The 144,179-nt window shown below is 46.0% G+C and overlaps 2 protein-coding genes across 6 annotated transcripts; one reads left to right on the top strand and one right to left on the bottom strand.

The window, feature by feature from the left end:
- Positions 1-74,265: 74,265 nt before the first annotated feature.
- Positions 74,266-125,431, bottom strand: inpp5e (inositol polyphosphate-5-phosphatase E). 5 transcript variants are annotated; one of them, XM_084309064.1, is made up of 12 exons: positions 125,332-125,431; positions 124,896-124,963; positions 123,474-124,387; positions 121,438-121,561; positions 98,698-98,795; positions 98,469-98,593; positions 98,019-98,138; positions 87,515-87,622; positions 85,670-85,831; positions 84,841-84,956; positions 84,183-84,319; positions 74,266-76,823 (listed from the first exon to the last, which is right to left on the bottom strand). In XM_084309064.1, exons 3-12 carry the CDS (start codon positions 124,307-124,309, stop codon positions 76,691-76,693), a joined length of 1,959 nt encoding a protein of 652 aa, XP_084165190.1. In that variant the 5' UTR covers positions 124,310-124,387; positions 124,896-124,963; positions 125,332-125,431; the 3' UTR covers positions 74,266-76,690. The 5 variants fall into 5 exon arrangements, with proteins under 5 accessions (XP_084165190.1, XP_084165191.1, XP_084165187.1 ...); XM_084309065.1 differs by lacking the exon at positions 124,896-124,963 and having other exon boundaries at positions 123,474-124,364; positions 125,332-125,423; XM_084309061.1 differs by having other exon boundaries at positions 124,896-125,405.
- Positions 125,432-127,918: 2,487 nt separating this feature from the next.
- Positions 127,919-129,935, top strand: LOC311224188 (gamma-crystallin M2-like; the record flags this gene model as incomplete). The annotated part of the gene is made up of 3 exons (XM_084309066.1): positions 127,919-127,951; positions 128,368-128,610; positions 129,657-129,935. 3 exons carry the CDS (start codon positions 127,919-127,921, stop codon positions 129,933-129,935), a joined length of 555 nt encoding a protein of 184 aa, XP_084165192.1.
- Positions 129,936-144,179: the final 14,244 nt, after the last annotated feature.

Raw genomic sequence — 144,179 nt, 5'->3', positions numbered from 1 at the left:
TACTACTGCTATTACATACTATTATCATACTGCAAGGGGGGGGGGTACAGGTAGTAAAAACAACACAAGCAGTGTAAACAAATAGGTCAATATAATTGAATTTAATAAATACAGGTTTTCAATTCAACAACTGAAATATACATTATTCACAGGTAGTGTTATTGTCCTCCTTGGGTTAGTCCTCCTATTAGTTCTAAACTACTATTAGTTTAGACTAGTAGTCTACTACAATACAAAGTGTTTGATTTTGTATCTGATCTGTCATGACAGCATGGCTGTCACAGCACTTAATTATGTTAATACTATTCAGGGGAGAGGTGTGGCTGGGAGGTATTGTTTACGCCCAGCAGAAACCTGGTGTAGGTGTCAAAATGTGGCTCATCTTTGAGAGCTGTTTTTTTTCTGCTTCAGTCTCTGGGAAAAAAAGACTGCTACAAGATTTAAAATTAGCACATCACAATAATAACATTCTCAGATTTCAAAGTATGACACATCATTTGAAAGCTTACATTCTGTACTTTCACAATCTGGAAAAATGTGGAAAAATGCAGACATGTTGGCACAATCGCTGGACTCGGTCACATATGGATAATCGTGCATGAGCATTGACGGTAGAACAAATGGTATTTATCAGCACGGAGTGTTCGTAGGACCCGTGTATGCACGTGTGATAAATCCCGATTTTTCTGTACGTACACACATTCTAAATTCTGTGCTTAAGAACGAAAATAGAACACTTTCTAAGAATTGTTGATAAATGAGGGCCCAGGTATGTAATTTCATCTTTCCTTGTGACAATATTGTCACCCACTGTAATTGAGAAGCCGTCGGCCTTGCTGAGTTTGTTATTTGAACCGAAGAGAATGGACTCTGTTTTACCCAGGTGTAATGATAGTTTGTTGTCAGCGAACCAGGTGCAGTTGCCTAGTTCCGAGCTGAGGGTTTTTTTCAACCTGTAACTTGTTCTTGTCAGAGACCAGCAGGGCTGAGTCGTCCGCGAACAGGAACAAGTTGTAGTCACAAGCTGACGACATGGCATTTGCATAAATTAGGAATGTGATTCAACACAAACCACCATTGACCTCATTCTGACCTCTGACAAGTCCATGATCTCCAACAAAGGGGTGATAGCATGCGGGTTAAGTGATCATTATATGATTTTCTGTACCCGCAAAAAGCTCAAACAAGGCCGGCTGTCACAAAACAGTCACATCTAGGGACCTCAATACCTACTCTAGAGAGGCCTTTAACCAAGAACTGGAGAGCATGGACTGGTCAGATGAGCTCAGTGGTACACTGGTTGAAGAAACATGGCTTGGATTCAAAACCAAATTCACAACAATACTTAACACTTTGATTGCCTAAGGCTAAATTCATGATATACCATCCGTTGCCAGCTCTATTTAACATGGAGAAGTTCCCCTTCTTTGCAGGGCTATAACTTTTTAAATTCTATTGCTAGATTGCCATTATTAGGGCCCATTCAAGGTCCTATGTGTATTGTTCATGGTGTAGCAACGTTAAACTTTTTCATTCACATATTCATACTAAAATATGGTCTAAAGTATAAGTATGTTTTCATCTCTTTCTGCAGATTTCTCCAGAACGTGATTTATAGCCCCAAATGCATTATATTGATGATGAAATACAGTTTGATAGCAATCGGCGCGATAACTTCTGGAAGTTACTACACGTCATCTGATGTTGACCGGATGGGCGAGGGGGCGTTTATAATTCCGTGGGCAGCGTTATACCATTCATCTAATGTAGGTCATATGTTCATCATAGCAGTTAGTATCGAACACGGTAATATTACACGCTAAAACTCACCCCAGTCTCCTCGGGCCGTTGGGCGATCAGCGTGGAGTACACAGTTTTCCATTATGGGATGTCGAAATACCCGGTCCATTTCCAGGTTGTATAATAGTATATACGTCCAAATCATGTTGTTTATCGAGTTATTGGCAACGGATCGCTATGTATTGTGTCGAGCTCGAGTCTCGGGACCTATAGCGAGTGCCCGGAAGTAATATGGGTGATCACCACTTCATCCACATGACTTCCTGTTGGGCGATCTGCCGATCGGCCACCAGATGGCGCTCTTGAACCGCTAGAGGATTGAGAGGATATCAGAACTGTGTGTGAAGGCTGCAGAGGGGAAATATGATTCCGATCACAGATTTTTGAAATATTGATATCAAAGACGAGTTACGGCGTCCTAGGAAAGACGCCTAAACACGTTTCCGGCACTTAAAGTGTTAACAACATAGCACCCCTAAGAACCAGGGTTAAAAATCACGCTGAGCCATGGATGCACACTGAAATACTGACCGCTATGAAAACCAGAGACAAAAAATGCTCTGAACTTCATAAAAGTCAGACAAAGCTTACCAAAAGCCCAAACAGTGAACTCCAAGCCCACGTGGTTGAACAAAAAATGCAAAGAAACAGACTAAGAAATGACGTAAACACCATGATAAAAACCGCATGACAAAACTGAAGAAAACAAAAACAAACCCTGCAAACTTTGGAAATTACTCAACAACCTAGGCTGCAGCAAAAAACGGAAAAACCAGATTTACAAACATAATAGGGCTGTCCCCGACTAAGGATTTGGATGGTCGACTATGATTGGCCAAAATTTTACTTTAGTCGACTATTGGTCGACAAAAAAAAAAAGTATAATGTAAAAAAAATTGAATTATTTTTGTATCATTCCATTTGGGCTGTGGGGGGTGCTTAATGTCTGAATTTGGATCCGTCTGCCATTAATGTCTGCCATTTGGATCCGTCTAATCTCACTCTATAAGGCCAGCATATCATAATAAGGTTTCATTGTGCGTGAGGCTGTTTGTAGAGCTAAATCTATACTTTATAGTATTGCTATCTGTCCATTCTCATTGTCAATTGACACTATAAACCGTCCCTTCAAAATGGCTTAAAGTAATAATTTTTTCATCAATACGTTCCCATTTTATAGCGTCTTGAATATAAGCGTTATATGGGATTGGTCTGGTATATTTCCTGCAAAACGAGATACAGGCTGCTAAGCTAATAACGTTAAACCGAATGGCGTTTCGGCCCTACAGAAGCTAGAGCTAAAAATCTAAATGCATATGATCGATATAATGTTCCACCATGAATGCATGAAAGGGGGGGTGGGGGGGCGGGGGGACGTCGTTTCTGATTATTGATTACCAATAACAGCATTAGCCTCAGTAGCCACATTCGCTGATCGCCTGGTTGGCTATGATAACAAGGCCTGATCAGCGTGTAATTTACGTGAAAAATAATATTTGGGGGCAAGCTTGCGAGTAGTGATTTCAACCCTTCATTTGCATTTCACTCCTAAATTAATCCATACAAATTGGATAAAAAAAATAGTAAAACATTAGCCTACAACCAGGGCTGTACAGTGTTGCGGTTGTAATTTCATTAGACAGACCAGCGCGGACCTTTAATAACATGCAATTTAATTGACACGAGCAATGGGCTAACGTTAGCTGCTAACCCTCCATTAATTATCCATTAGGACTATGCTAAGCTAACTAGCGTCAGCTGCTAACCCTGGAAAACGGTCAAAGCGGACTCCACAACACTAGTTCCATTCGTGAGGAAAGGGGGTGGGTTATATTGATAACGCTTGACAACAGAAGTTTAAACATAACTTCATATTTATTGGTTATTCGTTTCTGTATATCATCCAGTTTCCATCTCCGTGTGTTAAACTCTTCCTGTTTACATTTGAGTGTGACGTCATCACCTACTGCGTGGTGCGTTCACGTTAGGTGGGAAGAAGCGACAGATGACATCTTGTTGCTACAACTAGGAAGCATTCACGCGTTGAACTCGAGGAAACGCCCACATCCAAGATGGCGATCGTAAATTACTGCTAACCTATTGCTACAAGTCGTTAGCAAGTTACTTTAAAATCAACTGTAGACGAACAGCAGCAAGTATAGCTCGTTTTTCATATGAAGAGTACAGCAGTATGATTGTATTATTCTGATTATGTGATCATTTTGATTTGTATTTACCTTGTATTGCCGACATCGCCGTCAAGCTTGCTGCCATGATGGTTGATACTTCCGCATTTCGGGACGCGAAGTGGGAGATATCGGGGTCTATAAAAAACTCCCATATGACCTACTAGGAATTACCACTAGGAGGCTGACGTGAATGGTTTTTCCCAGTCGGAAGCTGGTTCTTCCGCTTCTTCCCACCTAGCGTGAACGCACCATAACGATCAAAACGCGAACCTAGAACAAAACCCGAGGGGGGGGGGGGGGGGGGGGGCTCTCTCGTTCGTTCTCGCCCCCTCTCTCTCTCGCTCTCTACATTCAATGATTTAAAGTAGCCAAACGTTACAGACAGTATAAATACTAACTGGATAGTTGATGATATAAACATTTAATTTTATTATCTGAAATATTCTAAAATCATTAAGTCTGCTATAAGCCATTATCCCTTTGTGTGTGATTATTATTTTCTCACAGTAGTTTGTGTGTGTATATATATATATGTGTGTGTGTGTGTTTGGCTAAAGTGGATATAAAACACAGTACTGTGCAAAAAAAGAGTTTTTATATAAATGGTCTTAGATGTAAATAATTATTTTTATTAGTGTGTCAGTAGACTACTCTTAGTACATTTTCATTAAATTATTTTATATTTTTAAAGCATCTTCATGGTTTAATAATGCAAACATATGTTGCAGGGACTTATTATAATCATCATATTGGCGTGACTGTATGCATCAAAGGGTTAAATCAAGCATTTTTAAGTGCTTTAGAGGAAATGTCAAAATATCGTGATATATATCGTGTATCGTGATATGGCCAAAAAATATTGCGATATCATTTAGAGGCCATATCGCCCAGCCCTACTATAATGGTAAAATAGTTATTTAAAAATGTGCCCCTAAAAAATATTCTTTGCCCCTAAATTTCTCATTTAGGGGCAAGTGTGCCCCTAGTGAAAAAGCTTAGCGTACAGCCCTGCTACCCAAAGCTGTAAAGGAATGTGAATCACTCCCACTTTCAAAACCACTCTCAAAGAGCACCCCCTCCAATGTACAGTAAATGTCCTAACCCAATAATACACGAGACCCTCTTCTTGGGACCAAGTAAGGTTTCGTCGATATTCCAATGTACAGTTTTGCTTGTACAGTTGTACAGTTTCCCCCACCTGCCTACCCAACCCCCCCCCACCCCACCCACCCAACCACCTTCAATGTACAGTTTCCACCACCCACCCCACCTACCCTACCCCCCCACCCCACCTACCCAGCCTCCTTCAATGTACAGTTTCTACGTCAAATGTATATACTCTCTTTTTTTTAGACTCTTTTTGTACCACAAACAGTACTGTATTTGTAAATCTGGTATGTCATAAATGTATAGATGTAGCAGTACTGTCTATCTGTATGTCATGCATGTCATATATGTTATGATGAATTGAAAATGGGGGACCCTGATGTAAACGAGACGAAAGTCATTCTCTGGTCTGCATCCCCTTAACAATTGTGTGTATTGACCTATACTGTATTGTACCCATTCTGCAATCTGTTAATAAAATGTTCAATCAATCAATTCAAAACAATTCAAACAATTAAAAAATTTGACCTATTTGGGTCCTAGAGCCCATTTCTTATAAGACTGCATGCCACAAAAGGCTGTGTAACATTATCGCCGGTGAGTAATGTGACAATGTTATGTAGACTGCTTACCTGATTAATGCTAGCTATGATAGCTAGGCCTAAAAAAAAATTGGTTGGTTCCGGTTGCCGACCAACCCTGCCGATTTAGGTGCGACCCAATTTATTTTATGAGTAAAAACTATTTTCTTTTTATAAATATATATATATATATATATATATTTTTTACAATAAAGTTTCATAAAAATCTTAGTCAAACCTTTAGTATTATGGATATTAAACATGCTGGCAGAGTATCCATGTTGTTGTGAACATTTTAATAAAATAAAGAAATTCCCTACCTACCCATGGCATTAACTGACAACCAACAGGAACCAACATTTTTTTTTATGCCCTAACGTTACGTTACACTAGCTCCAGACAGTCCCTGACCAATACATTTACATTTAGCTTTTGTCCAAAACTACGTACAAATTGTGTCAGCAGAAGGGATGCTCTCTGGCAGCTAATGGTAGTGGTATTGTTATATTACGTCATAGCTTACGCTCTGCGCCTACTGGAACATATCCCATATCAGCCTAGATACTGATTACATTTCTCCACATGTACCTGTACACACCCATCCGCCTGGCCACACCCCCATCCGCTCCTCTACATAAGCAGGGGTGTCGCCATACTAACAGCTCCTTCCCTATTTTCACCACGGCGAGTGTCTGTATACACCACTTGAGTTTAGTGTAAAATAGTTGTTGGAGAGGAGCTGCGTGGACATTGTTTCTTGTTTTTTCTCTCTGTCACGAATTTTCGAGAAAAAGCTAAGTCATAATGTCTGCACCTAATTCGGAGGGTTCGGACGATGTCACCCTTCACCAGCGCTTTTCTATTGCTGCATCCGCCGTGCGTCGTGGGGCTGCTCTGACACCACGGTTGTGGCAGTCAGACACACCCGAGCGGCGTCCGGTGGGGAGTCTGCCTCTCCGAGGGGCTGTTGAATCAAGGCCGTCTCCCGTGAGATCGCCTAGTTCCAGCTCTGGTTCCCCCGCCAGTGGACGGTCGGCCGAAAGGCCGATGGCTCCTCTGGTGGCTGAGGATTTGAGACGCAGGCTCTTCGCCTTTGCTCGCTCCCGTTGTAGGGCGGCGAGCTGCAGGGGCGAACGGCCTGGCTGTGGGGAGGTGCTGGAGCCGAACGAGGGTGCTCTTGCTCTGTCTCCGTTTCCGATGGAAACTGAGGATTATATGGAGGGAGCGGGAGCGCTCTTGTTTGATGCCCCAATGAAGTCGTATCACTCTCCCCCTCAGGGTGTGGCAGGGGGTGTTGCGTCTCCTTGGGGTCCCTTGTTCTCCGGTGTTGGGTTAGAACCTCCGACCCGGAGACAAGATGCCTGGCTATCAGCCACGTCGGATGGTGGTGCCAGACATGGCAGCCTCCCGCACGTGAGGCGATGTGGAGGAAGGTGCGCAAGGGGAGTTGCGTGCCTTGTTCCCCGTGCTCATGGCGGCCGCCGCTGCCGCTAATGGCGTGGCGTTGCCGCAGCCTCTGCCTGCACCTGTCCCTGATGATATGATAGGTCATCTCTGGCAACATCGTCCTGTGAGGGAGATGGGCGTTGTCTGCCCATTCTTCCCTTCAATGGAGGCCTACATACGACAGGGACAGGTAATCTCCCGCATCACTGGCCTTACCCCCGCCTACGTGCCAGTCACGCGGGTGGCGGGTTTGGTCCAGGGACTAAGGGATGGGGTGCCTCGGCTTGATAGCCCGATGACATCCATTCTCTGTCCCGAAGTGGTGTGGGAGCCATCACGGAAGCCGGTTCCCCAGGGGAAATCGGCTAGGCAGATGGATAACTGGAGTGACCAGGCGTTCATCGACGTCTAACATTGCGCAGCTGGCGCGCTACATGTCGGGGATGATGGCGGGCGGGTCGGTGTTGGACGACCGTCAACGATACTTTCATGCCCAGGCGGCTGGAGCCATCCTGCACCTTACTCAGCTGCAGGCGACAGCCGCCGGGAAGGGGCGCGCCCTGGCCACTCTGTCCCAGCGCCACCTTTGGCTGGAGCAAGCGAGGGTGCCTGAACAGAAGAGGATTCCCCTGCTCACGGCCCCCCTCTCCGATGCTGGGCTCTTCGGGTCGGCTATGCAGCAGATCACGGCTGCCTGCAGAGAGATGGAGGAGGAGCGCGCTGTGCTCCAACCCCATTTCCCCCCACCCAATGCCACCGGTGATGGCCGACGGAAACAACGTCGTCGGAGGACCGCGACCGTTGCCTCTGCCACCACCGCCGCCGCTGCTGGGCCTTCGTCCAAGAAGGCCAGGAGTGGAGGGAGTGCCTCGTCCGCCCCAGCCAGCCGCCCTATGCCCGGAGGTGACGGTAGGGATCGACGTGACCAGGCGCCCCAGAACCGTCCCTCCGGGCCGCCTATAACTGTTCCGCAACTGTAAGTTACTTCCGGGGTAGGCCTGATTGGCCCCGACAGGCACGTGACGCGCAACTTTCTCTGCCGCGCGGCACGCTCCGCGGAGCGGCAGAGCTTGCGGAATTATGTAACCGTCCTAATCGGCCATGATTTTCATTCGGCGCTTCAGCTCACCTGGCAGAGCAGCGGTCCTGCGATCCTGCGGTCCGTTGTTGACGAGTTCGAATCCCATGAAATTTATTTTTTTTAACGTGATTTTTTTTTTTAACGTGTATTCATTCGCCGGTTAAGGTTAGGCATGGTTAAGGTTAAGGTTAAGGTTAGGCATTGTTTCGGAGTTGGTTAAGGTTAGAACGGTTAAGTTTAGGCGCTGTTAAGGAGCTGGTTAAGGTTAGAGTTTGTCTTAGAGAATGGCAATATTCTTTCTATGGTTAAGGTTAGGCATGGTTAAGGTTAAGGTTAAGGTTAGGCATTGTTTCGGAGTTGGTTAAGGTTAGAACGGTTAAGTTTAGGCGCTGTTAAGGAGCTGGTTAAGGTTAGAGTTTGTGTTAGAGAATGGCAATAGACAGCCTATTTCCGCGCGACAGCTCTCAGCAGCCTCGTTGCGCGTCCTGAGTTTGCCGCGTCACGTGCCTGTCGGGGCCAATCAGGCCTACCCCGGAAGTTACTTACAGTTGCAGAACGGGTACAGGCCTCCGGGCCAGCTCCCCGTGGGGGCAAGCCCCGTGCTGCACGCGGCAGGCGCCGCTAGTGACTTCCCCTGTTTACCCCTGTTCCCTTACCCGCCCCAACTATATGATTTTTGTTAAGACTAATAAAGGGTCCCTCCTGGTGAGCGACTGTTTTTTGTTACAAACTGTGTGTTTATTCACTATATATGTTGGGGATACGATGTGTGAACCCTCACCTAGCTGTGGGGTTGTTTAAGAGAGCAGGACAGTTTTTTGTAAATCGTTCTGGTCGCTATATATATGTGTGCTTGGCAAGGCCTGTGGCTAGCACCTGGTCGAAAGACTTTCCTTATCCTGAAGAAATATGTTTCTTCTTATAGTGGTAAATTTTACCGTTGTCTGAGGGGGTTGTGTATTCTGTTAATTGGAAACATGGCATAGAGTCCACAACTTTGTTGGAGTGTTAGCCTACAGAAGTGTTCGTATGTGTAGCTTGTATGTGTAGCTCTCTGGGGGGTCCCTGTCTCCTCTTTTATACAGGGCAGGGTTGACAGGGGTGTTTTCCCTCGGACGCGTCATATGGGACCCATATCTGTGTCTTGGCCAGCTTCCTGCCGCTCTCCCAGGCGGCTTGGAGGGAACGTTATCTGGGTTCTTATTAGAATTACCATTGATATGTTTTGGGTCTCGACGTGTACATAGTGCTGGCCCTGGGTGCTTCTGTGTGGAACCACACATGGGCTCGCGCGCCTTGGTTGCTCATCATTGAAACAGCGTTTTTATGGGGCAACTGGGATGGAGTTTGTCTCTTCCGAGTGCCAGTGTACTAGGTTAGTCTCGATGAATTCTCGTTCATCTCTGGGGGATGATAACGGAATAGATCAAAGCATTGGCAGAGGGGTCTCACGCTTTGGGGTGGGCCACCGGGCGCGGTGCTTTATGTTCTGTCCATCTTGGTGGCGCCCTCTGTGATGTTTTGGATCGACACGCGTACCTACCCCCCTCTCAGGACTGGGGATGGTGGCGTGATTGGGACACAGGACTGGTTCTGGTCGCGCCGGACCAGGTCAGTTAACCCGTTGTCCGCCGGGGCGCAGATCTGCTGTTCTGGTACCCTGAAGGACTTGTGCTTTTTTGGGGGGAAAATGCCGGGCTGGCCCGGGCGTTGCAGGGTTTGATGTTATGGAGGTGTTCGTGGTTATGTCACTGCGTGTTATCCTTCACTATTGCTTGGTCCATATTGTGTTGTACCTTGCGCTGTGCTAAAGGAGCCTGGTCCTTCTCCATTCTTTTTATCGCCCCTCTCTTCTGCTTGGCAGGGCTGGGAGGGGGCTGTCGAGGTGGTTCTTGTACCCCTCTGGCATCCCTGTGTATGTCCTGGTCCGCCGGGCCCAGGTCCGGACTCGTTCTCGTTGGCCTGGGTTAACCCCTTCTTGAGAACTGAAACACTTGTACTGCTGTATAGCCGGTGTATACCCGCAGTTGTGTTTTGGAGTTTTTTCTTGGGGGGTTATAGGAACAACCGCCTCCTGTTGGGTGGTGGTTGGTTTCCAGATGTGTTGGTAGCGGAGTCGACTCTCTGGTTAGGCCGGGCTTGACCCCGTCTGCCTGTGAGTGTGCCCCCGAACCTTTCATGACGTCTGCCAATCGTGTCAGCCTTCTCTGCCTCGGCCCCTCTAGAAGGTGGTTTTTTTGTGGAGGCTGCGACATGGTGCACAGCATACCGTACGCCCCTTCCGCCGGGGTGCTGTTTTCAGCAGACCCCTTTGGCGCCTGTCTAGTCCTCAGTGCTCCAGGCTCAGGTCGAGTCCTTTTTGACCTGTTACCTGGATTGAGGGATCAACCTCTCTGGGGGTTGTCTCCCCGGTGCGCTGCCTGGTCCCACTATAGGGGTGTAGCCTCTTGATGAGTGCTTCAGGGCGGTGTGCTGTAGGGGGGAAGGGCCTGCTCTTGGATGGGCCCTGTCCGATACGCTGGCAATGTGGGGGGTGGTGTCACTAGTGACCGCCTGGTGGGGTCTTGATGCTGCGGCGTCGTTGGCCTCACCAGGCCCCCTTTTTTTCCGGGGGGTCCAGTCCCTTCCTGGGGCTGGGTCCTCCTTCGCGCTCCGCTGCTACGGCCTTGCCACGGGGTTGGGTTTTTGACCTTGACCCCGTGATATTAGGGGTTGTAACGGGAGTTTTGTTTCTTCCCGTTCGTTCCCTAGTGGCATGTGGGTTGCACGCTTGTGTAGTCGTGGGTTCTTCTGTGGGAAGGTAAGTCCCACGGTCTGTTCACCCTGTGCGTTTGAGTTGCTAAACCCCTCTTTGCACGGTCGGATCCGATTCCCTCCCGTCCTCCACTAGGGGGGTCCGGGGGCTCGGGTCCTCCCCGGTTCTGATGGTTGTGGGGTGCCTCAGCGGGTACATTTGTCGAGCTTCCGCTCTGCTCAGCTCCTGTGTTCCAGTAGGCGCAGAGCGTAAGCTATGACGTAATATAACATACGGTTATCCTATAACCATAGTTATATGAGTAATAGCGAGCGCTCTGCGCTGAACTCACTGAGGACCCCGTGGTCTTCGCCTTCGGTGGTAAAAGACTTGGGAAGGAGCAGTTAGTATGGCCACACCCCTGCTTATGTAGAGGAGCAGATGGGGGTGTGGCCCGGCGGATGGGTGTGTACAGGTACATGTGGAGAAATGTATTCAGTATCTAGGCTGATATGGGATATGTTCCAGTAGGCGCAGAGCGCTCGCTATTACTCATATAACTATGGTTATAGGATAACCGTATGTTCATCAGTGTTGAACTTAACTGCATAGCAGTATAGACATAATTAGCATAGTAGTAGTGATGCACGATATATCGGCCGCCGATATAATATCGGCCGATATGGCAATTTTTTTACACATCGGTATCGGTCCGATATCAAGATAGGGCCGATATGGGCTGATATTAAAAAAATTATAATAATATTACAAAAGTAAAAAAAAATGCGTTTTGGAAAATAGCTCTTTATTTGATTATCATAAAAAAGTGTTTTCTATACAGAGATATCGACATCGGTAAATATCGGTATCGGCCAGAGCAGCAATATTAATATCGGTTATCGGTATCGGCCACAATTTTCACATCGGTGCATCACTACATAGTAGGTAGTAATATAGTCAATGGCGAAGAATTGGGGGGGGTTCAGCTGCCTACTATCATGGAGCGAGGACAGAGAATAGCCTGCTTTGCTTCGATGACCCCCAGGAGCTCGAATAGGAGTGTAGGGGTCTTGATGGTGTGTAGTTAGAGACCATTGACCTCAGGTAGGTGGGACGCTGCACAGTATGCCAGTTCAAGAACCTTGAAGGGGATTGGTGTGGCAATAGGAAGCCAGTGCAGCTCTCTGAGAAGGTTTGTGATGTGTGATGTGGGCTGACTTTGGTAGGTTGGGACTTGGGAATCAGGCAGGCCGCTTCGTAGTTCATTCTGTATGAGTTGAAGTTAAAACAGCTAGCAGTGCATGCAATAGTCGAGATGAGACATGACTCTTGATTGTAGGAGGAGTTGGGTGGCTTCTTTTGTCAGGAAGGGGTAGATCCTCTCACATTGTTCAGGATGAATCTGCAGGTTCTGCTAGTTGAGACGATGTGAGCAGAGAACTTAAGCCAGTCGTCAAGGACTACACCTAGTTTTTTATCGGTCAGGGACAGAGCCACAGCAACATTCTCCACTATGATGAAAGGTCAGTCAGTAGGGAGGAATAAATTCATGGGGATATCTTTAGATCCAATGATTGAAGGGGAACTGCTTATCTCAAACACCCAGCTTTGTTTACACAGTCTCTCTCTCTCTCTCTCTCTCTCTCTCTCTCTCTCTCTCTCTCTCTCTCTCTCGTGTAACCCGACACTTCATCAAACAGGGTTTGACTGCGAGAGAGAGGGAGAAACAGATACACCCTCGCGACAGAGCACACATACACACAGGGGAGGAAACTAACTTTTTGGCTTACCAGCCAACTGGCGAGTATCTGATTTTTTTTACCAGCCAAACAGATTTTTTACCAGACAAAAAAAATCGCTAATTGTGATAATTACTTCTTTGTACGTCTTCGTCTAAATTGATTTTCAATCATAGTAAATTAATCACACTGTCTCTACTCTTCAAAATATTACATCATTAAATCACATATTAACATGAAAGAGGGAACTATTCTGGACTGGGTTGGGCTGAACTGGGCAGTGAAATATGCTGGGTTGGGCTGGTCTAGGTTATACTGAATGATGAATTGAAAATGAATTGAAAATGGGGGACCCTGATGTAAACAAGACGAAAGTCTTTCTCTGGTCTGCATCCCCTTAACAATTGCATGTATTGAGCCGTACTGTACTGTACCCATTCTGCAATCTGTTAAATAAAGTTTTCATTCATTCATTCATCACAGCTCAACTACTAGGAATGTGTGTCTGACTCTTAAGTGCAGGAAATATTCATCAGAAAGGGGGGACATGATGGAGGGAATGGAAAGAGCAGGTTTGACAGGAGCAGGGTTGAAGGGCATATTGGAGTGTGGAGGAAGTGGACAAGGCATTAAGCAAACAGGACTGAAATGGGGGACCCTGATGTAAACAAGACGAAAGTCCTTCTCTGGTCTGCATCCCCTTAACAATTGTGTGTATTGAGCTGTACTGTATTGTACCCATTCTGCAATCTGTTAATAAAGTTTTCAATCAATCAATCAATCAATACTGGGTTGGGCTGGTTTAGGTTGGACTGAGTTGGGCAGTGAAAGAACCAAGCATTTCACTGTAATGTAATAGCTAAATAAAACAACTTGAACTTGACTTGTTACATTTGCACTCTGGTTGTATGCCAAATGTATTCTGGTTGTACTGTACTTGTGCTGTAAGATGACAATACATTGGAACCGAATCGACAACGCTAGGGGTTCAGCAGGTGTATTCTGAATGCCAAGTATGACAACATCACCGTTGTGAAGGGCATATGGGCGAGTGGTGATATGGGGGGAACCCCGGTAATAATAAAATGTCACTCGGCTGCATTTAAGCAAAGCCGCTCAGTATAGTCGTCCACTATTGGCGCTTTTCCACTGCATGGTACCTACTCTACTCGCTTTAGGTACCTGGTACCATGTTGCTTTTCCACTGCAGGTACTAAAATAAAGTACTCAGTTTGTCTCCGTGTGGGGAGGCGGGGCTGCTGGTGTACAGCTGAGAGCTCCATAGCTCTGTGAGAGCTCCACCAGCATAGCTATGTCCGTGTCATGAGCTAGTAGGCGCAAGCCAGAGTAAAACACAGTTTTCAATCAATCAATCAATAACAACATTAACGAGACTCTCGTTGTGTCTATTCTGATAACGCTAACGTTACCTCTCATTGTGTCTATTCTACAAGCGTTAACGTTAGCTAGGCTGTCTATGCTAACGTTAGCATTAGGCTAACAAGCTGTAACGTTACCAGTCGCGTCTATTTGCTAACGTTAGCATTAGGTAATAACCGGTTTAAAATGGATGGTGATTACCTCACGTTGTGTCTATTCTATTAGCATTAACGTTACTCATACAAACAATCAATAGCGAGTTATATTGATCGCGCTATGTACGATGTTGAATGCGCGTTATGATAGCTTGTTACATGCTAGGTAGCTAGCCGGCTAATGCTGGTTGACTTGTCATTCTCATCCGACTCGAAGGAGAACGTCGTGTGCTGTTGTTCGCCCCCATGTCAGACCGCACTGATATCCGAAAGCGACGACTCTACATGCAATTATTTTCATCCATCCACTGATGTGTTTTTGTAAGTTTGTCTACGTTGTCAAGCCGGCTGCCGGTGGCAGGAGTTTGTAGGTCTGCGCGCAGTGGTCTGTCCACTTCCCCTAGATGGGCGGCATCTTCTAGAAAATGAGTGTTCATTGGAGGAGCTTAGAGCGCATCTGTACAACGATGATGTTCATTGGTTATGGTCTGATTATTATGTGGCGCAAATGGGAGGAATCAAGGGGGGAGTCAGAGTTCGGCTTGTGCCAGTGAGCAAATCAGCAGATTGCAGAATGATTTTTTTGTTTTGTTTTGTAATTACTAATACTCGCCAGACTGGCGAGTGCTCTTCATGAATTACTCGCCAAACGTAAAAAATACTCGCAATTGGCGAGTAAAGTGGCCTAATTTCCTCCCCTGCATACACACATGCGTGTCGCTCTGTCTCTCTCTCTCTCCTATCACTTCCTCAAACGGGAGAGGGAGAGAGAGAGAGACAGACAGAGAGACGACAGAGCGACACGCGTCTGTGTATGTGTGCTCTGTCGCGAGGGTGTATCTGTTTCTCCCTCTCTCGCTCGCTCTCTGTCAAACCCTGTTTGATGAAGTGTCGGGTTTGTTTACACAGTGCTCTCTCTCTCGCTCTCTCTCTCTCTCTCTCTCTCTCTCTCTCCCCCCCCCCCCCCCCTGCCGGCCTGCCACTCACAGGCTGTGTGGATGACTGTCACTCAAAGTGCTTATGGGCGGAGCCAGGCCAACATAGCCTGAAATCCAAACTGAGAAAAATGTGGCTTTTGAGTACTTGATTAGAAATATAAAACAATGAATTTTTTTTTTAATAAAACCTTACAGAGGTGTTCCATAGACTCACAGGAATTGAGTAAAGTTTCCCAAATAGTGCTAGGAATAGCAATGCATGTCCCCTTTAACAAATACATGGAACGGCTGGGGTGCCTCAAGGAGAGGTTTGGGAACCACTGGACTAGAGCAGACATTTGAGCCATCAAAGAAATGAAGCAAAAGTGGTTACCTGTGTTGAACTGGTTTATTCTTTTTAGAAAATATAAAAAGATACTGGATTACTATTACGACTTCTACCACTGCCAATACTACTGATGCATCCCTATTGGAAAACTTTATATTTAAAAAAAATAGTTAAAAAAATAAATAGGTAATTAACACTTTAATCGCCGTTGACGCTGGAACACGTCATTCCCCGCCATGCTCATTCTGCCGAAGACGCTGGACAGCGTCTTTGATATCAATATTTCCCCCGGAGACATGAGATGTACTGGTGAGCCCCTATCAACTCTCTAACGGTTCAAGAGCGCCATCTGGTGGCCCATCGGCGGATCGCCCAGGGAAGAAACAGGAAGTGGAAGCTGGTGCTCATTTCAATTTGGTCCGATCTCTCGGTAATAGTCCCAGGACTCGAGCTGATCACGACGGATAGTGATCCGTTACCAATAACTCGATAAACAACATGATTTGGACGTATATACTATTATACAACCTGGAAATGGATCGGATATTTTGACATCCCATAATAGAAAAAAATTCTGTTCCACGCTCATCTCCCAACGGCGAGAGGAAGCTACGGTGAGTTTCAGCGTTATTTTGTAATGTCTTCTATACTAACTGCTCTAATGATCATATCACCCACACTAGATGAATGATATAACGTTGCCCATGGAATTATAAACGACCCTCCCCCCATCCGGTCATCATCAGATCATACGTAGTAACTTCTAGAAGTACGTCCATTTGAAATTAATCTCGCACAGATTCCTACCAAACTGTATTTGATCATCAATATAATGCATTTAGGGCTATAAATCAAGTTCTGGAGAAAGCTGCAGAAAACGATAAAAACATACTTTAGACCGTATTTTAGTATGAATATGTGAATGAAAAAGTATAACGTTGCTACACCCTGAACAATAGATATAAGACGTTGAATTGGCCATAGTAATGTCAATTTAGCAATCAAATTTAAAAAGTTATAGCCCTGCAAAGAAGGGGAACTTCTCCATGTTAAATAGGGCTGGCGAGGGATGGTAAATTATGAATTTAACCCCGGCGATCAAAGTGTTAATGGGAAACACTGAAGTGCAGAGTTCAGTACCCAACCCTGATCACTATTGGTTCAACATGGTACTTTCCTGGTAAAAGTGTAGTTTGAAATAGTGACCTGTCCATTTTGTTACTTTCAAAAGCAACGGTTACATAAAATGTAAATTATTTTATTCCATTTTTTCTAGACTCCACATTACAGCTGTTTATCTGTGAAGAGGAGGTTCCCCCTGAGCAGCAGGAGAGGAGACCCAGTCTGGACCTGGAGGAGCCAGAGCCCCTACAGATTAAAGAGGAACAGGAGGAACTCTGGACCAGTCAGGAAGGAGAGCAGCTTCAAGGTCTGGAGGAGGCTGATATCATGAAGGTCACATCTACCCCAGTCCCTGTGAAGAGTGAACATGATGAAGAGAAACCTCAGTCCTCACGGTTTAACCAAACCCAGGACCCAGAGCTCCAACATATTAAAGAGGAACAAGAGGAACTATTTCAAGATCTAGAGGCTGATGGCTCCAATATGACCTTACATCCTGTGAAATATGAAAATGATGGTGAGAATATTCTGTCCTCACAGCTCAGACAAACCCAGGACCCAGAGCTACAGATTAAAGATGAACTACATCAAGTACTGGAAGAAGTTAATCACTCCAAGATCACAGTACACCCAGTGAAATGTGAAGATGGTCAAGAAAACGTTCTACCATTCCAGCCTCTTCAAACCCAGAGGGAGAAAAACAGAGAAGCTTACTCTTTACCCAGCACCTCAACTGAACAGATGAAAACAGAACCTGATGGAGAGGACTGTGGAGTATCAGAACCAGCCAGTAACATAGATCCAGCTGGTGAATTAGAACCAACTATAGATGGTCAGCGCTACTCTTCACATTCTTATGGAACTGTAAACAGTGATGGTGACAGTTCTGGAACTGAGAGTGATGACGGTTCTGGAACTGAGACTGATGATAGTGATTACTGGAAGGAGAGTGGAGGACCAGGCTTTATGAAACCAAAGAAGACAGAGAAAATACAAAGTTTGTCTAACAGCAGGCCTGGGTTAAGCAAGAAGGGAGATCTGAAGAATCACACGAGAACTCCTACTGGAGAGAAACCATTTGGTTGTTCAGTTTGTGGAAAAGGGTTCAGTCATGAGAGAATTCTGAAGAGACACATGAGAACTCATACAGGAGAGAAATCATTTAGTTGTTTAGTTTGTGGGAAAGGGTTCAGTCATAATGGATATCTGAAGACACACATAAGAACTCATACAGGAGAGAAACCATTTAGTTGTTCAGTTTGTGGGAAAGGGTTCAGTCATAAGGGAAATCTGAAGGATCACATGAGAACTCATACAGGAGAGAAACAATTTAGTTGTTCAGTTTGTGGAAAAGGGTTCAGTCATAAGGGAAATCTAAAGAATCACATGAGAACTCATACAGGAGAGAAACCATTTAGTTGTTCAGTTTGTGGGAAAGGATTCGGTTGGAAATCAATTCTGAAGGATCACATGAGAACTCATGATGGAGAGAAACAATTTAGTTGTTCAGTTTGTGAAACACTGTTCAGTCGGAAATCAAGTCTGAAGACGCACATGAGAACTCATACAGGAGAAAAACTATTTACTAGTTGTTCAGTTTGTGGGAAAGGGTTCAGTCATAAGGGAAATCTGAAGAATCACATGAGAACTCATACAGGAGAGAAACAATTTAGTTGTTCAGTTTGTGAAAAAGGGTTCAGTCGGAAGGGATATCTGAAGACACACATGATAACTCATACAGGAGAGAAACTATTTAGGTGTTCAGTTTGTGGGAAAGGGTTCGGTCAGAAATCAAATCTGAAGATTCACATGAGAACTCATACAGGAGATAAATCATTTAGTTGTTCTGTTTGTGGAAAACGGTTCAGTCATAATGGAAATCTGAAGAATCACATGAGAACTCATACAGGAGAGAAACCATTTAGTTGTTCAGTTTGTGGGAAAGGATTCAGTCAGAAATCAAGTCTGAAGACACACATGAGAACTCATACAGGAGAGAAACCACTGTTCAGTTTAAGCTGACAATAGACATGAAAAGAAGAAGGAACAGGTTCCAAAACAGTTAGCTATATCCACAATAGGAATATCATGTATGTATGTATACTAAGCAGTATGCACAATAGGAGAAAAAGAAAAAAAGAGATATATAATATATATATATATAAATAAAGTGTGTATACGTTTTGTACATAAAACTATGAAACTTTTGTAACCTTTTGTTTTTGCAAAATGATGTACTGAATTATGTTTCTTTTTTGTATTATTATTTTTTGTGTGTAAATAATGTAATTTAGAGTAGGTAGAGTGATTGATATGGGGGAGGTATCCAGGTGGTGGTGTCTGGGGTGTGCGTGGGCTGTCACCGTGCTGCAGTGAGATCACAGCTGAAGGGAAGAAGATGTCCCTGAGCCTGGCGGTCCTGGAACTGAGCTTCCTATAGTGCAGGGAGAAGGGCAAACGCTCTGTGAACGGGCTGAGAGCTGTCCTTACTGTGTGCCTTCCTTGGCCACTGGTTGTGCCGAATTGCAGGCAGTGGTGTACCAGTGATGCAGATAGGAATGACTTATATACAGAACTCAAGCGCCTCAAGGAGAAGGACGTCAAACTGGATCTAAATGCTATAACACTTTCAGACTACTGGAGAAAGGGCTATATCCCTAGAGGTCTTAGAATTAAGAAGTTCCCAGCCTATGGCTCAAAGGACAATGGAGATTTTAGAAATAAATGGGAAGCCATTTTGTCCAAATGCTCCTCAGATCTAATGCTCCTCTTAATTGAGGAATCTAAAAAGGATAGGCTAATCATTCAACAAGAAATTGATACAATCAATGAGAAGCTGACGGCCCTTAACACTTTGAATGCCGACGACGTGTATTGTCGTCTTATCAGACCCCCCGTTGAGTGCCGACGACGTGTATTGTCGTTTGATTTCTTTATTAGCAATCTGAATTCATATTTCATCAACCGAGTCTCCCATTGGTACAGCAGACCCTCTAGGAGCTCAGATGGGAAAATACCGCCCCCTATCGTCTATCCCTGTATAACTGCAGGTCATTCGATTATACTGCTGGATCTGTGCTGGCAAGCCGTCTGATGAACATGGAAGTGATCGCGAGTTGGAATGCAGCATGGAATATATATTTACAGCAGCCAATAATCAATCAATAAACGCGATCGATATTTGGAATGGTGATCAGGAATTGGAATAATCTTTTTGGAGAACATCTGATCTAAGGTAAGGAGTCTATTAGGGCTGTCTTAAATACTTCGAAGCTTCGAAGCTTCGTTCGATGGCACAAGCTTCGAACATAAAAAAAAAAATCGAAGTAAAAAAAAAAAAAATATTAATTATTTTTTTCAAAAAAAATCAAAAAAAATTTTTTTTTACTTCGATTTGTGTGTGTGTGTGTGTGTGTGTGTGTGTGTGTGTGTGTGTGTGTGTGTGTGTGAACTACCCATCCCAGTTAGGACAGCCGAATCCCGTCCAATCTTTCGCCGTCGACTAAAGACTCACTTCTTCAACCATTATCTGAAATGATAAAAAAAAAAAAAATCTAACCGTGACTAACCTTACTGTCATGCACTTGTCCTAATAAACTAACCTACACTGTAACACGCAACACTTGATGAACATTGTTACTCAGCTGATAGAGTTGTACCCTTCTTGCTGTCTTGTCGTACAGAACTTGTAAGTCGCTTTGGATAAAAGCGTCAGCTAAATGACTAAATGTGTGTGTGTGTGTGTGTGTGGGCGCGCCTTGTAGAATTCCACACATAAGAAAGAAAGATACTGGGATGAATAAACAAAATAGGAAATAAAATGTAGAAATGCATGCAATACATAAATAAATATGAATCTCCATATATGAAATATAACATTTAGATAAGGTGCTACTGAGATGTTTTGGTGAGTTCTTTGTTTTTTTGTGGAAGTTGCCCTTCTTAAAAATGCATGAACATTCACTGATAATTGGTCTGTAGTGGAGTCTACAAGGTCTACATTGCCGGACCATGTAGAATCCGGACCTTGTAGACTGACATAATTCTGTGCATAGTTTAGTCTACACAGGCCATATTTCAAATAATCAAAATCTTACTTCATTCATCTTAAACATTCTTGATTTGGGGGATTGGTAGTTCCCATGAAATCTGAAGTTGTTCAAACGACAACAGCGATCCACCTTGAATTAAATCACACAGCCGAGTGAAACCTTGTTGGATGCGTCACAGTCACGAAAGGGGCTACTTAATTAATTAATCCAACCCACTTTATTTATAGAGCACATTTAAAAACAACAAAGTTTACGAAAGTGCTGTACAAGTCCCACAACATAAGATAAAAAAAAATATCAAAAAAAAAATATCAAAAAAAAAAAAATCGAAGCTTCGATTGCCAAAAAAAGCTTCGAAGGTCAGCCCTAGAGTCTATGTTACCAGTCTTGGGGTAATCAGAGCTGTATTCACTGAGATATCAGCATGTGCCGTGTGTGTGTATGTGTGTGTGTGTGTGATCTTGAGGAAATGAGAGAATAGATTTTTCAGCCCGCCTCTATAGCGTGCATAAGTACACTTACTATCGATAATCTAGCCTTTATTTGAAAAAGATTCATAAATAGGCCGACAAATGACAACGTGTCTAGTGTATTCGAGAATATTCCAATAAATGCCGTTTATGGGGGAATCTTTCTATTTTCCCGAAAATTTTCGAGAGAACGATAGCTTTTCGAAATGCTATAAAAAGGATATGAACCGATTAAAAAAAACAATCCGTTTCGACAATGTTGACTGCAAACAAGTCATTGATAAGCGACGGGCAGATTAGACACATAGCCATAATTTAAAACATAGATTATGCGTTTTTAACGCTAACATTGAAGTGGATGATGGCATTCAAGGGGGTAAAAAGGTAAACAAGGCCGGCAGCACTGATGGGGAGTCATTGGGGACCCAGAATTGACACATTTGGAAACTAAATTGAAAGACTATCTTAGCAAGTTTACTCAAACAGGAGAAGATCCGCAAATTCCAAAGGGACGAGAAGGACTACAAAGAGAAGAAGGTGTACGCCTGGCATAGACGTCACCCCAACGTGACCAGGAACCCCAGTGCAGAGGATACCGCACAGTGTCGTTGAATGAATGAAAACTTTATTTAACAGATTGCAGAATGGGTACAAATTTACAGTACGGCTCAATACACACAATTGTTAAGGGGATGCAGACCAGAGAAAGACGTTTGTCTCCCATTTTCAATTCATAGTGACATTTATGACATACACAACATACCTGACATCATGACATTTATGATATAGGGACATACACGACATACAGGTATATAGTACTGTTACATTTGTGACATATACGATATGCAAATATACAGTACTGTTACCCAGAGATCCTAACAGAAAATATATACATATGATGGGGAGGAGACTGTACATTAGGAGGGGGTGGGGGGGTGTTGGACATTTACGGTGGCCAGTTTCGAATTGTAGCCTTCCGTAGGTGCTCTTTAACAGTTTGAGTGCCAGCCATTAACATGGGAAACATAGTTAAATGCCAGCACCCACTTCAATGATAGCGTTGTGAACGCATAATCTCTCTCTTAAATTATGGCTATGTGTCTAATCTGCCTGTCGCTTATGTGGTATATTCTAAGCACATACCTAAGGTTATTTACAGCACAATGAGGTTGTTATCTGGAAGGAGGGAAAGATCATAAGTGATAGAATGGTCTCCTCATCTTATTCCAGCAAGGAATAAACGTGCAGTCAAGACCACAGAGTTCTAATTCAAAACTCATGTATTTATTGCCGAGAGGCCCAAAGGTGAGAATGCAGCAGTTACATACAGGGTTTATTCATCATTTTACATAAGACATGATGTACAAAAGGGTTGATGAGGTTTACATAATTATAGCCCATTCACGGTGGCTCTCACATCAAAACAAGTTTGCACATAAAAGTAGTCATGTTTATCAATGGAATAGACTACTACTTTTGCCACCACATGGTTAAACCTGGTCTAAGATAGGTATCTTACTTTATATCACAACAAACAGTGGTTATTCCATACAGTTTACTCACGTCGCGGCAATAGCAGTACAGTCTGTGGAACCGGTGGAGGCCAGAAATCCCTGGGGGTGGGAATATCTGTCTGGCCTGTCTCTCTCATCAATACATTCTTATTTATACTCTGATATCTACCAATCCTAGCACATTCTAATAATACGTTTGGTCCAATTAGATTTGTTGATTCTATATATGGAGTCTCCTCTGTTCCTTAGGTCCCAATCAGATGATCTTCTGGGGGGGCGTCCCGCCACCCTGTCTCTCCTCGGGGTGTCTTCTTCCAGTATCAACAGCGAGGAGGTCTGCTGGTGGCCCCATCCTTTGCTGCTAAGGAGGGAGAGGCCCCTTTTCTCCCCTCTGGGATGAATCAGACATTTTAACATTCCCTTTATATTATTTGATTTCCCCATATACATGGTTTGTGTAATGAATCTATGGACTATCTAGCATTAACCCAGTACAGTCATTGCTTCTATGTTAATACCAAATAGTCCACAAGAGCCAGCACCAACCCTTATTTACCAGACTGACACTTTGTATTACAACTATGATTTAAAGCTTATATGGTTTACAACAAGAGTGAAATGACATTCTATTACCTTCATAACCAGATTGACATTCTAAATGATATTCATATCTAATGAGTCAGTTACCCTTTAAATTGATATGGTTTAGTTTCCTACTGATCTCCACTCTTGAGCGTGGGAAGCTCTACTCATCTTAGTCATATTTTGTACTTAAGGCATTATTTGAACTGTGTGTTTTGTCTCTAATCTATTATGGTATAGATTCAAACAGTTTTACACATTGGTCTTGTTTCACAGAGGCATATCAGCTTCATTTAGCCTCTTGTTCTGTGGTTCAACCGTCACACCCTAGAAGGTGTTTCTTGTTCTATAGATTAGCAGTTGCTTGAGTGGGGGGTTTTGCTCCTCCAGTTACCCAACTGTCTTCAAAACTCCTTGAATGTGTCACAAACAGTTTTAGCATGAGGGGGCTTTTATGACCTGCCCCCTGTGTCTCCAACTGTTCTTCTAAATACAGTTGAGTAATCTGTTTGTGTGGAGGTTTGCCTGAAGACTCCCCAGAATGTCACACAACACTGAAGCCTGATACCGTTTTGTTCCAAACTAATTTATACATACATGGATTTGTTATGAAATACCAGTCAAAGATACCACACTTATCAATGACTTGTTTGCAGTCAACATTGTCGAAACTGATTGTTTTTTAATCGGTTCATTTTCGTTTTATAGCATTTTGAAAAGCCCTCGTTTTTCAGGAAAATATATAGATTCCGTGATAAAAGGCATTTACTGGAATATTCTAGCATACACAAAAACGAAATTTTTCTGCCTATTTATGAATCGTTTTCAAATAAACGCTAGATTATCAATAGTATATGTGTACTTATGCACGCTATAGAGGCGGGCTGAAAAATCGATTCTCATTTCCTCATCAGCGATCACAGCCACACACACACACGCATAGGGCAAACACTGATATAGGTCAAAACAGCTCTGATTATCCTAAGACTGGTAAAATAAATTCCTTACCTGAGATGAGATGTTATCCAAAAAGATTATTCGAATTCCTGATCGCCATTCCAAATATCGATTACGCTTATTGATTACAGTGTTTTCCGGGCCGGCGAGCACAATCGATCCTTCAGTTGGCCTTGACGGAAAAGTAAAATGAGGAAACTGGCCACCCCCCCTGCATCAGTGTAAAGTAATGGGGTGCAGTACCACAGGGAGAGACGATAGGGGGCGGTATTTTCCCAATTGAGCTCAGAGAGACTCTGCAGCACTAACCCGAGGCTCGATTGATGAAATATGAATTCAAATCACCAATAAAAAAAAAGACAAACAAACGCTATATAGCGTCGGGGGCACTCAAAGGTCGGCATGAACTAACGACAAAACGCGTCCGTGGCACTCAATGTGTTAAGAGCGGTTTTGAATGTGGGTAGGGATTCAAAAAAATTTACGGCTGTGTGTAGGGCATTCCACATTGTTGTGGCATAATTGCGAAACGTGTTTAGTCCCTTGTTTGTGCCGAATCTGGGTTGCACATGATTTGTGGAACTCCCTCTGGTGTTGTGTGCGTGGTATTCACTGACCTTTGGGAAGTATTTCGACATGTATATGGGTACCTGAGTGGTGTAGTGTATCTTGTAGACCAGGCCCATTGTAAGTTGCTGTACTCTGTCGTCTAAGCCATCCTAGGTAGTCAGAGCTGGCAGGGGTGAGGTGGGTTTTAGGAGTAAGGTCAAGTAGTAGTCTGACCAGTTTTGTGATGTTTGTAGTCTTGTTTTTAGCGCCTTTGAGGTGCTATGGTACCATGAGGTGCAAGCATAGTCGTAGTACCCTTGAATGAGTGCTCCTGCCAGAGTATTCAGGGTACAAGAATCCGGTACAAGAATCTAGTTCGTTGGTTGACTTTTTTTTTATTACATTGGATGCCATTTTGTCACAGGAAAGATTTGCATCTAGGATGGAACCTCACAAGTGACGATGACTCTGATGCTCAACACCAACCTACCGAAAATGTTTTAGACCAAAGTCTTTCCCATTCAAAGGGGCCCAGGGACAATCGGCTAACCAACAGAGGATACCGAGGAAGAAGAGGACGAGGTGGGGATGAAAGAAATCCACCTCGAGACTATTACATCCGGAGTCGAAGTCAGCAGCTGTGATTAACCTTAATCAGGTACAGCGCTCTCCGATACACACACAAAAGTCTTATCTAAAGGATTTACCTTTGCCCCAACCAATCAAGGGAATTAAAAGTAGACCTGTTTCGTTTTTATAGAAACCTCCACTTAAAGGCATGGTACAAGGCATCTCCCACACCGGCAACTACTCAGTCTGGTGTAGATAGCCACCGCCCCCTTCAAACCTAAGTCTCACTTCTGTCCCACAGTGCAGAATCCCACACTGAACACTTTTGAGAAGAAAGTCAGTTATGAGATAGAGAATCTCCTTGCTAAAAGCACAACCTCTAGTAAACATAACCTGACAAAGGTAGAACGTGAAGCACCGAAAGAATTATCTGACAACAAAAACATATTGATCAAAAGAGCGGACAAAGGTGGAGGAGTTGTGGTTTGGGGTGTTGAACAATACACCAAGGAAGCTTATCGACAGCTACGGGACCCTACCCATTATCTCCCCTTAGCCAGGAATCCCCTATTGACACTAACAGGTGAACTAAAAGAGCTGCTTTCTAAAGCCAAAGCAGATGATATGATCTCAGAACAGGAGTTTTAAGTTCCTTTTTAACCCCAATCCCTGTATACTATCTTTCTACATGTTGCCCAAAGTCCATAAGAGCCTTACAAATCCACCAGGAAGACCTGTCATCTCTGGAAATGACTCCCTCACAGAGCCTATTTCGAAGTATGTGGACTTCTACATTAAGCCGCTGCTTCCATCCCTCCCAGCATATATACAAGACACTACGGACGTCCTTACTAAAATCAAGGAACATAACAACATTGGCCCGAATGCATTATTAGCGGTGATGGATGTCACAGCGCTGTATACATCAATCGACCACAGACAAGGTTTGGCTGCCTTAAGACACTATTTGGACAAACGCCCACAGCCACAAGAACCACCCACAGATTTACTTGTAGACCTCACAGAATGGACATACAACAATGTGTTTTTATTTCAGGATAATCTGTTCAAACAAGTGAAAGGATGTGCCATGGGAGCTTGCTTTAGTCCTTCCTATGCAGGTCTATATATGGGCAAGTGGGAAGAAGACTTTGTTTTTAATCCAGGTAATCCATACAGAGACAGATTAATCTGGTGGGCTCGCTACATAGATGATGTGATTTTATAGGAGGAGTTGGTGTCATTTCATAGGTATCTGAACAGCACAAATAGTAATGTGGAACTGTCTTTGGAATACGATAGAAATAAAATCAACTTCCTAGACCTTACAATCAGTAAAGACACTAGGGGTCTCTTCCTCCTGTGCCAGACTTGGCCTTATTCAGTTTAAGGTCCTTCACAGAGTCCATTATAGTAAAGCCAGATTGGCTAAAATATATCCCAATGTGACAGACAACTGTAACAGATGTGCACAGTCACCAGGGGATCTAACCCACATGTTCTGGTCCTGCTCGAAACTGATAACATTCTGGAAGTTCTTTTTTGATACCATCTCGGAGGTACTGGAGATTACTATAGTGCCCTGCCCCCAAATTGCTATCTTTGGGATCCCCGAGGAGGATGTGATCTTGACCAAAAAACAATACAATGTAGTGTCCTTTGCCTCACTGATTGCCCGCAGGAGGATACTCTTGCATTGGAAAGCAGAACCTCCCCCATCATCCAGATTATGGCTGAATGATGTGATGTCATTCCTAAAACTGGAAAAAAATTAATTTACAATTCGAGGATCAGCTGATAAATTCTACACACATTGGCAACCGCTAATCTCATATGTAGATAGAATAGATCCGTTACCTCCTGACTGAAGTTATGTCGAGTGCCATGTAGGGGAGGGACAATTTTCACTGAGTAGGCTTACCTGTTGATTGGGGTTGTTGGGGACAGTGGGCGTGTATTTATTTAATCTCCCACCTCACGTATTTAGGGTCATACGACCTGGCTTGTGTATCGGACCTGGAGTTGCACTTATGTTTCATTATATCCATAGCAAATAGACTTATCCTTTAAGAGTACCATATGCTGTTAAAGTGGATCCTAATTTCACATTTTGTATTTGTCTTATTTTATTTTGTATGTATTTATTTACTTTTGTACTGTCTTTTTTATTTTTCTGGGTGGGGCGGGAGGGAGGGATATTCAGTAAGGAAAAAACAAAGGACATGACATCTGTATGCAAGATATGAATGTAAATATGAATAAAAAACTTTGTTTATAAAAAAATATATACTAGGGGCTATTTACACACAACTATCTATCGCAAAGATACACACAAAAACACCATACTCCATACTAATAGTTTCCATCCAGACAATTCTAAAGGCTCCGTAGAATATGTGACGACAGGGATTTTGAAACTCAGAGCAGAGAGATGTATACCCGCTTTAGGGAGCGCAACTACTCCCCTAAGATCCTAGATTCAGCTCTCTCTAAGGCCAGCACTCTAGAACGCCAATCACTTTTAACCAGGAAGCCCAACACTAGCCCTAAGATGACCAGGTGTACTTCTGCACTAGATACAGTAGAGATGCTCCCGTTATACGGAACATTATCAAACGGAACTGGGACATCATCAAATGTGATGAAACTCTGAAAGAAATATTTCCAGAGCCCCCTGCTCCTTCAGGAGAGCTCCTACTCAGTCTAGGAGACAGACTAGTACACAGCCACTTACCAGCTGAGGATTATGATTATGATGAATTGAAAATGGGGGACCCTGATGTAAACAAGACGAAAGTCTTTCTCTGTTCTGCATCCCCTTAACAATTGTGTGTTTTGAGCTGTACTGTATTGTACCCATTCTGCAATCTGTTAATACAATTTTCTATCAATCAATCAGGAAAGAACCACATGCTACCTAAAGTTCCTAATGGAACGTTTCAGTGTGGCCACTGTAAACAGTGTGACATTGTGGTGAAATGTAAGGGCTTTACCCATCCTAGAACACAGCAGGTATACACAACGAGACATTTTATAAACTGTAAAACTACCCATGTTATTTATATACTGTGTTGTTCTCGATGTGATGCTTTCTATGTTGGCCGCACCAAACGGCGCTTACAGGACCGCCTTAGTGAGCATAAATATGCAGCTAAGGTTCAAAACTGTGACTATGCTATGGTCAAACATTATATGGATAAACATGCTGACAGTTCCATTTCTTTTACAGCTCTAGGAATCGACCATGCCCCCCTCCATCCTCGAAGAGGGGATAGAGAGCACTGAATCAATTAGAGAGTCGCTGGATATACAGACTCAAAGCCATGTCTTATCCAGGGATAAATGATACCATAGATATTTCCTTTTTGTAAATATGGGAGTATCTTTCGTTGGTGTTTTGCTGTTCTAGCTTAAACATTTATATATGTATATGAAGAGTTATGTAACTACTAACTATGGGTTACATGTCAGTCTTGGATCCTAGATGTTCTTCTTCTTTTTCTTCTGTGTTTAAGGCGAATCGCAACCACTCGGAGCATTATCGCCACCTACTGTTCATTTACTCAATGACTCTAGATGTTGGAGGACCTCTGGAGTCTAGAGGCATATGCGATTGTGACGGCTGGACCTCAGGCTGACTAGATGCTCACACCTGAGCTTGATAGAGCAATTAGCACAGCCTCCATTTTTGAATATAGCTCAGTTCACCCATTTGTTTGTTTGTATGCCCTGAAGAAGGCCGATAGAGAGGCCAAAACATGTTTTTTTTTTTTTTTATTGTTCTAAAATGAACTAAGTGAATTATTAAAGCCTTTTTATACATGAAGAGTGCCTGGGACTTCTTTGTTTTTTTTTCAACTGGCTCCCCTATATCCAAAGAGCACCTTTAAAAACACTGGATTCACACTACAAAGACGCTGCAGCCCTCTTTCCTGTTCAAGTGTGTACCAGTGATGCGTTGGGTTGTTTTCACTACCCTCTCTGCAGTCCTTTCCAATCCGAGGCAGAGCAGTTGCCGTACCAGAATGTGATGCAGCTTAGTGAGTGTTTTCTATGGCGCATTAGTAGAAGTCCCAGCTGTGAAGTGAACACAGAGGAACTTGAAACTGCTGACTCTCCACAGCAGACCCGTTGATGTTGATGGGGTTCAGCCTTTCTCCCCCTCTCCTGTAATCCACAACCAGCTCCTTGGTCTTGTCAACGTTGAGGGAGAGGTTGTTCACCCAGCACCATTGTGACAATGGTGTCAATCTCTTCTTTATAGGCCATTTCGGCATTGTTGGTGATTAGGTCTATCACTATTGTTTTTTTTTTTAACTTACATTTTTATTTGCATTTTTGATTTACAAACATCTCAGACAATACAATTAAACAGACAGAAACAATAAAGAAAAAATTATAACATCAAAAAGAATAGTGATGCACCGATGTGAAAATGGTGGCCGATACCGATAACCGATATTAATATTGCTGTTCTGGCCGATACCGATATTTACCGATGTCGATATCTCTGTATAGAAAACACTTTTTTATGATAATCAAATAAAGAGCTATTTTCCAAAACGCATACTTTTTTTTACTTTTGTAACTTATTTTCAGAAATTACTGATATTTTGAAACAATTTAAGGCCAAAACATGTAAAAAGAAAAAATAATATTAAATTTTTATTAAAAAAAAAGAAAAAATTATATCGGCCCATATCGGCCCTATCTTGATATCGGGCCGATACCGATGTGTAAAAAAAAAAGGCCATATCGGCCGATATTATATCAGCGGCCAATATATCGTGCATCACTAAAAAAGAAAACAAAAATAAAAGAAAGGGGGTGACATGGGTTCATCGGTCAATTCTATCTTTTACCTTGTTTATTTACATTTCAATTTATTTTATAGTTCCCTTGTTCCCTTTTCATTCTTTTTTTAAACAATATGTTTATTGGTATTTTCTTTTTTTTTTCAGTTTTACCGCATCAGTTCAACAGTTCAACAACCATACAAAAGGAAATGCTGCCAACTGCCCCCCCCCCCTCCCCGAGTTACAGAAAAAATAGATGCAAATTAACCCCCCCCCCCCCCCTGAAAGAAAAAAAATATATAAAAAAAAATAAAAAACTCGGCCAGACCCCCCCTCCCCTCCCCCAGACTAGGACCTCGACAAATTCAGTTTTTTCTTTTTTTACACATTTTGAGAGTTTTGTAAACCCAGTTACACCCGTCTAACAGGTGCCCATACTTCTACACCAAACAAATACATTTCTACCATTACATCTTTTCTCTTCAAAGAGCAACTAATAACATTTACAGTATCATTCATTGCAATATATACCCTTCAGAGAGACAAAAGGGAGCTTCAATAATAGCCTACTATGTAATCTGTTCTAAGTATTGCCTAAACCCAGCCCAGCATTTATCAAAGAGACGTGGTTTTTTCTTAAGATTGAACATTATTTTCTCTGATGCCATGTACGAAGAGATTTCACTAAGCCACATAGACATGGGGGGGATTCAGCACTTTTCCACAGCATGGCAATACACTTGTTCCCTGCAATCATGGCCAATTTAATGATCCGCACCTTGCCTCTCTTATCTGGAGAAATGTCAGACATGTCTCCTAATAATGCTAATTTAGGTGTACATGGGATCTCAAGACCTGTGACCTCTTCGAGAATCTCCCAAATTGAGCCCCAGTAAGGTCTCAGTTTGTTACATTCCCAGAACATGTGGAGCAGGCTACCTGTTTCCGTTGAGCACCTAGGGCAAAGGTCAGAGATAGCCTCATTCATCCTGTGAAGTCTTTCCGGCGTAAAATAGGTTCTATGGAGAATGTTAAATTGCATAAGTTTATGTCGAGTGTTATATGAAAAAGATAGTGCAGACTCACATAGTGATTCCCATTCATCTTCATCAAAGGTACAGTCCAGGTCCCGCTCCCATTTGTTCTTGGCATTTAGGGGTATAATTTCTGTACTGGTCAGGATTCTATCATATGTTAATGATAGGATGCCTCTAGTGTGAATAACTCCTTTTAGAATATCATCTATGAGGAGGGGTTTTGGAAGAGTGGAGTTTCCTCCCTGACCTGTACCTATGAAGTGTCTGACCTGTAGGTATTTAAAGAAATTAGTAGTTGGAAGGTGGAAGGCGGCACGTAACTGTTCAAAGGACATAAGTATGTTATTATCATATAGGTCCCCAAAAGTTTTAATTCCCTGAGTGTACCACTTCTTGGTGATGCCATCTCTAAGTGATTCTGGCAAAGCTGGATTGTTGTGGAAGGGAGTCTTCCTGTGAAATGCAATAAAGCTACCAAGATGTGTCTGAATCTCAAACCATGTTCTTGCTGTGTGTTTAATAAATGGGTTATCTGAACAATTCTTCAGGGTGTGGTACTTCCTGATAAAAGGAATTCCGGCCAGCGGTACGTCCATCGTATGGCATTGTTCTATTTGTCTCCAGGCAGGGGAATTAATCTACTCATTCTGCCAAATCCACAGAGCCCTTGTCTGTGCAGCCCAGTAATAGCGTTGGAAGTCCGGGAGTTTCAGTCCACCACACTGGGGGGAATTATATGGGGTTTTAATTTTAATTCTAGGGACCTTCCTTCTCCATATGAATGCAGATATTATCCTTTGTAATTTCTTGAAGAAGTTCTTATGTATAGATATAGGGAGGGTTTGAAAAAGATAGAGAAATTTAGGTAGGATGTTCATCTTAATGCAGTTCACACGTCCGATTAGCGAGAGAGGCAGCTGCATCCATCTATCTAGGTCCTTCTCCACCTTTTTAAGTAGTGGGTCATGATTTAGTAAGAAAATTGTATCTATTTGGTTCGGGATTTTTAGACCCAAATATGTTACAAATTGTGAGTTCCACTGGGAGGGGAAATTGGACCTTGGCATTTTTTCGGCTAGTGAGTTAAGTGGCATGGCCACGCTTTTTTGTGCATTAATCTTGTAGCCTGAGATTACATTATACTTTGACAGTGTTTCCATAAGGGCAGGCATGGATGAGTCAAGATTGGTTAGAAACAGGACTATGTCGTCCGCGTATAAAGAGATGACATGGCTCTCAGGACCCACCTTGATCCCACTAATAGCTTTATGTGACCTTATTGCTATAGCCAGGGGTTCGATTACCAGCGCAAAAAGTGTCGGGGAAAGAGGGCAACCCTGCCTAGTACCGCGCCTTAGAGGGAAAGAAGGTGAAATCTCTGAGTTGGTCTGTCTCCTGGCTGTAGGGTTAAGGTACAGCATATGGATCATTCTTAGCATATTTGGTCCAAAGTTCATTTTTTGTAGAACAGCGAAGAGAAAGTGCCACTCTACTCGGTCAAATGCCTTCTCCGCGTCCAACGAGATCGCTATGACTGGGTCTTCTATGGATTTGGCACAATGCGTCAAGTTAAGAAATCTTCTCACGTTGTCTATTAATGAGCGATTTTGTATGAAACCGGTCTGGTCCGTATTAATAAGTGAGGAGGTTACTCTCTCAAGTCGAGTGGCTATGATTTTAGTAAACATTTTATATTCGTTGGAAAGGATCGAAATTGGTCTGTACGACCCCCATAAGGTAGGGTCCTTCCCTGGTTTTGGCAGGACTATAATAAGAGCTTGCTCAAGGGTATCAGGTAGTTGGTCATTCTCAATAGAGTAGTTGAACATTTCTAGGAGAGGGTCTATCAATTTGCTAATAAATGCCTTGTAGAAGTCTATGGAGAAGCCGTCCGGCCCTGGAGCTTTCCCTGGCGTCAGTTTTGATAAGGCATCTAGTATTTCTTGCTTAGTTATCGCCTCGTCAAGGACCCCCCTTGTGCCTTTTGTTATCGTAGGTATATCTAGGTTGTCCAAGAACTCACACATCTCCTGTCTCTTCTCCCCCTGCGAGGAGTAGAGAGACTTGTAGAAGTCCGAGAAGGCCCGATTTATGAGCAGTGGGTTCCGGGTCAACTCCCCTTTGTCGCTTACCCTAATGGCCGGTGTTACAAAGGGTCAGATTAAACCGAATATATATATTTATTGCCTGAGATCCCATGTATAATATTTGTATATCGTTTGATATCCCTTGTATATTCTTTGTACATATATACGGAATATCCCTTTACCTGGTACAGGACAGACCATAATATTCGTTCTCCTATTGGAAGCGATCCCCTAGGCGCCAGTGACTTACCCCTAGAGCTGACTTGAAAGCTACCGACACGAACATGTCCCAACTAGCCCCGGTTCCGCGTAGGAATACGGCTACCGAAATACGAATAGTACTATTTGTTCACCGTGCACATAAATAGGGCGCAAGAAATGTAGAATTCCTCTTAGTCCCTTGTCCCGTTCAGTCTCGTTCAGTTCCAGTTATCCAAGTGACGTCTCTCCCCACTACGCAACGTGGGCAGAGTAGGGCTCGCATCGCCCCAAGATAGAGTCTCGTGTTATCCTAATACGTTTGTTTAACGTATCGTTCGCTATTTATTAGTAAACCTTCATTACGAGTCAAAGACCACGTGAAGTGGGTAATTGTGCGTCTACATAGAGCATTTATTGCCGCGTACTAATAGGATAGTAACGTCAAGTTCAACCGTGCACTACCGCGCACCGGAGGATACCTACACCGGACCAGCAGAGCCACTTTCCGGCAAGGATTATTATTCTTCATTGCTTTGACCAAGCTGCTGGAGCAGAGAACCGCCTACCCCACTGCTACTGTGGGATCTACACCTGCCCGTGAGACCATCACTCGAGCCCGTCTCTGTCGTACCAGAGGCTCCACGGCTTTCACCTACGCGGCGCGCACCCTGGGACCAGGCTGCCTTTCCCCGCTGCTCCAGGGAGTAAGATCGCCTCCGTGGACCATTGACTTTCATAGAGCATTGCCTCCCCCTGCTGGCTTACAACCGGTAGTACACCCCCCCCTCCCCAGAATACCAGATCTAATTCCTAACATTCCATATTGATTTACTTACGTACATTCTTTGCCTTATAAGCGCACCAAAGTAATGTAATATAATATTCTTTATGTAATAAATATTCTAAACGAGTATTTGTGTGGAAACCGTTTCATTGTGGAAGTGTTGTCGTCTAATATACTTGTGTACAGTAAGGCCAGTAATGTACATACACGGTAGTAGTTTAATGATACTAATACTTGATTAATACAGTCAGGGAATTGTACCCCTCAGTTACAATTGGTCCTTCGAGCCGGAGAATAATTAGCGTAATATTAATATAATATTAATATTGACATGGCCGATGACGAACACTCCACAAACGGTTCTCCTAAGCTAGATCGCCCGCAGCGCAGACGGCAGCCACCTCCCTATCTAGAGGCATACTCTGTCAGTCCAATACCTAGCTTTAAAGGGAAGTTAAACGCGGAAAAAGTAGAAAGTAAAATTATGTCCGACCCTAACAACCAGGCTACCCCGCCAACAGAGGCCCTAGTGGGTTCTAATGTAACTGACCAAGCTCACGGTGGGGACCAGGAGGGAACTGACACGACTTTACCCCCAGACAATACCGAAGAAATAGTCCCCGATCAGCTCCGGGAGGAAGACAACCCTAAAGAGACGCGCACCCAGGAGACGGATCTCCTCGGTACGCAACAGGAGAACGGATCTCCAACAAGTACTGCCGGGAGCCGATCGCCCCGAACGGCGTCTTCCCCCAGCGAGGCGGACAAGATGCTGGCGCAAGCACTCATCGCCACCCTGGCAGCCTCCACCGAACGCGATCGACTTCAAGTGCAACAGACGTGCGAGCGCGAACATTTTGCAGGCGAGCGAGAGCGCTTCCAGGCGCAACAAAGGAGTGAAGACGACCGAATAAGACTGGAGACCAGACGCCTCCAGACAGAAGAGAACATCGAGAGAAGCCGCGCCGACGTCGCAAATGCACAGCTCCACGCCGCCCATGCCAGCGCCAATGCCCAGCGCGACGTCGCCAACGCACAGCGCGGCGCTGCCCAGGCCAGCGCCAATGCGCAACGCGACATCGCCAATGCCCAGCGCGAAGCAGCGCGCGACGCAGCCCATGCCCGGCGCGAGGCAGAGCGCGACCGGCTGCAGGCGGAGCTGATGGACAAACTGGTTGCCATGGCGACACCCCCTCACTCCGCACGGAGCTCTCAGAGATCGTCAAGACATGGGTCTAAGACACATTCCCCTACCCGACGAAGCGACCCGGGACCCCGCCAACAGGAGGATCCTGTCCACGTCTCGGAACCCCCTCCCCGGCCGGTCCATACGAGACCTAGCAACCGGGAAGAACCGGACCACGCCGAGAGACTGAACAGAAGACTCCAGGTCCTAGCAGAGGGAGAGGAGGAGGAGGAGGAGGAGGAGTGTCAAGCCGACCAGCAGCAACGTGCTCTGGCCCAGGAGGCCCAGTACAGCCCCGACCAGCAGCAACGTACTCAGGACCAGGAGGTCCAGTACAGCCCAGAAGTCAGCCCCGAGGCCCTGCGCTACAAACCCCCGACTCAACTCACGGGTGAGTTTGACGCACCGTCAGCCCCGAGGAACAGCACCTGGGTACCCGACCTTCGGTACCCACCAAGTACCAGCCCAAGACGACACGCAAGAGGAGACTCGCCTAGGAGGCCTCTCCCCCAACGCTCACCGATGTGCCAGTCATCCATGGCATCATACATTGGCACACCGACGTTTCCAGACTTCACCCATGAGAATCGAGCACAGTATACGGAGCTCCGGATGTGCTTAGAGACAATGATGGTGGATGTCGCTGATGAACGCCACAAGTATGCAATATTACTGCAGCACCTGAAAGTGCCCCGAGCGCACAATATAGCGCTAGCCTATGCCACCTCTACGACCCCATACACCGCGGCTCTAGCAGCGCTGGACCAGAGATATGGACGTATATGGGATTACGTAATAGAAGAGATAAGGCATATTGACCGCTTACCCCCAGCAACAGACAATCGCTCACTAGACGACCTGTCTATAAAAGTACAGTCCCTGGTAGGGATGCTGGGAGCGCAACGAGAAAAGGGTATGCACGAGCTATACGCCAACTCTAACGTCGAGAGGATTTTAGAGAAGCTGCCGCCCGCCAGACAGGAGCGCTTCAGGCGGCAAAGAGACCACCGTGATCCTAACGGTCCAGAACCATCCCTCCTAGACTTGGCCGACTTCCTGGCGAGAGAAGTCAGCAGCCTACGATTGGATACGTTCGTGCGGAGCACACCAAGCTCCAGAGAGGGACCTAGGAGAGTAAACGATGGCCGAAGATCGGTGACTGTTATGCACCAAGCCGAATCAGTACCGCAGCACCAGAACCACAACACCCCCTCGACGAAAGAGGACCAGTGGAAGATTGAGTGCCAGTACTGTGAGGGAGAACATCGGCTCTATCAGTGCGAAGATTTCAAGAAGCTGACCACGGATGATGTGAGCCAGTGGGTCAAGGACCACCGCCGCTGCTTCCGCTGCGCGCGCAGCCACCTAGCAGCTGAGTGCCGCTTGAAAAAGAAGTGCAGCAGGTGCGGTGGCACCCACCTGGAGGTCCTGCATGACATCAACAAGCGTCAGCCAGGACAACCGAGTGGGCCCGTCGCGGTAATGTACCATGCCGAGGCGGTGGCACCAGAACCAAAGTTCCACCAGACCGCTCCCTGGTGTCCCGACTGCTACGGCAGACACTGGGAGTCAAGGTGCGACTCGTACCATATAGAGCAGGGGTCGGCAACCCTAGGCACGCGTGCCTGCTTAGGCACGCGGGACCATTTCCATAGGCACGCGGGGGGGGGGGGGGGGGGGGGCAGCATAAAAAAAAATAAAAAAATTATTATTATTATTATTATTATTTTTTTTTTTTTTTTACTTCGCTTTGAAATATTATTGTGAAATGTTTTGCACTGTTGTCGCATATCTCTTGTTGAAATCCTCCCACAGGTTCTTTTTTGTAAGTCGACTGTTCTGCACACCCCTATATTATGACAGCAATCAGCTGTTCCCATGTGCTCCGCTGTACGCGGCCCGCGTGTACCTGTTCCGCAACAGTAAGTGACTTCCGGGGTAGGCCTGATTGGCCCCGACAGGCACGTGACGCGGCAAACTCAGGACGCGCAACGAGGCTGCTGAGAGCTGTCGCGCGGAAATAGGCTGTCTATTGCCATTCTCTAACACAAACTCTAACCTTAACCAGCTCCTTAACAGCGCCTAAACTTAACCGTTCTAACCTTAACCAACTCCGAAACAATGCCTAACCTTAACCTTAACCTTAACCATGATAGAAAGAATATTGCCATTCTCTAAGACAAACTCTAACCTTAACCAGCTCCTTAACAGCGCCTAAACTTAACCGTTCTAACCTTAACCAACTCAGAAACAATGCGTAACCTTAACCTTAACCATAACCATGCCTAACCTTAACCGGCGAAAGAATACACGTTAAAAAAAAAATCACGTTAAAAAAAAAAGTTTTGATGGGATTCGAACTCACCAACAACGGACCGCAGGATCACAGAACCGCTGCTCTGCCAGGTGAGCTATAGCGCCGAATCAGAGTCATGGCGTATTTGGACGGTTACGTAATTCCGTAAGCTCTGCCGTTCGGCGCGGCAGAGAAAGTTGCGCGTCACGTGCCTTGTCGGGGCCAATCAGGCCTACCCCGGAAGTCACTTACTGTTGCGGAACAGTTACACGCAGCCGGCCTCCCGCCGGCCTCCCGCAGCAGTCGCGCCAGGTAACACACAGTGCTGAGGTTGCATTCTGTGCAGTGTCATGATCAACCCCGCTAAGAAATCAAAGCAAATTCGCACATTCCAGCCCTCGTGGACAGACGATTACGGGTTTGTGGACCGTCAGAAGGACCGTGCTATGTGTTCTTTCTGTTTGGAAAATGTAGTTTGCCAAACATCATCTGTGAAACGCCATTTCGAGACTAAGCATAAAACAAGTTTCAAGGATCAGGCGGATAAGGCAGAATCCATTAAACGTGCCGTCGCCAGGTATGGGAAGCAAGCCAGCACCCTCAAAGTGTTAACGCGCGCTCAAAAACACGCAACTGAAGCAATTGCTATCGCAGTCATTGCATTGCAAAACGTGGAAAGCCATTCACGGATGGCGACGTATATAGGCTTTTATCTGTACCTCATATGTTTTGTTTGAAGGCTTGCCAAATAAAGAGACAATAAAAGCAAGGATAAAAGATATCCCCACCATGTCAACGGAACGTTGCAATGGCTTTGCTGACGGTCTTCGGGTCAACATACCTCTGTGAGCAGATCTTTTCGCACATGAAGTACGTGCTCAACCCCTCCCGGAGTCGATTGACAACCGACCACTCCGAAGCATGTGTCCAGCTTAAAGTGACTAATTACACCCCCCAAATAACCGGAGCTCAGCCAGGCAAAACACTGACGCGACAGGTAGGCTGCTGTTTATTTTCCTGTACATCGGTTTGCATGTTGACTTGAACTTGAACGTGCATATGCAGGGCTCTACGCATAATAGATCTTACGCACAATCGCGCATATATTATTATTATTATTATTACGCGGCATGTGTATGTGTAGGGGAGCTGTCCACTGTGCATGTGGTGCTGAACCTCTCTCTCTCTCTCTCTCTCTCTCTCTCTCTCTCTCTCTCTCTCTCTCTCTCTCTCTCGTGGAGCACAGTGTGCTTTGCGTGTGCACTGTGTGTGTGCCATCATGTTAACGTTAGCCTCAGTTAAACTTAAACCTTGCGACGCCTCGTTAGATGAAGCTGTGTTCTGAGGTGTTCTGAGCTTCTGAGCTGTGTCATGTGACAATAGTACACATATTTAATTGAAACCCTTTATTTGTTTATTATTTCAATTTAGCTGGAAATACATTGCTACATCATTCAGTAACATTTGCAGAGCCTTATAACAAAAACATTATTACGGTCACCATTGTGACCAGTGCTTAATCAACACATTTTATTATTTATTTTTCTATTATTTCATTGAACATGTTAAAAGCCATTTTTCTTACTCAAAATGTGAGTATTACCAAGTCAACTTGTGTTCTTAAAACAATGACAATAAACATAGTTTTATTAGGTTGAAATAATGTGGTTGTGTACTTATTTTTCTGTTAACTTATTATGGATTGAAAACTGAGCACAGTAACTGAACTCAATATTTTTAAGTTTGGGTAACTTATTATTATTTATTTTTGTACAGTTCTCCATTAGGCCTGTAGGTGGAGCTATGGTGTGTGCTGTGTCCAAAAATGAATGGGCAAATGTGAGTGAAATGGTCGCACTGTATGCAGCTGTTTGTCTGCATTGCACCCCCCCCCCCCCTCCCCAACTCAGATTTAGGGTTGATACAACCATCATAATAATATTGTTAATAATAACAATAACAATAATGATGTAATAATGTAAGAATTATCATTAAAAAGACCTGATTATGAGAGAAAAAAAAATACGATGCATGGAATATTGTTGAGGCACACTAGTTACAACTATATTTCAAATAGGCACTCCATGTCAAAAAGGTTGCTGACCCCTGATATAGAGTCTACGTCACCACCCACAGGAGTGCTCCACATTGACCAGCACAGCGGGACCCCCCGTGTGCTCCTCAAAGTGGTCAGAGTGCTCCTGAGCCACGAGGACAAGGTCCTGGACACTTACGCCGTCCTGGACGATGGGTCCGAAAAGACTTTCCTCCTCGCTTCCGCAGCAGCCCAGTTGGGCCTGCGAGGTGTCAAAGATACGATGACCATACGCACCATCAGAAGGGACCAGAAGACCATAAAGGGTGAAAAGGTCTCCTTCGAGATAGCAGCGGTGGACAAGCCCGAGAAGCAGTATAGTATAAGTAACGTCTTCACCAGCCACGACATAGGCCTGTCGCAGTACACCTACCCCATCCCACAGCTGATGGCTAAGTATGGGCACCTACGTCAACTACCTATACCGCTTATCGACGGCGCCACACCGACCCTGCTCATCGGCTCCGACCACGCGGACCTCATTCTCCCAATTGAGGCGGCCCACGTCGGACCCAAAGGATGCCCGGTCGCGGTTCAGACCCGACTGGGATGGACGCTCCAAGGCCCCCTCTACGGACTTGACAGTCAACCCACGTCTACAAGCTGCCTACACACAGAGGCGAGCGACACCGGCCTCTCCCCCGTACAGCAGAGGCTATTGACATTAAGCGAGAGGCCCGTGAGAGAACCGTGGGTACCAGAGGGAGTTCGGAACTCCACCCCCCTCAGCTGCGCTTCAGACGTAGCTGACCTCGAACCCAGCACCCCAAGCGACTCCTTGACGGGGCGGCCGGGACCGGCCCCTCCTCACACGGGGTACAGAGCGAACAAGAGAAACAGACGGAGGAGGAGAAAGCACAGCCGAGCACAGATCAAAGCAGTCTCAGGCCCGCTCCTTCCTAAGCCCCCCTTCATCCCGTCCAGTCGTCATGACCATAGACCAGTCACCACCCCGAGCTGCGTGGCCGGCCGGCCGCGTAAGCAAAGTGACCACTGGTGCCGACGGAAAGGTCAGAGTGGCAGAAGTGCTCGGCCAAGGGCGGATCTACAACCGACCCGTGGCGAGGCTGATAGAGTCGCCAAGGCTCCCCGACTCGCCTAATGACGACCATGACCCCTGACTTTGTGAACTGCCCGACCCCTCACAGACATTGAGTAGTGGACAGTGCGGTTAATCTGTCTCTGCTTAGCTAATTAGGTGGGACTAATTAGGGGGCGGCTGTTACAAAGGGTCAGATTAAACCGAATATATATATTTATTGCCTGAGATCCCATGTATAATATTTGTATATCGTTTGATATCCCTTGTATATTCTTTGTACATATATACGGAATATCCCTTTACCTGGTACAGGACAGACCATAATATTCGTTCTCCTATTGGAAGCGATCCCCTAGGCGCCAGTGACTTACCCCTAGAGCTGACTTGAAAGCTACCGACACGAACATGTCCCAACTAGCCCCGGTTCCGCGTAGGAATACGGCTACCGAAATACGAATGGTACTATTTGTTCACCGTGCACATAAATAGGGCGCAAGAAATGTAGAATTCCTCTTAGTCCCTTGTCCCGTTCAGTCTCGTTCAGTTCCAGTTATCCAAGTGACGTCTCTCCCCACTACGCAACGTGGGCAGAGTAGGGCTCGCATCGCCCCAAGATAGAGTCTCGTGTTATCCTAATACGTTTGTTTAACGTATCGTTCGCTATTTATTAGTAAACCTTCATTACGAGTCAAAGACCACGTGAAGTGGGTAATTGTGCGTCTACATAGAGCATTTATTGCCGCGTACTAATAGGATAGTAACGTCAAGTTCAACCGTGCACTACCGCGCACCGGAGGATACCTACACCGGACCAGCAGAGCCACTTTCCGGCAAGGATTATTATTCTTCATTGCTTTGACCAAGCTGCTGGAGCAGAGAACCGCCTACCCCACTGCTACTGTGGGATCTACACCTGCCCGTGAGACCATCACTCGAGCCCGTCTCTGTCGTACCAGAGGCTCCACGGCTTTCACCTACGCGGCGCGCACCCTGGGACCAGGCTGCCTTTCCCCGCTGCTCCAGGGAGTAAGATCGCCTCCGTGGACCATTGACTTTCATAGAGCATTGCCTCCCCCTGCTGGCTTACAACCGGTAGTACACCCCCCCCTCCCCAGAATACCAGATCTAATTCCTAACATTCCATATTGATTTACTTACGTACATTCTTTGCCTTATAAGCGCACCAAAGTAATGTAATATAATATTCTTTATGTAATAAATATTCTAAACGAGTATTTGTGTGGAAACCGTTTCATTGTGGAAGTGTTGTCGTCTAATATACTTGTGTACAGTAAGGCCAGTAATGTACATACACGGTAGTAGTTTAATGATACTAATACTTGATTAATACAGTCAGGGAATTGTACCCCTCAGTTACAGCCGGTATACACCTAGCGGCATCCTCCCTTCTAATTTGCCACGCTAGTAGTTTCCCTGCCTTGTCACCCTGCTCATAGTAGCGATGTTTCAACCTTGACATAGCGTTTTCTACCTCTCGCGAGGTGATAGTGTTATATTCTGCCTTTTTTGCCGTTATCTGAACCAATAAGGTCTGTGATTGTAATAGGGAGTGTTGATTTTCAAGCGCTTTTATATCAGACTCTAGTGAGCGTAATTTGTTTGATATTGTTTCTTTTTCCAGGAAGAGTAACTAATAATGTAGCCTCTTATGTAAGCTTTAAGGGTCTCCCAGACTATAGCTGGTGAGGCCGAGCCCCTATTAATCAATAAATACCAGTCCAACTGTTTGTTAATTAATTTGACAAAATCCTCATCGTTATTTAGAAAATTAGGAAACCTCCAGCGTTTGGAGTTTGTGTGAGAGTCGCTTAAGGCTATTTTAGTCAAAAGGGGGGCGTGGTCTGAGTGTGTCATGGCTAAGTATTCGCAGGACGAAACAAGATGGAGTTTTGCTGTATGTATAAAGAACGTATCAATCCTAGAGTAGCTGTTGTGCATGTGTGAGTAGAAGCTGTATTCCCTTTGAGATGCATGCCCCTCCCGCCATGTATCCAACAAATTAAGATCCATAAGTTCTTTTTTAAGAGCCTTGGCCGCTGAGGTCAAAGGTTTAGGGGTAGGGGAGGATCTGTCCATAGCAGGGTCTAATACCAGGTTAAAGTCACCACCAATTATAAGTTCTGAAGGGGTGCATGTCACTTTAAGAAAAAGGTTCACATAGAAGTTAGGGTCATCGTGGTTCGGACCTTATACATTCAGCATAGTGACCAGTTGGTCTCCCATATATCCCCTGACTAAAATATATCTTCCCCCTTTATCCTTTTCAACTAGGTTCGGTTGGAAGGGGATCCCTCTTCTTACCAGAATAGCCACCCCACTTGCTGAAGATGTAAATGAGGAGAAAAATATTTGCCCTTGCCATTGTTTCCCCAGTTTACTGTGCTCTGCGTCATCCAAGTGAGACTCTTGCAGGAAGGCCACGTCTATTTGATGTCTTCTGATGAAGCTAAGCACTTTACGGCGTTTAACTTGCCGGTTAAGACCATTAATATTCCAACTCAGAAACGAGTATGTCATTCACCCATGTGGTTGGTATAGCTGGTTAGTAGGACACTGGGATACCTGAAAACATGGTATACAATACCTAGATGTGTAAACATTATAAACCAATTCACAAAAACGGTCCTGTCTGAACCCCTCCCTTCCCCCTGGCCTATAAATCCTCCCGTAATCTTGCGTAGTACCATACCCTATCCTACCAAGCGGAGCCGGGCTCCCTACCAGGTTTAGGTTAAGTAATTAAAGGTGTGGGTACGAACATCTCCTTTAAGCATTTCAAAACATGTATATATATATACACACCCTTCTTTTTTTTAATTTTTTTTTTCAGGGGTAATATCAACGCTTAAAATGCATAAATGTAATGTGCACACATGTATGAATAAACATGTACACCTACATATACCCATTAGCACATAACCATCTTGAAATTAAACTTAGTAATATGAACTCACAACAAAAGGTCCCGTGAGGCTTAACAACATCTCAAGTCCAGTGTCGCCAATAACGACACGTATTACCCGGCGGTTAACATTTCAAAAAGTAATTAGAGTATGAGGCTTATTGCCTGGTATGTGTCTTTATTTACCGCTCCTTTATGGTCGAGTGACGACCGCTGGATCACTTCAGCATAGCCGGGTGGTGATTACTCAGATACGTCTCTGCCGACCCCGGAGAAGTAAAAGTACGTCTGCCCTCCGGTAGCTCCACACTCAAGTTAGTGGGATGGAGCAGCTTGAAGGATACGTTGTTCTCGTGTAGCTTCTTCTTCAACGGCATGAAGGCTTTTCTCTTCTTGTAGAGGGCCGTGGACATATCCTTGAATATCTTGATAGTAGAATTACCGTATGCCAGTGATTTCTTTTTCCACGCCGCGTCCAGGATTCTCGTCACATCGGTGAAACGGAGTAGCTGGATCACTATGGCTCGGGGGAGGCTGCCTTCTTCGGGACGGCGTTGGAGCGTACGGTGAGCCCGCTCTATCTCAATGGTTTGCCCGGTGTCCAGCTCCAGTATTTTGGGGAGCCATTCCTGTAGGAAATCGATAGAGCTTTTCCCCTCCACACCTTCTGGGAATCCCACCAGTCGCAGATTCTTTCTTCTCCCTCTGTTTTCCAATTCGTCCAGCTTTTCCCTCAGACCGCAGATCTCCTCCTCTGTGTCTTTCCTATGATCGCTGAGGTCTTGTTGTAGGTAGTCGAGGCTATCGCCGAAGCTAGCTTGCACTCCCTCCATTTCCTTAACACGTTGCCCCAGTGCCTGGTTGTCACTGATAAGTCTTTCCACCGAGATGCTTAGAGAGTTCATCTTAAGTTCCATCATGGCTTGAATTCTGTCGAATACTTTCTCCAGTTCCCCAGTAAACCATATCGGTGGTGTTTCATCGTTAGCTTCGACGTTAGCTGCATTAGCTTCCCCGTTAGCCGGTGCGTTAGCTCCTTGCGGTCTCACGCTAGCACTATTGCTAACGCCGGGCGATGTCACCATCTTCCTGCTCGGTTCGGTCCTTTTGGGTGGCATTTCTTTGTTGGTTATGTGCTTAATAAGCGTGGGTTAACATAAACTGAAGTTTAGGCGGAGTATGTTCGATACATCAGGTTTTTCAGGATTTTTGTGTAGGAGCCCGTTCCACTATGTCCTTCCTCTACGCCGCCATCTTCCACATGCCTATCACTATTGTTTGATCTGCAAACATAATTACACAATCGTGGGTGTACAGGGAGTAGAGGAGGGGGGGGGGGTCAGGACACAGTCCTGGGGGGATCCTGTCTTAAGGGTTAGAAGGGCTGAGTTGTTGGGTCCCAATCCTAACCCACCTGGTGACGGTCTGAGAGGAAGTCTAGAATACAGCTGCACAGGTTGAGTTCACAGGTTCCTCAGTTTGGTGTTGAGTCTGGTAGGGAGGACTATAGTGTTGAATTCTGATCTGTAGTCAACAAATAGCATTCTCACATATGAGTTATTTCCTTGTAGGTGGTTGAGGGCGCTGTAGTGTTGTGGCTTTTGCACCATCTGTGGATTTGTTTTGCCGGTAGAAAAATTGGTGGGGGTCTTTTTTGGTGATTGTCTGCTACAGATTAATTAACATGCTTCTAAAAGCATTTGCTCACTATGGGAGTGAGGGCAACAGGGCGCCAGTCATTAACCAGAATAAGAGGAATACTTCCTCCTGTTATATAGCATTACTGGCATCGTGTCATGCTCTTCGCCATATTGAGATATATCTTTATCTCCAGCACCTACTGTGGTTCATTAACGAAAACAATGCACCCATGCACTTGACCAGGCCCCGCCTCAGTATAAGACACCGGACATGGTCACACTCCCCCTTCCTCTTTTTTGTTTCCATCATGGACGCTGCAGTGCACTCCATGAACTAGTAGTTATGAAATGCAGAAGGAAATTGAACAATGTTGGGTTTTCGCAGAGATTTGCCAGCCCCTGGAATCGTCTCGGCACATTCTAACAGCGCATCGGGCCTGTCCTGGGGTTTCCTCGTCTTCTGACAGCGGATCAAGGGACGTCGCACGGCGGCTAGCTGTCGGGCTAGGTCGCGCACAGGTAGGGCCTGCGCCACTAGGCATCAATGCTGGCATTTGTGATACTGCTCGTTGTCCCGTGAGACAACCGAGTTGTGTATTGGCGCAAGGGGCAGGATATTTGGGTAAACATTGTCGTCATGACTCTGAGTTGGATGTTTTCCCAGCTATCCTGGGAAAATGCTACGATGCTGGGTCTCTGTTTCTTGTTCCCCGCCGAGGGCTGTCTTTTTAAAAGGTCTTCTCTCCTCTTAACCATTCATGCTGACGGTCAATCGGTGTCTACTGTTGGGAGTTTTGACAGGGGCTTGTTTACCATTTCATGGGTGGATGGGCTGAGGCCTAGGGCTGGTGTGCTTTTTGTGAATCTATGAATTGTGTGCGGGACTGGTGTTTCTCTGGTCTGCATCCCCTTAGCATTGTGTGTATGGGCTAGCCCATTCTGTAATGTGTTGGTGGAGTTTTTGTTCATTTATTCATTTACCCCTTCATGGGTGCACACCACAGTGGAGGTTGCTGCATTCCTACTGGTGAGGCAGTGCTTCACTAGTATTAGTTTTTGTTGCAGCCACCACTTGTGGCTGTGAAGCAGGTGGCACTTGTGGCTTGTGAAGCAGGTGGCATCAGTCCTTTGCCTCTGACATGTTGGAACGGTGTCCTGCCCGGCCGACGCCATGAGGCGAGTTGGCCCGGCAGGTGGCTGGTGGGCTGTTAAGCCTATACCGCCACGGTATAGAATTAGCAGTGACTAGTAACATTGTTCGAATTGCTGTTTTTTCTGTCAAAAATGGTGTCGGGTGGCGGGGCCTTAGGGCCAGCCGACGTTGAAACATCGCGCAAGGTTTTGTCGTTATTAGCTTTGACCTAGCCACAAGCTATAACTGCAGGGAGGGCTAGGATGCTGTCAAGGCTTGTTTACAGACATCTTGGTTGGATCAGTCTCCCCTTGAGGGGGTGAGAAGTTTTTTCCCTCCTCAGGGCTCCCCTCTCCGCAGAGGGACTTTGGTCTTTCCGCAGGAGCGCGGGCGGTATTTGACCTAGGCCCCACACCGCCTCGCACCATGCAGCCAGAGGTGAGAGCACGGCCTTGTCAACCAAGGCCCTCAACCAGCGGCCATATTTTCCCCACCTGAGGTACCTTGGGCACAACGACAACAGGTGACCGCAAGGCCGACAGCCTTGGCGGCCGAGGGATCGGCTACATTAGATGAGCATGCCCTAAAAAAACGTCGCCGTCTAGCTGTGTCCAGCTCGCTCTCCGGTCACCCCCCCCCCCCAACATCAGTGGGATAAGGGCTTTGATTTGTTTCCTTTGGTTGCGGGTCGCGTGCGCGGTTGGCGAGTCCAGGGTTGGCAATGCACAGCGGGTGGGACCGGGCCGCCTATCTATGGTTTCTGGCGGACCAGCGCCAAGTGGCGGCGGGTGCGCTTGGGATTATCATCACATATGGCTATAGCAGTGCCATATGTCGAGGTGGATGGAGAGAACGCTGAGGCGGTGACTTGTGTTTACACAACCCCACCCGTTTTCAGCTTTGGTACAGACCCTATTGTCAGGGTCACCAGCAGTGACAGCTCTGGCCGACGAGATCCAATCTCTGTGGGCGAAGCAAGCCATCGCCGTGGTCCCAAAGGAGGATGCGATGCGTGGCGTTTCCTCCCGGTATTCTCTGGTGCCCGAGAAATCGGGGGGGGGAGGGGGGGGGGGGGGGGGTCAGACCCATACTGGACCTGTCCCATGGAAGGTTCAGCATTTTGACCGTCTCCCACCTGTTGAACGCTGTCAGGTGGAGACCTGGGCCCTCATGCATCAACGTGGACGTAGAACTTGACCTACTTCCACACGTAAGCACGGAATGTAGAACTAGCGTACGCACAGGGAAGTCGGCATTCATCACACGTGCGTACGCAGGCTCTATGCCCTGCCGTGTTGATGAATACCACTTTGTTCTACCGTCAATGCTCGTGCATGATTATCCATATATGGTCATGAAAATGAGGAAACACCCCCCATGGGATGTGAAATAATGGACCGACCCGAGCGGGGCCTCCGAGAAACTCCACGGAGAATTCACTGCTGTCGAACCAAGAAGACACTATCGCGTATTATGATTTATGGGATAAATAAAAGGCGGACTTGTAAACGGTGATGTCAGATATCAACGGCTCCCTAAGACCATTGCTGCAATTCTGCCTGGACAGCTCAAAATACTAATAAAGACCGTTCGTTGACCACTGTTTGGCGTTGGTTGTGTGTCATTATAACCGTGCTGTAATATGAATGCCTTTATTAGTTGTGTTCGATTGGCTATATGATTTTTAGAGGCATCTATTTTGTTGTCGGCTAATAAAGACCGCGCTGGAATATGACTGCCTTTTCCCGTGTTGTTTGATTAATACCCCAGGGATTAAAGTTCTCCTCAATTTTATTCCAAATCGCGATGGATCTCCCGTCAATTTTCTACCTGCTGCATATGATTTCTAGAGGCATACTACAATCTATTTTGATGTCAGTATTGGGTAGCCTATATAAACAATATAATACGAGAGCATATACAAGAACAATGAATCTCACTGCATGTATGATGTATCCTGCCTTTCAATACATGAACTTGAATTCCATCATGTTTGTGTGCGGGACTCAAGGCTGCTGTCACAATGGGTGGTACCGCCGTACAGTAATAATAACAGTCCACACAATATCACGATCCATGCCATAGCCTATGTTCCATTAGGACATGATCTGTGACGACAAATGTTCTAGAATGTTTGATTAAGATATCATACTCTGACAGCATGCCTATGAGCAACAAAAACGCGAACTTGAATCCCATCATATAGTCTGTCCACTATATCTGCATGGTGTCATTGCAATGCGTTTTCTATTCTTTCTTGTACAGTAAAAAGGGGGAAGAACACTTACAGCTTCGAAATTCCACTTGTTTCGTTTAACGTAAAGCCTTTTAAATATAATCAAAACGTTCCCGTGTTTCGGCGGTCTGTGCGCAAAATAATAACGAGTTGAGCTTTATGATTTATGATGAATTGAAAATGGGGGACCCTGATGTAAACAGGACGAAAGTTGGTCTGCATCCCCAATTAACAATTGTATGTACTGAGCTGTACTGTACTGTACCCATTCTGCAATCTGTTAATAAACTTTTCAATCAATCAATCAATCAAGCTACGCGGAGCGCAGTCAGTCAGTAGCCTACACCCCGTATATTCCGATAACGCTATATAAACCATGCTGCATTCATTCTGAGAGAAAGATCTATTATTCCAAATGCTATTTATAGGGTTTTGACCATAATTACACTACTGTTGCTATCTTACAATGAACTATAATGAACTACGGTTCATACAGAACATCCAGTGTTATTATGCACAGAAGCTCATTTCCTTGTTGTAATAATATATTCTACCACTGGGAGCTAGGTACGCCAGGTCTGACCTGTGCGTAGATGTACGCACGAAGTCAAGTTCAAGTTCAAATTGATGAATCCCACTCTTTGCTTAGAAATGATCGTACGCACGGGTTACGCACAGATCTGTGCGTAGAACACGTTGATGCATGAGGGCCCTGGTTCTCCTCCATAGACCTGTAGGATGCATATTCGCATCCCGATCTTCCATCCTAGGGCTTACCTACGCTTCCTTTGCAGGGTTTAGCGTATGTGTACCAGAGGCTGCCGTTCAGCTATTCTCTGGCTCCCCGCATCTTCACCAAGTGCGTGTAGACCGCACTGGGGCCTCTGCGTCGTCGGGGGTTACGAAGTGTATTCTGCCCTGGACGACGTTCTGGTCCTTAGCCGGTCAGGGTAGATTGCCAGGTCTCATACCAGGCAGGTGGTGGAATTCCTCACCAGCCTGGGTTTTGCTGTAGACGGGAAGTAGAGTACTCCTCTTCCCAGTCAATGGGTGGAGTACTTGGGCTTATTCTAAGCTCAAGGTCTATATGGGCATCCCTCTCAGATCGGTGGCGAGTGGGTGTTCTCGGCACGCTCGGGAGGGTCCATCCTAGGACGGTTACGGCGCTGTCCGTGATGCGCCTGCTCGGTATGATGGCATCTGCTCACTCTGTGGTCCCTCTTGGCCTCCTCTTCATGAGGTGGTTTTCCAGTATGGAAATAGACCCAGTGAGAGGCGAGTGGAAGCGGCTAAGGTTCCCATGTCAGTACTGGGGGACCTCGCCCTCTGGGGAGGGCCTGGGGCCCTCACCAGCGGGGTCCCCATGGGCAGCAGGCTGTCACACGTCACCTCCCGACGCCTCCCTCACTGGGGGGGGGACGTGTCGGGCCAACGCAGTAGGGGGCAGCTGGCAAGACCATGCTGCCCGGTCTGCGCTACATTCAATGTGTTGGAATTGAAGGCAGTCCTTCTGGTCCTCAAACGGTCGTGCCGGGCCGGGGCTCAGCTGTTTGGTCCCCGGCCCTGATTCAGCTCTGTGTGGCCCCTCCGTGGCCTGTTCCGTGGTCACCGCGGGCCCTCTCTCAGGCACGCGGAACTCTGTTCTGCCTTCCTGTTCTGGGGCAGCCTCTAGGCTTGGCTGCTGTCAGTGTGAATCTGGTGGGGATGCGTCTTGGCTATTCTGTGGTTAACGCTATCCGGCACGCGCATGCTCCGTCCTCTACCACGGCTTACGCTGGGGAGTGGCGTATGGTCGAGTGTGGGGGCGGAACGTTGTTCAGCCACCCTCTCGTGGGATGTTCCTGCTTGGCGCTCGGTGTCTCAAGCCGGTGGAGCGTTCTCTGTCTCTGAGTGGGACCTCCAACTGGTCCTCGGCCGGTTGTCTAAGGCCGCGTTTCAGCCTCTTGAGCAGGTGTCGTTGGAACAGCTGTCTTCAAGACTGCGTTCCTGCTGGCCATCACCTCCGCTAAGCGCGTGGGTGAGCTGTGTGCTCTCTCGGTGCGGCCTGAGTGCTTGTCTATTCGTGCCAATAGCGGTGCGACTCTGAGGCCTAATCCAGTCTTCGTGCCAATGAATATCCTGTGCTCTTTTCCCTCCAGGGATATTGTGATTCAGGCGTTTCATCCGCCTCCTCACGCCAGTGGGTTAGAGGCGAGCCTTCATCTGTCGTGTCCTGTCCGTGCTTGGGGGTTTACCTCAGTCGGACTCGGGATCTCAGGGCTGCCGATCGACTTTTTGTTTGTTACGGTGGCCCTCGCGCTGGTAAGGCACTGTCCAAGCAGCGCCTGTCACATTGGTTGTGCGAGGGCATTGCCCTTTGCTACACGTTGGCTGGACAGGCCCCCCCTGGGGGTGTCAGGGCGCACTCCACTCGTGGAGTGGTGGCCTCTGCCGCCTTGTTAGGGGGGGGCCTTGGTGGCGGACATCTGTGCTGCGGCCTCCTGGTCCTCCCGGGTCCCTTCGTTAGGTTTTACCTCATGGACATGACTGGGGGTTCTGTCTCCCAGGCGGTTCTGAGGTCTGGGACCTCCCCTGCATCCCGCCTTTCTGTGGGTTAGCTGGGGTGTGTGGGGTGATGTGTCACACGTGGTCCCGCCTGTGCTGTGCGTTTTTAGGGGTCTCTGGTTCCCTCTTTTTTCGCACTTTGGTGGAGTTGACTATAGGAAGGGCGGGTGGACGGGACTCCCCTCCCCCCTGGTGGTAGGGCTTGCGGGTCCTCAGGGGGTACATTTGTCGGGCCACGCGTCTGGTCTGCCCCATATCTCAATATGGCGAAGAACGAGATGCGATGCCAGTAATGCTATATAACGAAAGGTTATCCTATAACCTAGTTATATGAATACTGGCTGAGCGTCTCGCTCTTAGCGCGCCCTGAGGTCCTTTGGTTGGGTTTTCTATGATGGAAACTTTTTCCCGAGGAAGGGGGAGTGTGACCATGTCCGGTGTCTTATAGGGGGACACTGGGGCGGGGCCTGGTCAAGTGCATGGGTGCATTGTTTTCATTAATGAAGCACAGTAGGTGCTGGAGATAAAGATATATCTCAATATGGCGAAGAGCGAGACGCTCAGCCAGTATTCATATAACTAGGTTATAGGATAACCTTTCGTTAAAATTATAGGCCGTGTTGAAACCATCAGAGGGACGGCATACAGGGATGTTCCACAAGGGGACTCATCAGACATTGAGAAATTCAAAGCCTAACCTGCCTGGTAACAGGATAAGCCAGCAGATCATAGTGGTGTCACCTTACAGTTTGGTTTTAGAGTGAAATTATAAAAATGTTGCTTAAAAGGCACCCTTGATGAATTATAGAAATTAAAATGTACAAAAAGAATCTAGTAGTAATAGTAGTTTTTATTCAAGTCATCACACACAACACCATCGTTGATTTGGCAGTGACTGAAAAGGGTGCTACATGCCTGTCTTATAACAAATTAAGACTCAAACAGGACAAAAATAATCTGGTTATTTTGTAGTGCAAATAACTGTCAAGTAACGATTTTTTTAGGCCACTCTTAAGTTGGTGTTAAGACAGAAAGGAATCTTGAAAGTGGCTCAGTAGAATCGGTAGAGAGGATATTCTAACTAATATAAATTGTAAAAAGGACTGGACCTAAAACAAGCGGTGCTCTGGTCATTGCAGAGGCTGTTGTGCTCAAGGAATTCAAGCAGCCGGACCAGACGGCATCCCAGGCCAAGTGATCAGAACGTGTGGAGCAGCTTCAACGTCTCCCTCTCCAAGCGCACAGCCCCCTCCTGCTTAAAGTCATGATCCACCATTGTGCTGGTGCCAAAAAAGAACAAGGTAGAATGCCTTAACTAAAACATCCTGGGATTTGTATTAGTATCTCTTCTTGCTTGTTTTTTTTTTAGAATGCAATAATTACATTAGAACAGAGTAGATTAGAATATAATGCTGGTGTAAATGTATGACTATACATTAACATAGAACTCCCAAGTGTGCACCCTTGGTCGCGCTACTGAAACAGTAAAGGAAAGATGGATAATGGTATTCGATCTTCACTTTATAGTTTCATTTGCAAATTGATTTGGGGGTAGCCAGTAACAAGGCAGTCAGGAATGCATATCTCCTGTCTTGCTGCTTGGTTCTCAACATGGGTTTAATTTCACTATAACATTGACTTTTAGCTCAATGAGAGAATGTACAAGAGTATTATTCTGAGCACTTAAATACAGTAAATAATAACAACTCAAATCTAATCAGATGGGGGTCTCAAATCTTATGAAATGGGTCCACAGCCTGATTTTATGAATTCTGTTGTCTTTGAAATAAAAAAGGTTGAAACCCACTCTACCCCTGTAGCCTATACTGCAGAGAGCTTACATCTGCAAGAAAAAAAGTTTAAACACTGCTGGTATATGCTACATAATTGATTCAGGGATATTCTTCAAGATAGATTGATCAAATCTTTATTTAAATCTTTTTTAAAACGACCTGAGGTTTGTGTTAATTGTGTTGAGTTTGCATCAAGATAGATAAATAAAACAGATCAATATAAAAAGGTAAGAGAAAAAGAGCATAATATGAATTATACAATTATGAAATAGGCATAGATAAAAAAAAACACAATAAATTACAAGTAAATCACAGATTTTTTTTATTTATTTTTTTTAACAATTAGGCCTACAGTGTACCAGGAAGGTTTAAAATCATGGACCTAAACTGACCCTAGATCTAGGGCTAGGGGTTGTCCAGTGGAACTAGGATGCAGAGGATTTATAGCACGATCAACTTATCATTATTGTGAGAGTTGGGGATTCGTGAGTTTGCGAAAAGCGGTTAATGAAATGTCGGAAGAAGCATTGAAAGGCAGTCAGTGGATTTGGTTGAGGAATAATGTCAGCTGAGGGCCAAAGTAAACAAAGTGTAAGAGTTTTTCTTTTCTGCTACTGTTTCATGTGTGACATTGGTATCAGCAATTGTTTTATTTTTGACATAGGATTAGATATGGAGGTTCAGCATGTGGATATCATGGGAAAGGGGGAGCTAGCGTGGAGGCGGGTGGTTCTGGGACACTGGAACTAACTGTTGAACCTTCCCGAGGTGTCATGGGCCTACCCACTTGATAACCCTGGTGATGCTGGCCCTCGCAGCCTATCTATCTACACATTGGGTTGTGGTGGCCATGGCATTGGGGGCCATGTGGTAGGTTATGTAGCATCGGCATTGTCAATACCTGGAGCTCACATTTGAACCATTTCCTCCTGCACCCACACCCCTTACCCTAAACCGAGTTTGTATCCTACCACTCTTAGCTGTCCATCGTGTTCGATGATGACGCTTGCTCCAGGGATGGGGGGGTGGGGGTTCAGCTATGCTGCCGCTGGTGCCACTTCTCGTGGGCGTTGAGTCCGATCCTTGAGCCGCACACCCGTCCGCAGATGGCGCAAGGGAAGCCAGATACCTGGTGGTTGTGTGCGCCTCTCAGATCTTCGGTCTTGGTTGGTTTGGTGTATTTGGGAAACTGCAGTGGCACAAGTGACTTGCCAAGCTGATCTGTCGAGTGCCAGAGTTTCAAGCTGCGTGGTGTTGATGTTTGCACACTTTAGGATGTCCCTGGAAAAGTCCTAAAGCATCTCTTTGGGCCTCCAGCAGCCCGCGTTGCTCCTCTCAGTTGGCCCTGGCCTAGAGGACTTGGCAAGGCAGGCGGTGGTCAGGCATACGTATCGTGTGCCCTATATCCAGCGAAGATGTTTTATTTATTTGTTTGTATCCTACCACCCCCGCCTACACACACACACACACACACACACCCATATGCCCTTTTTATTTGACCACTATGAGTACGTAGTGTAGATGTTTGGCAAGGGGATTGGGTTTCTTCATTGGGCACTTATATCCTTATCATTAGAGCACAAGTATCTTGTGTTTCATTATAAATAAACGGACTCTCATTTTGCTCTTTGGACAATTCAAGACCTTTTAACTGTTTGTGTTATGCTATCGGCTACTACATTTTTTAATACTTGTAACTAGTTTCAAATTTTGAAGAAAGTTCACTGTAATTGCTATTTTCCCACTTTATTAATTAAAACATTATTATCATGCACTCAAGTGTGCAACACTCAAGTTTGACAGTTTGACGAACAATGTACCCCTTCTGTTTACTTCTTGTTGACAATTGTAAGAGGTGTAATAAGTACCCAATTATACTTAAGTGAAAGTATGGGTACCGTCTCAAAATCGTACTCAAGTTAAAGTCAGAGTATCTGGCTAAAAATACACTTGAGTAAAAGTAAAAAAGTTTTTTTTACCTTTAAATGTACTTAAGTACTAAAAAGTAAAAGTTAAACCTTTTTTTTATTGCAAGGGTTTGACTAGTGGTCTCAAACGCATTCCGTCGTGGGCCAAGTTTTCATTTTAACTACACTTTGCACCAGATGAGTTAGTTGAAGAGGTGAGCCAATTAGTGAAATCATCAGCTGGTGTTTTAGGCAAGGCTGGAATGAAACCAAGCATACACTCGGCCAACAATGGAATGTGTTCTGCCAGAGACAATGCTGAAATTAAACAGAGGACACTTTTTTGCATTAAAATGATTCTCCATCGAATTTGAAAAAACATGTCAAGGTAAACTCCATGTCACCACGTATCTGGATATTTTGCCAAACGGATATTTTCAGGCTCCGTTTTAAAAGAAAATCCTCGTCCACACGACAGTGTTAAAAAAAAAACTCGATCCAGACACAAACACATAAACGCATATAAATTGCTCCAACAAGCATGCCGGGCCAGTAGGTGGTTATACGCGATATCTCAAATACCATAGCGGTGCCGAGCGGGCAGCCTGAATACTTTTACCAACGGATTTCCAGTTCCACGTTCGCGTTCTGCGCTCTGATTGGCCACTGACGTTTCTGGTCGCGCCAATCGTGTGACGCCTCTTTCTTTCACCGGTTAAGCTTAGGCACTCTTTCGAAGTTGGTTAAGGTTAGAGTTTGTCTTAGAGCAGGGCGATAGAACACCAGCCCTGATTCCATACTCTAACCTTAACCAACTTCGAAAGAGTCGCCTAAGCTTAACCAGTGATAAACTAGGCGTTAGGTAGTTTGCTGCTGTTCGAGGCGGAAATGGGCGCATCACGCGATTGGGCACACCTGTCACATGACCAGAAACGGCAGTGGCCAATCAGATCGCACCAGAAACGTCAGTGGCCAATCAGATCGCAGAACGCGGAACTGGAAATCCATTGGTAAAAGAATAGACGGGAGCGGGCAGGACGATTGACAGATGCAATGTACATTTTGAGATCACAATCTCCCGATTCTGAAACAAAATATTGCGAGTCCTTAAACAAACTGTCCCAAAGATATTTAATGTTTTGCTAAACATGTCTAGTGTTGCGCCCGGCTTTAGACCAAATAGCAAATTCTAAATTGAATAGACGCCAGACAGAAGAGCGTTATGAGGATGTTGGCATTACGTGTGAGTGGTCCCAGGATGACCTAATAACATTATTAGTTGAATGGTTACTGTACAGGAATTACAGGAATCATTTGAATATATGCGAGTTACGTGAATACGTGAATATAGCTTGCCCGTGGATACAAACCAACAGCTCCGTCTTTTAATACACACTTACTGTATATATCATACAGTAATGTCAAATAAGATATTGAAAGATAAAGGATGAAGTTACAAAGGGAAAAGGGAAAACACAATTACTCTTTGACAATGCTACAGTGCACAATAAAAAGAAAAGATCCAGGCGGAATTAAATATGCCTAGGAGTATAAAGAGTTAAACTGACGTCAAATCGGAGCAAAACAAGCTGAATCCGCTTCCAGAAGACGCATGACATTGGGTATATACTAATTACAACAAGACATTCATTAATTGCATTGTTACTGTTTACATGTGTGTCACACATGATGTGTGGTGTCGTCTTCGCCCGTCACAGTCATAAGTAAGGATAGTTTGAATGACATTTCAGCACCAAGGCGCTGTCCACTGAAGTTACTTCAAAGCGCTACTGCATAAACATGGATAAAACAAGGTATAATAAGGATTTTTTTAGGTGGTGGTAGTTTCTCTGTTAGGACATTATAGCTGAAATATATATCATAGCTAGCCTATAGTCGGTCTGATATATATTAGAGAAATAGTAAAGTAATATTCTCCAAACAATCTGCATCAGGTGCAGACCTCTTCTGTCTGGTGTAGATTAACGTAAGGTTATGTATATAACCAAGTTCTGTGAATTCTAGTGACGCTCAGCATCATAATGCATATATCTCGCTTCAGTGGATATGCACTGAATACATTTCAAAATGTACCTTTACATACCAACATCCGTCTGACCACACCCCCATCTGCTGCCTACATAAGCAGGGGTGGGGCCACACACTCATCTCCTTCCCAACAAATTTCACCACAATGAAAGATCAAGGGCCGCAGTGGCACCTAGATGCTGAGCGTCACTAGCATTCACAGAACTTGGTTATATACATAACCTTACGTTCTGTTTCATGCTAGCTTCCGCTCAGCATCATAATGCATAGCAGGAGCTGAGCGGGAGCTAGAAGCTCGACAAATGTACCCCACTGAGGCCCCTTACAACCATCAGAACCGGGGAGGACCGAGCCCCCCCGACCCTCCCTAATGGAGGGATACCCTCCCTATTGGAGGACGGGAGGGAGACGGATCCGACCGTGCGAAGAGGAACTCGAGCAACTCAACGCACAGGGTGAGCAGACCGTGGCTTGACCCCACGACTACGCACACGCACAACCCGCATGCCACCAGGGAACGAACGGAAGGAACAAACCTCGTTACTGCCCCCAAAATCACGGGGTCAAGAGCAAACTCAACTCCGTGGCAAGGCCGTAGCAGCGGAGCGCGAAGGAAGACCCAGACCCACTGAAGGGACTGGATCCCCCGGAAAAAGGGGGCCCGGAGAGGTCAATGACGCCAAGCATCAAGACCCCACCAGGCGGTCACTTAGTGACACCGCCCCCCACATCGCCAGCGTATTCGGACAGGGCCCCTCCAAGAGCGGGCCCTTTCCCCCCATTAGTACGCCACCTGGCACACTGACCCTGCAACACAGGCAGTCAGCATGGCCGTAAGCACTCAAGGTTAACCAACGGAAGCAGGCAGCGCACAGGGGAAAACCAGGCAACAGGCTGTAGACCCGAGCCTGGAGCACTGCGGGCGAGACAGGCGCCAAAGGGGTCAACTGAAAACAGCACCCCGGCGGAAAGGGCGTATGCTGGCATTGTTGCGCACCATGACAAAGCCTCCACCAAAAAAACCCGATCCAGAGGGGTCGAGGCAGAGAAGGCTGACACGATTGGCAGACATCATGAACGTACAGGGGCACACTCAACCGGGTAACCCGGGAGTTGACTCTGCTCCAACACACCAGGGAATCAACCACCCTCTTGGTACCACATGCGGTGGTTGTTCCTATAACCCCTCAAGAAAAAACTCGAAAAACACACCTGCGGGTATACACTGGCTATACCGCAGTGCAAGTGTTTCAGTTTTCAAAAAAGGGTTATTCCAGGCCTACGGGTCGACGAAACATTACTTTGGACCGGGCCCGGCGGCTCGGGAAGCACACAGGGTTACCAGAGGAGGTCCAAAAGACCACCCCAACAGCGCCCTCTTCGCCACGCATGAGAGAGGAGCGAAAAGAATGGAGAATCAGCCCTAAGCTTACTGCACTTGGTATTCCCAGGCGGTCTCCCATCCAAGTACTAACCAGGACCGAACCTGCTTAGCTTCCGAGATCGGGCGTGTTCAGGTTGGTATGGCCGTAAGTCATTACGATAGTGCAGAGTACAACATGTACCCAACAAAGGGTCTCCATAACGCCTAACCCTGTGACACCCGAAAAAAGTCCCTCAGGGTACCAGAACAGCAAATCTGCATCCCCGGCGGACAACGGGTTAACTGACCTGGACCAGCACAACCAGAACCAGTCCCGTGCCCTAACCACGCCGACATGCCCACTCCAGAAGAGGGGGTAGGTATGCGTGTCGATCTAAAACATGAAAAGTGGGCGCCACCCAGACGGTCCCATTTGTACCGCGCTCAGTGGCCCACTCCAAGGGCGTGAGACCCCTCTACCTATGTTCTGATCTATTCCGTTAACATCCCCCAGATATGAACGAGAATTCATAGAGACAACCTAGTAAACTGGCGCTCGGAAGAGACAAAACTCCATCCCAGTTGCCCTATAAAAACGCTGTTTTAATAACGAGCAACCAAGGCGCACTTAGCCCCCTGCGTGATTCTTAACAGAAACACCCCGAGCCAGCACTATGTACGCGTCGAGACCCAAACACATCAATGGATAGTCTAGCAAGACAACAGACATTGTTCCTCCAAGTCGCCTGGGAGAACGACACGGAGCCGTCGTGCTTCATGTTCCTTCCTCTTTTTATTTAAAAAAGAAAGAAACACAGACTGACATGAATCCCACGTGACGCAGCTGAGGGTAAAATTGTTTACATTTTTACATCCCGCCACCCTTGCCACAGGGAGGAGACGGAAATCCCCAGAGAGACTTCCCACGCGAGCTGTATAGATTGAAAAGAATATATTGCAACATTGAGCTATGTAACACTTGGGTTAGGGCTCTCCGAGGAGGAGGCCCTGAACCAATACACACTCCATAATCGAATTGAATCGAATACACACACAATAGAGCAGAACTCCTTTTTTGAAGTTCTACTCACCTTGACAATCTGAGGAGGAGGCTCTGAACTCTGAGGAGGCTCCCTCACTGGGAAGGAGAGTCCGAACTCACAGAAGGCACTTCTCTCTGAGGAGGAGCTTCGTGAGGAGGAGCTCTGAGAACTCCCTGAAACAGATCCATAACATGGACCCGAACAACCCACGGAAGTCTTACCACTAGAGACGCGCTCAGTGACGTACTCTATGGCGGGGGAATTTCCGCGGTGCACACGCCCAATCTTCCAGGGCGTGGGAACAGGAAACTACCCACCCCCCCCCCCCCTCTTACCCTGTAACGTGCCGAACAGCAACGTGACAGGAACCTTGAAGGACAGGAGGTTTTAACCCCTGACCAATCAGAAAAGGGGAGGAAAGGATTACCAGTTCACCCCTTTACGACCCCTCACCCATGATACGATGTAATGACAAGTAGATCATGACACAGTCATAGCCTGCTACATGATAGCCTCACATAGCTCATGTGATAACCTGCTACCTGATTTTTACTAAGGAAAAACACAGAACAGAGAGGGCCCCTTTAAGAGCCCCGGTCCAGACTTACACATGTGCTTCTGTGGGCCAAACCTAACCCAGTTGTAGATCACAAAGACACACACAACCCTTCATCACAACAAAAAATGGCACAGTACACTCCCACTACAGAGGAACGCCGTTTTTCATAACGAGAGAAGACAGAAGTCCTCGATTTATGTATTGGCCACAGGCCTTGCTAAGCACACATGATAAGTGACCAAACAACCTTTTCTTTAGGAAAAAATTGTTTCTCAAGCGGAAAGCACAACCCCAGCAATTAAGCTGAGGGTTACATCGTATCCCCACAAACACAGTGACACAATATATTGTAACCAAACATGTCTGAGAGGAGGGGGGGAAGCCCCAGGGAACCGGGGGGTCACCCCTCCTATCTTACCCTCGATACGACCAAGGCGAACAGGCACCTCTGTTAATGCGTGAACATACTGTTCATTGTCATCACATGCTGAGAAAGAGATTCATTCCTCCATCACATGTCACTAAGCATAGCTTTACAGGTTTAATTAACCCTCTTAGTTGTGAGTTCACCCACGGTACAAGTACAACGTTACATGAACACACATGTTCTCATCACAACCAAACCAGTTCGTTTTTACACACATACAAGGGTATGTCCGCAACGCCACCCAGCCGCCGTTCTCCATGTTGACGAAGTCCTCGCCGGCACTGGCACCCGAGTGTAGGGTCGACTAACATCCTCTGTCAAAGATGACGTCGTAGTCAGAGTGTTTTAAGGCATGTTATAGTCACAGTATCGTTTCAACAGTGTAGCATTAAGCTAACAGCCGTCCGACTGATAGCAACAAGCTAACGTTTACTAGCTTGGTAAACACAGCGAGCTAGCGCCGCAGCTAACAGCTGACTGGCTAACACAGTAGGCCACAAACTAGCACGCCAGCTATGCAGCTATCACCTGAACTGTACACAACGACATAACAAGCCACACTTCAGACAGGCCGCTGTCCAAGTCCCTCCCCATCCTAAGAGGGAAGAAAAAAAGAAATGTCAAACACAGTTTTCAACAGTGATTTACCAGACATACAGCGGAGCCAGCACAATTCCCATCCGGGCTGCAGCCGACTTTGAGCATGGAACTCCCGATAAAGAAGATCCTATGCCCACATTTCCTCGTTAGGGTGTACTTCCACATTTATGTGAAAGATGGGGCCTGCACGGGACAGAGAAGCATCCGCTTATCCAGAGAATCCTGGGTTCACCAGGTCCCGGTCGCGGCCCACTAGGTTGACCGTCATGGGCGTCAGACCAAGATCCTCCGTCCGCCGTTTAAGAAGCCGAGCAGAGGACCCTAGTCTGGAGTCGGCGTTCATAAAATTGTCAGCTAACCCCCATAGCATAAACCGACAACCAGTGCTCGCAAGCAAAACAGTACTTACCCCACCCTGGAAGCGACCGCTTTCTCACAACAGCCGGTGCTTCCCACAGTCCAGCTGTATGGCCGGAGGGCCAAACCCATCCAGCCGCAGCAAGGAGGACTGCAGTTGGGGAGCATGTCAGCGGCGCGAGCCCCTAATACGAAAAAGCCGGTGGAGCCTAGGTCAGAATGATCATCATCTTCCAGACACTCCAGTGACGAAGACAATATCGCCGTATTTTCTCAAAAATAGTGAAAGAGAAAATAAAGATATAATGTCAACATATCTCCTTGTTCTTCTGTTTTCCTTTCTCCAGCTAATACTTTCTTCCTTTCCAAGTGATTGGTATACAGGCACTATATTGTGGATGAAATTTGAGAAGGAGATGAGTGTGTGGCCCCACCCCTGCTTATGTAGGCAGCAGATGGGGGTGTGGTCAGACGGATGTTGGTATGTAAAGGTACATTTAGAAATGTATTCAGTGCATATCCACTGAAGCGAGATATATGCATTATGATGCTGAGCGGAAGCTAGCATGAAACGGAACTAAATTTATAATGCAATTTGGCTTTTAACTGAAGTCGGGCGCAACACTAGACATGTTTAGCAAAACATTAAATATCTTTGGGACAGTTTGTGATAAGGACTCGCCTTATTTTGTTTCGGGATATTGTGATCAACATTGTATCTCTGACGAGAAATAAGCGGACAACGAAAAAGACTCACTCGCCACTTAAATAAATCAAAAGCGTGTATTTAACAACGTCAAAAACGTTCGAAACATGCTTTATATTAACTTAATAAATAAACAAAAAACGAAAAATCTACTTATGTCAACGAAAATGTCCAGTAGGGCTAACTAAAAATAACAGATACATCCCTATTATACGCAAGCAGCGTCTGATGGCCGAATGTCGGTACTGGAGTAGATATATACAGTACTGTTACATCCAGACATTTATGATATACAAGATATACAAATATACAGTACTGCTTAAGAGGCAGAGATCAATAAAAGAAAATATATACATTTGAGGGGGAAGAAACGACATGCTATTTCTGTCTGTCATTTCAGCACCAGGCGCTGTCCATCTTATTACCTGCATGTGCTTCAAGGCTACGGGCGCCTATTGCCATAGATAGAACAACAGTCTGAACATGCATAGTGAGCTGTGGCGTCATTGTTTATCTAGACTATGCGTTTACAGTGGCTACACGGATCCACTGAACCGATATTTTGGAAAATCTTCACTTTAAAATACGTTTTCAAAAATCTCCGTTTATGTTTCTGAAAACACCGTTTATGTGTGGATGAAAGGCCCAAACGTGGAAGAAAATGTGTGTTTTGCAAAAGATCCAGATACGTGGGGACATGGCCTAACATGGATGGCCTTCACATCACAGCATCCAGTTGTAAAGTTGGTCAAACTACAGCCTTGGAAAAAATTAAGGGTTTAGTTCTTTTTTTTATCTTTTTATACGTGGGTTCGACATTGCACATCCTAAGGTTCTTGTCAAATAGTTGAAAATCATTTTTAAAGCAGCACTGGATAGTGGTTAATGAAAATATCCACTGAAAGCTTGTTAGCATTTTGTAGAAATGCTAATGGAAACAAATGGGTTCAGCTTGCCAGTTTAAACCAGATACTGGCTAGCTGACCCCATTCGCTTCCACCACTATCATTGCTACAAAATGTTAACAAGCTTACAGTTGACATTTCTCAGTAAGCATAGTGCTGTGGTCGTGGACACTAGATGGAGGTGTCTCACTTCAGAATGGACACTGATTGGGTGGTAAGGAGGAGTTGATTTAAGGGTGTGGCTGTACCTTGGTTCTGTTGGATTTGTTTGGAAGTAAAGTTCAGAGACTCGATACTCCGTCTGCTCGTCTCATTGATTCACTTCCACAGTGGTGACCTTGACTTGTGAAATATGAGCAATAACGAGAATCCACCGGCTGTGGTTCCGGCAGTGTATGCGGCTACAGTCAAGTTGCCAGAGTTTTGGCAGCATGACCCCCCCCCCCCCCATGGTTTCAACACATCGAGGCACAATTTCACCTCCGCGGAATAACGGCGGATGACACTAAATATTATCATGTTGTCGCAGCATTGGATTCCTCCACTACACGCCGGGTGATGGGATTCCTGAGAGAACCACCAGCAGCCGGCAAATACAACTCGCTCAAAGAACAGCTGTTGCGGCTGTTCCAGCTGTCAGATGCAGAGCGCGCGGAGCGCCTATTGTCCCTCAACGGATTAGGGGACAGTAAACCAACAGAACTCATGGAGAACATACTAGCACTGCTCGGTTCAGGTGACGCTACTGTGGGATATTGTGGATATCCTGAAGAATGTTCTCAGTCAACGAGGTTCAGTTAATAACAAGGTTTATTAAATGGACAGATAGAAATATACATAGTAGTTAGAGAGAATGGCTGAGGGGCTCGCCCCAGGTGATCAGCTGAATTTACCCAGGTAGAGACCTTGAATGCTGTCGGGAGGAGCCTTATATAGTTAAAAGGGGGGGAGGTGGTCCCATTTGATAGGTCAAATGGGTGGGGGGGGGGGGAACACAGGATAGGGGATAAAGGGGAGGTGAATGTCTTTACATGAGAGTTGGGGAATCACTATATTATTCCACAGTTACTCACTTTTCTCTTCATAATGTGGGTGAGATTAATATATAATATACCAGGATTATTTGGAACAGGTAAAATATTGAAAAGTGAATAGACATGGTAAAAGAATGGGATCGCTGTAATCCATCGGTTATCAGATAATGAATGAAATAGAAAACAATTAAAATAATGAAAATTTTGGCCATTGTGATTTGTTGGTTTATCGGATTAATGAATAATTAATTCAAATCCTTAATTTGGTGGTTGGCATAACAGTTTAAAATAGAAATTTTTACATGATTCATGACTTGATTGACTGGACTAAAGTCTTTGTTATTTTGATATCAGAGATGTGGGAATATCACCCTTTTCTTTTATTAATAATCTCAAATACCTATATCCTATATAGTGGTCCTCAACTCTGATATCAAACACCAGACAACATAATCATTAGAAGCTCTAGTTGTGCCTATATCTTGGCCTGGCACTTACCTCCAGTCATTCACATCGTGAATCAGACATTTAAGTGGTAACTATGTGTCTTCATGATAATATCTATGGGAGATAAGATCATGGTTGTACACATACAAACATAGTAATATTTACAATAGACATTACCTTAGTGGCTAATGTATATAAAGAGAACATTTAAAAAAAACTGACATAAAAGATGATTATGGTACCCGTGTTAAACTATATGTGTATATCATTTAGATAAAAGGTTTTATGCATTGTTCTAGTATATTGTGCATATACTATCAATGATCAAAAACAAAACTTGGTGTCTTCTTTTATGAGACAACAAACCAACTGATTCTGTCCTGTTTAACAATATAATTTGGCACTTAAGGTTGTTAGAATGTGATGCACTGTGACTCTGTGATCATTCTTCCCTTTAGCACTCCATTGTTGCTTGTTATTCACATTCTTAGTTCATAATTTTCCAGATACATATGAAATTTGTGAAACAGTTCTTGTTTGTGAAGGCATGAATCTGACTGATGCCGCGTCGCTGTTGACAAGCTGTTATCCGTAACTAAATACATAACAATGGGGACAATGTGTGTTAGGCATTTCTCGTGTGTTCAGATGCCTTTTGGTCCACAAGTCTCTGATGATGTCTCTCTTCTTGACGATGCAGTCGGAAACATTCACTCCTCCATCATTCAGAGGGGGCCTACAGGAGGTCGTCATCCACTCCCTGTGTGTCTCGTCAAAGGTCACAGGGTTGTTGGGAGTAGTGGGGTGGCCGTCCACGGGGACGCTGCAGATTCCCCTCCCGGAGCCTGTGTTGCTCTCCATCTGCCGCTGTGCTCACGCTTGGCCTTCATCAGGCCCAGAGACATGGCGGTAGGGTGTTCTTGAACGTGCTCTGTTGGTCGGTCCCCCGCTCCCCGTCATCGTGGTACCACTTGGTGGAGGGCGAGGGTTTGCCGGTGTAGTGGCCAGTCAGTAGGACGCTCTCTCCCACACGGATGGTGGAGATATACGGCGTTGGCCTTGGTCTGTCGTAGTCTGCAGTGCCGGGGTGGCGCAGCAGGCTCAATCTCGTTGATGGTGATAACTCTGAACTCGTAGGTGTCTTCTCTCAGGCCGTCGAAGGTTGATCTCCTCTCCGTCAGTGTCTCCTTGGTCAGTCTCCTTCGTCGTCCTCTGCTCCCCTTCCTTGGGGACGTCTGTGTTGTGTGGGCTGGGTTGGATGGCGGCTCTCCCACGTTTGTTGTCGTCGCCCTGGTTGTGTTCGCAGCTCCCTGGCGGTGTCGTTCGTGGTTCAGGTCAATCATGAGATAATAGAATGGTCAACCAAATATATGGCAAGGAATTAAAACCTTCCCGCTTTTCTCTGTGCCAGGTGAATGTTACGGTATGTTGTCAATATTGAGATTATGGCTGAGTAATGTGCATTAATATATCTGATCTGTATTGAGAATCGTTACGGGGGAAACGTGTGTACCCCGGTCCTTATCAGGCGGTTCTGAGAGGATTTGCTGGGTTGTAGTGCTATTCCCAGATCGAGCTGGTGCCGACCAAAAGCTAAGGCACACCATAGGTTGTTGGATTGCCATCCCTAGTCTAGCTGGTGTAGACTAAAATATAGGCAACAAGGCAAGAAACGTAGGCTTAGTAGACGTGATATCCTTGGAAAACGCTACTCTGTTAGAAACTGTTCTATGATTCTTCTGCAATAGGCGGGAAGAATGACGAGAGCTGGTAGAATCATGATTAGATTTACCAGAGTATCGTTGTAATATTCATAGTTTCAACCTCAGACTCAGCCTACGATCTCTTCCATTCCTGAGAACGATGTATTCGGATTAGTTAAACCATTATCATTACAGATAGGCGGGTAGAATAACAACGGGACGTTCCGGTAGGACGTTAGTCCCACATTAAACGGGACATTAGTCGCGTGTGTTTCGAGACCGTGAGTGTTGGTTAAATGATATATTGAATCTACAAAGATATCGCTATTAAATTTCTATATCTTTGTAGATTCAATATACCATTTAACCAACACTCACAGTCTCGAAACACACGCTATATTATATATTAATCTCACCCACATTATGAAGAGAAAAGTGAGTAACTGTGGAATAATATATTGATTCCCCAACTCTCATGTAAAGACATTCCCCTCCCCTTTATCCCCTATCCTGTGTTCCCCCCCCCCACCCATTTGACCTATCAAATGGGACCACCTCCCCCCTTTTAACTATATAAGGCTCCTCCCGACAGCATTCGAGGTCTCTACCTGGGTAAATTCAGCTGATCACCTGGGGCGAGCCCCTCAGCCATTCTCTCTAACTACTATGTATATTTCTATCTGTCCAGTTAATAAACCTTGTTATTAACTGAACCTCGGTTGACTGAGAAAATTCTTCAGGATATCCACAATATCCCACACTACTTTTATTTTTGTGCAGCTTTTCCTGCGTCAACTCTCGACTCCGGTGCGCACGGCTCTGGCCAGCTCGCCTCTCGTGCGCACCAAGGATTACCGGGGATTGGCGGAGGAGGCGGACAGAATACTACTGGCCTCCCGTCAGTACTGTGTGGCTGCTGTGTCTGATCGGGTGTCTGATCGCAGGGATCAGACACAGAGGGATGATAGAGGGCTTTGTTACCATCATCGCCGTTTTGGCAACAAAGCGAAGAGCTATGTTCCACCATGCAACTTTGGTAACCAGGGAAACGCAAGAGCCGGCGCTCGTTAGCGGCTATGAGCGCTGGCATCAATATCAACAAGCTGTTGTTTATCGAGGACACGTTGTCTGGAAGGCGTCTGTTGGTGGATTCGGGCGCCCAGAGGAGCATCCTGCCTGCGTCGGCCACGGACGCCTTGGGAAACGGACATGGACCACTGCTGGACACGGCTAATGGGACTTCCATCCGTACGTTTGGTACCAGGTACGTGACTGTGTTTACATGGACAGCAGTTTAGCTGGGAATTTATTATTGCTTCAGTGTCGGTGCCTATACTGGGCGCGGATTTTTTGTGTGCTCACAGACTGTTAGTGGACGTTGCAAACCGTAGGCTGATTGGCTCTGTGTCCTTTGACACATACCCCTGCACACTGGGGGGGCCGGGGCCGCCTGCCCTGGCCAATATGCTCGCCACAGGTGATATGTACCAGCGCCTCCTCGCTGAGTTTCCTGCTCTGACTGTCCTCACTTTCTCTGCCTCTGTCGCTAAGCATGGGGTGGAACATTACATTCCAACAGTGGGGCCGCCAGTTTATGCACGGGCGCGCCGCCTGGATGCTGCTAAACTGGCAATAGCCAGGGAGGAGTTTGCCACAATGGAACGGCTCGGCATTGTGTGCCGGTCCAACAGTCCTTCCTTGGGCCTCCCCACTACACATGGTCCCCAAGGCGGACAGGAAGTGGCGTCAGTGTGGTGATTTCCGTCGCCTAAATAACATCACCACTCATGACCGGTACCATAGGCGGCGGGTCTATTAGGCCAGGCTAGGCTATGCCTACCCAGAATATTATGCTGGGAATTTTGAAATGTATATATAATATACAGCAGGCTGCTGGCTATTGTGTGTGTCTTGTGCTGCAGCCCACGGACCAAGGTGTCAACGACGAAGGTGTCAGTCGGCTAGGTGGCAGCGTTTAACATTCCAGGTACAGGCAGTAACCAATCACGCATAGGCTCAGGTTAAATAATGTAGCCAGTCACATCATTCACATGATCATCCTGATCCCGCAGGCCAAGTAAAGCAAACATCTGCGTTCTAAATCTCCGCCTGCCGATCGCTTTGTAGCGAACACCAGCGCACTATTTTGAGTCAAATTTCAAAAAGCAAAATGGATATACGGTATTTACTATTTTTCCAAGGCATATAAACAAAGTAATTTAGAAGCTGCACCGGGCTGCCCCTGGGCATAACTACACGGATCACCTGAGGCTATATGTTGCATTATCTTGGCAAACAAGGGCTTGCTCTAGTAAGAGGACATGATGAGAGTCCGAGTTCATTAAATCGGACACTTTTTAGAGCTACTGTATGTACATTGTTTTCAAAGCATGATGAGATCTAAATGACGAAAAACGTTCCCTTCATTGCTGTCAGCACTGCAACTTGTGATTCAAGTTGTGAACGGTCTTTCTCAGCAATGAGGCACATCACATCCAAAAAAACAACAATGCGCCAGTCTGCTTCACATTGAAAGTGATCTCACAGACAAAGTTAAAGCAGAAAAGAACATTGATGCCAAGAAAGACGAAATGTTGCATTTTGCTGCATTAACACATCCTGCGCCAAAAACGTCGTACAACGTGTTTTAAGGTCATGCTAATTCTGCCATTCCACGGCGTACAACGTTATTGAGATCATATTTTTTTTTTTTGCCATGGTATTCAGAATGCCCTTACGGAGCCTGGTCTGATGAAGTGGGAGCCTGCACAACTCTGCAACGCTTCAATACTGCCGCCTGGTGGATGATCGGCGAGTTACAACCGGAAATGGATCTCTGGTGATCTCGGTGCACCGGGCAAATGCATCCGGCACTCACATATTGTTGCGGGACTCTAGACACACGTTGTGTATATGGATCGCTGCCATAACTCAATAATCGATATGATTTGGGCGTTTATTATTATTATACAAACCGGAAATGGATCGAGTAGATCACAGTCAAATAAGTGGGATCTTTTTCCTCCAGTCTCATCGGCGAACAGTAAGAGGTCGCTGACGTCATTTTCAGCGTGAGTGCTTATTATTAATAATGCAAACTGCTCTGATCAATATATCACCCATACTACATAAAGCATTTACTGACGATCACGGAATTATAAACGACCCCCCCCCCCCGTTCATCCGCGCATGATCAGTCATAACGTTTAGGATCATGTACAGTTGACATTTTTAATATAACGTGTATCGGCAACAAACGGCAGTTGATAATCTATATATACTCACGTTCTAGGAATTACTGCAGAAAACGATAAAAACATATTTATATTCTAGACAGTATTTTCATATGAATCTATGAATGAAAAAGTATAACGTTCCTACATCCTGAACGATAGATAATCGATGTTGAATGGGCCATAGTAATGTCAATTTAGCAATACAATTTAAAAAGTTATAGCCCTGCAAAGAAGGTGAACATCTCCATAGGCTTAGAGTGGTGGCAGAGAGTGGTATGAGACAGGCAAACTGCGTGGCAGTTAATGTGTTAAGGTAAGACAATGGTTAATCTATTATTGGATGCCTTCATTTGAACACTTAATTTGCACTGTGTATTGACAAAAAAGGAAACATTTTGCGCGCTCCGCGGTATGTAGCCTACCCTAATGTCCAGTTCACGCGCCGCCTATGCCGGTACCCAGTGCCACACATCCAGGATTTCTCTGTCCACCTGGCGCGCGCCACAATTTTTTCTAAAATAGATTTGGTGCGTGGCTACCATCAGGTGCCGGTCCATCCGCTCGACGTGCCCAAGACTGCCATTATCACCCTGTTTGGACTGTTTGAATTCCTGCGCATGCCATTCGGCCTTAAAGGGGCAGCACAAACATTCCAGCGGCTGATGGACTCTGTGCTGCGAGGCCTGTAATATTTGTTTATTTATCTGGATGACATCCTGGTAGCCAGTGCATCGGTGGAGGAGCATCGGGGACATCTCCGTCAACTGTTCGAGCGGCTCAACGAGCATGGGCTGATCGTGAACCCGGCCAAATGTCAGTTCGGCCTGCCGGCCATGGATTTCCTGGGCCACCATGTCTTTTCCCAGGGGGCTGTTCCTCTACCCGCCAAGGTGGAGGCAATTGCTGCTTTCTCCCGCCCCCTCACCATCAAACCTCTCCAGGAGTTCCTGGGGATGGTTCATTTTTACAATAGGTTTATAGCCCATGCGGCTCACCTGATGAGGCCTCTGTACGAGGCGTTGAAGGGGAAGAGAGCCAGCGATGACGTGGGCTGGTCCCTGAAGCGGGTCCAGGCATTCGAGGGCTCTAAGGCTGCCCTTGCCAACGCCGCCATGCTGGCACACCCATCTCCTGCTGCTCCTATAGCCCTCACCACTGATGCCTCCGATTATGCAGTAGGGGGCGGTGTACGAGCAGTGGGTGGCTGGCGCCTGGCAGCCTCTGGCCTTCTTCAGTAGGAAGCTGCACGACAACGAGAGGAAGTATAGTACATTCGACAGGGAGCTCCTGGCCCTCTTCCTCGCCATACGTCACTTCAGGTTCTTGCTGGAGAGCCGCAAGTTCACAGTTTTTGTCGACCACAAGCCCCTAGCGTTTGCCATGGCCAAGACCACGGAGCCATGGTCGGCGCGGCAGCAGCGCCAACTTTCCGCCATATCGGAGTTCACTACCGACATCCAGCATGTAGCCGGTAAAGACGACCAGGTGGCAGACTGCCTCTCCCGGGCGCACGTCAGCCCTGTGCACCTGGGCATCGACTATGCTGCCATGGCTGCTGACCAGCTCACCGACTCAGACTTTCAGGCGTTCAGGATGCGTGAATCCTTTCGGCAACTGGCTTGTCCTTCCGCGTTCCCATTTGGCGCTCTGATTGGCCAGGTCATGTGACATGAGCGCCAATCGTGGGACGGCAAGTTTTTGCACGGTTAAGCTTAGGCACTCTTTCAAAGTTGGTTAAGGTTAGAGTTTGTCTTAGAGCGTGACGGCAAGTTCTTCCGACGGTTAAGCTTAGGCACTCTTTCGAAGTTGGTTAAGGTTAGAGTTTGTCTTCGCCAGATAGTTTGCAGGCTGTTCGACGCGGAAATGGGCAAACACGCTATTGGGCGCACATGTCACATGACCTGGCCAATCCGAGCGCCAAACGGGAACGCGGAAGGACAAGCCAGTTGCCGAAAGGATACACTCGTTCAGGATGGCTGTGACAGGACTTCGACTCGAGGATGTGGTGTTTCACGACAGCAGTGCCACGCTCCTCTGTGACGTCTCCACTGGCCAGCCCCGCCCCATGGTTCCAACTGACTGGCGCCACTGGGTGTTTGACACCATTCATGCCCTTTCACACCCTGGGGTAAAGGCGTCGGTCAAGCTGGTAGGGGCCAAGTTCGTCTGGCCGGGCCTTAGGAAGGACGTCAAACTATGGGCGGCCTCCTGTGTGGCGTGCCAAGGTACATCGTCACACTAAGGCCCCCCTGGAGCCATTTCTCATTCCAGAGAGGCGGTTTGACCATGTCCATGTGGACCTGGTGGGCCCACTTCCCCCGTCTCAGGGTTTCACACACCTCCTCACTATGGTGGACAGGACCACCAGGTGGCCGGAGGTTGTTCCCCTGTCATCGACAACGGCTGCGGAGGTGGCTCGGGCGTTTATCTTCGGCTGGGTCACTCGGTTTGGCACGCCATTGGACCTGACTTCTGACAGGGGATCCCAGTTCACTTCTGAGCTGTGGAGCACCGTGGCTGAGAGACTTGGGGTGAAACTCCATCGTACCACAGCATACAACCCAAAGGCCAACGGCATGTGTGAGCGTTTTCACAGATCCATGAAGGGCGCTCTCCGGGCCACGCTCACAGACAGCAACTGGGTTGACCGTCTTCCGTGGGTCATGTTGGGCCTGCGTACTGCCCCTAAAGAAGACCTGCAGTCCTCTTCAGCCGAGTTGGTCTTTGGTCAACCGCTGAGGGTCCCGGGGGAGTTCCTTCCTGGTTCCTCTGCCCCTTGGTCCACTACAAGTTCAAGTTCCTTTTATTTACAGCTCACCGGTCTGCCTTCCAGGACGCAGCGAGGGTGTTTGCCCCAGTTCCCACACATCACTGCCTTCCCCAGTCCTACATTCCTAAGGACCTGATGACTGCGAGGTATGTGTTCATCCGTCATGATGCCCACCGTTCTCCACTGCAGGCTCCCTATGACACGGGCCCTTTCGCGTCCTCAAGTCGGGCCCCAAGTACTTTGTGGTGGACATGGGGGGGAATAAGGAGCAGATCTCAGTCGATCGTCTTAAGCCTGCTCATGTGGTCCCAAACGGGCCGGTGGAGCTGGCTCAGCCCCGGCGCCGGGGCCAGCCACCCAAGTCTTCCCCTGTCCCATGCCCTCCGGCCGTTGTTACCCCTACCTTTCCACCGACGAAGCCTCGCCGGCGGCGGGGACGGCCCCCTGCCCCTACCCTTACCACGTTCCCTGTGACTGTTAAATACAGTCGTTATGGCCGCGTGGTCAGACCTCTTAAAAGAGACTGAAGACACTGGGTGCACTGTTTTGGGGGGTTGGTACAGGTTTATTGTGTTCAGTTTCGTTTATTTTGTGTTGCACTGAATGTCAATTCTGAATGTTCAGGGGGGGGCCTGTGTGGTGGACACTAGATGGAGGGTCTCACTTCAGAATGGACACTGATTGGGTGGTAAGGAGGAGTTGATTTAAGGGTGTGGCTGTACCTTGGTTCTGTTGGATTTGTTTGGAAGTAAAGTTCAGAGACTCGATACTCCGTCTGCTCGTCTCATTGATTCACTTCCACAGTGCATAATTTAAAATGGTTTTAAAGTATTTTACCTGATTAAGTTGAGTCAAGTGTGCTGTTGGTGGAATAACTAAACAAATACATGGGGTGCCTCGAAGACAGGTTTAGGAACCACTGCCATAGAAAAACACATAAAAATAGATCAGAACGTTCCCTGTTAACTTCAGCAGTATTTATTCAAAACTGTAAAACTTTTTATTTAACTTCAGCAGTAGCTGATGCTCAAACTGATTTGAGTAGTCTTGCCCTTCTGGGTGTTTAATCAAAGATCCCTTGCACAAGGACCAATCAGCATGGGTATGGGCGGGTTAATTCTCCATTGATGGGGATGATTGGCTGTTTTTAAATAAAGTGCAGCTGCAGGATTAATAACGTTAACGTTAGTTCGGCCAGAGAAACAAATTATTAAAATGGTTGGACCTGTGAGATTTATACTTTGTAGGTCTGCATTTTAAATGTAAGGAGTCAAAAGTATGTTTTTTTCCTCTGAAATGTAATTGAGTAAAAGTACATGTATACAAACCTAATAATACTTGAGTAAAGTACAAATGTATTGTAACGAAGTACAATACACCCATGCCTAAATTACTAAATGTAAATGTCAAACAATTAAATTCAAACAATATCTGAAATATCTTTTTAAAATAAACGTTGTTTTACTATGTACCCTAATACTATGCTACTATTCTTATACTACTTACTACCCATCTTGCTAATATGTCTATACTACTACGCACTCAAAGTGTAACATTAGCCTGAGCCTGACACTGTAGCCCGTCTCCTCCTCTCAACACTCAAAGTGAAATGTGATTTCATGTTTCTCAGATATACTTTAAGGAGGCACTTTCCCCTCAAGACAAAACCTTACCTTATGTTGTTTCTCTGTGTATATTACTGGATGGTCGGTGTTGGATGTCCTCGCCATATGTCAGAGAAATCATGGATGGGAAACTTAAGTAAAGGAAATCCATGTTCCTGCATCATAGAGAAAGTCTTTCTGTGTTGAGTCTACCCCATATCAGTTGGATAAAAGGAAACAATTGTAGATCTGCAGTGATGCGCACAATGTCTTTCACCACCATGTCTCTGGCCCAGTCTATTGAGTGGGAAACCGTCTGTGGACGTCTCCACCTGCTGGTACAGAAATGTAATTACCGCCGTGAGTAAAAGGAAAATATATTTTAAAGGTCTTACGTTGTCACTTAGGTTGTTGTTGTTTCTTACAGAGTGTGCCGTCCAGCCACCATAAATGACTATTGCCCACTGGAATTCTTATTTTTTTGTATTTATTATGTCGGAAGGTGTTATAGAAAAGTCAACAGACATAATATGAGGTCCTGAGAAAAATCACAAACAAGACCACAGGCACTTTCCAGAAGCATAATAAGTGAATATCTTCTCATCATGGTTCACTGCCACAGCAAAACCACCGATCTTCATGCAAAGAGGAGAACAACTTAAAAAGCTGAATTCCTTTTGAGCTGATTTAGTGCAGCATACAGTACAGTACATTCAAAACATGAAGCTACACAATGCATTTGTAAGTCGAAGAGATGACTGTTAAGGCATTGAACTGAAGTGCAGTCTGTTCCCCTGCTACACCGTTGCAAAATGATCACTTAACGAGATAAATAATTTGACAGTACCGACATTTCAAGTGCAGTCTCATCCAAGGTTTACAAAATATACCATATAGTATCTGTTAAAGGAACGAGAAAATTAAAATGTAGCTATGAAAGAAATCCGCTTAAGCCTTAAGTTTGACACTCAATGTTTTAACCAAATTGGCAATAATCATGTTTCTGTAGATTCCTATACAATATCTTGAAATATTTTAACAATATCCCCAAAAGGATTTTGACTATCGTTTTGCTGTATGAAGAACAAATCCAGTATACTTTGCTTTCACTTGAGGTCGTACTCGTAGCCCCCATTCACTTGAACTGAATAATGGGACGAGAGAGAGCTGACCAACTGGCAAGTACAACCCAGAGTTGCCTAACCCCTGAAGCCAAACCCCAGAGGCAGGACCCCTGAAGCAGGACAGAACGCACGCTGAATGCACGTGGCTCGCAGAGGGGTAGGGATTCAAATCTGCACCAAGGCTATTTTCTGAGACTCCATAGGAAATACACTGCGAGAGTCACTGTGCTTGGTGTGTTCGCTCTAGTCCCACGTTCTGCACCCGCTTCCCGTCTTGGTTCATGAGTATCTACAGTGGATGGCATTTATTGTTTTGGCTCCAAAGCTTTTTAAAAAGCTAACGTTTACTGTGTCAAAGGCTCTAGTCATGGTGTCATTTCACATCCAAAGTAATAACAGTATAACCAGAATATCAAACGGAGGGAGGCTGTTGAAATGGAGCTGCTTGGTGTGTACCATGACACTGCTCGATGTACCATGACGCTGCTCTGTGTACCATGACGCTGCTCGATGTACCATGACGCTGCTCTGTGTACCATGACGCTGCTCTGTGTACCATGACGCTGCTCGATGTACCATGACGCTGCTCTGTGTACCATGACGCTGCTCAGTGTACCATGACGCTGCTCGTGTACCATGACGCTGCTCTGTGTACCATGACGCTGCTCAGTGTACCATGACGCTGCTCGTGTACCATGACGCTGCTCGTGTACCATGACGCTGCTCGTGTACCATGACGCTGCTCGATGTACCATGACGCTGCTCAGTGTACCATGACGCTGCTCAGTGTACCATGACGCTGCTCTGTGTACCATGACGCTGCTCGGTGTACCATGACGCTGCTCAGTGTACCATGACGCTGCTCTGTGTACCATGACGCTGCTCGATGTACCATGACGCTGCTCTGTGTACCATGACGCTGCTCTGTGTACCATGACGCTGCTCGATGTACCATGCCGCTGCTCTGTGTACCATGACGCTGCTCTGTGTACCATGACGCTGCTCGATGTACCATGCCGCTGCTCTGTGTACCATGACGCTGCTCGATGTACCATGACGCTGCTCGATGTACCATGACACTGCTTGTGTACCATGACACTGCTCGATGTACCATGACGCTGCTCGGTGTACCATGACACCAACTACAAGAACTGGACCATGTTTACAGCACAGTTTGATCCACATGAAGTCACAACAAGGTGTTCAAAACACTGATGTACCGTTAAGAGGAAAAGAGTTACATGTGGCATTATGGTCTGTTATCAACCGTGCTTGTTAAATACATACAAAATCATTAGAAAAAGGACAGGAATTCCACGGAGCCTGAATCAGTTCACATGTGACTGAAAGGTAAACCTGGACAGCAGGTATCCACCCTCCCCCCAGTCCTGTTTGCTTTGAGGGAACTATATAAATAAAACAGACTGCTGTGTCTGCAGACCTCTCTCTGTCTCTCTCTGTGTGTCTCTCTGTCTGACCTCAAGGTCCCTGCCCTCAAGTGCAGCCAGTCGCCTCCTCGCCAGGACACATACGCACAGTTCCCAAAAACACCCCATAGAGGGCGCTCACAGCTCAAGTAACTTCAACCGCGCATTGGTCCTGAGCTGAAAAGACAACAGCGGTTTCCTTTGGTCCCATCCTGGTTGTTGTTTTCTTTTTGTTTTAATGGAGGTTCAGTCCGGTTCAGTCCGGTTTGGTCTGGTTTGATCCGATCCAGCAGATGCCGCTGCTGCTCTGGCTCTTCATGGCTTCTCTCCTCCAGGTCCAGGCTCAGCAGACGGAGCAGATGCCGCTGCTGCTCTGGCTCTTCATGGCTTCTCTCCTCCTCAGCTCCCTGCTGATCCTCCTCCTGATGCCCTCCAGGTACAGACTGCGGTCAAACTGGCCTGCGCCCAGGGGGATGCTGACAGAGAGAGAGGGAGAGAGAGACACAGAGAGAGAGAGAGACACACACACACATATATACACACACACACAGAGGGAGAGACACACAGACGGACACAGAGAGAGAGGGACATAGACAGACATTTATCCAGATTTTCTCAGATCGTTGTGCACAGGGAACAAAATTAACTTTTTGACTTACCAGCCATTTGGCTGGTAGATTTAAAAAACTACCAGCCAGGCAGATTTTTTACCAGCCAAAAATTATAAATAGCTTTTTAGTATATCGCCATGTGTTATTATTACTATATAATACTCTCATATGCTATTTTCAATTAACACACACACACACACACTGTTTCAACTCACCACCCCTGCATCATATTGTAGTCTAGTCTGTCTTCAAACTTCCACTCCTCTCGAAACTTTTTTATATTTGAATATCAACATTATCTGTCCATCCTCAGTAATCCTCAGTTTACTATAATATACTCCTGTCCTGAATCCTGACTTCATCGTCTTTCCAAACGCACGCACACACACAGAGAAAGGGAGAGTGCCCCCCATTTCCCTTTCCTCAGTCCCCACTTTCTGCTGTTCTCTATGGCTCTGCCTAGGGCTGGGCGATATGGCCAAATACGTTATTGCGATAAAATTATAAAATTATTTTCATATAACTCGATATCGATAATTATCGTCGATATAATTTCTGTCAAGTTTAATTAACTTCTTATGCCCGGCGCCGATGGACGGGCTATTAATAGACTTGTTTTGCTGCTGCGAATGTCTCGAGTTGATGTCGTCATCAGTCCGCGCACGTTAGCAGTTAGCCAGAGCAAGCGGTGTATGATATCCCATGACAATGTACTAACTAGCACCCTAAAATACTCCGTTACGCCCCAATACATTGCAACGACGTCCACCGCATACCCCACACTACTCTAACCGTGGCCTCAGAATTCACGCCACACACCCACTCGGCACGTAAACTATAAAATAGCGGCGTGCAAGCTAATTATCCTAGCCAGCCTAGTTTCCAATGTACTAACTAGCACCCTAAAATACTCTGTTCCGCCCCAATACATTGCAACGACGTCCACCGCATACCCCACACTACTCTAACCGTGGCCTCAGAATTCACGCCACACACCCACTCGGCACGTAAACTATAAAACAGCGGCGTGCAAGCTAATTATCCTAGCCAGCCTTGTTGACTACTAGAGTCCTACCTCTCTACCCAGAGGTGCACCGCGGGTCTCCCTCACTGTCGGCCATCTCCTTCACTGATTGGTTGTTAGTGCGTGTGCTCATATCCAAGCTTGGAAAATCGATATATCGAAACTTTGCGACCACGTTTCATGTTTATTTCGAGGAAATAATTTATCGCGATAGTTATCGTTATCGTTTTATCGCCCAGCCCTAGCTCTGCCTCTGATCAGTAACGTTAATTTCGGGCGATGTGGGCATAAAGGAATGGCGACGATGCAAAGCATGTTAGATGCATTTGACCCGTTGTGAGAGAAAAAAACACCACAGACTTATTTCGGGTTGCAAAATAGGCGCACTGCTGTGTAGCCCTGCTCTGCTTAATGCAGACAGCACGGACTGGGCGGATATGACTCGCCGAGTTGCCACGGCCCGTGGGGATTTTCATAATAAGAGTATCGATATGAACCGAACGGTGTTAGCTGCCGGAGCCATAGATATTATAGCTGGAGCTGCGCTTGGGGCGGAAATGAGACCCGACACAGGATTTTCAAAATAAGAGTATCGATATGAACTATTTTGTTACACGCCAGGTGGCGGGCAGACCTCTCATTGTTACTCGCCAAACCTTAAATCTGCCCGCCATTGGCGGTTGGCGGGTACTTATTTTGTTCCCTGGTTGTGCAGATGAATCATCATATTAGCTTCATTTGCCATTTAAGATTCAAACATTAAATCTTTACAAATATAATACAGGGTTTTCCTTAGGGTAGTAACATCACAACTGAGGTGGGTTTTGCACAGGGATAGAGAGCCAAGAACTCACAACTCTTAACACATTGGACGCCAGATGTCGCTGTGGGCGTATGGCCATTTGTGCCAGCGCTGTAATGCAATGGGGGTAGATGCCGGTGTTTGTAGTGCTAAAACTATATTAAATATTATATCTATGGATCTAATAACAACGTCGATTGTCAGTGAGTTTCTTCCGGTCAACATGCAAAAAACAGATTATTTTTTCATCCATACATTTCCGTTTTATACCGTGGTGAATATATGAGTATAGTTCTAGAGTGATTCTGTGTAATCCCAGGGAACTCTGCCAAACAGCGCTTTACTGCATTCCACTATAAATCGTGCCACTCCTCACCTGGATCAATAATCATCCTGAAATCAACGCTAGATTATCGGTATTATGTTTCCTCATCGATGCATGAAAGGGGGGGGGGGGGGGGAGCCGGCCCTCCGTGCTTTGATCGCAGCCAACGGGACACGGCCCACACACACACCACAGACACATGCTGCCATCGCGGGAAAAGAATGATCGGATCAACGCAAGATTGATAATATATAGTCCTTACCTTGTCTATGATGTACTGCAAAAAGAATAATCCAATTATCTGATCGCCATTCCAAATACTGGTCGCGGTCGTGTGTCCAACGTTATCCACCCAAGAAAATGAACGGGGGGCGGGGACACTCGTCGATGCCATCCCTATAAGCGGTTGCCTTGCTGGAGTGTTTAGACCCCGCCTGCACGCTGCAGCTCGGCCAGGAAAACAAACCACATTGTTTCAAATGGAGTGCAATAGCGACCGCAAGGCGTTAAGTAGTGGTATCGGACCGTTGCGGTCTCAGAAAGAGTGCCACACAGTCCTACAGCATAGCAGGATGAATTATGAATGGAAATAGCGAATAAAATAAATAACGATCCAATAACGAGTTTACTAGTTGTTGGCAGAATTCGATTGGCAGGCTATAACGAGTTAACTCGTTTTTGGCGGCCATTGTGTTAAGGAGAAAACATAATGGATATGGAAACCATGCACTTTAAAACACACTACTGTAGCCGTCGGCCGAGGGTCGGGATTATGATTCAAAATAGCAACTCGTACACATAATTTTCCAATTATGGTTTCCAAAATCTGGACGTCAGGATTCACTACGTCAAAATGACGTCATGAATTCTGAGGTGATATTTCTGAAATCTGAAAACAATTAAGATGTGTGGGGTGTTTGGGGGACTGGCTGTTCCAGGGGGGGGGGTTCACATCATTTAGAGCATGTGAATGCCTATTCTTATGTCTGCACTTTCTACATTGCACTACTTTTATTGTCTTTTATACCTATTCTTATGTCTGCACTTTATGCATTGCTTTTATTCTGTCAACTGTATGCTAATTTTATGCCTATGTTCATTTAATGCTATTTGCTGTGAAGCACTATGAGCTGTAACCCATGTATGAAAGGTGCTACATAAATAAAGTTAGTATTATTATTAAGGGGGAGGCTGGGAACAAACAGAGAGCCTGTTTGTTGAACTGTTTTAAAGATTTCAGACATTTGAAATAGCAGAATTGTCTTCTGGTGCTGCTCTTCTTTTACAGCTCAGTACTGAGGCTGAGGGAAGTCACTTGTCTCTCCCTGGTCTCAGTACTGAGGCTGAGGGAACTCACTTGTCTCTCCCTGGTCTCAGTACTGAGGCTGAGGGAACTCTCTTGTCTCTCCCTGGTCTCAGTACTGAGGCTGAGGGAACTCACTTGTCTCTCCCTGGTCTCAGTACTGAGGCTGAGGGAACTCACTTGTCTCTCCCTGGTCTCAGTACTGAGGCTGAGGGAACTCACTTGTCTCTCCCTGGTCTCAGTACTGAGGCTGAGGGAACTCACTTGTCTCTCCCTGGTCTCAGTACTGAGGCTGAGGGAACTCACTTGTCTCTCCCTGGTCTCAGTACTGAGGGAACTCACTTGTCTCTCCCTGGTCTCAGTACTGAGGCTGAGGGAACTCACTTGTCTCTCCCTGGTCTCGGTACTGAGGGAACTCACTTGTCTCTCCCTGGTCTCAGTACTGAGGCTGAGGGAACTCACTTGTCGTCAGCTTGTGACTGCAACTTGTTCCTGTTTGCGGACGACTCAGCCCTGCTGGTCTCTGACAAGAACAAGTTACAGGTTGAAAAAACCCTCAGCTCGGAACTAGGCAGAATCTGCATATGGCTCGCTGATAACAAACTATCATTACACATGGGCAAAACAGAGTCCATTCTCTTCGGTTCAAATAACAAACTCAGCAAGACCGACGGCTTCTCAGTTACAGTGGGTGACAATATTGTCACAAGGAAAGATGAAATTACCTACCTGGGTTCCATCCTAGAGGCTAATCTTTCCTGTGACAAAATGGCATCCAATGTAATAAAAAAAGTCAACCAACGAACTCGATTCTTGTACCGGATCTCCTCTCTGGTAAACAAGAATACCCTGAAGACTCTGGCAGGAGCACTCATTCAGGGGTACTACGACTATGCTTGCACCTCATGGTACCAAAGCACCTCAAAGGCGCTAAAAACAAAATGACAAACATCTCAAAACAAACTGGTCAGACTACTGCTTGACCTTACTCCTAGAACCCACCTCACCCCTGCCCACTTTGACAACCTAGGATGGCTTAGAGTAGACGACAGAGTACAGCAACTTGCAATGGGCCTGGTCTACAAGATACACTACACGACCAAGGTACCCATGTACATGTCAAAATACTTCCCAAAGGTCAGTGAATACCACGATCACAACACCAGAGGGAGCTCCACAAATCATGTTAAACCCAGATTCGGCTCAAATAAGGGACTAAACACGTTTCGCAATTATGCCACATCAATGTGGAACGCCCTACCCAAAGCTGTAAAGGAATGTGGATCACTACCCACCTTCAAAACCTCTCTCAAGGGACACCTACGGGAGACTGCAATTCAAAACTGGCCCCTGTAAATATCCTAACCCAACCCCCTCCAATGTACAGTCATTTACCTAGTATGGTTTTTTCAATAGTCCAATGTACAATTTTGTTTGTTTGTACAGTGTCTCCCCCCCCCCCCCCCCCCCCTCAATGTACAGTTTTGCTTGTTTATACAGTGTGTCTCCCCCCCCCCCCCCAACCACCTCCAATGTAAATTACCCAGTATGGTTGTCAATATCCCAATGTACCCAACCCCCCCCACCCAACCTCCTCCAATGTACAGTTTCTACGTCAAATGTATATACTCCCTTTTCTTGACTCTTCTGTATCACAAACAGTACTGTATTTGCAAATCTGGTATGTCATAAATGTATAGATGTAGCAGTACTGACTATCTGTATGTCATGTATGTCATATATGTCCTGATGAATTGAAAATGGGGGACCCTGATGTAAACAAGACGAAAGTCTTTCTCTGGTCTGCATCCCCTTAACAATTGTGTGTATTGAGCTGTACTGTATTGTACCCATTCTGCAATCTGTTAATAAAGTTTTCAATCAATCAATCAATCTCCCTGGTCTCAGTACTGAGGCTGAGGGAACTCACTTGTCTCTCCCTGGTCTCAGTACTGAGGCTGAGGGAAGTCACTTGTCTCTCCCTGGTCTCACTACTGAGGCTGAGGGAACTCACTTGTCTCTCCCTGGTCTCAGTACTGAGGCTGAGGGAACTCACTTGTCTCTCCCTGGTCTCAGTACTGAGGCTGAGGGAACTCACTTGTCTCTCCCTGGTCTCAGTACTGAGGCTGAGGGAACTCACTTGTCTCTCCCTGGTCTCAGTACTGAGCAGTGATGCCACAGATTACTTGTAAAAGTAATCCGATTACTGATTACTGATTACTCCTTTAAAAAGTAATCCAAGTTACTTTACTGATTACTTGATTATCAGAGTAACTTAGTTACTTTGAAAGTAACTAGGTTACGAAGTCGTTGTCGTTCCCCCAACAGTTTTTTTAAAACGCTTTATTGAAAGTGCATAAATTGTTTTTAACTTGTTTCTCTGCACATAACGTAAATTGTTAAACTAGTGCTTCAGCTTCTGTACCATCAAGTATGGTAAAGCAACAGTCTATGATGCTCACAGCATTAGAGCAGCCAGCCAGTGGTTTTACAAAACCAGTGTATCCATTCACATCTAACAAATGCAGGCTGAACTATTCAATTATATCAACTGTAACTATTAAATTGTTTTTATAAATGTCTCTCTATAAACATACAATCAGTCTCTCTTTAACATGTAAATTAACTGTAAATCTGGCAAATAAGAGCTTTTGCTCTGCCACCATCAAATATACATTAATCAATAGGGAAAGAAACAATCTCTCTCTTTTGCTGTTTGGCTGGCCTCCGAGTCCTCCTGTACCTACTAGTCGAAGCGTCGTAGTGTTGTGATTCCAGATGCTTTCAATGCAACTGGATGTGCTGTTTTTAGCGGTAGACAGTATTTACGTTTAGGTCGCTTTCACATATAGTTTTGGTGGACTCGGTGCGGTTCTGGGGGTGAAGTTGCAACATTGTTGCATTCTTCATTTGGTTCGCCTGCTTTCACACAGAGGCGGACCGAGACCTTCTGAACAATGTCACCCGGTCGAAAAGGGCGCGTGTCTATTGGACAGTGGAAATGTGTGTGTGGCTGCTGCGATCCCGTGTGTGCGCGCGCGCGTGTGTGTGTGTCTGTGTGTGTACTGCGGAGCCCTTCAAATCAGCGGAGCCGAGTTTTGACATGGCATTGATCCATTGTTCTATTGAAGCACATTACCACCATCCTCTCGCTAAACAACTTGTAGACCACGGTGTTTTTATGAGTGCCCACAAGTAGCTGTTTTAATAATATAATAAGCCGCGCGCCTCGGTAATAATAATAAGCCGCGTTTTTTCTTCCTGTAAGCGTTTTGGGGTGGAATTCTCAGACGAATGCAACGGAGCCCTGCTGTCACAGGATTGGCGCATATGTCACATGACGTGCTGTGAAGACCCGCCCTACTCTGCCTCTGATTCGCAGACTGTGGATGGGGAATGTGATTGGGCCAAAGCAGAGTCACTCACAGACAGAGAGTCCAGTCACGCCGCTGCGGCGGGACACATTCTTGTGTAACCCTTTCACTGCCACACCACGTCACTCCCAAATAAGAAAAACAGCTCAAAAATGTATTTTTGACTGTCGAAAACGAAATAAAATACTGCATTCCGCCTGCATTATGAATTTATGATGAGATAGTAACGAAATAGTAATGCACAGCCACTTGGACATGTAACTGCAATCAGATTACTGGCTTTTAAAGATTAACGTGTTAGATTACTATTTTCGGGGGAAAGTAATCAGATTACAATAACGCGTTACTTAGTAACGCGTTACCGGCATCACTGGTACTGAGGCTGAGGGAACTCACTTGTCTCTCCCTGGTCTCAGTTTGACCTGGAACACGCCGATGACGGGCCGGTGGTCTGATGTCTTGATGTTGGAGCAGCTGCTGTATTTTAACACCCTGATGTCGTCCACAACCCTGTTCCTGAACAAGATCCTGTCCTGGAGACACAAGCAGGAAGTTGGTTTACAAAAGGGCTGGGAAAGATATGGGAAAAGATTTATGTATCACAATATTCAGAAGGATCGCCCCCCAATATTGATATACATCACAATACCTGCTAGGGTCAGGTTTCAGATGACATTCTCAAATATTTCAGAAATTATTTTGTGAAAAATCTGACTTAATATTTGTATTAAATATTGATTATCAATGTTACAGGGTCAATTTGAATCAGGGTGAAAAATAAACACCAGCCACTAGACAAAATGCTGGTGAATTCCATCAGTAGCTGGTATGTTAGCTTATTCTACTAGGCAAATAATACTGATTCTAAAATTCAGTTTGGTTGGTCGAGTTATGCGTCTGGTGAGTTTATGAATCACTGGCCACATTCTTTGTGGATCCCTCCCTTGGTTTCCTGACCCTGTTGGAATGTGCAGACGCAGTTGGTTTCCCACATTCATATTGACGCATCACAGCAAATCAATGGTTTAACTTTATACCTCTAGAAGTCCCTTACTGTGTATGAGGGCGTTCTCTGTTTGGAAGTCGTGTCATACACATCGCAGCCAACGTCAAACTTGTACGTGGGGAGAAAGTGAATGGGTGCCTCCTGGAAGCCTTTGAAGATGGAACCTACAGAAAAAGAAACACATAAGCAGGATAAAATCCTTCATTCAAGCAGCCCATTTCCCTATTTCACCACCGGACTCTTGTATACACCCACCCCTACCTCATTGGACCTCAGCTTAACCCCAACCGTGACCTCAGTTGGCCTTCTCAGTTGGCCTTCTCTTACAGAAAGACGCAACAAACACTGGTATTTATTTATTTTTAAAGCCCTTATTGGTAAACAACCTGTTTATATCTCTTCACTGTTAGATTGGAATATTGGAACCTATTCAACTCGATCAAATGACTGGATGGTTCTTAGGGTCCCTCAAGTTTGTTCTGATCTAGGGAAGTCAGCTTTTTCCTTTGATGCCTCAAACTCATGGAATGTCCTCCAACTCTCTGAAGTTGGAGGTTCTCCCTTCCCTTGGTATGTTTAAACGTATGATTTCAGACCATTGTGTGACTACCTGTAACTGTTTTAGCTGATCTTTTTAAATTATTTTAAACGTTTTTAATTTTTACTCTGGTGTTTAATTTTCTGTGAATATTGTTTGTATTGTGTACCGTTTACATTTTGTACAATCGTCGTTTCTGTAAATGAGGGAAACCTCAGAAGCTTACGATTTTAAATAAAGGTTGAAATGAAAATGAAAAAAGTATATAAAATACATGGTGATTATGGTGCTCCTCGCTCTCTACAATATGAGCGTGATGGTGATCCTCTCTCTACGTACCGTCCTTCATCTCCCTGCACAGCTGGTCGTGCTGCAGCAGGGGGTCCATGTCCGCGCCCTGCGTCCGACTCATGATGGCCTCCACCCCGCTCCGCTCCTTACTCAGCCGGAAGTTGAAGTCTCCGAACCAGAACACCTCGTCGAACCGCGTGGTGACGTCAGCTGAAACAATGAATAACACTTTACTATGCCTTATGGTCAATTAATCATTCATCTGTCAGCTTGGTCTTAGCCTTGAACATTTTTACACATTGGTCCATGAAATCAACTAATCTAATCTAACTCTAATCTAATCTAATCTAAGTCAACTAAGAATGTCTTTAGTCGATGACAGCCCTGATTGACAGACGCATACAGTTTATAAATATATCCCAGGATTTCTCAGCCTCGGAGTCGGACCCTCTGATAAGCAACTCTTTCATCAAACATGGCTGCCTGTAACCATTGGTAACAATTTTTTTAAGAAAAGACCTCATTTCTGTGCAGTAGGTAAAACACTGGAATACTGTTCCACTGTGACTTGTTTACTTGGTAGAGCGGTCGTCTGGTAATTGGAAGGTTCCCGGTTCGATTCCAGCTCCTCTCGGCAGCATGTCGAAGTGTCCTTGAGCAAGACACTTAACCCCTAACTGCTCCCAACAAACAGGTTGGCACCTTGCATGGTTGCCTCAACCGACGGTGTGTGAATTAGGGATGGGACTTTCTAGCAAAAGTGCTATTCGAATATTCGTGTTTCATAATATCGAATATTCATGTGTGCCCCCCCCCCCCCCCCCCCCCCCAAAAAAAACTCACCATCGTAGCCTATAACAGCATTGCATTGGCCTATCAACCGGCTTTAATAAACAAACAGAAACAGTAGCATGTGCATCTTTTTGATCAATTAGGCTATGAAAATTAGGCTGCCTCTAAATATAAAAAGGAATTAAATAAGAATGTTTGCTTAAAAAATAAATATATATATATATATATATATATATATATATATATATATATATATATATATATATATATATATATATATATATATATATATATATATATATATATATATATTGTAGGAGCCATTATGATGGTGGCATATTATTTTATTATTTGTAATATTATTATTGGTATTATTATTGGCATTACCTGGTGGCGGGTTTTAGATTTGACAGCACTGGTTAGGTATTTAGGGTCACAGGTGCAGTAATCAACTAGGACACAGGTAGTGAGGAGCACACCGTTCTTACCAGTAGCTCAGTAACAGAAGCTCAGCAGCCAGAAGCAGAAAGAAATACCAAATAAATATAGAATACCATATAATTCCTACAGAACCCACACTGACAATAAATTGACTGTACAACTGCAACTTCAACAATAAACACCCCTAAACCTGGAATCACGACTGGACATCCATCATTGCTGTGTCTACTGCGTAAGATCACTCCCTACCATACCTGTGAAGTAACGGGCAAGAGAAAACAGGACATTGGAAATTAAAATTTGCCGTTACACATATATATATTATAGATTTATTTTTTTTTATTTTTTTTTACAAAACAAATATTCGATTGTAAAAAAAATTAAATCGATCTTAATAACAGAAACGACTATTCGAATTTTCGAATATTCGGTCCCATCCCTAGTCTGAATGTGTGAATGTGAGGCATTGGTTGGATAAAAGCGCTATATAAATGCAGTCCATTTACCATTTGTCTACAAGATCCAGTGATAAGACACAAATTTATTACATTTGTGTTAATATATTTCTCATATCACACACTATAGTAACTGTTGTGAAAGCCATGCAGCTGCCTATAAATAAGGCTTCACGCCACCAGTAGCTTGCGATGTAAGACTTACAGGCGGTGGAGCGGTAGGGGTTGGTGTCGGGGAGACCTTTAGGAAGAGCTAGGGCTTCAATGATCTTGTTGTAGTCTAGAATCCTTTCGTAAACTTTGGCATCTCCGGCTAGAAGCAGAACAAAATAATCATATAATCAATGGTCATTAAAACTGTAAGATTGCAGGGAGGCATAAAATTGGTGATGGTTAGGAAATAGGGATGTCGAGAAGAATCAATGGAATCAAATCAAATCATTGTTCGATTGAATCATAACATTCCTAATAGCAAAATCCCTCGGCTAGGATGCTGAACATATTCCCTGTGTAGACCACACTAAAGACTGATTCATGCTAGTAGGGTGCTGAACATCTTCCCTGTGTAGACCACACTAAAGACTGATTCATGCTAGTAGGGTGCTGAACGTCTTCCCTGTGTAGACCACACTAAAGACTGATTCATGCTAGTAGGGTGCGGAACGTTCCCTGTGTAGACCACACTAAAGACTGATTCATGCTAGTAGGGTGCTGAACGTTCCCCGTGTAGACCACACTAAAGACTGATTCATGCTAGTAGGGTGCTGAATGTTCCCTGTGTAGACCACACTAAAGACTGATTCATGCTAGTAGGATGCTGAACGTTCCCTGTGTAGACCACACTAAAGACTGATTCATGCTAGTAGGGTGCTGAACGTTCCCTGTGTAGACCACACTAAAGACTGATTCATGCTAGTAGGGTGCTGAACGTTCCCTGTGGGGCTGAACGTTCCCTGTGTAGACCACACTAAAGACTGATTCATGCTAGTAGGATAAACGTTCCCTGTGTAGACCACACTAAAGACTGATTCATGCTAGTAGGATGATGAACGTTCCCTGTGTAGACCACACTAAAGACTGATTCATGCTAGTAGGGTGATGAACGTTCCCTGTGTAGACCACACTAAAGACTGATTCATGCTAGTAGGATGATGAACGTTCCCTGTGTAGACCACACTAAAGACTGATTCATGCTAGTAGGGTGATGAACGTTCCCTGTGTAGACCACACTAAAGACTGATTCATTGTAGTAGGATGATGAACGTTCCCTGTGTAGACCACACTAAAGACTGATTCATGCTAGTAGGATGATGAACGTTCCCTGTGTAGACCACACTAAAGACTGATTCATGCTAGTAGGGTGGGCTGTCGCGGTATGACATTTTCGCACCGTGGTTGTGTGTGTGGCTAATCACCGCGGGATGCGGTGGTACCGCACTTCTATTACATTTTTTTTTAATTATTTTTTAATTTTTTATTATTATTATTTTTATTTATTTTTTATACCTGTATATATGTTTGTATTATTAAGACATGAGAGTTTACCCGCGATCGTGATTAGAAAAAAATTCTAAGGTCGTAGGAGTCCCAAAACTATTTTAAACATGTTTGATAATAGGCCCATCAGTATACTTCCTGTCATATCCAAAGTTGCAGAGAAGTGGGTGTTGAATCTCATGACTAAACATCTCGACTTGGGCCCCACCCCACTTAACCCAATGCAATTTGGATTCCGTGCCCTTCACTCAACAGAGTCAGCCAACTGTCTGTTTGTTGAAAAGGTCAAGAGTGCACTAGATAGCAACAAGTATGTTGGTGCTGTCTTCTTAGACCTTAGCAAGGCTTACGACTGTGTCAACCATAATATCCTCCTAACCAAACTAACTCACTTCAACTTCTCAGCACAATAGAGTGGTTTAGATCCTACTTATCAAACCGAAAACAATGTGTCACGTTCAATGGCGCCAAGTCCCCATATCTAGACAACCCTGTAGGTGTCCCTCAGGGATCAATCCTTGGGCCCCTGCTATTCTCCCTGTATATCAATGACCTGCCAAATGTGTGTCCCGAACTCAATGTACAGATGTATGCAGGGCTCTACAGTGCGACCATATTGCTCGCATATGCCCCTAAAAATATGTGCGTGCAAACATGCAAAATCAAGTACTCGCACGGCGTGCGAGTGGGGCCAGCGAGTGCAGAGTACAGCCTCTCATTCGTCCTTTTTTTTCTCCGCTGCGAGAATCGTTAAAAAACTACAAGTCCCACAGTTCACAGCCGCATAAACGTTCCAATCACAGTAGTTTCCTGTGGTCACGCGACTGGAAACCGAAAGTAATGATCAGCGGCTGCGTCACTGTCTGAGTCAAACAATAATACAGCCATGTCGAAGCCCATTCATTTTTATTTTGCGCGAAAGATACCGGAGAATGAGAAGTCAGGCGAGGCAGCTCATGTTACAGAGGTGATGGTTAACGTTAACGTTAACCAAGATACTGACGCTAGCCAGCACGCTAGCGAAGTTGGCCAAGCTAGCGAGGCTACACCCACTGTAGCACCCAATGTAGCCACTGTAGCTAGCGAAGCTACACCCACTGGAGCCGGAGGGAAGACATACAAATTTAATGTGAATTGGCTAAACATTTCCCCATGGCTAGAGTTAGAAAACAATGTCATGTTTTGTAAATATTGCAAAGTAGGATCGATGCATTGCGATGCATTGTTACACCCCTACAACTGGCCCACTGTGTATGTGTGTACAGATAACTTGGCTAGCGTTATCAACCGCAGAGGTGGGCAATGGGTCCAGCTGTAGCGCCGGACGGCCAGAGTGCAAGCGGTGTGGCAATAGGGTCCAGCTGCAGCGCCGGACGGCCAGAGTGCAACGGTGTGACGTCGTAATTGGCAGAATCGACTGTCAATCAATGGTCTACCTGACACGCAAACTACTGTACTGGAGGTGTACAGTATTTCAATAGGCAACCCTGAAAGGATTATTTTTCTAAAAGAGCAACACTAGCTCCCCCCTCTACTGATGGCCCTGGTTGTAAAGCCAGTGTCTCCTTTTTGTTCAATATCACTGCCTTTCTTATTAGGCCTAGTTGTTGGCTACAACTTTGCCATAGTAGGCATTAATCACGTAATTAATAGTTCAAATGTCTGTCCCATTCCCGTTTGCACACGCAGATGATACACGCACACAGTGGGCCAGTGACTTTGGTGGTATGTGCTATTGCACAGATGTGTCCCGTTTGCACATGCACGCACAGTACAAATATAAATGTATTTTTGAAAAAAAAAAAAAAAAACTCTGTTACTTGACATATTTTCACTGTGCTCCTAAATATTTTTGGGTGCTCCTAAATTTCTTTGTGTGCTCCTAAATTTTTTCATTTAGGAGCACCTGTGCCCCTAGTGAAAAAGGTTAGCGTAGAGCCCTGGTATGCCGATGACGCAGTCATCTACACACAGGGCAAGGACATAGAGTTGATTACATCTAGGCTCACATGCGCACTAGACAAGGTACAATGCTGGCTAAACAGCACCTGTCTCCTACTTAATGCCAAAAACACTGTGTGCATGTTCTTTAGCAAGCGTCCAGAATCTTGGACTCAACCTGACCTTTAAGAAAAAAGAAAGTGAGGAACACCATCAACTTCAACATTTCCAACTTCAACCAAATACATCCCTCCCTAACACTTGAAGCCGCAAAGACATACCTACACTGTATGGTCTTCTCCCACATTGAATATTGCCTTCTAAACTGGTCATTTACTGGGGCCACAGCCATGAAACCCATAGAACTCTACAACAGAGCATTGAAGGTATATGACAGGAAACAGTACTCATACCACCACTGTAAAATCCTGGATAAGCATCAAATTTAAAATTTTGAAAACCTCAGACGTTATAAAAGTTCCTGTTTTGTATATAAATGCCTGCACAGATTAGCCCCTCCCCCTCTCAAGGAGTTTATCCACAAGAAAAGGAACACTGGATTAGCCACTAGGTCAAACACCAGAGGGGATTGTGAGGTCCATTTTAGAAAGACCGCCTTCAGCAAAAATGTTCTATCGATAAAGGGAAGTGGAACATGGAACAGCCTTCCGGTCCCCTTAACACTTTCAGTGCCCAGCAGGGGGCGCACATTTAGTGCTTGAATCCCCACCATCCACTTCAATGTTAGCATTAATATCGCCTAATCTATGTTTTAAATTATGGCTATGTGTCTAATCTGCCCATCGCTTATCAATGACTCATTTTCCAGTCAACATTGTCAAAGCGGATTGTTTTTTTATCGGTTCATTTCCGTTTTATAGCATTTTGAAAAGCCCTCGTTTTCAAGGGGGAAAAAAGAATCCATGATAAACGCCCTGTACTGTAATATTCTAGAACGTTGTAATTTTTCGGCCTATTTATGAATCGTTTTCAAATAAACGCTAGATTATCGATAGTATAATATGTGTATGTATGCACGCTGGTGCCACAAGCTGAAAATCGATTCTCTTAGTTCCTGATCGCTCGCACAGTCAAACAGCCATATCACATATAGGGGAAAAGCTTATATCTCCGGGAAAACAGGTCTGATTATCCTAAGACTGGTAAAATAGATTCCTTACCTGAGATCAGATGGTATCCAAATGGATTATTCCAATTCCTGATCGCCATTCCAAAAATCTATCCTTTTATTGATCCAACGCGTATACTGTAAAACACATATTACACGCTGTGCTGAGGGTCCACAATGAATCTGATCGGCTCCGGTTACATGCGTGAGAAGTAAAATGTGGATTCCGGATTTTTTTTTTCTCATCCATTTTCATTGAGTCCAATCCAAAAGGGTGCATTACCATCTGGGAGACGATAGGGGGCGCTTTTTTCACATCTGAGCGCCTGGTGGGGCAGGTTTACCAACGGTAGACTCGGTTGATGAAATATGAATTCAGATCGCTAATAAAAAAAAATAAAACAAGAATTCTCGTGATGGGCATTCAGGGGGAGGGCTGATAACCCGAGAAATCTCGTGATGGGCATTCAAAGTGTTAAGGGAATGTACCACCCTGTCCACCTTTAGGGGCCAACTCAGGAAATGGCTGTTAGACAGCCAAATATGCACTCATTAGGGATGTTAGTGATGTTGTACTGACTGAATGTCATGTTAGTGTGGTCATGTCAGTGATGTCAGTTTTTATGAATGAACGTTGTAAGGTCCGTTTTGTGTTTGTTTTATGTTAGGACTACGGGTGGAAATTAGCCCTGTGCTATTCCCGGCATATTTACGTCTTTATCATGCTGTGATGTTATGCATACACTCATGTAAATGATGTTCATTAATTTGCATTGTCCTTAATAATAAACAAACAAATCCATTTGTCCCTCAACGTTCTGAAATGTGATAACAGTAGATTAGGGTGTTGCCTGCTCCTTTAACACATTCGGGACGGGCCACGTATATATCCGTGTTTCGAATCCATGCTTAACACTTTGCATGCCACGCCCGAGATTTCTCGGGTTTACCCCCTGCGGGTTGAATGCCCACTCACGAGAATTCTCGTATTTTCTCTTTTTTTTTGGGTTCTGAAATTATATTTCATCAACCGTGTCTACCGTTGGAAATTCAGCTACCTCAGGCGCTCAGATGTGAAAAAAGCGCCCCCTATCGTCTCCCAGGTGGTAATTCACCCTTTTGGATTGAACTCAATGAAAATTTATGAGAAAAAAAAACCGCACTCCACATTTTACTTCTCACTCACGCAGCCGGCATCTACCAGCTTCATGCTGGACTCTCAGAGCAGCGGGTAATATGTGTTTTACTGTATACACGGTGAATCAATAAAAAGATCGATTTTTTCGAATGGCGATCAGGAATTGGAATAATCCATTTGGATACCATCTGATCTCAGGTAAGGAATCTATGTTACAAGTCTAAGGATAATCAGACCCGTTTTCACAGATATATAAGCTTTTATGTGATTATGTGATATGGCTGTTTGACTATGCGCGCCGTCAGGAAATAGGAGAAACGATTTTCAGCGCGCGCCACGAGCGTGCATGCGTACACATACACTATCGATAATCTAGCGTTTATTTGAAAACGATTCATAAATAGGCCGAACAATGACAACGTTCTAGAATATTCCAGTAAAAGGCGATTATCATGGAAACCTTTTTTCTCTGTGAAAACGAGGGGTTTTCTAAATGCTATGAAACGGAAATGAACCGATAAAAAAACAATCTGCTTCGACAATGTTGACTGGAAATAGGTCATTGATAATGCGACGGGCAGATTAGACACATAGCCATAATTTTAAACATAGATTAGGCGATATTAACGTTAACATTGAAGTGGCCTTGGGCATTCAAGGGACTAATAAGGAATTAAACTTGGGCAGTCAAAGTGTTAAAGGACCGAAGCACGGATATATCTGTGGGAAGTTGTTATTGCTTTTATTCCATTTTAATAACCTATTCAAGGTCGCAGAGCGGCACTGCAGATTTACCCTATTCTTTGAATTCGAGAAGGTGCAATACTGGCCAGATCCTCTTAGGGGCGCTATCGCGATAATGCAGTGTTCCCTGTGGCTGAAGGGAGCAATCTTTCTTTTTACCTTTTTTTTTGTTTCCAGTAGCAGGATTCTATATGTGTAGCATGTACCTTGGATTATGTTTTGCATCGCAGATTTCACCATGCAATAAGGGGATTTATCATCAGCCAATGGACATATCGATCTACCAGATGGCGATCGATAACGGGGAAATGCTCCGGGACATCCCACCGGACCACGGTAAGATCTTTTTCGCGTAAAGTACATGCCGATCGGGCCTTGTTTTGATAGCCTTCCAGGCGTTCGGCCTATGAGGCTAATGAGGCTAACGCGGTTATTGGTAATCAATAATCAGAAACGACGTCCCCCGCCCCCCCCCCCCCCTTTCATGCATACATGCGTGAGGATCGTACCGATCATATGCAGTTTGAGTTTTAACTGGAGCGTATCTATAACCGAAATGCCATTGGATTTAACGTTATTAGCCATTAGCCCTGTATCTCGGCTTCCAGGAAATATACTAGACCAAATCCGGTATAACGCTTATATTCACGGCGCTATAAAATGAGAACCTATTGTTGAAAATCTTTTTTCTTTAAGCCATTTTGAAGGGACGGTTTATGGACTCAATTGACAATGAGAATGGACAGATAGCAATATTATAAAGTATAGATTTATCTGTACAAACAGCCCCACGTTTGTTTACATTCCCCGGTCCTCTTGAGATTAATTAGACTCATCCCAGTGGCCGCGATTGTGTTAAGAGCGATGCGTTGTGGGATATATGCCCTTCTCCTTACTTAAAACTAACATTATTTGAGCGAACATTTAACGTTAATATAACACTATTTTAACATTAGTGAATGTGAATGCACATACATAGCTAGTTAAATATCACAACTTGTGTCATCATTGTTCATCATTGGGGGAAACTAAGTGCTGCCTCTCCGCCACTCAGGACCACGCCAACGTAGCTAGCGCTAGCCTATACAGTGGCTAACGTCTGGACCACGGCAGAGAGGCAGCACCCAATCTGCGTGTAACGTTAATCACTAACATGAAGAATAGAGAGCTGTAAAAAGGAAATAAACACCCAGTCCTTGAGAGAACGGTTTCCTGTCACCACCTTACAGAGGGAATTACCCCGAAGTCCGGCTAGTTCAAGCATGTTACATGACCGGCACTTCGGCCCTAGAGTGTACTCCCCTGTACTCTACTGCGGTTCAGATTAATACAGGGAAAGGTAAACATTGGGGGCTCGAGTCCGGGATATGAAAATAAATCCTGATTTCATCTGTGAGTTGTAAACTATGGAAACGTGAAGTTAGCTCACACTACTGGAAAACGGACGCCTCGTCATTAAATGAAGTTAAAAATGATGACGCCCCTTTTATTTTACCTGCGGTTGTCACGGTTGTCTATTCTACATCCCGCGGGTCACTTGACACACCGCGTGATTGCGGTGATGCGGTTATCGCGACAGCCCTAGGTGCTGGACAGACAAGAAGGTGTCGCTCCACATTTATCATTTATGCTTTGGTGAAGGTTTTTGTCATCTATGGTAACAAAAGACAACAAGCTCCTAACTGTTTTGTGTTTTACTTGCTCTGCCAATCCTTCTTCTGTCCTCTCCCTATAGCCTATACAAATGCTAGCTATAGCCAAAACCAAAATGAAACCACAAGTACACGCAGGGCATGGCAATGCTGTGCAACAATATTTTACACTTGTCCGCAACATACCAACATTTCTGTCGAGCACCCCAGCGTAAATCAACCTTAACCCTTTCAGTGCCACGGACGACATATCTCGTTTTATTAGCCCCCCCACTGAGTGCCCACGACGACAAATATCGTTTTATTAGCGATCTGAAATCATATTTCATCAACGAGTCTCCCGTTGGTACAGCAGCCCCTACAGGAGCTCAGAATGGAAAAAAGCGCCCCCTATCGTCTATCCCTGTGTAACTGCAGGTCAGTCGCTTAGACTGACCTGGGATCTGTAGATATGTAGAGGCGGAGCCAGCTGGCTCCTTGTGCTGGCAAGAAGTCTGATCAACATGGAAGTCATCGCGGGACAGGAATCAGCCTGGAATATATATTCACAGCAGCCAATAAGCAATCAATAAGCGTGATCGATATTTGGAATGGCGATCAGGAATTGGAATAATCTTTTTGGAGAACATCTGATCTGAGGTAAGGAATCTATTTTACCAGTCTTGGGATAATCAGAGTTGTATTCGCTGAGATCTCAGCATTTGCCCTATGTGTGATGTGTCTGTGTGTGCGCGATCGCTGATGAGGAAATAAGAGAATCGATTTTTCAGCTCGCGTCTATAGTGTGCATACGTACACATATACTATCGATAATCTAGCGTTTATTTGAAAACTATTCATAAATAGGCAGAAAAATTACAAAATTTTTGTGTATTCTAGAATATTCCAGTAAATGTCTTTTATCATGGAATCTTTATATTTTCCTTGAAAACGAGGGCTTTTCAAAATGCTATAAAATTAAAATGAACCAATAAAAAAACAATCCGCTTCGACAATGTTGACTGCAAACGAGTCATTGATAAAGCGACGGGCAGATTAGACACATAGCCATAATTTAAAACATAAATTAGGCGTTTTTAACGCTAACATTGAAGTGGATGGTGGCATTCAACGGGTAAATCAAGGTTAACACTTTAATCGCCGGAAACGCCGTAACTCGTCATTGCCCGCCATGCTCATTCTGCCGAAGACGCCGTAACACGTCTTTGATATCAATATTTCAAAAATCTGTGATCGAAATCATATTTCTCCTCCGGGGACCTGAGATATACTGCTGATCTCCACTCAACTCTCTAACGGTTCAAGAGCGCCATCTGGTGGCCGATTGGCAGATCGGCCAACAGGAAGTGACGCGCCAAACAGGAAGTGCTCATCCATATTTCGTCCGGGCACTCGCGATCGTTAGCCGGACTCCATCTCGACACACTGGATAATCAATCGCTCGCCCTAACTCAATAAACAACGTTATTTGGACATATATAATAGTATTATACAACCTGGAAATGGTTCATCTAGATCAACATCCCATAATCGAAAACTGTCTACTCCAAGCTGATCGTCCAACGGCGCGAGGAAATCAAATCAAATCAAATCAAATCAAATTTATTTATAGGGCCCGACAACACACGTTAATGTCCCCATGGGCCGTACAGGTCTTCTTTAAACAAGTCAAGAAGAAAACATAACAATAAGTCAAGAACAGAACAAGAACACCATAAGGTCCAAACATTTTTAGATGAATGCAAATAAATGAAAGAATGCAAGCACTCCCAGACATACTCCACGCGAAGGTAAGGAAAAACTCACTAAAACCTAACAATAGGGAAAAAAGCTCCACAGGCAGTGTGGAGGAGAGAAACCTTAGAAGGGCCATTCAAGGGGGGATCTCCCTTCTTAGATGTTGGTGATAGTAGTGTTGCAGACGGACAGTTGGTAAGCATGCACTCATCTGTGTGGTGAAACACAGATGAGTGCATGCAATAGCAACTGTACATTTTGAAAGATTAAAGATAGAGCTAACAGCGAAGATCCGGTAAGATCCAGCGTTATTTTCTAACGTGTTCCATATAAACTGCTCTGATGATCATATGACCCACACTAGGTGAATGATATAAGGTTGCCCACGGAATTATAAACGACCCCCCGCCCATCCGGTCAACATCAGATGATACGTAGTAACTTCTAGAAGTACCTCCAGTTGAAATTTTTTATCTGGCACCGATCGCTACCAAACTGTATTTGATCATCAATATAATGCATTTGGGGCTATAAATCAAGTTCTGGAGAAAGCTGCAGAAAACGATAAAAACATACTTATACTTTAGACCATATTTTAGTATGAATATGTGAATGAAAAAGTATAACGTTGCTACACCCTGAACAATGGATATAGGACATTGAATGGGCCATAATAATGTCAATTTAGCAATAGAATTTAAAAGGTTATAGCCCTGCAAAGAAGGGGAACTTCTCCATAGACAAATAGAGCTGGCTAGGGATGGTCAATTATGAATTTAACCATGGCGATCAAAGTGTTAAGCAAGGGCTCTGAAAGTGTTAAAGAAGAACTCAAGTTCTGCCCAAATCAGGCGAGGAAGCTCCTACTCACAGGTAAAATGGGAGGTGATGAAGAGGAAGGAAGTGCCGAAGAAGGTGAAGCCAACCCCCACAGCCCCTTTGGTCTTGATCTGAGAGATGATCCTGGTGGTGACTGTCGCGTGCTCCACCTCTGGGTCGGGTCAGAGATCAAACGTTACAGGCTAGCTAGCTCACAAGGGTTTCATCATATGTGGACGGAGAAATCACTACATTTCCTTCAGGTAATATTCAGCCTTTACCGTTCATTCGAGACCGGAGTAGACTTGATCAAACCCTACTCAACCCGAATATTTCCAAATTGGCTCTAATAGGTGTAAACGCACCATAGTGTTGTGTGTGAATATTCATATGACCTCACAACAATCCTCCATCTGATGAAGGTGTATCCGAGTGAGGATCAGTGGTGAGGAGGCTGAAAACACTTCTGTTACCCATCCCGCGGTGAACATCTGGAACTGACCTGAGCAGAACCAAATGAGATCTCTTCTCACGAAGACGGTAAGGTACAGAACGCCGTGCGATGCCGCGTAAAGCATGACGTAGTACGGCCCCAGCGTCTCCTGAAGACGCACCTCCCACTCCCTCCTGCCACACACACACACACACACAGACAGGTACCGTACATCAGTGCACAAACTCAACAACCTCACCGATTAAACACTGCTTCAGGACAACGTGTCAACTCGTACCTGTCAGGGCAACCCTCCTGGATTCCTATGATGTAAAAGTCTTGTGCAAATTCAGAGTCTGTCGGAAGCAGGAGGTCATCTAAGTTGGTTGGGAGTCCCTGAAATCAATACAGTAGTGGTTACAGTAGTAGTAGTAGCAGCAGTGCTTCCTCAGTAGTGGCCAACACGCCAATACGTGGGAATTAGGCTAATGAAACACTGTACATTGCTTTGTCCATGTTCTCTACAAAAGCATAATAAGCAAGGTGTTACAAAGGGTCAGATTAAACCGAATATATATATTTATTACTTGAGATATATTGTATAGTATTTGTATATCGTCTGATATCCCTTGTATATTCTTTGTACATATACACGGAATATCCCTTTACCTAGTACAGGCCAGACCATAATATTCGTTCTCCTATTGGACAGCGATCCCCTAGGCGCCACGGCCATACCCCCCAATGTCTAGTTCAAAGTCACCGCTAAGACATGTCTGGACATGCCCGGTTCTGCGCAGGAATACGAGACAGAAATAAGGCTGGTACTAGATTGTTCACCTTACGTATAAATACGTCGCAGGTGGATACAGCCGTTAGTTACCCAATAAGTTGAAGCCTCACACCACGATACAACGTGCTGTGAAGTGGGCCCGTTTTGCCCCGAAATAGAGCCTTGAGACCGCATGCGAATTGATAGCTGAAGTGTCAAGAGTTTAACGCTGGATCGTCGAGTTCGACCTATTCTATTATTAAGTAATAGTCTATTATGTATAGTGTATCGTGCGGCTACCGTTCTACAGTGACCAGCATTACCAACGTTTCATCGTACCGAACTAGTGTGCTTATCCAGGCTGGGCGGCTTAACCTGGTGCCGTCATCCGAGGAGCCCTAGACGAGAACCGTGTGGATATGTACACTGGATAACCTACCCGACCTTTCCTCCATGCGGCACTGCATACCGGAGAATAGCTGTTGTACCATATATAATTCTTATGATACAGGTGGTATTAATTATCTCCTGCGTAATATGCTCATGGACTTACGCTCTTGACCTATTCATGCACATTTTTCGCCTTACAAGCGCAACTCTCAATCTTGATAAGTAATGTAAGATAATCTTCGTGCTGCTAATAAATATTCTTCTAAACAGTATTTCTTGTGAAGCCGTGTTATTGTGGGTGTGTTCATCTCATATACCTGTGTACTGTATGGCCAGTAGTAATGTACATAACTCAGTAGTGGTTTAATGATACTGTTGTGAAGGATCAGATTAAACTGAATATATATTTATTTATGGATATATATTTAATAGTATTTGTATATCGTTGATATCCCCTGTATATTCCTTGTACAATATACACTGAATATCCCTTTAGTCTACTAACAGCCCATAATAGTTTCATTCTACCATTGGACGAGAACCTGGCGCCAGCAGCCAAGCCCCTTGGTTCAAGTTCAATCGTGCCGACGAACATGTCGTTACAAGCCCGGTTCCGCGTAGGAATACGTCTGGCGAAATACGAATGGTACTATTTGTTCACAGCGCATATATATATGGCGCAAGTAAAGTAGAACTTTCTTTTAGTCCATTAGTCCTTTACCCTCCAACCTAGTAACAGACGCGAAGCCTTACCCACGACGCACGTGTGGTGCAGTAAGGCCTACTTGGCCTCAGAATAGGCATTGAGACATCGTGTGGATTAATAGTTGAATTGTCATAGTTTGGCACTATACCGTCGAGTGGGACGTATTTCTATTAAGTTAATAATAGTCTATTATGTATGGTGCATCGTTCGGTTAGAGTTATAAAGTGAGCAGTACCCCCATCGTTCCTGACGTTATCTGGAGTCTTAACCAGGCTGGGCAGACCACGTGTGGTGCTTGCATCCGAGGAGCTCCGGGCCAGGACGAGTGGACCTGTACATTGGATTACTTTACCCGGACGACGGCGAGCCTTCCACGGCTTGGATTATCTACGTGCTTTGGGTGCTTTGATTATGCCATGGATAACGGCCAACACTGCTGAGTGTTGGAACTACCCCCCGAGAGGAGTCCAGGTGAGACGGCGCTCTACCCGAGTGAGGTCGCCTCACGTCTCTTCGTTGTGGACCGGCAGCTACCGTCCACCAGAGGGCCCAGCTGTATTCATCTGCGGACCGAGGTTCTGTGGGCACCGTGTTCAGCACTCTGAATTCTCCCAAGAAATCGTCGGCCAGATGGGATACCGCCAGCGGCTCTCCTAACCCCCCCCCCTACTGTCTTACAACCAGCGGGACCCCCCCCTTTAGTGTATCCAGCTATAATCATTTAAGTACCATCGCTATAGTTCCCTAAAGAACCAGGTTGTATACTTACTCCCTGCGTAACCAGAGATTGGACATTCAATGTTGATTTACCTACGAATACTCATTTGCCTTACAAGTGCATTTCAAATCATAAATGTCATTAAGTGAACATTGTATATACCCTTTGCTATATAAAATATTCGATTTATACATTTGTGTGGACTTCGTTTCATCAGGTGGGAAAGTGTTCATCATATCTATATCATGTACTGGATGGCCAGAAGTTAAAGTACAAGCGGTAGTGGTTTAATAATACCATACTTATCAATACAGTCAGGGAATTGTACCCCTCAGTTACAATTGGTCCTTCGAGCCGGAGGGTAACTAGTGTAATATTAATATAGTGTTATTAATATTGAAATGGCCTATGATGAACACTCCACGAAACGGTCCTCCTAATGTAGAACGCCCGCAGCGCAGACGACAGCCACCTCAGTACTTAGAGGATTACGCTGTCAGTCAACTACCTAGCCTTCTACAAACGGTAAACGCGGTAAAAGTAGAAAGTAAAATTATGTCTGACCTTAACGACCAGGTTTCCCCGACCACAGAGGCCCTAGTGGGTTCTAATGTAACTGACCAAGCTCACGGTGGGGACCAGGAGGGAGCTGACATGCCTTTACCCCCCGCCAATACCGAAGAAGTAGTCCCCGACCAGCCCCGGGAGGAAGACAATCCTACAGAGAGAGAACTCTGCACGGAAGAAGAGGAGGAGAGCGCCGAGGAAATAGAGCGCCAGGACTCCCCAACGAGTACAGCCAGGAGCGGCTCACCCAGGAGCGGCTCACCTCTACAACCGTCTTCCCCCAGCGAAGCGGAGAGGATGCTATCACAGGCGTTCCTCGTCAGCCTGACAGCCGCTACCGAACGCGATCGACTTCAGGGTGAACGCGATCGACTCCAAGCACAGATGCTTATCGAGCGCGAACAACTCCAAGCGCAGCAACGGAGCGAAGAAGAGCGCATACGCCTGGAGATGAGACGCCTTCAGACGGAAGAGAATATGGCAAGAGACCGGGCCGACGCCCAGCGCGCCGCTGCCGGTGCCCAAAGAGAAGCAGATCTCACCAAGCGCGAAGCCGAGCGCGACAAGTTACAAGCGCAGCTAATGGAGCAGCTGATCCTCAAGGCAACACCCTCTCCCTCCGCCAGGGGTTCAAGGAACTCGTCGAGACAACAGTCAAGGGCAGCGTCTCCTAACCGAGCAAGCGACCCTGAACTTGACCAACAGACCAAGCCTATACCCCCCGCAGACCCCCTTCCCAGACCGGTCCAAGCGAGACCCAGCTACAAGGAAGGAGCGGCATACACTGCGGAGAAGCTAAATAAACGACTACAGGATCTGGAGGACCTGATAGAAGAAGAAGAGGGAGAGGAGGAGAACCGGGCCCGACGACAGCACAGTACTCCACCGGACCAGGAGGTCCAGTACAGCCCAGGCTATACCCCCGCGGCACTGCGCTACAGACCCCCGACTTTATTCACGGGTGAGCACGACGCATGACCAGCCCCGAGGAATAGCACCTGGACCAGCGGGCCATGGTACCCTGTCGGTACCAGCCCACAGAGAGGCGCAAGAGGAGACTCGCCTAGGAGGTCTCTCCCCCAACGCTCGCCGATGTATCAGCCATCCACGGCGTCATACATTGCCACGCCGACGTTCCCAGACTTCACCTATGAGAATCGAGCACAGTACACGGAGCTCCGGATGTGCTTAGAGACAATGATGGTGGATGTCGCTGATGAACGCCACAAGTATGCAATATTACTGAAGCACCTGAAAGTACCGCGAGCGCACAATATAGCGCTAGCCTATGCCACCTCTACGACCCCATACACCGCGGCTCTAGCAGCGCTGGACCAGAGATATGGACGTATATGGGATTACGTAATCCAAGAGATAAGGCATATTGATCGCCTACCCCCAGCAACAGACAATCGCTCATTAGACGACCTGTCGATAAAAGTGCAGTCCCTGGTAGGGATGCTGGGAGCGCAACGAGAAAAGGGCATGCACGAGCTATACGCCAACTCTAACGTCGAGAGGATTTTAGAGAAGCTGCCACCCGCAAGACAAGAGCGTTTTAGGCGGCAGAGAGACCACCGTGATCCTAACGGTCCCGAACCATCCCTCCTCGATCTAGCCGACTTCCTGGCGAGAGAAGTCAGCAGCTTACGACTGGATACGTTCGTGCGGAGCACGCCAAGCTCCAGAGAGGGACCCAGGAGAATAAACGATGGAAGAAGATCGGTGACTGTCATGCACCAATCAGAGTCAGTACCGAGCAGTAAGAGCCACAGTACCCCCTCGAGAAAAGAGAAGTGGAAGATGGTGTGCCCCTACTGTGAGAAGGAACACTGGCTGTCACAATGTGACCTGTTCACAAAGATGAATGCAGAAGAAGTGAGTCAATGGATAAAGTCCAACAGGCGCTGTTACCGATGTGCGCGCAGTCACATGGCAGCCGAATGCCGCCTAAAGAAAAGGTGCAGTCGGTGTGACGGAGCCCATCTAGATATACTACACGACAGTAACCGAAGAAGGCCTGCACCTGCACCATCGAGCGGCACCAAGGCAAGTGTCATGTACATTGACCCCGCCAGCAGCAGTGGCGCCCAAGTGCTCTTAAAGGTAGTCCGTGTGACATTGAGCTACCAAGATAAAGTCATGGACACTTACGCCGTCCTTGATGACGGGTCAGAGAAGACCCTTCTGCTCGCGTCCGCTGCGGCCCAGCTGGGACTGCGGGGGAGCGAGAACCAAATGACGATTCGGACAATAAGAAGAGATTTAAAGACGATAAAGGGCGAGAATGTCTCCTTCACTATCGCAGCAAGCGGGCAGCCAGAGCGACGGTATAGGATTACAAATGCTTTCACCAGCCAAGAAATAGGACTATCGCAGTACACCTACCCCATCGCCAAGCTGATGGATAAATATGTGCACCTGCGTCAACTACCTATCCCGCTCATAGACGGCGCCACCCCGACCCTGCTGATAGGCTCCGACCATGCAGACCTCATCGTCCCGATAGACCGGGTCCATACAGGACCCCGGGGCTGTCCTGCAGCAGTCGAGACCCGCCTAGGGTGGACACTACAAGGCCCCCTCGCTAAATCTCTCAACCGAACAGCAGCCACTAGCTGCCTCCACTCCAGAACGACAGAGGAAGACACCACTCTCCTGCAGCATGTCGAGAGGCTATGGACACTAGAGACAATGCCCTTAAGAACGAAAAGAAAGACATTCGTTCTAAAGAAGACATTTACGCCATCAACCTACTCGAGCAAGGGACAAAGAGAGTCGCAGTCGGCGGAGTGATGAGATACGCAACTCCACTCCTGAGGCGAGAGGGAATGCCCACCTTTCACGCAAAGAAAGACGCCACGGAGCGGTATCTATTGAACACAGAGCGGCGCCTAGCCAAAGACCCCGCTCAAGAGAGTGTGTACCGCGCTGAGATTGAGAAGCTAATCACAGCGGGACACGTGACAAAGATTGACATTAAAGAGGCCGATCAGACGACCGAATCATGGTACGTGCCGCACCACAAGGTCCACCACAACGGCAAGGATCGCATTGTGTTTAACTGCAGCTACCAGATCGGATCCCAAAATCTGAATAAAGAGCTCTTGCCCGGCCCCACACTCGGCCCCTCTCTACTAGGCGTGCTACTACGCTTCCGCCAGGACAAGGTGGCTATCAGCGGGGATATCAAAGGGATGTTCCTGCAGGTGAGACTAGTGGAGGAGGACAAGCCCCTGCTGCGGTTCCTATGGAGAGAGAGGATCGGAGATGAGAACCCAGCCATCTACCAGTGGGAAGTCCTCCCCTTCGGAACCACATGCAGCCCGTGCTGTGCTACATTTGCACTACAGAAACACGTCGCAGAGGACCCAGCAGCAGATGAAGAGGTCCGACACAGTGTGAAGAACAGTTTCTACGTGGACAACTGTTTACAAAGCGTTTCGACTCAAGAAGAAGCCGAGGCTCTCCTAATCAAGCTACGCGCCTCCCTGATCAAAGGCGGCTTTGATCTCAGGCAGTGGGCCAGCAGTGACCCGCACGTATTGCGCAGCCTCTCCCCCGCGGACAAGGCTGCCAGCAGCGAGACCTGGATGGCGACCATCCCAGGAGAAGCCCAAGAAATGACACTAGGACTAGTCTGGCGCTTCAAAACAGACTCGCTCCACTATAGACACAAACCCCTGACCACAGAGCAGGGAAGGTCGACGGCGATACCGACCACCAGACGGAGTGTGTACAGAACACTCGCCAGACAATATGACCCGTTGGGATGACCGTTGGGTCATCTTTACCTTACACCACCAGGGCAAAGATGATTGTACGAGCACTATGGGACAAGGACCAGGGCTGGGACGACCCAATACCCGCACACCTTGCCTCCACATGGAGAGAGTGGGAGACGGAACTCCGCTCACTCCCAGGCATCAATATACGCCGCAGCTACTTCCCACCCACAGTGAGGCCAGAGACATGCAAGATGGATCTACACGTCTTCAGTGACGCCTCCGAAGTAGCCTATGGATCGGTGGCCTACTTGCGTGCCCAAGAGAAGGGAGGAGAGATACACACTGCTTTCATCCTGGCTCGCTCAAGAATAGCCCCACGAAAGCAACAATCTATCCCGCGTCTAGAGCTCTGCGCAGCCCTAGCAGGAGCGCATCTAGCCACGTTAATCCAACGTGAACTCACCATTCCGGTGCACAGAACAATCTTGTGGTCAGATTCCACGACAGTACTCACATGGATCAAGTCTGATTCATGCAGATACAAGGTCTTCGTGGGAGTCAGAGTCACCGAGATTCAAGAGTTAACAGAAGCAGCGAGCTGGCGGTATGTGGACACCAAACACAACCCAGCTGACGTCATCACCCGGGGAATGTCCCTGGATGACCTCACCCGTCGCAACATCTACAGTGACGGACCAGAATTCCTCAAGCTCCCGGAAGAAGAGTGGCCTACGCCCACCCCACGGGAAGCAAGTAAAGAGGAGGCTGAGAACAAGAAACCTATGTTCTGTGGACTGAGCACAGTCGCCTCCACAGACCCCAACATAGATGACTGCATTACCCTACAGAGTGCGCAGCTAAAGACATTCCTGTGGCGCCACCCAGAGATTCAGTCCACCACTGACATTTCAGCAGCTGACTACGAAGAAGCAGAGCTTCTTCTACTACAACGAGCCCAGAGAGACTCGTTCCCCGATGAGCTAGACTGTCTACAGGGAGGAAAGCCCGTCCCATCAGACAGCAGACTGCTCCACCTGGCACCCGAGAGCGACGCCCATAATCTCATCAGAGTGGGTGGTCGTCTGCGGAGAGCCCCCGATCTACCGGATGACGTTAAGTACCCGATAGTCTTGAACAGCCGACACAAGGTCACAGAGCTGATCATAAAGAAATACGACGAGGATGTATACCACGCAGGAGCAGAGAGAGTCTTCGCGGAGATCAGACGTCGCTATTGGATACTTCAAGGAAGAGAAGCGGTGCGACGCTTCCAACGAACCTGTCTAGACTGCCGAAAGTGGCGCGCGCAGCCCAGCATACCCCGGATGGCTGACCTACCTCCCTGTCGCCTCCGACTCGGCGACAAGCCATTCCACTCCACAGGCATGGACTGTTTTGGCCCGTTGTATATAAAGAAAGGAAGAGGAACCGAGAAGCGGTGGGGTATTGTATTCAAATGCATGACCACCAGAGCGATACATATCGAACTCCTTCCGACCATGAGCACAGACTCATTCCTTATGGCCTTCCGAAGATTCACATCACGGAAAGGAAAACCGTCTACATTGTTGTCTGATCACGGGACAAACTTCAAAGGCGGAGAAAGAGAGCTGAGAGAGAGCTTCCAAGCTATGGGCCCAGAACTTAAGACCCACCTCGCTCCATCCCAGATTGACTTCCAGTTTAATCCCCCGAACGCACCCCACTTCGGTGGAACCTGGGAACGAGAAGTACGTTCTATAAAGACAGCCCTGTACGCCGTGCTTGGGGCCCAGACTGTGGCGGAGGAAGTCCTAATGACAGTCCTCACGGAGATCGAGGGAGTATTGAACTCCAAGCCCCTCGGCTACGTCTCCAGTGATGTAGCAGATGTCGACCCAGTCACCCCCAACACACTCTTGATGGAGCGGCTAGACCCCGCGCTACCCCAGACAATGTACAGGCCTGAAGAAGCGAACGGCCGAAGAATGTGGAGGTACAGTCAAGTACTAGCTGACAAGTTTTGGAACAGCTTCCTACTCCACTACCTACCGTCTCTACAGACCCGCCAGAAGTGGGTAAAAAAGAGAGACAATTTGACAGAAGGAACAGTCGTCATGATTATCGACCAGTCACTACCCAGAGCTATGTGGCCGGCTGGCCGCGTAAGCAAAGTGATCACCGGTGCCGATGGCAAGGTCCGAGCAGCTGAAGTGCTCGTCCAAGGGCGAACTTACACACGACCCGTGGCGAGGCTAATAGAACTGCCCAGACTCCCAGACACTATCGATGACGACCATGACCCCATGACTTTGTGAGTTGACTGACCCTTACAGCGGACGTTGAGTGGTAGACAGTGCGGTTAATCTGTCTCTGCTTAGCTAATTAGGTGGGACTAATTAGGGGGCGGCTGTTGTGAAGGATCAGATTAAACTGAATATATATATTTATTTATGGATATATATTTAATAGTATTTGTATATCGTTGATATCCCCTGTATATTCCTTGTACAATATACACTGAATATCCCTTTAGTCTACTAACAGCCCATAATAGTTTCATTCTACCATTGGACGAGAACCTGGCGCCAGCAGCCAAGCCCCTTGGTTCAAGTTCAATCGTGCCGACGAACATGTCGTTACAAGCCCGGTTCCGCGTAGGAATACGTCTGGCGAAATACGAATGGTACTATTTGTTCACAGCGCATATATATATGGCGCAAGTAAAGTAGAACTTTCTTTTAGTCCATTAGTCCTTTACCCTCCAACCTAGTAACAGACGCGAAGCCTCACCCACGACGCACGTGTGGTGCAGTAAGGCCTACTTGGCCTCAGAATAGGCATTGAGACATCGTGTGGATTAATAGTTGAATTGTCATAGTTTGGCACTATACCGTCGAGTGGGACGTATTTCTATTAAGTTAATAATAGTCTATTATGTATGGTGCATCGTTCGGTTAGAGTTATAAAGTGAGCAGTACCCCCATCGTTCCTGACGTTATCTGGAGTCTTAACCAGGCTGGGCAGACCACGTGTGGTGCTTGCATCCGAGGAGCTCCGGGCCAGGACGAGTGGACCTGTACATTGGATTACTTTACCCGGACGACGGCGAGCCTTCCACGGCTTGGATTATCTACGTGCTTTGGGTGCTTTGATTATGCCATGGATAACGGCCAACACTGCTGAGTGTTGGAACTACCCCCCGAGAGGAGTCCAGGTGAGACGGCGCTCTACCCGAGTGAGGTCGCCTCACGTCTCTTCGTTGTGGACCGGCAGCTACCGTCCACCAGAGGGCCCAGCTGTATTCATCTGCGGACCGAGGTTCTGTGGGCACCGTGTTCAGCACTCTGAATTCTCCCAAGAAATCGTCGGCCAGATGGGATACCGCCAGCGGCTCTCCTAACCCCCCCCCCCTACTGTCTTACAACCAGCGGGACCCCCCCCTTTAGTGTATCCAGCTATAATCATTTAAGTACCATCGCTATAGTTCCCTAAAGAACCAGGTTGTATACTTACTCCCTGCGTAACCAGAGATTGGACATTCAATGTTGATTTACCTACGAATACTCATTTGCCTTACAAGTGCATTTCAAATCATAAATGTCATTAAGTGAACGTTGTATATACCCTTTGCTATATAAAATATTCGATTTATACATTTGTGTGGACTTCGTTTCATCAGGTGGGAAAGTGTTCATCATATCTATATCATGTACTGGATGGCCAGAAGTTAAAGTACAAGCGGTAGTGGTTTAATAATACCATACTTATCAATACAGTCAGGGAATTGTACCCCTCAGTTACAGATACCATACTTATTCAATACAGTCAGGGAATTGTACCCCTCAGTTACAATTGGTCCTTCGAGCCGGATGGTAATTAGCGTAATATTAATATAATATTAATATTAACATGGCCAATGATGAACACTCCACAAACGGTTCTCCTAAGCTAGATCGCCCGGAGCGCAGACGGCAGCCACCTCGTTACCTAGAGGACTACGCTGCCAGTCTACTACCTAGCTTTATACAGACGTTAAACGCGGAAAAAGCGGATAGTAAAAGTATGTCAAACCCTACCGACCAGGCGACCCCGCCAGTAGAGACCCTAGTGGGTTCTAACGTAACTGACCAAGCTCACGGGGGGGACCAGGAGGGACCTGACATGACTTTACCCCCCGCCAACGTCAACAAGGTAGTCCCCGGAGAGCTCCAGGATAAAGAAAGCCCTCCAGGGACGGAACCCGACCCACCACCAGAAGAGACGCGCACCCAGGAGATGGACCTCCTCGGAGCGCGACAGGAGAACGGATCTCCAACGAGCACTGCCAGAAGCCGATCACCTCCATCAGTGTCTTCCCCCAGCGAGGCGGACAAGATGCTAGCGCAGGCATTTATCGCCACCCTGGCAGCCTCCACCGAACGCGATCGACTCCAAGCACAGACGCTTAGCGAGCGCGAACATTCTTCCATGGAACAAGAGCGCCTCCGCGCGCAACACCAAAGTGAGCGCGAACACTCTACCAATGAAAGAGACCGCCTGCAGGCTCAACAACTAAGTGAGCGCGAACAATCTGCAGACCAAAGAGAACGCTTCCACGCGCAACTCCAAGCGCAAGCCCTTAGTGAACGTGAACACTCTGCGATCGAGCGAGAGCGCTTCTAGGCGCAGCAAAGGAGTGACGACGACCGCATACGCCTGGAGACCAGACGCCTCCAGACGGAAGAGAATATGGAAAGAGACCGCGCCGAAGCCCAGCGCGCCGCCGCCGATGCACAGCGCGGAGCCGCCAATGCACAGCGTGACGCAGCCCAAGCCCAGCGCGAAGCAGAGCGCGACCTCGCTCACATCAAGCGCGAAGCCGAGCGCGACCGATTACAAGCGCAGATAATGGAGCAACTGATTGCCAGGGCAACCCCCCCTCCCTCCGCACGGAGCTCCAGGGCCTCGTCAAGACAAGGGTCTAGGGCACCCTCCCCTACCCGATCAAGCGACCCGGAGCCCGGCCAACAGAAAGAGCCTATACACCTCTCCGAACCCCCTCCCCGACCGGTCCATGCGAGACCCAGCAACAGGGAAGAACCGGCCTACGCCGCAGAGAGACTAAATAGACGATTACAGGATCTAGAAGACCTGGCAGAGGAAGAAGAGGGAGAGGAGGAAAGTCAAGCCCAACAGCAGCATCGTACTCCACAGGACCAGGAGGTCCAGTACAGCCCAGACTTTACCCCCGAGGCCCTGCGTTACAGACCCCCGACTCAACTCACGGGTGAGCTTGACGCACGACCAGCCCCGAGGAACAGCACCTGGGTACACAGGCCTTGGTACCCGCCAGGTACCAGCCCACCACGACACGTAAGAGGAGACTCGCCTAGGAGGCCTCTCCCCCAACGCTCACCGATGTGCCAGCCATCCATGGCATCGTACCTTGGCACACCGACGTTCCCGGACTTCACACACGAGAACAGAGCACAGTACACAGAGCTACGAATGTGCTTAGAGACAATGATGTCCGATGTCCCAGATGAGACGTACAAGTATGCTATCCTACTCAAGCACCTGAAGGTGCCCAGAGCGCATAATATAGCGCTGGCATATTCCAACTCAAGTACCCCATACACCGCGGCTCTAGTAGCCCTCGACCAACGTTATGGACGCATATGGGACTACGTAATACAAGAGATAAGGAATATTGACCGTCTACCCCCAGCCACAGACAATCGCTCATTAGATGACCTCTCTATCAAGGTACAATCCCTGGTAGGGATGCTGGGGGCACAAAAGGAAAAGGGTATGCACGAACTGTACGCAAACTCTAATGTTGAGAGAATATTAGAGAAGCTTCCGCCCGCCCGACAAGAGCGCTTCAGGCGGCAAAAGGACCACCGTGATCCCAACGGTCCCGAGCCATCCCTCCTAGACCTGGCCGACTTCCTGGCGAGAGAAGTCAGCAGCCTACGACTGGATACGTTCGTGCAGAGCGTACCAAGCTCCAGAGAGGGACCTAGGAGATCAAACGATGGCCGCAGGCTGGTGACCGTCATGCACCAAGCCGAATCAGTACCGCGCAACAAGAACCACAGTATCCCCTCGACGAAAGAGAAGTGGAAGATTGCATACCCGTACTGCGAAAAGGAACACTGGCTGTCACACTGTGACACGTTCAAGAAGATGACCGCCGACGAGGTGAGTCAATGGATAAAGTCCAAGTGCCGCTGTTACCGCTGTGCGCGCAGTCACATGGCAGCCGAGTGCCGCTTAAAGAAGAGGTGTAGTCGGTGTGACGGAGCCCACTTGGACGTTTTACATGACAGTAACAGAAGAAAGCCCGCACCCTCAAGCAGCACAAAGGCAAGTGTTATGTACATTGACCCCGCCAGCAGCGGGGGCGCCCGGGTGCTCTTGAAGGTGGTCCGCGTAACATTGAGTTACGAGGACAAGGTCATGGACACCTACGCCGTCCTTGACAACGGGTCAGAGAAGACCCTTCTCCTCGCGTCCGCTGCGGCCCAGATGGGGCTGCGGGGGAGCGAAGAAACGATGACGATTCGGACTATAAGAAGAGACCTGAAGACGATCAAGGGTGAGAACGTCTCCTTCACTATCGCAGCAAGCGGGCAGCCAGAGAGACGGTATAGGATCACTAACGCTTTCACCAGCCAAGACATAGGCCTGTCGCAGTACACCTACCCCATCGCCAAGCTGATGGACAAATACGTGCACCTGCGTCAACTACCTATACCGCTCATAGACGGTGCCACCCCGACCCTGCTGATAGGATCCGACCATGCACACCTCATCGTCCCGATGGACCGGGTCCACACTGGGCCCAGAGGCTGTCCAGCAGCAGTCGAGACCCGCCTAGGATGGACGCTACAAGGCCCCCTCTCCAGGTCTCCCAACCGAACAGCAGCCACTCGCTGCCTCCACTCCAGAATGACAGAAGAAGACACCGCCCTCTTACAGCACGTCGAGAGGCTATGGACACTAGAGACAATGCCCTTTAAGAACGAAAAGAAACACATTCGTTCCAAGGAAGACATTTATGCCATAGCCCTCCTCGAGCAGGGGACAAAGAGAGTCAAAGTCAACGGAGTGATGAAATACGCAACTCCACTCCTGAGGCGAGAGGGTATGCCTACCTTCCACGCCCCAAAAGAAGCGACGGAGCGGTATCTATCGAACACAGAGCGGCGCCTAGCCAGAGAGCCCGCTCAAGCTACTGTGTACCGCGCTGAGATTGACAAGCTAATCACAGTGGGACACATAAAGAGAATTGACATTAAAGAGGCCGATCAGACGACCAAATCATGGTACGTGCCGCACCACAAAGTCCACCACAACGGCAAGGATCGTATTGTGTTTAACTGCAGCTACCAGATCGGATCACAAAATCTGAATAAAGAGCTCTTGCCCGGCCCAACACTCGGCCCCTCTCTACTAGGCGTGTTGCTACGTTTCCGCCAGAACAAGGTGGCCATCAGCGGCGACATCAAAAGGATGTTCCTGCAGGTGCGACTAGTGGAAGAGGACAAGCCCCTGCTGCGGTTCTTATGGAGAGAGAGGATCGGGGATGAGCAACCATCCATCTATCAATGGGAAGTCCCCCCTTTCGGAACCACATGCAGCCCATGCTGTGCTACGTTCGCACTGCAAAAACACGTCGCAGAGGACCCAGAAGCTGATGAAGAGGTCCGACAAAGTGTAGGAAATAGTTTCTACGTGGACAACTGTCTGCAAAGCGTCTCGACGCCAGAAGAAGCCGAGGCCCTCCTACTCAAGCTCCGCGCCTCCCTGATCAAGGCGGCTTTGATCTCCGGCAGTGGGCCAGCAGCGACCCGCAAGTATTGCGCAGCCTCTCCCCAGAGGACAAGGCAGCAAGCAGCGAGACCTGGATGGCGACCATCCCAGGAGAAGCCCAAGAAATGACATTAGGACTAGTCTGGCGCTTCAAAACAGACTCGCTCCATTATAGACACACACCCCTGACCAAGGAGCAGGGAAGGTCGACTTCACTACCGACCACAAGACGGAGTGTATACAGAACACTCGCCAGACAATATGACCCGTTGGGATGTATTCTACCTTACACCACCAGGGCAAAGATGATTGTACGAGCGCTATGGGACAAGGACCAGGGCTGGGACGATCCCATACCCGAACACCTTGCCTCCACATGGAGAGAGTGGGAGACAGAACTCAGCTCGCTCCCAGGTGTCAACATACGCCGCAGCTACTTCCCACCCACAGTGAGACCGGAGACGTGTCAGATGGACCTGCACGTCTTCAGCGACGCCTCCGAAGTAGCCTACGGTTCTGTGGCCTACTTGCGGGCCCGAGAGGAGGGAGGAGAAATACATACTGCCTTCATCCTGGCTCGCTCAAGAATAGCCCCCCGCAAGCAACAATCTATCCCGCGTCTAGAGCTCTGCGCAGCCCTAGTAGGAGCGCAACTCGCCACGTTAATCCAACGTGAACTCACCATCCCGGTGCAAAGAACAATCCTGTGGTCAGACTCCATGACCGTACTCACATGGATCCAGTCCGATTCGTGTAGATACAAGGTCTTCGTGGGAGTCAGAATCACAGAGATACAAGATTTAACAGAAGCAGCATGCTGGAGGTACGTGGACACAAAACAGAACCCAGCCGACGTCATCACACGGGGAATGTCCCTGGATGACCTCACCCGCCACAATCTCTATAGTGACGGTCCCGAGTTCCTCAAGCTCCCGGAAGAAGAGTGGCCTACACCCACCCCACGGGAGGCGAGTGAAGAGGAGGCAGAGAAGAAGAAATCTATGTTCTGTGGGTTGACACACACACTAGTCCCCACAGATCCCAACATAGACGACTGCCCCACCCTTGAGAGTGCGCAGTTAAAGACATTCCTGTGGCACCACCCAGAGGTTCCGTCCACTACTGACATTACTGCAGCTAACTACGAAGAAGCAGAACTCCTTCTGCTACAGCGAGCCCAAAGAGACTCGTTCCCCGACGAGCTAGACTGTCTGCAGGGATCAAAGCCAGTCCCATCAGACAGCAGACTGCTCCACTTGGCCCCTGAGAGCGACGCCCATAATCTCATCAGAGTGGGTGGTCGTCTGAGGAGGGCCCCAGACTTAACGGATGACGTCAAGTACCCGATAGTCTTAAACAGCCGACACAAGGTCACAGAGCTCATCATAAAGAAATACGACGAGGACGTGCACCACGCCGGGGCAGAGAGAGTCTTCGCGGAGATCAGACGTCGCTATTGGATACTGCAAGGAAGAGAAGCAGTACGACGCTTCCAGCGGACCTGTCTAGACTGTCGCAAGTGGCGAGCACAGCCCAGTATACCCCGGATGGCTGACCTACCCCCCTGTCGCCTCCGACTCGGCGACAAGCCCTTTCACTCCACCGGTATGGACTGTTTCGGCCCGCTGTACGTGAAGAAAGGAAGAGGGACGGAGAAGCGGTGGGGTATTGTATTCAAATGCATGACCACCCGAGCGATACACATAGAACTCCTTCCAACCATGAGTACGGACTCATTCCTTATGGCCTTCCGGAGATTCACATCGCGGAAAGGAAAACCGTCTATATTGTCTGATCACGGGATAAACTTCAAAGGCGGAGAAAGAGAGCTGAGAGAGAGCTTCCAAGCTATGGGCCCAGAACTCAAGACCCACCTTGCTCCCTCTCAGATTGATTTCCAGTTTAACCCCCCGAATGCACCTCACTTCGGTGGAACTTGGGAACGAGAAGTACATTCAATAAAGACAGCCCTGTACGCCGTGCTTGGGGCCCAGACCGTGGCGGAAGAAGTCCTCACGACAGTCCTCACAGAGATCGAGGGAGTATTGAACTCAAAGCCCCTCGGTTACGTCTCAAGTGATGTAGCAGATGTCGACCCAGTCACCCCCAACACTCTCTTGATGGGGCGGCTGGACCCCGCGCTCCCACAGACAGTGTACAGACCTGAAGAAGCGAACGGCCGAAGAATGTGGAGGTACAGTCAAGTATTGGCTGACAAGTTTTGGAACAGTTTCCTCCTCCACTATCTACCGTCTCTACAGACCCGCCAGAAATGGGTGAAAGAAAGAGACAATTTGACGGAGGGCACAGTCGTCATGATTATCGACCAGTCACTACCCCGAGCTATGTGGCCGGCCGGCCGCGTAGGCAGAGTGATCACTGGTGCCGACGGAAAGGTCAGAGCGGCAGAAGTGCTCGTCCAGGGGCGGACATACACCCGACCCGTGGCGAGGCTGATAGAGTTGCCAAGGCTCCCCGACTCTCTTGATGACGACCATGACCCCCTGACTTTGTGAACTGCCCTACCCTCACAACGGACATTGAGTAGTGGACAGTGCGGTTAATCTGTCTCTGCTTATCTAATTAGGTGCGGACTAATTAGGAGGCGGCTGTTACAAAGGGTCAGATTAAACCGAATATATATATTTATTACTTGAGATATATTGTATAGTATTTGTATATCGTCTGATATCCCTTGTATATTCTTTGTACATATACACAGAATATCCCTTTACCTAGTACAGGCCAGACCATAATATTCGTTCTCCTATTGGACAGCGATCCCCTAGGCGCCACGGCCATACCCCCCAATGTCTAGTTCAAAGTCACCGCTAAGACATGTCTGGACATGCCCGGTTCTGCGCAGGAATACGAGACAGAAATAAGGCTGGTACTAGATTGTTCACCTTACGTATAAATACGTTGCAGGTGGATACAGCAGTTAGTTACCCAATAAGTTGAAGCCTCACACCACGATACAACGTGCTGTGAAGTGGGCCCGTTTTGCCCCGAAATAGAGCCTTGAGACCGCGTGCGAATTGATAGCTGAAGTGTCAGAGTTTAACGCTGGATCGTTCGACCTATTCTATTATTAAGTAATAGTCTTATGTATAGTGTATCGTGCGGCTACCGTTCTACAGTGACCAGCATTACCAACGTTTCATCGTACCGAGCTAGTGTGCTTATCCAGGCTGGGCGGCTTAACCTGGTGCCGTCATCCGAGGAGCCCTAGACGAGAACCGTGTGGATATGTACACTGGATAACCTACCCGACGACTACAGAGCCCTTTTCGGCTGGATTATATTTGCTTTGGTCCTGTAGCTGTTGGAGCGGAGAATTGTCTACACCCACTGTTGTGTGGGATTTACCCTGTGAGGAGCACCGTCGAGCCCGCCTCTAGTACTCTGAGGCTGGCTAGCTTTCCTCCATGCGGCACTGCATACCGGAGAATAGCTGTTGTTCATCTACGGATCAAGGGATTATTGCACTGTCTCCTGTACCTTATTCCTCGTTGACCCAGACTTTCTGCTACCGACAAATCCTCTCCCCTGCTGGCTTACAACCGGAGGGACCCCTTTAGTATCTCCAGCTGATCTACTAGTGTACCATATATAATTCTTATGATACAGGTGGTATTAATTATCTCCTGCGTAATATGCTCATGGACTTACGCTCTTGACCTATTCATGCACATTCTTCGCCTTACAAGCGCAACTCTCAATCTTGATAAGTAATGTAAGATAATCTTCGTGCTGCTAATAAATATTCTTCTAAACAGTATTTCTTGTGAAGCCGTGTTATTAGGCCTGCCGCGATAAGCAATAAATCGATTAATTGCCGCGATAATTAAAATGAATGCAATGATTTTGACGGGCGCGATTAATTGCTATTTGCGCGTTTGTTTTAATGAGGCGGACCCAGTGCCCCTTGTCAGTCACTGTCCGTGTTGGGAGGCGGGCCGCTGGCTTTACTACAGAGCACAGCACAGGAGCTCCGTGGGGCTAACGTTACCCCTCATTGTGTCTATTCTACTAGCATTAACGTTACTCATACAAACAGAGTAAACACAGTTTTCAATCAATCAATCAATAACAACATTAACGAGACCCTCGTTGTCTATTCTGCTAACGCTAACGTTACCTCTCATTGTGTCTATTCTACAAGCGTTAACGTTAGCTAGGCTGTCTATGCTAACGTTAACGAGCATTAGGCTAACAAGCTGTAACATTACCAGTCGCGTCTATTTGCTAACGTTAGCATTAGGTAATAACCGGTTTAAAATGGATGGTGATTACCTCACGTTGTGTCTATTCTACTAGCATTAACGTTACTCATACAAACAATCAATAGCGAGTTATATTGATCACGCTATGTACGATAGCCATGCTAAAACGCTAGCACAACATTAGCACCTAACCTAACAACAAGCCTTAACAAGTCAGCGATCTTTTTGCGAGACTAAACTCTCCGCTCGGTGGCAAATTATGTTGATGTCAGTTTTGTTTAATCAATAAATGAGGCAGAATACACAGTGACTGTATCCTTTGTTTATTGCACTTGTGCCTGCTGCAAACATAATGATTATGAAATCCTAGAGACGCGTCTCTATTCAGTGGTCTGCAGTGTTTCACGTGACTTTTCTGGTACCCAAAAAGTACCTGATAATCACAACAATACTTCCGGTCCGGTCGGTGGGCTTCAAAATAAAAGTCTTAAACACCGGAAAAGACGGAGCGGTGGGCTTCAAAATAAAAGTTTGGGGAAATAAATTTCTCCAAAAAAAAATTCTCTAACCGGTCGCAATAATATCGCTTATCGCGATATTTTCGGGGGCAATTAATCGCCCAGCAAAATGTGTTATCGTGGCAGGCCTACGTGTTATTGTGGGTGTGTTCATCTCATATACCTGTGTACTGTATGGCCAGTAGTAATGTACATAACTCAGTAGTGGTTTAATGATACCATACTTATTCAATACAGTCAGGGAATTGTACCCCTCAGTTACACAAGGGTTAGAATTAGTACTTTTAACTAAGGCTGTCAAAGTTAACGCAAAATTATTTTAACGGCACTATTCTTTGAACACAAGATTAACGTTTAACTTTTTTATTATTTCTTTTTTTACTATACTTCACTCAGGATACTCTCATTGATACTATGTTTGTTTCTGACTCAAAGTGTGTGTTTGTGTGTGTGAGAGAGAGAGAGAGAGAGAGAGAGGGGGGGGGGTTAGAGATATGAGGAAGGGGCAAGAGAGAAAGAGCTGTGATTGGTATGCCCATCTGTTTTTTTGTATATTTTTTTATAATTTTGTTTTACAATGCAGTTTGCATTTTTTGCATAAAGCAAGCATTTGTCGAGACTCATGTGACTGGGAGACTCATGTGACTGGGAGACTCGTGTGACTTGGAGACTTGTGTGACTGGGAGACTCATGTGACTTGTGTGACTGTGAGACTCGTGTGACTGGGAGACGTGGTAAATACACAGGTCACAACATGTTTACAGGAACGTTTGGGAGTTGTATTTTGATTGTATTTGGAGTATATGTCCTGACTGTAGTGAACTAGGCTAGATGTCTGCCCCACTTCCAGTGATGAAGCTAAGCTAGGCTAACGGTCCAGGCGTTCCCTAAAGGGCTCTACATGCTACAGCAACTGCAACGCAACTGCAACACAACATCAGCGTGACTTCAACGCAACATGGTTGCAGATGTTTCAGAGGGTGTTGTAGAGTGTGTTGCGAGCATTTTGCGTACGTCTCCCCAAAATCTAATCTGAACAACCGTTGCGTTGATGTTGCGTAGCATTGATTGGTTGGTTAGCGAATGGGGGCGGGGCTGTCATAGAATAATATTGGTCCCGCAGGGAGGAATACTATCTTCGAGTTAACGTAATTTATACAAATTAAAGTATTGATTTCGCCATAACGAATCATTAAAAAAATATACCGTTAACTGGAATATGTTAGTTTCTTACACATATGTTGGATTATGTAATTGGTTTGTCATGACAAACCAATAAAAAAATCGCGAATTAAGCGGTGGTTATCCTATAGCCCTAGTATGTAAATTTCAACAAAGTGGAGCCGCAGGGGACTTCCATAGCATACGCCTTCAAATCCTCTTACCTTGACGATTAAAAGCCTCCACAATTGAGTATTCCCATGGCTGGTGTTGATATTTTACGATGCCAGCTTGTGAGAATTCGTTGTAGTCAGCCAGCTAACGTTAATGCCATTCAATGCTATCATACCCAACTAACGTTAATGCCATTCAGAATTTATTAAGATAGCTACAACAACACAGTAACGTTAATATAATTACATGCATCATTGTTTACAATGAACGGTGGGGCTAATCGAAAGGACTGGACACAAACAAGTTAAACAGCAATCAATTAATTTAATATAACAGGTAGTTCGAGCTGCATTTCCGTGCCTACGACCACACCACAGCCACAGTGATATGCGGCTTTGACAAGCTCTCTCTCTCCTGCCGATTAAATTCAGCAGCTCTTCCTCGACATCGAGTACCTGTAGCTGCCTGCATTTGCACAACGGTGTCCATCCCTGCTGCTAGCTACTTAAAACTAACGTAAAGTTAGTTGTTCACCAACAATCTAGACACCAGACACAGAACCGGACTACACAAGCCGAAAACGAAACATCATTTATACTTCCGGTCGGAGGGTTTCAAAATAAAAGAGCGACGTCTAAAGCACCAGAAATACGTTTATTTTGTACATGATCTAACATTAAAATGAAAATAAACTAACGTTACAACTAACCTAAAGTTAGTTTAGGTTTGTGTTAACGTTAGATAATGTACAAAATAAACGTATTTCCGGTGCTTTAGACGTCACTCTTTTATTTTGAAACCCCCCGACCGGAAGTATAAATGATGCTTAGTTTTCTGCTTGTTATCAATGGGTTGGTTGAGAAGGTAAGTTTCATCTATCTAGGGAACCTAGCTACATCCGGGGTACAATGTTGCATAGGCTGCGTGTCGATGTTGCAGAAGCATAAAGGCAGAGTGTCTGCAACACTGTTGTGTTGTCGATGTTGTGTTGCAGTTGCTTCGCAGTTGCTGTAGCATGTAGAGGCCTTAAGGCCTCTGTATGCTACAGAAACTTCAGAGCAACTGCAACACAACATCGACAAAGCAACAGTGTTTTAGACACTCTGCCTTTATGCTTCTGCAACATCGACGCGCAAAGTTAGTTTAACTAAAGTTAGTTTAGGTTCGTGTTAACGTTAGATAATGTACCAAATAAACGTATTTCCGGTGATTTTAGACGTGGCTCTTTTATTTTGAAAACCCCCGACCGGAAGTGTTAGTGTCTGTTGCTAGCAGCTTAACTTTCTGTGCTTTTCGAGCTAACGTTACCGTAACATCATTCGTTTCCAATGGAGAGGACCTCGGCTCACATGCAGCTCAAACTACCTATTGGAATAAATTAATTGATTGATGTTTAACTTGTCCCTGTGTGTGTCCAGTCATTTCGACTAGCAAACGTTGTATTTAACGTTACCTCAGGACGGATACCATTGTATTTACTTGGTTAGCTGTGTAGCTAATGTGGATAGCATTTTGAATAGACCCAATGCTAGCTGGCTGGCTACAGCTTTATTTACTAAATTATGGAGGCTTTTTAATCATCAAGGTAAGAGAGGATTTGTCATGATCAACTGAAGGCGTATGCTATGGAACAATATGTGCTTGGGTTTTCAGAAAAAGGCGAGATATGTGACGCTAATTATTTAGCGTCAACGCTGGAAACAACAATGGAGGATGATATTCTCTGCGGGACTAATATTATTCTATGACAGCCCCGCCCCCATTCGCTAACCAACCAATCACTGCTACGCAATATCAACGCAACGGTTGTTTAGGTTAGATTTGAGGGACATGTACGCAGCATCCTCGCAACACAGTCTACAAGACCCTCTAAAACAACCGCGCTGAAATCGCGCCGATGTTGTGTTGCAGTTGCTCTGAAGTTTCTGTAGCATGCAGAGGCCTTTAAGCCCAATGCATGCAGAGAGACGAAAAAGGTATGTATCTTGTTGTCTAACTCCAGGGAAGATGTTAAATAAGCGAATTTCCCAAAATGTTGGAGTTTTCCTTTAAATAAGTACGGTAATAGATTAAAAGTGGTATACAATAATGGGAAACATAATTTTACGGATTTGCCAATCAGACGGTAATTTAATGCTGATAGGATGCTGTTGATGTCAATCAGACGGTAAGTTAATGCTGATAGGATGCTGTTGAGGTCAATCAGACAGTAAGTTAATGCTAATAGGATGCTGTTGAGGTCAATCAGACAGTAAGTTAATGCTGATAGGATGCTGTTGAGGTGTGCTGCCCCTGGTACCTTCTCTCCCTGCATGTTCCAGGTAGCTATGTAGACCCCCAGCCTCCTGTCAGGGAAGTAGCGGTCCAGCTCCTCGGCCCCCAGCAGGGCCCCGTTTCCCAGCACGCTGCCCTCCAGGAAGCTCCTGCAACACACACAGCAGCGCAGCACATGGAACACTGGAAGGTAAGCAAGACTAAAGGCTTCTCACCGTGGGGGAACGGTTTGGCTGAGGCTTCTACGTTTAGCAGCTGGTATGCACCTAAATCAGAAGAGGCTTTTACAGCGGAGAGCAAGGCTGCTGTCTGTTGACTATTTAAGATAAGTCCCCTGGTTGTTTGAGCTTCTTCCTGCTAAGGCGCTGCTTGTGTATCAACCCCCCCACCCCCAGCTGCTGTCAAAAGTTGTGCTGAACAAGCACCTACCCTGATCCAATGTTAATCCCCCTCCTCTCACTCTCTCCCAACCGTACCTTGTTCTCTGACAGGAGTGAGCAGCACTGTGTGAGTGAGCACCAACGGCCAACCCTCTGAGGCCTTCGTTAAAGGAGAACTCAAGTCAGCATTGCTGCACCGCACGCCGGTACGAGTGTGCTAGCTCCAGACGTGCTACACAGTATGGTAATCAGCCCAGCCCACGGTGTAGACCCCCCCCCTCTAGTGAAGATGAACGCAGAAGAATAAAGTGGTGGAAGGACTGTATCATTCAGTTGGATCAAAACAAATACGTTCGTGTGTAGTACTTGAGTTAGAGCTGTCAATTCTCCCCAAGAATACCATTTGAATAGGCAAATTCAAATTGTAATTAAAATATTAACATATTAAATGAGATAAAATTTACATATTATTACCAGATCGAAGCAGGTGTAAAATGCTTACAATCAACAAGTTCATTGTGTGTTGTGTTTGCTGTAAGAAACTATCATTAGGCTGCGTTAATATATTTTTTACAAGATTCTATTGGATGATGACGACAGCGAAGATGATGAAGATGTTGATGGTAATTCAACCTGCCATAGACTTTCATAGCTATGTACCATGTCTATCTAGTATCACATACACATTGCATCTACAGTAAGTGGTGCAAATGGACAGGGCACACATATTTATTTAGTTACTTAATGGTAGAGTGCCCTGTATATCTGACATGTGATGTAAGTTCTTAAATAGCCTGGGAATGCTATAGGCTTCTGGCATGAGTCAACTTTTCACACCTAGTCTGAGGATGATACTAGTAGGAACCACGTCGCCTACTGACTGGGGCTGGGCATTAAAAATCAATACCATCCAAAGTATTGATTGAATTAAACCGATACTACATATGACCTGGCATTGAAAACTGTTGAGACAAAGAATACCCATTTTCAACAGTGTAATTGTCACAGCCAATCACTATCAGCGTCATTGTGTCCAACATGACTTGATTGGTTATTGGGAACACGTTGCCTTTTAGCTATTGTGTGGGAACCAGAAGGCCTGCCCTCGCCAGCAAGTATTTTTAGTGCCTGCACCATGCATAAAGTATTGTCAAAAAAAATTATATATATATATATATATATATATCCTTCTTACTGTCCTATAATATCATGCACTCTTCCTACTATACTTATATGTCTTTACTATTATGCACTCGTCATCGCTGAAGAGGTTCCAGCACTGTTTGGTGAACATTGTTACTCAGCTGTAAGAGTTGTACCCAGGGCTTGACATTAACACTCTGGTGTTGTGGTCGTGGAATTCATTCACGGACCTTTGGGACGTATTTCGACAGGTACACTTTTATTGTTGCATCATTGTATTGCACTGCACTATTGTACTCTTTATTATTGTCTATTTTAAAACTGCAATAGAATCAAACCATTAACAAGGTGGCCTATTGTTATGTTAGATCCTAATGAAAAACTATGATTTTATGTCTGCACTTTATGTGCTCAGTTTGTGCCCGTCTTTTGCAGTGCACTTTGAGCTGCAATTCTTGTATGAAAGGTGCTATACAAATAAAGTTAATTATTAAACAATACCGAGCCCTACTACTGGCCATCTCTTGGGTCTTCTTACCTGTTCCTGACGTCCTGGGGTCTGATGGGATTGAGCACGCTGAAGGTGGACCTCATGGAGTTCACGGAGGTGCTGTCCGACACCATGTTGTCTGGAAGCCGGCTCTCGCTCAGGTTCCGGTGCAGCCTGTCAGCGCGTCCCCCTCCAGACACAGCGCCATAATCCTCACAATCCCGGTCAATCCGATTAGCTGCCCTTAAGGAGGTAGAAGCAAAGCTCTTCTCCAGCGCAGGCAGTGACCCCGAGGGTTGCACAGGCGACAGGTGCACCTTGGAGGACCTCACTCGCTGTTCTGTAGAGTCACTCTGCTGCTTGTGGGGCCTCCGCTCGTACTCGGAAAGACTGTGGCCCCTGCCCCGGAGGATGGGGGACCCTGTTGGGGGAGCAGGGAGTGGTCCCACAGTGGAGCCCTGGCCATTCCTGAAGGTGGCAGCACTGCTGAGAGTGAAATCGCCTGAAGTTGCAAAGGTCTGGTCCTCCTTAAGGGAGTCTGTGGAGGAGCCTGTCTCGCCGGGGTCCGTCAGACTCTCCTGGCTGTTCCTCAGTCTCCTGCCCCTCGCCTTCTCCTCCACAGAGGCATTCTTGCCAGCCTTCGACGGTGGTCTGGGCAGTGGGGGCGGGCGAGGCTGGTAAGGACTTATCTTGCCCTGTGGGTCTTGAGCAGTCTGCGGTAATGCAAGGGAGTCATTGAGGCCCTTGGATGTTTTGGAGTCTACCACAGGGGCTTTGACTGGCCTCTTGTCATTGCAGACAGCTGCATCCCCATGACCAGGGGCTTCTGCAGGGAGAGCACCACAGGGCCGAGAGGGACTGCTGTCCTCTCCATGCTCAGTCATCTTCACGTCATGTCCAAGATCTGCAGTTAGGTGGATTCCATGTGTGTATTGCCAGCTAACAGAAACATGGAGAGGAATCTATTGTTGAATGAATGAATGAATGAAAACTTTATTTAACAGATTGCAGAATGGGTACAATACAGTACGGCTCAATACATACAATTGTTAAGGGGATGCAGACCTGAGAAAGACGTTTGTCTTGTTTCCATCAGGGTCCCCCATTTTCAATTCATATAGACATATATGACATACATGACATACAGATAGTCAGTACTGCTACATCTATACATTTATGACATACCAGATTTGCAAATACAGTACTGTTTGTGATACAGAAGGAGTCAAGAAAAGGGAGTATATACATTTGACGTAGAAACTGTACATTGGAGGTTGGGTGGGGGGGGTTGGGTACATTGGGATATTGACAACCATACTGGGTAATTTACATTGGAGGTGGTTGGGGGGGGGGGGGAATATGGGGGGGGGGGAATATCATGTTGGGATATGATTCAGTGAAATATGTTGGCTTGATGCCTCTAACTTGATTAACGGATCGGTAACGTTAGTTACGTTGACGTCGGCTAACCTGTGTGGATGTGGACACACGTATCCCCGAGGTCCAATGTAAAACAGCAGGCGGGTCCCGAGTCAGGGCTAGGAAACACGATAGCCTGCACATTAGCCAGCTAGCTGTAATTTAACGTTGCCTGGTGTTAGCTAATGGGCTAACGCTACCGTTTGTACTGCAGGAGACCAAAACATAGCAGTTAGCGCTAGCAAGATTAACCTGCTAACTATAACTTAGCTATCTCTGGTTTCTCAATAAATAGGCTGGCTAACAACACAAAGTTAGCTCAAATTAAAGTGGGGTAACCAAACAGTAGCTAACGTTAGCTCATTGGCCAAAGCTAAGCTAATTAGCTTGTTAATGTTAACCTATAGTTAACGTTAGCTGAACAAGCTATAGGCTGCTAACGTTAGCAATAATGACAATCATCGCTCAATACATTGTATTAAGTTACCGTTCAATTACAATGGACCATGTCGAGGCGAGGGAGCTGTAAACCTAACGTTTGCATAGTGGCAATTTCACGCTTTCCATGTTTATTGTTTTGATCTACTTATTAACGAGTAGCAACTTCCTTAGCAACGTTTGACAACATTGTGTTACCAAGAGAGGCATTCCCTTTGGTAGTGAAAACATGTGTCACAGCGCCCCCTTGTGCTCGGTGCAATCAGGGAGATATTCGATTCAAATGTATTGTCATTATACAGCACGCACAACAAGTACAGTACAACGAAAACACGTATGTATGCCCACCCTACATGCAATACAATAAAGTATTGTACATTTGCTTTACCCGCTTTATTTGACCCCCCCCCCTCTCTCAGGCCTAGACAGGACATTATTGAACACAGAATGCTTCAATCTCAAATATTATATTGACAATATTATTTGACTACATAAATAACTCATACAGTAGCAATTACAATTATATTAATATAATAAAAAGTTTGAGTAAAATGTACTCTGCGAAATGTGCTGTGTACTTTCATAATATGTTTGCTATTAATTGCGAAAAAGAAATAAAGGCTTTTGCTTTGTAAATATTTGAAGATGACTACAACGGCAAAGGGTTTTGAATGACTGACGATGACAGGCATTCAGATATGATGATGGCAGGCAGGTTATCATATCTCTTTGGACATAGGGGGGGGGGGGGGGGGGCTTGGGAGCAGAAAGGTTGAGAACCACAGCCCCAATTCAATGCCAGTTTCAACCAAACCATGTTATTATGTAAGGATTATGTTTAAACACTTGGACCCCAGCAGTTGAAATCAACAGCCAAGCAAGCTTGTTCACTCTGTAGGGTTAATATTAGACCTACTGATCAAATCAGACTCATATCCGGTTTGACTGTATCTAAATGTGGAACCTTTCTTCACCTGCAGCACATGCTGTATAAGGCTATTGTTATTAATACGAATTGTGTCAACCTATACCAACCAACCTATAAATCGAATTACAGAAGGGCAAATTCCTTAATAGCGAGTCAGTGAATAGGTTATAAAGGCAGTTCTGTTATTGAATAAAAATGTTGCTCCTGCCCCAACAACAGCTGATAAATGGTAAATGGCACATTTATATAGCGCTTTTATCCAAAGCGCTTTACAATTTGTTCCTCACATTTGACCCATTCACTCACCGACGGCAGATGCAACCATGCAAGGTGCCAACCTGCTCATCGGGAGCAGAACTTTAGGGGTTAAGTGTCTTGCTCAAGGACACTTCGACACGCTGCCCGGGAGGAGCGGGAATCAAACCGAGAACCTCCGGATTACCAGACAACTGCTCTACCTCCCGAGCCACTGATGGAGTTTTTTTTTTTTACATATATTGTGATTAATCAAAATTTAAAACCTGTTATAAGTATGAGATTATCATGAAATTCCGGCCCATAGAGCTACTGCACTGTGCTGCCCTTAATATATACTGCAATAATTAAATTACGATACTCAATATTTCTTGGGTATTGGAAGCAGTACTAGTATATGTATGCTATTTTGTACTCCTTTTTCTTTATAATGAATATCTGGGCTTACAATAATTACAGTACAACTATATTTTTCACATGAATGAGATTTTCATTAAAAGTACAGTGGCGAGCAAGAAAACCATAGGTTGACAGTACACACTAACACAACAATAATACACTAACACAACAAGAATACACTAACACAACAAGGATACACTAACACAACAAGAATGCACTGACACAACAAGGATACACTAATACAACAAGGATACACTAACACAACAAGAATGCACTGACACAACAAGGATACACTAATACAACAAGGATACACTAACACAACAAGGATACACTAACAGGGGTTCTCAAACTTTTTTATACCACAACCCCATTTTATTTAGGATTTTTTTTGGTGACCCCACACTTAATGTATCGCGTAATTTCAATGTGGAATTGAGGAATATAAAAATAAAAGCACACGTTGTTGAACTTGATCATGCATATTTATTAGAATATTTTATTACAGCACTATGTTATCAATGCACATTTATAAAACAAGGCATATGTAGCCAAATATGTTGCCAGAACATTAAAAAAAAAAATTACTTGCCAATGCTCGACCCCACTGTCACCTACCCACGACCCCACTTTGGGTCGCGACCCGTAGTTTGAGAACCGCTGCACTAACACAACAAAGATACACTTACACAACAAAGATACACTAACACAATCAAAAATGGTTGCTGCTAACAAAAACATTGTCTGTTTCACAACACAACCAAATGGAAACGTCAAGGTGTGTGAGCCGTGAGGTGTGTGTACTGAATTGTTAACCCTCTCAAAGCAGGCTTTGTATGACCCCGTGTTGTGAGAGAAACAGCAGCTGAAAGGTCTTTTGAGGCAGCAGGTCCGGGCCCTCCATGCTCCATGGACTTCTATGGCATGTTGCTGGCTCAGGGGGTTTGGACAATGGGCCTGCCTGGCGGTCAGGTATAAAAGCAAAGGGTTAACCAGGTAGGGTACAGTTCAGCTCAGTACCAACAGCACTAGCAGTAGCAGCCCACTGACCAGCAACATGACCTCCACCGGAATGAACATGATGAGCAAGGTAAGCCGTGGTGTCCAGCCGGGAGCGCTTCACATGCCAGCGCTCCAGGGCCTTCGTGGGTGAGGGGGGGGGAGACATCCCCTGTCTTTGCATTCCAGAGGGAATCAAACCAGTGTTCTGTAATCAATTATCACGGTGAAGATATTATTGCCCAAATAATGTCTAGAAAATACAGTATTATTTATACAGTATACTTATAGTCTCACATGGTATCGAGGTTTTCAGTTTAAACACACGACAATCAGAATTAGAATCAGCCTTTATTTGTCATTGTATAGTATACAATGCAATTGTACTAGCCACTGTAATGGTGCATAAAATAGAATAAAATACATACATCAAAACAAAACAAACAAAAAATCACACCACTTTGTTTGAATGCATGTTAACCCGAAGCCTCTCCCCCTTCCCCTCAGGTCACCTTCTACGAGGAGAGGAACTTCCAGGGCCGCTCCTACGAGTGCACAAGCGACTGTCCCGACATGTCCTCCTACCTGAGCAGGTGCCACTCCTGCAGGGTGGAGAGGGGCTGCTTCATGGTCTACGACCGCTCCAACTTCATGGGCAACCAGTACTTCATGAGGAGGGGAGAGTACTCCGACTACATGAGCATGATGGGCATGAGCGACTGCATCAAGTCCTGCCGTATGATCCCCATGGTAAGACTGACTGACTGCTACATTTACCTGTAGGTGGCGCCTCTGGACTGTGTTCCGTCTTCTGTCACTGTCACAGAGCTCACAAATAATCTCTTACGAGTTGCCATTGATTGATTGATTGATTGAAAATTGTATTAACAGATTGCAGAATGGGTACAATACAGTACAGCTCAATACACACAATTGTTAAGGGGATGCAGACCAGAGAAAGACTTTCGTCTTGTTTACATCAGGGTCCCCCATTTTCAATTCATCATAACATACATGACATACAGATAGACAGTACTGTTACATCTAGACAAATATACAGTACTGTTGACGTCAACATGACGTCATTGGTTTGACACGGTCAAGTGCGGAAACGGACTGACATTTCTGAGGGCTTTCAACTTCTGTGCAATATAGTCCAAATCATTGTTACAGCCTGACTGATAGTGTATGATTCATTAGAGACGGATACATTTAAAACACATGCTTTAGGCTATTTAGTGGACACTTTTATCCAAAGCAAATTTACATTGCCATACATTTTCTTTTAGCATGGCTGGCCTGAGTGGAACCCCTAAAAGTCCAGCGGTATTTGTGCTGAGCTGAGCAACACAGGCTTCCTCGTTAGATTGACATTAGCTTGGAACATCACGCTACATCTAAAGGCCCACGTCACAAAGCTCTCGAGCTTTTCAGTCTAAATCTAAAACGAAATATTTGAAGAAGACTGACAATGACAGGCAGATATGACGATGGCAGGCAGGTTATCATATCTCCTAGGGAGCAAAAAGGTTACGAACCACTGCCCCAATGCAATGCCAGTTTCAACCAAACAGTGGTATTATGTAAGGGTTATGTTTAAACGCGTGGACCCCAGCAGTTGAATTCAAGAGCCAAGCAAGCTCTTTTCAGCTCTTTTTCAGCTTTTCGGTCTAAATCTAAAACACACCCTTCTTCTTCTTCTTCTTCTTCTTCTTCTTCTTCTTCTTCTTCTTCTTCTTCTTCTTCTTCTTCTTCTTCTTCTTCTTTCTTCTTCTTCTTCTTCTTCCGCGCCACAGCACAGGGGCTCCTACAGGATGAAGATCTACGAGAAGGAGAACTTCGGAGGTCAGAATATGGAGGTGATGGACGACTGCGAGTCCATCGTGGACCGTTACCGCATGCCCAACTGCCAGTCCTGCAACGTGATGGAGGGCCACTGGCTGATGTACGAGCAGCCCCACTTCAGGGGCAGGATGATGTACATGAGGCCCGGCGAGTACAGGAACTTCATGAACGCAGGCATGAGCGGCATGAGGTTCCAGAGCATGAAGCGCATCACCGACTCCTGCTACTAGACTCCGTGCAACTGAATAAAACTGTCACGAACTAAAGCCGTTGGAAGTGTTTGCGTCTGTTTTTCGTCCGTGGATTAGAATCTGGTAATGGTGTCGAATTGGTTTTACAATGTAGCTACAAACAGGTTGGATGTTTGTAAGATAAGATACAAGATAATAATACACTTTATTCTCCCAGAGGTGGAGATTTACTAGGAACATCACTTCAGTGCTGCATCAGTCTGCGATGACAGTGTAAACCAAAAATAAAAATATATACAATCATTCATGCAGTTAGTAAAAAGGACATCAGACAAATATGACAATGCATAGAGACATACAACCATAATCCGTAAGTAGGTAAACTCATTTCAAAAGCTTCATATTGCATCTTTCCCTTTAAATTGCTCCTTGCCCTTAGTGTTTCACCATGCCCTAATTATATTGCAACACGATTTGGACAAGAAAGAGGTGACAATGGTGTCAATGTTTATTTTAGTGGGTAAAGACAATTCAAAAGATAAGCCTAGATGTGAATTTCCTTCTTGGAACATTGATTGATTGATTGATTGATTGATTGAAAACTTTATTAACAGATTGCAGAATGGGTACAATACAGTACAGCTCAATACACACAATTGTTAAGGGGATGCAGACCAGAGAAAGACTTTCGTCTTGTTTCCACCAGGGTCCCCCATTTTCAATTCATCAGGATACTTGACTACTCTGAATGCCAGTGTATTTCAGTACTAGTTTATACCTTTAGTGGTAGTTGGGTGGTAGTTTATAATCCTAGTCATTTCATCAGTAGCTTACTACAATTGGACAGGTACTGTAGTTCATTATTAACTATATGTTTCCCTAAAAAGTTAACATTTTCCTGATTCCACCTCAAAAACAGCTCCCGATTGTGGATTGGCCTGCCCTGGTCACTAAATCAAACACACTCACACTTTACTCAGTTCAGTTGTTGCTCTATACGTACTTACATGTATATGACCTTCCAGACTCAGATTGTGATCATTTTCCACAATGGAGCTTGGCTGTAGTTGAAGTGTAGTTTGTTTGACAGTCTTTCATCGTAAGGTAGCTAGTACCTTGGTAAACCACAGTGTTAGAGTGGTCTCCCTAACACTGGTGAATGCAAAGAGAACCTTCATTCCAATCTTCCATCATGTCAGGGCTGTTAGATTACAGTGATTCACAGCCTTTTCTGATTATTGTTATCAGGCCCCATCTACCATTCCGTGAAGTCTCTGCATTGTTTTTATTTGTTGGTTGTGAGGCAATCGTTCGGTGGAATTCTGTCCTCCCCCGTGCTGGCTGGAACACTGTTTCACCCTGTTAATGCATCTGGACAAAAATGTAACTGGAGTCATGGTCTTTTAATCAGAAAGGATGTTTATTTCCATAAACATAACATCTCGTACAGAATGAAAGTCTTTGGTGGTATAAGAAACTAGATTAATAGATTATATCTCTGTCGATCGCTTTGGTGGTTCTGCGGCCTGTCCTGTTAGCCGAAGCCTGTCTGTTAGCTGCTATCTCTCCCACCTTGTGGTCTCCCTCCCCGTCAGGAGGAGGAGGCCTGGTGTCGGTCTGTCTCGCTTCTGTCCATCTTCTGCTCCCTACCGGAAGAACTAACAGCTATAAAGTCTCTTGTCTCTTGCGTTGTTGTGGCTATCTCGTCCTCCTAGCAACGGCTTTCACCGTAGAAACAGCTTCTGACCCATATATACGCTGCAACTGCACTCCCGGCTATCTGACCTTGGCTCCTATATCTCGTCTCCCACAGGCCCTGCTACAGAGAAAATGTCTGTCTTAGAGTTGAACACACACAGGGTCCTTTAAACTAATATATCTATAGATATATAGATATTTACATTACATACATGTTGTTATAACCATATGAAAACCAGTGATATCCTTCAGTGAATACTGGAGGATACTTTTTTCTCTGTGTCCTGAGGGGATGTGCTCATACCTGTTACCCTACTGGGCTGAAGTGCATGTGTACACATGTAACAGCAAGGCGGCCGGTATGGTTGGCAGGTGTGAACAAAAGGATTTCTGTGTTGTTTCATTAGTCATTTCTGTGCCCTGGGTTTGATTCTCATAAGAGTCTTCACATCTGTTCGAATTCTTTGTATATAGCCTACAGCTGTTTATTCATGTATAATAATAACAATAATAAGATGTAGCCTACCGCTAAATATGGTCTGAATCGGTCTCTCCATAACCTAACCTGACCTAACAATGAGCACGCTTGTGTCGTCTAACTGCATTGCACGCCGGAGTCCCGAGGAAGTTTAGTCAGATCCTATCATTGGGATTTCAATTGTTGTGTCTTGCATCGTATGTAGTAAACTTGGACATCCTGCATAAATACTGGAATATTTTTCATGTTCCATTAGCCCTGCCGTCTACATCACTCAAACCTTGTTCACAGTAGTTATGTAGTATAGATGTAAATGTTGACTTTGGAAGAGTCTGGGCCTTGTTTCTGCCACAGTGCCACGGCCAGACTGCACTTCTCTCATTAGGTGCACAATACAAATGACAAAATAAGAAATGTTTATTCCTAATTCTTTCACTGCCGACTACCAACTGGTTAACCCTTTCACTGCGACAATACACAGAAGGTTAACCCTTGCATTGCCACACAACAGCCGGTTAACCCTTCCACTGCCACACTACAGAAGGTTAACCCTTTACTATCACACTACCGACGGTAACCATCGGTAGTGTGATAGTAAAGGGTTAACCTTCTGTGGTGTGGCAGTGAAAGGGTTAATTCCCTGCCGAATTGCATGCAACGCCACACATAGGGCTCACTCATCTAGGTGTTAAAATTCCCATTATAGTCTATAAAAAAGACTCAACTTCTCTATCAATCTCAGACGCGCAGTGCTATTGCATAGGCATGACTCTCTCTTCTCTCTCTCTCTCTCTCTCTCTCTCTCTCTCTCTCTCTCTCTCTCTCTCTCTCTCTCTCTCTCTCTCTCTCTCTCTCTCTCTCTCTCTCTCTCTCTCTCTCTCTCTCTCTCTCTCTCTCTCTCTCTCCTCCAGAGAGGGGGCCAACCCAGCTAGCCGGTGGGGGGGGGAATCGATGCGCTGATATGAGATCCAGCCCTAATGAGGATCAGAAACATCTTAATAAAGGCCCGTAATCCACCACTTAATCCCTCATTATAGAGGCATCTGTATTCACTGTTCTCATTCCTGCTCCATAACGCCGCAGTTACGGCACATTCCAAACCCATTGTTCTGCCTCGTCTCATCCCACGTCTAGGGCCACGTACATTCTGCTGCTTGTCTCCCCTTGGCGTAAGTTAAGAGTTTGATCCCCCTCTCATTAGACTTTCCGTGGAGATGAGCCGACGCCGGCCTAAAAATAGTGCCTTTGTGTGCACTTCTACGCTATCTGCCGTCTGGAATGGAAAACGAGACATATGTTTAATGAGCAAGAACGGACTGGGACTTGATGGCCGGTGAGAGAGAGCGAGAGAGAGAGATAATGAGGGTATTGTATGTGTGGATGAAGGGCTGTGAGGACACACTTTACATGTCACGACAATGACTTGTGAAAGTGTGAGATTGTTCTGAAGTGGGCCAGACAGATTGAAGTTAAACACTGGGCACTGAGGAATAATGGAGAGTGGCCATTTTGTTTTGGCCCCAGCATCTACAGTGTGGAAGTCTTGGATCGGAGCAAAGTACCATACGTTCATATTCGATTTTTGTTTCACCTCAGACTTTAAGATTTGTTCTTATACTATGTGCAATGGTTTTTCTACAGGACTTTATCTAGTGAAAAAAAACCTGCCTAAATAAAACGGGGGAGCTCTGATATTGCTTTTCGCCCTCAGGTTAGACAACAAACTACACAAGGCTTTGGTCTGCGATCCTATCCAGCCAGAATAGCGATTCAGATCATATTCAATCTGTGCTACTGAGTTTTGATCGCCATGCCTCTTTTGGGGGGAAAACCTCTCAAGGAATAGACAGGGATTCGACAGAGTTTGTTCATAAACTACAACTTTAGGGCAAAACACAGGGATATGAATCACACTAAAGACTACCAAGCCCCAGAAATAGTCATTACCTCTTAGTTTTAGGTCACTTTTGCCGCTTTTCCACTGCATGTTCTGCCGACAGTTCTTATACAGGCCAAATACAATTATTATTATTTTCTTTTTTTAAGTCTGCATTTTTACTTCATTGTACTTAGGTAGGTTGTACTTTAGTTTGTATATTGTATATTGTATATTTGTATAGTGTTGGAGTTGGGACATTATTCCTCTTTTACTTTATTTTTTTTACTGTATGAAGCACATTCTCAGGGGCTCACAGGACCAAGCATTTTTTTTTAAGATTTATTTTTAGCATTTTTACAGCTTCATTTTTCATGGTCAGACATGACCGACAGAGGAGGAGAGGGTGAACGGGAGAAGAGGCGGGAAAGACATGCGACAAATTATCCCTAGAGAGCGGGAGTCGAACCCAGGACAGCCGCGTAGGTGTGCAAAGCACTATTGTGAGGATTCGCCTGTTCCCTGAGCTTTTCCCTGTCTACTCTCCTTCACCAGCCCCCACCCTTGCGAGAATTTTCCCTGCCTCCTACTCTTCACCAGCCCCCACCCTTGTGAGAACTTTTGCCTGCCTCCTACTCTTCACCAGCCCCCACCCTTGGACATTCTGTTCCTCTACCCTCACGCACCAATTGGGAGTTTGCAATCTGCTGGAGAGTACTTAGGTTGCAGACTCCCCTCCAGTCCTTGTCGGGTCGTTCTGTGTTCTGGACTCTGTGTTCGTTCTGTATCTGTGTCTGTGTTCATGGAGTTCTGTATGTTACCATTCTGTACGTCACCATCACCTGCCGCATCTCCGGCTGGAGACGACGGCCCAGCCATCACCACCTGTCGCCGTTTGCCTGGAGTGGGACACCGTCTTCGCTCTCTAATTCTCTACGGGAGGTTTTCCAGTGTTCCCACTCCAGACTTCAAGGCGGCACGCCATCGCTCCCGATTCCACGGGAGGAAGGCGTCTCTTCGTGATCCTCGTTCCTGGGGTGAGGCTCGTCGTCGCTCCCTAGTATTCCACGGGAGGACGGCGTGTTCCCATCCCGGTCCCCTGGGACCCCCTTTGTTCTGCGCTGCCCGTCTGCAGCATCCGAGGAGGAGGTGGAGGATCTCCGTGCCCGGCCCCCGCCGTCGGGCCCCTGTCTCCGTGCCCGGCCCCGCTGTCGGGCCCCTGTCCCCGTGCCAGGCCCCCGCCGTCGGGCCCCTGTCCCCGTGCCAGGCCTCCGCCGTCGGGCCCCTGTCCCCGTGCCAGGCCTCCGCCGTCGGGCCCCTGTTCCCGTGCCAGGCCTCCGCCGTCGGAACCCTGTCCTCATCCCTGTAAGCAGCTCTGGCCCTCGCCCTGTCCAAGGCCTTAACCCTGTTCTCTGTCCCTGTCTCCAGCCCGCCTCTCCGGGCCTCTGTCCCTGTCCCCCTCTCCAGTGCCCCTGGTCCTTGACATTTAGCCCTGGCCCTGTTCCTTAGCCTTAGTCCCTTAGCCTGTTCGCCTCTTAAAGGCACAGTGCCGCATTTTCCATATTCCTTGACTCTAGTGTTTTTGTGTTCTTCCTTAAAGGGACTGTGCCGCTTTTTGTTATGTAATAAATAATTGCCCTGTTTTGGCTTACTCTCATACCTGTCTTGTGTTGTGCGATTGGGGTCGGTTACAAACCATAACAACTATGGTATGCGCCACGAGGACGACCACACAGAACCAAGCATTTAATAATAATAATAATAATAATAATAATAATAATAATAATAATAATAATAATAATAATAATAATAATAATAATAATAATAATAATAATAATAATAATAATAATAATAATAATAATAATAATAATAATAATAATAATAATAATAATAATAATAATAATAATAATAATAATAATAATAATAATAATAATAATAATAATAATAATAATAATAATAATAATGCTACAGGGTTAAAACATAGTTAAAAAATAATAATTAATAATAATAATAAATTAAAATACAAAATAAAAATAAAACATAGTATAAACAGAACATTTTAAACAACAGCACAAGACGAAAAAAATCACAAGAAATAGCTAGCAATCAAAGGCCTTTTGAAATAAGAATGTTTTCAGGCCTGCTTTAAAAGAGTCCAGGCTCTGTGGTGCCCTCAGCTGGATGGGGAGGCTTTTCCACAGGCGTGGTGCAGCCGAGCAGAAGGCTCAGTCCCCCATGGTGCAGAGCCGGGAACTGGGGACCCGGAGGAGCAGGCTACCTGCAGATCTGAGGGTATGGGTGGAGGATTGTGGAGTGATGAGTTCCTGTAGGTAGAGGTGCGTGTCCGTTTATGCAGTTATGGGTGAGCAGCAGGATTTTGGATTTGATCCGGGATGAGACAGGGAGCCAATGTAGTGAGTGGAGGATGGGGGTTATGTGCTCATGTTTACGGACTCTCATCAGGATCCTGGCAGCGCTGTTTCACTGTAATGTTCATGTACTTTATACGTGACAAATAAAAGCAAACTTGAACTTGAAAACTTGGCAGTCAGTACAGTGTCTGCACTGTAGGCACAGCCGTGAGAAAAGCCCAAGTACCCAGATTTTCCAGTCTGATGTATCCTGGGTTTCTGGGTGATGCAGGTTTGAGGACCAGTGACCAGTGCAGTTGTCTGTTATTCCACAGAGCTTCTAAACCTTTGTTGTGCATTCACATTGATCTTGATGTAAATAGTGTTTCATTTCTTAAAAAATAAACATCAAGTTGCAATTGACCACTGAGGCAAAAAGCTATAAGTAGCCTACTATACTGTATCATAAGGCCTGTGTTTTAATATACATTTACATTTAGTCATTTAGCTGACGCTTTTATCCAAAGCGACTTACAAGTTCTGTACGACAAGTCATCAGGAAGGGTATCAGATTAGTAACAATGTTCATCAAAGTGTTGCGTGTTACAGTGTAGGTTAGTTTATTAGTGCATGACAGTAAGGTTAGTTGGGGTTAGATATATATATATATTTTTTTTTTCTCCATTATTTCAGATAATGGTTGAAGAAGTGCGTCTTTAGTCGACGGCGAAAGATTGGATGGGATTTGGCTGTCCTAACTGGGGTGGGTAGTTCATTCCACCATTGTGGGGCAAGGACTGAGAATAGGCGGCTTCTCTTTGATGACCCTCCCGGAGCTTGGATAGGAGTAGGTCTGAGGCGGCCAGAAGATGCAGAGCGTAGGGGTCTTGAGGGTGTGTAGTTAGAGACCATTGACCGGAGGTAGGCGGGAGCGGTTCCCTTTGCCGCACGGTATGCTAGGTCGAGGGCCTTGAAGCGGATACGTGCAGCAATGGGGAGCCAGTGCAGGTCCCTAAGAAGTGGGGTGACATGGGCCGACTTCGGTAGGTTTGAGATCAGGCGGGTCGCTGCGTTTTGAATGAGTTGAAGAGGCTTGGTGGCAGTGGCCGGGAGGCCAGCGAGCAGTGCGTTGCAGTAGTCGAGGCGGGAGATGACTGTTGATTGGATGAGGAGTTGGGTGGCTTCTTTTGTCAGGAAGGGGCGGATCCGGGGCGCCCTCGTGGCGCATACCATAGTGCCTCGCGCACCTACGCAGCCGACCCGGGTTCGATCCCAGCTCCCGTCGTTATTTGTCGCATCTCCTCCCCACCTCTCCTCCCGTTCGCCCTCTCCTCTGTCGGTCCTGCGTGGCCAATAAAAGCTGTAAAAATGCTAAAAAATTATTAAAAAAAAAATAAAAAAGGGAGGGGCGGTTCCTTCTGACGTTGCTCAGGAGGAATCTGCAGGTTCTGGTTGTCGCTGCGATGTGAGCAGAGAAGTTTAACTGGTCGTCGAGGACAACACCAAGGTTCTTATATATCAACAATTCCACATGTAGGCATATGTACATGTAGTCAATCTTTCTGGTAAGCAAGTGTAGTGGCTGCAAAACAATCCCAAGTGTTAAGTGTTAATCCCAAATGTTAAGTGTTACAGTGTTAAATGGTAATCCCAAGTGTTAAATGGTAATCCCAAATGTTAATCCAAGTGTTAAATGTTAATCCCAATTATTCTCAGGGCTCCATTTCTCTCCTTGTTATTGCTTGCTTGCTCCTTATTATTATAATTTAAATTTTTTCTTCTCATCGACAACGTACAAAACATTAGTCTCCGAAGAGAAAACATTACTATTTTACATCTCCAGTCCCTTGTACATACAATGTAAAACAATACAGGTTGAAAAAACCCTCAGCTCGGAACTAGGCAAAATCTGCATATGGCTCGCTGATAACAAACTATCATTACACATTACGCAAAACAGAGTCCATTCTCTTCGGTTCAAATAACAAACTCAGCAAGACCGACGGCTTCTCAGTTACAGTGGGTGACAATATTGTCACAAGGAAAGAAGATATTACCTACCTGGGTTCAAACCTAGAGGCAAATCTTTCCTGTGACAAAATGGCATCCAATGTAATAAAAAAAGTCAACCAACGAACTCGATTCTCCTCACTGGTAAACAAGAATACCCTGAAGACTCTGGCAGGAGCACTCATTCAAGGGTACTACGACTATGCTTGCACCTCATGGTACCAAAGCACCTCAAAGGCGCTAAAAACAAAATTAAAAACATCTCAAAACAAACTGGTCAGACTACTGCTTGACCTTACTCCTAGAACCCACCTCACCCCTGCCCACTTTGACAACCTAGGATGGCTTAGAGTAGACGACAGAGTACAGCAACTTGCAATCGGCCTGGTCTACAAGATACACTACACGACCAAGGTACCCATGTACATGTCAAAATACGTCCCAAAGGTCAGTGAATACCACGATCACAACACCAGAGGGAGCTCCACAAATCATGTTAAACCCAGATTCGGCTCAAACAAGGAACTAAACACGTTTTGCAATTATGCCACATCAATGTGGAACGCCCTACCCAAAGCAGTAAAGGAATGTGAATCACTACCCACTTTCAAAACCACTCTCAAAGAACACCTACGGGAGACTTCTATTCGAAACTGGCCCCTGTAAATGTCCTAACACAACCCCCTCCAATGTACAGTAAAAATGACCAAGTATGGTCTTGTCAATATTCCAATGTACAGTGTTGCTTGTACAGTTGTACAGTGTCTCCCACCCACCCCTCCTACCCACCCTCCCCCCACCCACCCAACCACCTCCAATGTACAGTACCCCCCCCCCACCTACCCAACCTCCTCCAATGTACAGTTTCTACGTCAAATGTATATACTTCTTTTCTTGACTCCTTCTGTATCACAAACAGTACTGTATTTGCAAATCTGGTATGTCATAAATGTATAGATGTAGCAGTACTGTCTATCTGTATGTTATATTTACGATGAATTGAAAATGGGGGACCCTGATGTAAACAAGACGAAAGTCTTTCTCTGGTCTGCATCCCCTTAACAATTGTATGTATTGAGCTGTACTGTACTGTACCCATTGTGCAATCTGTTAATAAAGTTTTCAATCAATCAATCAAACAGTAAAAACATACAATAACATATTAAAAGAAAACCCTATACAGTCAATCAGCCTACTAACACAGAAGCCAGAGGCCCCAGTGGTTGATTCTCGTCATGCGCGGCTTCTGGCGGCAGACTGTTCCACTGAGCTGCACCTCCTCATCTCTTCTGGCAGACTGTTCCACTGAGCTGCACCTCCTCATCTCTTCTGGCAGACTGTTCCACTGAGCTGCACCTCCTCATCTCTTCTGGCAGACTGTTCCACTGAGCTGCACCTCCTCATCTCTTCTGGCAGACTGTTCCACTGAGCTGCACCTCCTCATCTCTTCTGGCAGACTGTTCCACTGAGCTGCACCTCCTCATCTCTTCTGGCAGACTGTTCCACTGAGCTGCACCTCCTCATCTCTTCTGGCAGACTGTTCCACTGAGCTGCACCTCCTCATCTCTTCTGGCAGACTGTTCCACTGAGCTGCACCTCCTCATCTCTTCTGGCAGACTGTTCCACTGAGCTGCACTTCCTCATCTCTTCTGGCAGACTGTTCCACTGAGCTGCACCTCCTCATCTCTTCTGGCAGACTGTTCCACTGAGCTGCACCTCCTCATCTCTTCTGGCAGACTGTTCCACTGAGCTGCACCTCCTCATCTCTTCTGGCAGACTGTTCCACTGAGCTGCACTTCCTCATCTCTTCTGGCAGACTGTTCCACTGAGCTGCACCTCCTCATCTCTTCTGGCAGACTGTTCCACTGAGCTGCACCTCCTCATCTCTTCTGGCAGACTGTTCCACTGAGCTGCACCTCCTCATCTCTTCTGGCAGACTGTTCCACTGAGCTGCACCTCCTCATCTCTTCTGGCAGACTGTTCCACTGAGCTGCACTTCCTCATCTCTTCTGGCAGACTGTTCCACTGAGCTGCACCTCCTCATCTCTTCTGGCAGACTGTTCCACTGAGCTGCACCTCCTCATCTCTTCTGGCAGACTGTTCCACTGAGCTGCACCTCCTCATCTCTTCTGGCAGACTGTTCCACTGAGCTGCACTTCCTCATCTCTTCTGGCAGACTGTTCCACTGAGCTGCACCTCCTCATCTCTTCTGGCAGACTGTTCCACTGAGCTGCACCTCCTCATCTCTTCTGGCAGACTGTTCCACTGAGCTGCACCTCCTCATCTCTTCTGGCAGACTGTTCCACTGAGCTGCACCTCCTCATCTCTTCTGGCAGACTGTTCCACTGAGCTGCACCTCCTCATCTCTTCTGGCAGACTGTTCCACTGAGCTGCACCTCCTCATCTCTTCTGGCAGACTGTTCCACTGAGCTGCACCTCCTCATCTCTTCTGGCAGACTGTTCCACTGAGCTGCACCTCCTCATCTCGTCTGGCAGACTGTTCCACTGAGTTATTGCTCTTACAGAAAAAGACGACTGTCCAAACACAGTGTAGCGGAACGGTTTAACGCAATCACTTTTCCAGGTTGTGTCTTCCATTCCTATAATATCCATTAAGGAAGCAGTATAAATAAAATGAGATATTCCTTTATTGATCCTCTCGGGGGAAACTCAGGAAATATGGCAGGTATCATTTGAAGAGTTTCAATATCGGCCATTGTTACATTTTGAATGATTTTGGTTTGAGGTTGAACAGAAGAAATGTTATATCTTGGAACAAACTCACCGACACCAATGAGATTAACTACTTAGATATCGACGTTTGGTACTGAATGAAGGACAAAGTGTCATTCGACTCAACATTTTGATACTGCAGCATTTTTCTATACTCAACAGTATTGAAGCAATTCGATCGATGCCATACAAATATAGAATTTCTATACGAAGCCCGAGTTTAGAGCTCCATAGGAATGAGAACACAGCGTATGTGAGAGGACACACACACACACGCGCGCACGCGCACGCACGCACGCACACACACACGCTCCAATTTACACTAATGAGGAGGTTAATGTAGAACTATGCACCAGGAGAGAGAGAGAGAGGTGGAGCTGGAAGATTATCCACGTGAGGCATGGATAATTAGCCTCATGTAGGAGTGGAGGAAGGCTCGTTCTTTAGCCCGAGCTCTAGCCCTCCCTCTCCCACCACTCTGTTTACAGAGAGGAGAAGGAGAGGTGGAGAGGGATAAAACATAACAAATAAAACTCATTAGAGGTGCCCGTGTGGCTAACAAGCCCCCGCCGTAGTGCACTAACACACCACCACAGACGTGATTAGCCTGGGTCGGGTGGGTGGGTAGGGTGGTGGGCATCGCTATTCTGGCTGGATATGATCGCAGATCAAAGCCTTGTGTAGTCTGTTGTCTTTTAACCTGAGGGCGAATAGCAATATCATTTAATTTAGGCAGGTTTCCATTTCTTGCCTGGATCAAGTCCTGTAGAAAGATCATTGCACATAGCTATAGTGTACGGTAACTAAGAACAAATCTTAAAGTCTGATGTAAAAAAATTAAAAAACAAAAATCTGTTTATTTGTAGTTCTCTTCACTGTTTATTTCATCAAACTTAAGGGAGGAGTTGTTTTTTCAGGTACATTTTTGGGCTGCATTGCCAAGCAGCACTTATAGACAATAGGCTTAATGTGTTCCCTTCCCGTGGTTCTTACAAATAAGAATTTTTGTTGTGTCCTAAGTTGACCCATCATCTCTTAATTGTGCCTTTCAGAACAATCGGAGCATGTCCAATGTTAGCAAAGACAATAACAGATCAACCCAAATCAAAACCTAGCCCTATTTCCGACTTAGAGCTGATGTTGTCGATCGGACTCCTTTCACCTGATATCAGAGCTCTGACTAGTTAGCCACAAAGTGTTAAGTAATGAGGCCACTTTCCAGTCAAGCTCTGAAACCTACTCCACACTGCAACCGAAGCCAAGCAGTTTGATTATGTTCAAGTGCTTCTAATCTACAGTGACCCCATTCACTTTATATTACTTTTGTGGCCAACTAAGGATGTGTAGGTATCCATGCAAACAAAGCATGGGTTTTGCTGTGAAAGGACTCAACCCTTCAAAATCGGGTTCCAAAATTGTGAACATACCCCTTTAAACCCAATAGCACTAAATGGTTGTAAAATTGAACTTGTAGCTACACTCTGGGATTCATTTGACAAACTAAACTTTTGGTATATATGTCACCAGACCCCAATGAAAAGCACCCCAGTCTACAGCTAGGAAGTGCAAGCGCACAGGTGTACTTTCCAAAGAGCTCAGCTGAACTACCACAACAGATTCCCCAGGACCACAGACAGACAAGGAGAGAATGTTTAGCAAAAACAAGCAATACTTTATTACATAATGGTATTTAAGAAAAACAGGCAATACTTTAATACATAAGATACAAATTCAAAAACCTACCTAAACACTATTAGACTAGATTAAAATACCCACGCCTCTTAAGCCTAGGGTAGTTTAAAAGGAGGAAGCGCTCAATGCCCTGTAAACCCACCCCCAGACTGTTACTCCCACCCACGCCACCTATCCCCGCCCCTGAGCCACTACACACGTGAAGGAAAAAGGGTCTGCCCTGCACACGGGTCTATGACTATCAAACGTTAATTTAGAATCACACTACACCACACGGTTCACTGTAAACAGAATGAAATAGGTATCGATATCACACCATCCCTCGGGGAGCCACGGCAAATGATTAGGGAGAATATAGGTAGATAAATACACACTAAGTGTTCACACAGTAAATTAAGGGGGTTTGGATAGGATAGTGGGTGCTGTTTACCGCTAGGGGTTGTGACCAGGCCTAGAATACTCCTCTTATATCCTAACCTAGGTTTGGGGCAGTGGAAGCGCTGAGTTACAAACAATACAAAAAGGTTAATGATAACCGGGGCCCGAAGGTGAGGGCCGGAAGGACGCCACCTCCTTCCGCTCCCGTAGCCCCTCCCGCCTTCGGGCTAAAAACTGTTCTGTCTGTACTGGGGTGTTTTAGGCACTCCAAGCACCAGGCGTGCAATAATGTCCTCCCGCCTGCAATGAAAGGCACAGTCAGTAAGAGCAAGGTCCCCCCGTTCACGGGTTCGTCACAATGCACAATGGATTAGATATCCTCCATCTGATTTAGAAAAGAGAGAAAGGTAGTTCACAGAGGATGGAGAATCCACAATACTAGGTTCAAGTCTTCGACAGTTTTACTGGCTTTACTGCATGCCGTTCCAATAATCTTCAGCTTCACGCTACTAATAATATTCCTAATTCCAATGCAGTCACTGTTCGTCTATGTCTTCATTTACCACTCGGGAAACAGTTCGCTTGTCAGGCACGTATTCTACTGTCTTGCGTTCTTTACTCACGGCGCCCGGTGTGGCGATAATGTCTCTCCGGTCTGAAGCTCCACCCGTTTCCACTGCGGGGGGGAAACACCGCAGTCGCCGATATGAACTGGTTCCACTGGAGGAAAAGTACAAACACAAAAGAGTCGCGTGTCCTCGTACTCCTACAGCCCCGCGTCCTCTGTTACCGTCCTCTCGACTCCCGTTTTCGCTCAAGGAAGCAGCAATAGCGCCGTGTGTACCAGCAATATCACCAGTCGGCGTCCTCGGGTTTCTCTTTCCTCCTCTGCTCCGGGTCTCGTCCTTCTGTGTCTCGCCCCCAGCTGACAATACTCGCCTCCCTTTTGAGCGAGTTCGCGGGGTTCCAGGGCACCGCCCCTATGCGCCAGCCAGCCAATCAGCTTACTCCAACGGCACAGCCTGTAACGCAAGAGAGGGAACTCCCATGGGTAGATCCCACCGCTC

This window comes from Notolepis coatsorum (assembly GCF_963971535.1).
Source record: "Notolepis coatsorum genome assembly, chromosome: 2".
NCBI classification, from domain to species: Eukaryota; Metazoa; Chordata; class Actinopteri; order Aulopiformes; family Paralepididae; genus Notolepis; species Notolepis coatsorum.
Note: the sequence above shows the minus strand (reverse complement) of the source record. Positions and strands in the feature narration are given on the sequence as shown.

Coding starts and splice junctions, on each gene's coding strand:
- inpp5e (XM_084309061.1), bottom strand. CDS start 124,988: ATGTGCAGGCTATCGTGTTTCCTAGCCCTGACTCGGGACCCGCCTGCT. Junction 98,139..98,468: donor TCTCATTTGGTTCTGCTCAG/GTCAGTTCCAGA, acceptor GACCCGACCCAG/AGGTGGAGCACGCGACAGTC. Junction 85,832..87,514: donor CCCCTACCGCTCCACCGCCT/GTAAGTCTTACA, acceptor TCATTGTTTCAG/CTGACGTCACCACGCGGTTC.